This window comes from Pelodiscus sinensis, chromosome 3, assembly GCF_049634645.1.
Source record: "Pelodiscus sinensis isolate JC-2024 chromosome 3, ASM4963464v1, whole genome shotgun sequence".
Taxonomy (NCBI): Eukaryota; Metazoa; Chordata; order Testudines; family Trionychidae; genus Pelodiscus; species Pelodiscus sinensis.
In genome coordinates, this window is record NC_134713.1 from 74490650 (window position 1) to 74612545 (window position 121896).

General features: G+C 42.7%; 1 protein-coding gene and 1 long non-coding RNA gene across 6 annotated transcripts; one reads left to right on the forward strand and one right to left on the reverse strand.

Annotated features, from left to right (window-relative positions):
- The first annotated feature begins 17050 nt into the window (after positions 1-17050).
- Positions 17051-34556, forward strand: LOC102453238 (uncharacterized). Of its 2 annotated transcripts, none has more exons than XR_012902613.1 (3): positions 17051-17189; positions 29571-29639; positions 34367-34556. It is a non-coding gene; the product is annotated as an uncharacterized LOC102453238 (long non-coding RNA). The 2 variants fall into 2 exon arrangements; XR_012902612.1 differs by lacking the exon at positions 17051-17189 and adding an exon at positions 17288-17423.
- Positions 27523-121448, reverse strand: HACE1 (HECT domain and ankyrin repeat containing E3 ubiquitin protein ligase 1). 4 transcript variants are annotated; one of them, XM_075923938.1, is made up of 25 exons: positions 121220-121282; positions 115947-116001; positions 113997-114085; positions 112422-112511; positions 108664-108768; positions 103783-103858; positions 102496-102627; positions 100780-100862; positions 96349-96445; positions 93854-93955; positions 88660-88766; positions 81851-82097; positions 75928-76265; positions 73121-73189; positions 72325-72412; positions 68385-68496; positions 68190-68287; positions 67935-68022; positions 61353-61502; positions 52805-53001; positions 39237-39368; positions 36457-36555; positions 36118-36188; positions 28910-29023; positions 27523-28400 (listed from the first exon to the last, which is right to left on the reverse strand). In XM_075923938.1, the coding sequence occupies exons 6-25, from the start codon at positions 103843-103845 to the stop codon at positions 28298-28300; spliced, it is 2490 nt and encodes an 829-aa protein (XP_075780053.1). In that variant the 5' UTR covers positions 103846-103858; positions 108664-108768; positions 112422-112511; positions 113997-114085; positions 115947-116001; positions 121220-121282; the 3' UTR covers positions 27523-28297. The 4 variants fall into 4 exon arrangements, with proteins under 4 accessions (XP_075780053.1, XP_075780052.1, XP_075780051.1 ...); XM_075923937.1 differs by lacking the exon at positions 113997-114085 and having other exon boundaries at positions 81947-82097; positions 121220-121445; XM_075923936.1 differs by lacking the exon at positions 113997-114085 and having other exon boundaries at positions 121220-121445.
- Between the last annotated feature and the right edge of the window lie 448 nt (positions 121449-121896).

Here is a 121896-nt window from a genome sequence, read left to right on the forward strand (position 1 = left end):
AAAGCTGAATTAACATTTTAATATTAGTGTGAGCAAATTATTTGTTAAGTGTTCTCATCCTGATCCTTATCTTAGTTTAACATTTCCAGAATTGGAACAGCTTTACAAAATGTCAGAAGCTTTTCTACTAAATATTTGACACTAAACTTTGACACCTGGCTAGAGGCATCAGCTTGTCCTTTTGTCTTTGAGAAACAGATTTACCACACACTACCCCTACAAAAAAAACCCTTATCTGATAAACTCATTGCAGTCATAATTTCAGCTTGCATTCATAATTCTTAATACTTATTTTATACATGCAATACATGAGAATATTGATGCTTAGGGTGTTATTACTTTTCAAAAGACCGCTCCCAAATTATATATTGCACAATTATTACAATCGTGTGTAGGATGTGAACACAGGGATTCTTTCAGTCACATGGTAGTAAGAACTGCAATGGGCCAGAGATAATTGTGTTTGCCTCCAAACTCAAAGGCATCCCAGCAGGCATATGAATGTACAATGGAGGGATGGCCCTTTCGTTCTCTCACTGAGCCGTCATACCACCTGATCATTCAATGTCCTCTCATACTGCATAAGAACAGTCCCAAACCAATGAAAACAGGCTGTTCCAGGACAATGGCTTGCCCCCACTCAGTGGAAAGAAATGGCAACTGTCCCTCAGATTGGCCCTCTGCCATGACTGGATCATGATGTTGGGTGGATGGGGAAAAGAGGCAGAAGCCAGATATTTTCAAACAAGTACCAGGGACAAGAGGGAGAAAAGGAAACTAGGACAAAATACTTTCACCAGATGGCAAAGCTCGTCTAACTTGGTAATTTTGCTGATTTGTGGACTTCTTTACTGTCTGAGCCAAAAAGCCAATAAGAACTTTTAAACCAGCACCTGCAACATCTCTGCTAGAGCCTGCATCGAGAACTGGGAGAGTCGGTGCATGTAACGTACTGTACTTTAATAACCTTACTCTCATGCTTTTCTTTCTTGTGTTAATAAACCTTTAGTTGTTAGATGCTAAAGGATTGGCCCAGCGAGATTTGTGGGTAAGATCCAGAGGGTAAATTGACCAGAGATCTGTGGCTGGTTTCTTGGAACCGGACAGAACTTGTTCGGGGTAGTTGGGATTGGGTGCTAGGACCCCCCACCTGTGTATGAGGCCCGGGGCCATCTGGTGCATGGATATTGCTGGAGTGTTGGAGGGGTTTTGCTCGTGAGGCTTCAGGCAGGCTGCTGAAGCTCTCTGTGGGACTGGTTTGTGGCCTGTGTGGAGAGGTCACCAGTCTGGGGGCTGTAAGGAGCCCCGGATTTGGGCAATTCGCCCAGAGCGGACGCCCTCAGCTGTGCCCAGACACGGCCCGGTCCGTCACAGAAGGTGCATACATAGAAGTGAATATATATGCATAGAGGGTTTCAACACAAGTCATGTATTTATCTCATGTGGAAGAGAGGTTTTACGGTTGTGGTTTTGTTTGTTTTAAATGAACATTACTTCTTTGCTGAGTTTCAAGAGTGCCTGGAACGAAAGAAGTAAAAGGCCACCTACAGAAAGTCATGAATGTTTTCCACAATGGTAAAGAAAACTTTGAGCTTATCAATAAGGAGTAGTAGTAAGTAAGGAAGTTATTTTATCTTTGTCTTCAGGTACTAGAATAATGCAACATCTCTGATTTTTAAAAGGATGTGGTAAAACTGGACAGGAAAATGAAAAAGCCACAGAAAGTTATTGGAGAGCTGAAAAATGCCTTACAGGGATACTTTCAAAGCTCTGCTCTACTTTCTTTAGTTTATCAGAAAGAAATGTCAAGAGATGACTTGATCATAGTGTATCCTGTATCTTCACAGGAAGAGAAGATCAGGTGTTAAAGAGTCCTTTATTACAGCAGAGAAAAGCATAACATAGGAACCCATGACTGAAGTTAGACAGAATAACAAAAAAAAAGTGCAAATACATTAGCTTAACTTCAGAACAAAAAAAGTAAGTAGAAACAACTAAGTTTCCTGCTCCCTGGAGTCCATGTAAATGTTAGTAAAACAGAAAGCTAGAATGCCAAGTTGGACCAGTGTTGAGTTAAGGCTGAGGTGGAGAACCTAAGGCCCAGAGGCCAGATGCAGCAGCCAGCTTGCCTGGATCCCAAGGCTCAGGGCTCTCCCTCCTACAGCATTGAGGAATATGCACTGGTGTTTCAGGCTCCTTTCTCACACCAGCCCACCATGGGGTTGAAGCACACAAAATCTACTAAGCTGGATCTCCTAGGCTCTGGTGTGCGAGGGGAATGTGGGGAGTGTTTTTCTCCTCATTCGAGGGCCACATGAGTGAGAGTTTGGAGAGGTTCTTCTCACTTATGTGCAGTCCCTTACTGATTTTTCTGTGGGTCAGAGACCTCCAACCCCAAAAAAGTTCCCCACCCCTGAGGTATTAACTTGGTTTTCTGTTTTTAGGAGACTTCGCCTGTCAGGCCAGACTTCTAGACTCCTTTAATGTGTTCCAAAAAAGAAACAAACTTCTCTTATTTAGAAAAGAACATCAGTGACTTCTTACCTGGTTGACAAAAATATATAACTTACAGAAAGAGGTTAAGGACAGAACCTTTCCAGTTATCAATATCATTTAAACACTTTCATAAGGTATCAATGAAATCAGAATGTCAGCATAACTCTATTTGTTAATTCTAACTTAATTTACTAAGAATAATCCCCTTGAGCCAGTAGCTGACCTCCAAAACATTGATGCTTCCTGTGGGATATCAAGAAATAATAAGAAACATGTTACTGTAAAAAAGCAAGCCTGGTGTTGTGTGAAGTTTGTTGCTGTGTTGTCAGTTAGACAAGCTTGTAGCAAGTACTCAGCAATAATAAATAAATGTCCAGAGACCTTTTTCTAAGAGACAAGCAGATAACTCAGCAACTTCAAACAGATTTTTTTAAGCTAATTCACCAGCGGTATGGGCTGATAAAGCAGTATTAATCTCCTGTTTTAAATCAAGTTTCTGTCATAAGGATCCATTAATCTCTGCAATGTTATCAAGGGTCTCTGTGGCAGGAAATTATATTTCTAAATTGAATTTTGTTCTGTTTCGGTGTAGGATGAAATATTTTTCCAAACTGCTAATAGGATGCATAAAGGCTGCGACTCTGACAATACCTTTGAATAAATATAAGTTATAAATTAAAGCTACTTTCTTCCAAGAGCCAGTGTTATAGCAAAATAGAGAACAATGATTACCCAGAAAGGAGTAAGCAACTACTGCACAAGACTGTAAATGAAAAGAAAGGCTGCAGACAGTTAACTTTAAATTTACCTTTTTCTAGCAATTGGCTATAAAGATTAAAAACAATCCAACTTGTCTCTTGGTACTAATAAAACATGTACTAATTCTTATCGCATGTGCTTACTTTACAAGATGTTCTATCTTGCAGCTACCTCCAATAATGGAAACAGATACTGTTTACAAGAGTCTTGGCATCTAGTGTCCTTTTGTTTCAGTGGAGACAAATTTACTGTAAGTAAATGTCTATGGGTTAAATTTATTATGCTAGAACTACAATGTAGAACTCCAGGCAACAAAGCAACTTCATTTTATGACCTGTAATAGATTTACAGTGAGGATGGGGTATTCAGCAGAATGTATTGGAGACTCTAGAAGCCCTACCATATTTTACAGCCTACTTTTCTCAAGAACAATACAGCAATTCCAATAATGTTTAGATAGATATGTCCTGCAGACATCCGTGGATCTTATCCATTATCAACCATGACCATCTTGCTGAGTGCTATTAAAGAGTACTGGTAAGAGTGAAACCAACTACCAAGTATGTGATCATAGGCAATATCTGTGAAATTGTATTATGGTTACCACCACAATGTAAAAAAACCTACCTATGAGTTAGAACAATTTAATTCAGCAATGGACACTGGAATATTTCCTAAGCTATTTCTGTGCTCCAAGACTCTGAATGTACAGTGGCTTTGGGGACAGATCCAAAGCCAAATTAAGGAATGGAAAGACTCATTTTCTTCACTGGGCTTTGATACAATCTAAGATATTGATCCAGAGTGAAATTATATTTTTACTACAAAATTATAAATGGAAACTTACCCATTCACCCACATCAACACACACTACATGATGGTCACAAAATAGAAATGCATGATCTTTACCATTAAAAGTTTACACATCTGCTTTTTGTCTTTGATCTCTGATGTGATGAGGGAGTGTAATAAAAGGCATGGCAGTCCTGGGGAAGGGTATGATGAGCAATGTAATTGTATGTTGACTCAAGTCAGAGAGCAATTGTTTATTAAATAAAAAAGTCATTGGCTTGCTTCTTGCGGACATTGCAGTCTCATATACAACAGAGCTCTTACATCATTGAAAGTCTATTATTTTTACCTCTAAGTCACTCTTTACTGTAGCATCTGAGCTCCTCACGGTCTTTAATATATTTATATTGCAATGCTCTTGTGAGGCAAGGAACTACTGTCTTCCCCTTATTACAGATCCTGCAGCACACAGAGACTAACTGACTTCTCCAAGGTCACATAGAAAGTTCAACAAAGAGCAGGAACTGAGACCAGACCTCCCAGGTACCAGACTAGGATCCAAAGAACTGGACCATCCTTCTTTTCCCTATAAGTAAACAAGTACCAAAGGAACCCACCCTTCCAAGGCCATCTGTAAGGGATTTGTGGTTCTTCTATGTTCCCTTTGGGCTACCTTTTTATTGTAGTCTCCCCATCATTCCAAGAAGCTACTTTGCTACATGCCTTCAGAAAGAGTCTCCAACTCCACTGCAAAGGTGAATGTCTTGCATATGAAGCTCCATTCAGGAATCTTGGAGTAGCACACTTTAGCAAAACCCCAAGGCAGCATTGTGCTCCAAATATCTCTCATAATTAATAGAGGAGACTTTGTTCTCAGCTCACTAACACTTTTCTTGGAAAACAATGTCTTTTTCTTAACTGGTGTCCAGTGATGTGGAAAGACCATATTTTGTCTATAATATTTTGACCAGGATCACATGCTGCTCTAAACAGCACATCTTGAGAGTCACTCTGAAATGCTATTCAGGATATATTGTGGAGAGCAGTTATTAACTCTTTTCAGGATCATTTTTCTATATGGAATGAAGTACAACAAAAAACTCTCAAAGGTTTGTGATTCTCCTATTTTTTATTGTCTAAATTCAACAGATACAGATCAACCATAATCAGAGCAGACACATACCGGACTCCGTGATAAAATACTATGCTTTCTCTCTTAATTTGGTTATATTAATTTGGTTATATATTTCTTTCCCAAATAGAAAAGGAATGGTGAGACAAAATATACAAAAGAGAATGTCTCTAGCATAAATTCCAAGGCCAGAAGGGACCATTGTGATTATCTCATCAGAGCTCCATAGAATTTCCAAGCTAATTCCTAAAGCATTTTTTTTTTAAAAGGATCCAATCTGGAATCTTAAAAATTATCTGTGATGAAGAATCTATCACTACAATTGGTAAATTTGTTCCAATGGTTAATTATTTTCATGATTACACGCTTACAGCTTATTTTTAAACTGAATTTGTCTAGCTTCAACGTCTGTCCAGAGGATTACATCATAACTTTATCTGCTAGTTTGACAAGACCATTATTAAATACCTGTTCTCCATGTAGTTACTTACAGACTGTAGTCAAGTTATCCCTTAATCTTCTCTTTGTTAAGATAAATCGATTGAGCTACTTGAGTCTATCACTCTGAGGCATGGTTTCTAATCCTTTTCTCATTCTCATGGCTCTTCTTTACATCCTCTCCAATTCTCAACATCCTTGAATTGTGGCCTCCACAACTAGACACAGTATTCCAGCAATGGTAGCAACAGTGACAAAATGCTGAGGTAAAACAAACCTCGAGTCCCACGTGGGATTCCCCTGTTTATGCATCCAAGGATCGCATTAGCCTTTGTGGCCTTAGTGTTACACTGGAAGCTCATGTTCATCTGATTGTCCACCATGACTCCAGATTTCTTGCAGGGTCACTGCTTGCCCAGATAGAGTCCTCCAGCACGTAAGCATGGCCTGCATTTTTTGTTCTAAGATGTAGGTATTTACATTTAGTAATATTAAAAACACACTGTTTGCCCAGCTTGCCAGGAGATCTAGATTGCTCTTCTGTAATGACCTGTCTTCTTTATTGTTTACAACTCCCCAAATTTGTGTGTCATCTGCAAACTTTATCAATTGTGATTTTGTGTTGCTCCCTTCCCCTCCCCATCCAGGTCATCGAAAAATGTTTAATAGTGTTGGGACAATAATCAATCTCTGCATCTACTGAGAACTAATTAAAACTGTACAGAGAAAGAACCATTGCTTATTAAGCTGTTCATAATTGTCTCATTGTTACCTTGTCTTTCCTCTGTCTGTATGTTGTAGCCTGTTATTTCTTGTCTAATACATATATTGTAAATTCATCAGGAGACTATAAGGATTTGGGGGGGGGGGGAGTTAGCACGATACTTCCAGCTTGAGATCTGTTAGCACTACTGTAACACAAATAGCAAATAGATTCCAAAGTGCTCCATATGGTATGTACAACAAAAGAAGAAAAAGACATACTTCTCCTCTTCCAGTGTCCTTTTGTTCTGGTTTCCTACACCCATGATTTGGTGGAAATGCTCCCTGTCATACGAAGCCATCCCACCAGAAAATATTTCCAAATTTGGGACTTTGTTTCCTCACCCAAAGTTACATTGGCCTGGGGTAACAAAATGTTCAAAAGTCAATTCGGCCCTGTGCTTGTGACAGCTTTAAAGCTTGACATCCTGCAAAAACAGAAATCAGAGCTATCTGCCACTGCAGAAGGAGAGGTAGCAGCAAATAATTCATGATAATTACACTTAAAAGCATTCCCATAGCTTGACAATTCTTCACATAAAACCACTCTAAAAACAAAACCAGATGTCTACCCCAGCACTAATTTTACCTCACCAGCTACCGCTTTCAGGCCCTGAATGACATTGTTTTAAAATTTTATTGGAACTGTTTGTTGCATCCTTCCACATGTATTAACAGGTGTCTTCAATATCAGAATCCTATCTCTTGATGGTACTAAAGTAGAAAGTTATAACAAATATATTTATAATTATCAGATAACTACGTAATAATTTTCTATACCTAAAACGGTCTACTTTGAAGTCTGATATTTTCATACCTTCCACTTGTTCTGTATTCCAGTGGAAATGACCCAGGGAGGAGATAATCCCATCATTTATAAAAAGAACTCTGCTTTCACATACCAGACATTAATGACAGTGTGTTCTTTGCATTTATTCAGAAACCCCCAATTTCATCTAAGTCCTATCCTAAATGCTTTGTAAAATTGGAGGTTTTGGATAATCAGGGACTTCCAGGGCTGATGAGATGGGAGAGAAATGGAGACAATTGTACCGGGATCCCAAATTATGGGGAAGGCCCCAAACATCCAGTGTCTACATTAAAAAAATAAATTCAGTGGATTAATGCAAGTAACGAGATAATAAATACAGGACTAAAGTATGAAATGAAATATAAGCAAAGAGAACACTGTCAGTCTGTGATAAAAAAATCAATGAAGTAAAAAAATTAGAAGAAATTGTCAGTAATGTCATTATACTTATATAGCTTGCCAGATCAAGTTGCTAGGGCATTAACTCTTGACTGACCTGTGATTACACATTGGTGATTCTTCACATTTGACCAAACTAATGATCTTTCTGCCCTGTCCACAGATTCTGGCATGCAGCAAAATATGTGAAGTACAACAATCAGGTTGTGGAAGAGGTTCTACAAAGAGAATTCATGCAGTTAGTGAAATGGTGACATTAGTTTGGGGGCAATGTTTTCTTTGTCGGTGCATCTGAGAAACACTAATTCTTCTTCTACATCACCAAAGATTTCAGTGGAATAAATATTCAGAAAGTCATGGGGAAAGAAAAACTTTATCCTTCTCCAGAAAGATCCACAGAAATTCACATTTTTTACAGATACAAGCAAAAGCAGTAAAACACCTTTTGAGACTACAACGAGAAAGAAAATAATGTCCTGAAAATGGCTCTCTATAGAATTATCTTGAGCTCCTGCATCATCACTTCTGGTTTTTTGGATGGATGTGTTGCTCCTGGAGTTTTTCTGATCCTAAGAGACCAGGCACATACCCAGGTCAACTGGATACCAAGGTTTGCTGCAACATATGCATTGTAAATTTCATTCCATTTGTCATGCAATTGTGGCAGTTCAGTGAGAAGACCTTTGATATGGTCTCTTTCAACATCAAGAGTGGCATCTCATTGCTGAAGAATGTTCTGTTCATTGACGGGGATTAGAATTTTCAGCCAGACTGAGGCAAATAGAACACTTTTAAATTCTGATGTGTATTTTACCAGTCCAACAATATTACTTCTGCTTGTAGCAGTTAGGCTCAATTCACTGACTTCTTTCTATGCCACTTGTGAGCCTTTCAGGCTCATGACAAAAGAATGCACACAGTCAATACATGCAGACTGTCACATACTAGACATTCAATGGAGTTAATCAGGAAAATTTGTCTTCAAAATTTCCCATCACTGTGGTTTTGCATTGAAAATCTTGTACGAGTGGAAATATCCGAAGAATATTATAATATCAATAAACAATTCAGCTGGGTTGACATGACCAAGTTCAGTATATGTGATGCACATGTGGGAGGGGGGGCCGGCGTGGGAGGAATGCCTGAGGATTCATCCAAAAGAGCACTGTGTGAGCTCTGTGGTGCTTTCTTGCAATATTGTTACCATCATCATAAACTAGAAGACGTACCCAGTGGTGCCCAGGTTATCCAGGGCAAGACGCTGGTAGTGTGGAGGGCACAGAAGTCAGAGCAGGGCCTTAGGGATGTGAGGAAGCTCAGAGCTGAGGTGTAAAGATGCAGGAATCTGGGTGGGGGTTGAAGAGGGGCTCAGGGCAGAGGAATGAGGATGTGAGGGGGTACAGGAGGCAGCAGCAAAACTAAATTTGTGCCTCACCACACTGGCTAATAAGTCAGAAATGCAGTCTCCTTAGGTATTTCAATCCTTGTATCGTCACCAAACACACTAAACTTAATGCTAAGTGGTTATTGAAAACCAATTTCATCAACCAAAGAGTTATTCTGATCCTAAGGGACCAGGCACATACCCAAGTCAATATATCACTCATTTCTTCCCCAATAATCATGCTATTGCTAATCCTTTAGAATCTAATATCTAAAGGTTTATTGATAAAAGAAAAAAGTTTAAATTGGCAAAAGGCATCAAATACATACAATAATTGCAAAGTTCTGGGCCCAGGCTTATAGCAGTGATGGAGTAAACTGCTGGCTTGTTAAGTGTTTGGTTGCTTCCAAATCATTGAAAGGCCCTCAGTGCTTTGGTTAGTATGCTCTCGTTAGTATAAGTTCATAGTTTAGATATTTAAGCAGCAAGGAGGCAAAATGGGGATATTTCCAGAATCTTTTATAGCTTCTGCCATGCAGCTGGAAACCCATTATGTCAAACAAAGCACTCAGCACTGTTAGTGTAAAATCACAGGTTACAAGATGGGGTTTGGAGTTAGATGGGCAAATTCATGATTGTGCTTGGTGATAGCAGAGGCCATTAGCCATCCTCTAGTTAGAATATTCAAATGACAGATCACCAGCTGTGCATGGGCATCTTCCATGGTTCATAGTAAGTTAATTATCCCTTGATGGATCAGTTAACTTGAACAGCACAGGTTAAACACTTTGCGTGTGTTACCACATGAGCAAACATTTGGAACATAGGTACATCATTAATGTTCATAACTCCAGAGTAAAAAATGATGCATGCTAACAAATGGCATAATCAAATTCAGCAAATCGTAACTTTTCTAATGACATCTTACTAGACACATTTTGCATAAGATTTGTTGTAGTTATATAACAGTGGTAGGACCCATTGTCTACACAAATTTTAAAAAGATGTCACACCCTCTATCTCAAAGAGACCAAATATCAATAGACCAAAAAAAGAGCATGCATGCACGCACACAATTCCAAACCAAAGTGTGTAATGAAAACAAAGTGACTTGACCAGATCAGAGGGAAAGCCAGGAATCAAATTGCAGTATCCTGAGGCCCCACACCGTATCTGTAACCAGCCGTATCTGCTGCCTTTAAAATATAAAAGAAAATTGAAAGAGGGTAAAAGTCCTTACTGCCTCTGTGGAGCAAGGCAGTCAAAACTTGTGCCAAAAGGGAACTGGATCTGGAGGAAAATTAACAACTTTTCTAACTGGGCTGATTTGAAGCATAAGCAAGATCTGCAACTTGACACTTCATTCCATAGAAAACATCTCAGATCTTTTCTTGGAGGCCATAGTGACAATAGGGTATCTATTTTTAATGCTACTGAAATAAGTATACATAGCTAAGAGCTGTAATTCAATTAACAGAATGATCTCTTCAGCAATCTAAATCAAAATATTAATACAACATATTACAATGTATTAGAAAAGCATGACTTTTTATATTAAAGCGTTATCACAGTTATTAATGGACTTTTTCATTATCTCAGTCCACTTTGCATTTGATAATACTATTATTAGAGTCATAGCAGATCATCATCAAATAGAAAAGAAACCTTAATGAATTCAATAGAAGATTGTAAGTATGCTTGTCCAGTCTTTTGGATGTCATTCTTAAACCATCAGGATCTGTTCAAGGAGACACAGATTCCAGTTTTGTTCAAAAAAAGTCATTTCCATCATGAATGATAAATGTAATGCAAGAAATCGCCATATGAATTTCAACTAGACTGAGTTTCAATCTTTGTATAGAAATTGTTTTACAGTAAGGTTGGGAGAGATTCTTTCTTCTTAAAAGAAAGACAGACTACTACTGTTCTAGATAGTTTAACCAAAACACACATACATACAATGAATATTTCTAAAACCTTGTTTTAAGAGGGTAGGCTTGAAAATGTTAGAGTTGGATATGGTCCAAAGGAACGTAGATGTGGTAATGAACCATTAACTTCTCTGCCAATAGAATTTATGTTTACGGGCGTTATCGTAAGTAACCTACTCGTTTTTAATTATAAATGCTCCTAAAAGTCAAAGAATGATGCACTCTAAGAAGGGGAATTCTTTCATCTTGGTAACCTGTGCCCCATCACTAGAAGTGCAATAGGCCACAGTAAACATAATAGGAAAAAAAACACGTTTCAGGTCAGGGTAAGAAAAAAAACATACTAAGCAAAAATTTATCTGAAGAATCTGCAAAAAAAGACGGGAGTCAATTTTAAAGAAACAAAAGACTCCTCCTTCCTGCCAACCCCCATTTCTGGGTCTTCTTTCCAGGTAGTTTAAAGAATCTCTCCTATTCCCTGTGGCTGTGAACATCTTGTACACTCCAAACAGAGGGTGGGGGAAAGGGGAAAATCTACACACACGAACATTTCCTTACCTCAGGGAGACCTGGCCAATCCTCCTATTCACCTGCTAGATGACATATCTGCAGCTTAAGTGTCCCTATCATTTCAGATATTTTCAGAGCCCTAAGATCTGGTTTCTCACAGGCATCTCTCTGCCAAGGCAAACAACTCCCTGCACTCTGCTTCCTGCCTTTAATTTCCTATTTCTTCCCTACTCGTGCCATCCAGCTGGAGTATTGCTGGCAGAGTTTGCAAGGAAAAGATCATTGCAGTGCCTATTAGCAGTTCAGATCATTAACCCAGTCCAGTGTGGAGTTTATACACCCTGTCATCTATTCCCATTCTGCACTGCAATAGCACACAAATATTAAGATTGAGGCCAAATCTTAACAAAACCTGCACCTATTTACTTACCTAAAAGTATGTTGTCTGCTGGAAGAGTTAGGCTTGAAATATTTGTATAATAGACTCACATAATATATAGTATATTTCTAGCATTAAAAGCACAGACAGAATACATTAAGCACTTGTGTATTTGCTGGAATCTTTGCACACCCACTCTTATCTCTGATATTACTCTTTAAATGTGTGGTTTTCATTCTACTTCACTGAATTTGTAGACCAAAGTGTTTTTATATACTGGACAGTATTAGGGTTCAGTTTCTTCTCACCAAAGTGTTTAAATTTGACTTGACAGTAGCAATTGCTTTTTAATCTAAGCAAACTGATCTGTCAAAGGTAATCAGTAAAGTGAAGTTATCCCCTGAGAATCCTAATAATCCAACAGCTGAACTCCTGGCATAGAATGTCACAAGCACTTAATGCAGTAAGTGTGTACAGCTGCACACTGTTCCTGCACACAAATTGCAGGTTCAGTTGTGTACCACTTTGTAGTTTCTGAACTCCTGATGAAAGAAGATCCCTATTTTTGGCTTCTATTTCTAATTATATTAGCATGAGATGATTCCTTACATTCTCAGGCACAAATAAGAACACACATTCAATGCTATGAAAATATTTATGATATAACTAAGCATCTAACCCTGTCCAGAAGGGGGAGCCAGCAGGGGCCAGCTCCAGCCTCCAGTCACCTCCCATTTCCTGCAGCTTGTCGGGGGGATAGTAAGATGCTGAGGGCTGGCCCTGGCTGCCAGCAGCCCCCACCACCCATATCTTACAGGATCTCTGTGTGGCCGGAAGGGGAAGGCAGACTCTGGAGGCTGCTCATGACCTGCAAGCTGTCTACAGACAGTACAGGCTCTGGGGGCCAGTCCCAGCCTCCAGTGTGTCGTCCCCCCCCCCCCCTATTGCCTGCAGACTCTCTGCATGGAGAGGGGCAGATTCTGGGGGCTGCACCAGCCTTCAAAGGCTCCGGTTCTAGCAGTCCGTCCAGGGGAAGAGGTTCTGAGGGCTAGCCACAGACTCCAATTCCTCCCTCCCTCCTGGGGCCTGTTGGGGGAGGGGGGACAAGCCATAGCCTCCAGCACCCTCCCCCACATTCCCTACAACCTGGCTAGATGAGACCTCCAGCATCCTACCCATGGCCTTCAGGCTGTGCGCAGGCAGGATAGGCAGTCCAGGCTTCCTATGGCCCCATATAATCAGTAAAGTGAAGTTATCCCTTGAGAATCCTAATAATCCAACATCTGAACTCTGGGGGCCAGTCCAGGCTTCATATGGCCCCATGTCCTGCAGTCTATCCAGGAGGAGGGCAGAAGAGGGACAACTGAAGCCAAGGGCCTGGAGGAGGAGCAAGTGTTTGGGGGCGGGGGCAGGGGAAGCTATTTCTGGTGTGCTGGCAGGCAAGATGGCAGAGTCCCAATCCCACTGGGCCACTCCCTTGGTGGTATGACTTGTGGTCTCACTGCCCTCAGTGGCCACTCTCATATTGCATCCCTCGAACCAGCTCCTCCCTTTGCATGTTATGGAAAACTGTCCTTTCCCCAAAGCTTCCTGTTCTTCTGGGAGAACCAAACCTGACCTTGCTTGACGTTAGGACAAAAGGAAGCTGCATACCAAATTGGGTGGCCCTACCTCTAACTGTTTAGGAGTTTCTGAACAAATGTACTCGTAGTCATAGACAGACAGACACACTCTAGGTAGGCTTACCTGATCTATATAATCTAATCTATTTTGGATCATAAATAGATGTGTTGAACTGAAGAAAATATTTATATTCCTACAGTCTCAGAACTGTTGAGAGAACAGAATTAATTTGGTTTGAAACTTTGGCTTCTAAAATAAATGCCGTTGAAAGTGGCTAATTTTGTTTTAATTGGACAAGTAACTCTGCAGGTTGGCACACACAGAAGTTGGGAGGAGGAACCTGTAATTCAAAAACAAATTAAAAAAACGGTTCCTCCCAACCTAGAAGAAACTATCAAATTTAAAATGCTTTGCATTCTCTTTAATGTGTTTGTTTCATTTTGTAAACATAATTAAGACAACAGAAGAAGTTTGCTTGAAAAACCACAAAACAGACTTTTCCCTTGTGAAACTGTCTCCCCCATTTCCCCATTCCCCATAGTCTGTGCCATGTCCCAAGGGCCTCAGATTAATTTAAAACACGTAAGAAATGTGCTAGAGGCCACACACCTGTATAGCTTGGCACTGAGGCAACATTCCTTCTCACTCAGTTCTTAGTGGCTTGACTACTAACTTACCCCTCAAATACACAGCTGACTTTTTCAAACATTCTTCTGACACCTGAAGAAAGTTCTTTTTTAGACTATGTCATCTTCTCAGGAACAAGAAAGGGAAAATTCAGTACCGTATATTCCGGCGTACAAGACGACCTCTGATGTTAAAAAACATCCCCCAAAAATCGGGGGTCGTCTTGTACGCCGGGTATACATCCCAGGCGCGCCTGGGATGCCCCGCCACCGGAGCCCCTCCGCGGCTTTGAAAGCCTCGGGGGAAGCCGGCGGGGGGGCAGCCCAGGCGCGCCTGGGATGCCCCGCCGCCGGCTTCCCCCGAGGCTTTCAAAGCTGCTGCGGCTTTGCTCCCGGTGCCTCTGGTCTGCTGGGGACCATCTCCAGCAGACCAGGGACACCGGGAGCAAAGGAGGCGGAGGGGCGCTGGGGTATAAGATGAAACCCTATCTTTTAATTAAAAAAATAGGGGGTCGTCTTATACGCCCAGTCGGCCTATATGCCGGAAAATACGGTACCTAATCACAGGAACAAAAGATTCCAAAACCAACAGCCAGTTGCAAAAGGACACATTAGGGCTGCAGATGCTTGGCCTTGGTAAATGTAAAGAGCCTGCCAACAGAAAAGTTTGCTGGAGTAAAGGTTCCTATTGGAGAACAGTTCTGCAATGTGTATTCATCTAAGAGCAGCCAGTGCCACATCCGTCAGAGGGAATTACCAGAACAGGGAAGTTGTCAAGTACCAGCTTCTCATGGTCAGTTGTTTAGGAACACCCAGACTATGGGTTGGACCTATTCTCCATGAACTTGTCTAATTATTTTACGAACCCAGTTATAGTCCTGACCTTTACAACATTGCCAGGCAATGACTTCCACAGGTTGACTGAGTGTTGTATGAAGAAACACTTTCCTTTATTTTTAAACTAAAGCCTATTAGTTTCATTGAAGCGACCCCTAATTCTTGTGTTTGTGTTAAGGTAAACAGCACTTCCTTATTCACTATCTCCACATCATTCATTATTTTAGAGACCTCTACTTTGTATTTTTTTAAACCGACATTGTTAGGTAAGTTCACCCCTATGTTCTTCCCATATAAACTTCTCTAAAGCTTTCAGCTGCTATAATACAGGTAGTCCCTGAGTTACGAATGCATCGATTTACAACCGTTTGTCCTTATGACCAACCTCCCATTAAGTGCGTGTCCCCCAGTTACGAACACACTATCCAAGCTTATGAACAGCGCGGTCACATGTAAATGAATGGGTCCGACTTACGAATGAGTTATGTTCCGAGCACTTGGTTGTAACTTGATCTGTTTGTAAGTCGGGGACTGTCTGTACATGGTCATAAAATGAATGTAGCATTAAATTACCAAAATAATTGAAGCTGGGGTGATTGTATTGTGTTATTTTGACAAATATACAACATTTTCCGTATTTTAAAATATTGTATGCAGAATTTTAATTTTTTATGCAAAATCACTGTAGGAGTAAAAGTTATTGTACTTAAATTGTCCTTCTATCTCAAGTATAATAAAACTTTGCAAATAAATAGCAGATTATTATAGACATTTAGCATTTCTAGACAAATATATTAGAACCAGCTCAAAACTCTAGTTAAACATGTGGATAGGTTTTAGTTCATATTCAAAAATAAATTAATTTTTCCTGTTATGAATAAGGCATATTTAACAGTTTCACTCAACTTAAAATTCAAAAACCCAAGAGAAATCTTGATTGTTTAGAGCGCTCGGGATCTCACTCTCAGGGTGCATCTAGACAGCGGCGCTATTTTGGGATACTTCCGGTATCCCGAAATAGCTATTCTGTGTCTTTTAAACGAGCCTGTTATTTCAAAATAACTTTCAAAATAACAGGCTCACTATTCCGATGTCCCTATAAACCTCATTCCATGAGGATAAAGGGACATTTTGGAATAGCACTGTATTTCGAAATTTCAAAATACACTCAAAATAAGCTATGTAGTTTGCATAGCTTATTTTGAGCTACTGGTGCAGAGTAGATTCACCCTCAGAGTGCAGAGTCAGCTGTGTGGTTTGAAGAGGCCCGTGGGTGCAAAGGAGGCAGGAAAAGAGCAGTTGCAGCCCAAGGGATTGGCTAAATGGACAGCAATCAAAGGTTATAGTTGCATAGTCACCAGAAGTACAAAAGGTCACCTATTGCTAAGAATAGGAAAATGCGAAACAGCAAAGATGCACAAGATTGAAATTTATGCTACTGCTAGAGGTTAAGGAATCTCTGAACTCTCAAATCCTCCAACTGATCCGTGTCACCCAACAGAACAAATGTATTCCAACTTTAATACTCAGGGTCACTCTTTCAAGTATTGTTTTTGCATAATGCACGTAGTGGGAATGGGATGGGGCAATGAACAGCAATTCACATTCTAATTTCGATTACATGTGAAGGGGAGTACAGGCAGTCCCCGGGTTACGTACAAGATAGGGACTGTAGGTTTGTTCTTAAGTTGAATTTGTATGTAAGTCGGAACTGGTACATATTGTAGGGGAAACTCTAGCCAAACATTTTTTTTAGTTTTGGATAGCATAGGGAAAGGTTAACTCCCCTCTAATGTTTGTTTTGCTGTCTGTTCCCCTGTTTAGAAGATTTCACATCTATTTCTGTCCCTGTGACAAACTCAGGACTAAAGGAGTAACTCATCAAATACCAAACAGCTCTGCACCATGCTTTGAGCTAATAGCTTTATTTCCACACACCACCCAGGGTTCTAGGAGGAGGGTCCTTTTTTTGCTAACACAATGAGGCCAGCACTTTGTTTGTTTTGGTGGAGTCTTTGTTTGCCCAGGGAGCCCAGCATGTATAGGGGGAGGAGGGGCGGAGAGGCTGCTTTTGTCTGCTGTCCGGCAGCCTGTTGCTCAGGGGAGGGGGCAGCCTGTTGCTGGCAGGGGGGGAGGGGGGAGGCGTGCAGGATGCGAGGCTGCGGGGGGGGGGGGCAGCGGGGGTGGGGAGGCACTTTTCCTCTGCCCTGCAGCTCTGCGGGATCCCTGTCCCTGTGGCCAGCTGCTGCAGGCAGAGGCCAGTTGGAGCCGGCCGAAGAGGAGGAGGAGGAGGTGGATTCTAGGACCCAGGTGAGCGAGCCCCGGGGACGCTGCTGCGCTCCAGGAGCCCGGGGCATGTATAGAGGGGAGGAGGGGCAGAGAGGCTGCTTTTGTCTGTTCGGCAGCCTGTTGCTCAGGGGAGGGGGCAGCCTGTTGCTGGCAGGGGGGGGCAGCGGGCGTGGGGAGGCACTTTTCCTCTGCCCGGCAGCTCTGCGGGACCCCAGTCGGAGCCGGCCCGAGGAGGAGGAGGATCCTAGGACCCAGGTGAGTGAGCCCCGGGAATGCTGCTGCGCATGTGCGGGAGTTGCCTCACCCCGTTCGTATCTAGGGATCCGACGTAAGTCGGATCCACGTAAGTCGGGGACTGCCTGTATACCTATTTCATTCCATACTGAAAACACCACAGTTTAGAATAAATGAGCAGTTATTTTTGCCCATAAAGGTAGCAGAAGTAGAATGACAGGGTTATTACAAGCAAGGATTGAGCTTCAAGAGTTATACCAACCTATTAGATTTTGAAAATTGCCCAGTGTAAATACAGCCACACACAATTTTTTTAAACATGAATTGCCAGATTTCTGTTGGCATTAATCTTTTTAATACTATAATCTTGGAATCCTCAGAAGTTAGCCTACTGAAAATTTGGCTCAAAAGTTATTCCCTCCTTCTTCTACTTTTAGCCTATTTACTGTATATTCCATGTGAATTACAACCATCATAATCATTAGGTTACTTCTCACAGTTATGGTTTTAATGGTTTTTGCAACATTAGATGCACAACATTTTCAAGCATCAAAAACCAGGCTTTGCTATCTAACATTTTTTATAAAGATAGTAAAATTTAATGAGTGCTCATGATCTATGATGAGACAGGACATCTGTTCTTTTCTTTCTGAGCTAAAATACCCACCGTGTCTTGTTCTGGCACAGTGGGAGAGAACAAATAGGATCCAATTAATCATTCTAAACTATAAGCTATATTAAGTTATAGTTTCTCAATAGGTTTGTCACACTCCATTAACAGGGTGCAGGTGTTCTAAAATAGCCTTGGTAATATGTTTTCATCACATGAAAAGCTCCCACTAGTAATCCTGTTTATATATATTAAATACAAAAAATTATTAATGCACATTTAAGGCAGAGCTTCAAAACCTGCAGAAGCAAGGACAGGAGTAGTAGGTATCAAGGTAACAAAAGCTCTACTTCCTAACATACGTGTATTTTGATTATGGATGTAAAATCCCCGTTAATTAGTTAACTGGTTAAACATTAAGTTTAATCAGTTAACTAATTAAACAGGTACGGATGGAGGATGCCACTCCAGCCAGCTGGGCTGGAGCAACACTCCCCCCCACACACACTCTCCCGCCCCACCACTACTGGCAGGGGCTACCCCAGCCTGGCTGCTTCTGGCCCTGTGCAGGAGCCCAGCAGGGTTGGAGCAGTCCTCTGGCCATGCCTGGGTGGGGCTCTCCCAGGGTTCTGGTTAACCAGTTACCTGTTAACATCCCTAATTTTGATAGGTAATGAAAAACATTTCTCAGGGGAAAAAAACTTGGTGCCGACATACTAACAGGTAAATAGGCTACAAGTATGTGTGCAACAGTAGGCCCCTGTTGTCACCCCCTCCACACATTGCAATGATACCTGGTAAGGTATCATTTGAAAGCTCAATTTGCTGGAATCATCCTGATAAAATATGTATAGCAACTTACGATTTTACGTACAAAGCTTTCCCTGTATGATGGTGACATTCTCAACCCCACAACTTTGACTAAACAGAGGTTGATAAACCGGTCTGTCCTAAACAAAGGAAAATGTCTTCCGCTTAATTTGCATTTAAGCAGTAAACAGTCATTAAGCAGGAAAGGAAAACAACAAGCAAGCAAGAAAAAAGCAACAGGGAACATCCTTCCACATAGATATTTTGTTTCCCGGTTCCCTAGCTGGAAAAGCTTTTCAAGAGAGAAACAAACTATAAAAAGGGACAAACATTCCAAAACACCCCATTCTCCCTGCCCATTGTTGCTTCAGGAACACTGAATGCAATGGAAACAGCTATTAGATTTTAGGGGAGGAGTCCAAACCTATAATGTTTGATAAGCTGGCTGTGAAAGCATGAGAAATTTTGCTTTAATCTGATAGTCAGTTAAATTATATATTATTGAAAGTCTTCTTTTTTCTTAGTGATAGAAATGTAGCCGTGTTAGTCTGGTGTAGCTGAAACAAAATACAGGACTATGTAGCACTTTAAAGACTAACAAGATGGTTTATTAGATGATGAGCTTTCGTGGGCCAGACCCACTTCCTAAGATCAAATAGTGGAAAAAGATAGTCACAACCATATATACCAAAGGATACAATTAAAAAAATGAACACACATGAAAAGGACAAATCACATTTCACAACAGAAGGGGGATGTGGGGGGGGGGGGGGAGAGGAGAGGAAGGTAAATGTCTGTGAGTTAATGATATTAGAGGTGGGGAAAGGTAGATGTCTGTGAGCTAATGGTATTAGCTGGAAATGCCCTAGGACCCAACAGTCCGACATGATCTTTAACCACCCCTGGTAAAATAGGGTAAGACGGTCCCCAAAGGGCGGACAGATAGGCGCTACTGATACTCTGCTCTCTGGCGTACCTTCAAAATGAGGGCTTAGCTTGGTGACCGGGGGACGGCCCTGAGCTTCTCTCGGAGTCTGACCGAGGCCCCCTACGCCTGCCCCTGAAAAGGTGAGGGCGGCTATTGTTGCGGCCTCTCCTGCGACCCCTGTCGTTGTTCTGCCCCCTTCTAGGGTAGGGTCTAGCCTGGAAAGAGCGCCTCTGAGGCGCCGGGGTATGTATCCCTAGCGACTTCAGGGTTGCCCTTGAGTCTTTCAGGCTATGCAGCTTGGAATCAGTCTGCTCTGAAAATAAGGCCGGCCCCTCAAAGGGCAGGTCCTGGATAGTGGTCTGCACCTCGGGTGGGATGCCAGACACCTGCAGCCAGGCACTACGCCTCATCACCACCCCTGTGGCCATGGTGCGGGCTGCCGAATCGGCTGCGTCCAAGGCCGCCTGGAGAGAGGTACGTGCCACTGCCTGTCCCTCTTCCGTCAAGGCCCCGAACTCCTGGCGGGATTCGGGAGGAAGCTGGCTGGCAAATTTTTGCATAGACGCCCATGTATTAAAAGCATAACACCCCAGCATCAGTTGCTGGTTAGCTATACGTAGCTGGAGGCCCCCTGTGGCATAGGCCTTCCGGCCAAGCAGGTCCAATCTCCTAGGCTCCTTTGCCTTCGGAGTGGGGCCTGGAGGCCCTTGGCGCTCCTTCTGCCCAGCGGCCTGAACCACTATGGATCCCGGAGCCGGGTGGGTAAACGGATACTCATGCCCCTCCTGGGGTACAGAGTATCTTCTCTCGACCCCCTTCTGGGTCGGCACAATAGAGGCCGGCGTCTGCCACAGGGTTTTAGACAGCTTGTCCACCGTTTTATTCAGTGGGAGCGCCACCCGACCAGGGCCCGCTGCCGCTATGATGTCCACCATCGGATCTAAGTCCTCGTGAACCTCCTCGTGCTGGACTGCAAGGTTGACCGCCAGCCTCCGGAGCAGCTCCTGGTGCGCCCTGGAGTCCATAGACAGGGGCTGAGGTGCGGGGTCGGCCAGGGCCTCGTCTGGCGAGGACGACGAGAAGTCCCTTGAGGGGATTTCCGCCTCGGTCAACTGTGCCCCCGGTTCCTCCTGACCAATAACCGGGGGTCTCGGCCCCGACGCCATAGGCGAGCCACTTCCAGGCGGGGGGCTGTCAAGGGGGTGGCAGATGGGGTGCTACTTCTTCGAGATGACTCCGCTGCCGGCCCCATAGGGGGAGGCCCCTGGGCCTGATGGTATGCCCAGGGCATCCAGAAAGCCCACCGGGGTTGCCCCTGTGGCTGCTGCTGGACCATCGGATCCCGGTGAGATGATCTGACCGACAAGCGGGACCTATGGCGGGGCCGCGACCTATATGAGGGCCCGGTCGAAGCCACTGACTCAGCCTCCAACTCCAAAGAGTACTCTGATGCTGACCAGGGAGGGGCCGATGAAGCCTGCACCCTACGTTGGTCTGCCATGGCCAATGGCTTGCCCCTGTGCACCACACGCGGTGCCGGTGGTGGCATGAGTGGAGGCCTTTGCTGCGGCGGTACCGCGCCCGGGTGCATCTGATAGACCGGTGCGTACCCCTTCGGTGCCGTCACGTGCATTGGTGCCGCGCTCTGCTGCTGTGCTCCCAAGGAGTAAGCAGAGATCGGTGCCGGGAGTGGCAACAGTGTCGGTGCCGTGCGGGGCGCCTGTTGCGGCACCACAGGTGGCGCGTAATACGGTGCGGGGCCCTGCTGTTACCCACCACCTCTGTGATTCTTGGGGAACCAGAACATGGTCGCCTGTCAGCCTTGTGCTCTTGGGGAGTCAGGGAGTGACATTCATGGAAAACCATCCCCCCCCCCCCCCCCCCCCCAGGCCTCTGCTAGAATCAAAGACAAAGCAAAGAAAAGGCCGGGGAAGACACACCTAAACTGCTTCAGACAAGGGTGATACAATTAAGGAAACACCCCAGCCTCATTTACATTAAAGATGGAACAGAGGGACATCTCATTAGCATACAGAATGGAGAGCAGCTCTTCCAAGGCAGGAACCGCAGTGAACTATGGGACACCGAAAGCAGAGAAGCACTGCCTGATGGGAAATCCCTGCTCCAGATGCTAATGAACCTAGTCCTGCTCACACCCAAATTAGTCATTATCAGACCAATTCTAGTAACGATCCTATTGACATCTAAAATACTGAAACTGCCAAGTTGCATTGTGAGCTCGTTCAAGGAACATCACCCATAACCAGGGGTGATCAGTCTCTATTGTCTCTCCTCTTTCTCTTTGAACTATCTCTATAAAACTCCTATCCTTGCCCCAAGAAAACTGTTCTGATACCTGGACTTAAACTGCATCAGTTCCATTGAGACTTCTTCATCTCCTGTCTGATCGTACTGGGGGCTCTGTCCTGCTTTTCTCCTGCCCTCTGGACCCCCGGCTACCATCATCATCTGGGAACCCCGATCAGTGCAAGCTCCGTGGAGTGGTGAGGTCTCTCTCTCTCTCTCTCTTTCTCTCTCTCTCTCTCTCAACTATCTCTCTAAGCATAGCCGCCTGACCCTGCCCTGTGTAAACTGTTATATGGTTACCTAACATTTGTAAGCAGCTTCAATTTAGATTTAATATTGTAATTGTTAGATTTAATATTGTAACTGTTTGATATCTATTCACTACTCAGAAATAAATCACTTTCATTGTTAAGCTGGTTGCTTCTCTCTCTTTCTTTCTCTTTTGCTCACTCTTCCTTAAGGGGTGTGGTTTTGGCTTCCCCATTCGCTCTGCAACAACGCTTCTTGTACCCAAGCAAAAGATCCCTGTAGTGCCCAAAATCCTGTGGGGTTTGCTCATCGTGTGGTTTACCAGTGAATGACTGTGGTGTGAAAGTGGGGATAGGGGGTGCTGAACCTGGGGGCTTATGAGGATGGCAGCTTAAAGTGCTGTTTAATCCAGCCCACGGAGTCCAAAGGCACATGAGGGTGCAGTGTGGCATTGCTGTGAAACCCAGCCAGCTGAGTCCAGGGACATATGAGGGGGTCAGCTTGTGAGTGCTGAGTACCCAGTCCTCTCAGACGTGCTCTGACTAGTGTGTGTGAGTGTCTGTGTGTGTTGCTAAGGTGGGAAGAACCCCATCCTGAGGAACCTAGTTCCTGCAGGAGAGCTCCAGTGGGAGGGGGAATTGGCAGCAGGGAGAATTCAGCTCCATATGAGAGCCCAAGTAAGCACCAACAGCACACTGACAGAACTGTTAACCTTCCCCCAGTCCCATAAGGGTAACCCTGATAAATGAGCATACCCCAGAGTATTGGGCAAATCTGGTAACACTGCACCACCCAGGGAGCCGTCTGCGGCACCGGACCCTGCACCGGTGCCGTCGGCGTAGCGAGCCCACATGCTCCCGGAGTCGCTGCCGGTGCCGTCGGGAGCAGGACCAGGGTCGGTGCCGGTGTTCGTCCCGGCTCCGGTGCCGGTGTTCTCCCCGGCACCGGGGGAAACTGCTGCTGCTGGGCCGAGGCCTGCCCGTCGCCCAGAGGGTCCCACGGCCCAGCCCTGTCCTGCTGGGGGGCACTTGAGGCCTGTGCCGGCGCGGTCTGCTCCTGCGGTACCGGGCCCTCCCCTTCATCCACCGCCATGTGGATGAGGTCCCGGGCCGCCTCAAAAGTCTCTGGGGTGGAAGGCTGACGGACCTCTCCTAGCCCCACTGTCTGCCCAGGGCTCTTGCCTTTGTCCGGGCTGTGCCTCTTCCTAGAGGACTTAGAAGAAAGGTGCCCCTCCTTAGGGCGCACCTTCTGGGCACTCCTCTCTGCCGAGCGACCCCTCAAGCTCTTGGAGGCCCTCGGCACCGGTGACGGCGATCTGCGTCTTGGTGCCCTGCTGTCTGACGGTGCCGCCATCGGTGCGCTGCGGGCGGAGTGAGGCCGCTCCTCGCCCTGAGGCTGCAGTGCCGACTCCATTAGCAGGAGTTTCAGTCGGAAGTCCCTCTCCTTCTTAGTCCTGGGCTTAAAGCTCTTGCAGATAGAGCAGCTTTCAGCTCGATGAGCCTCGCCCAGACACTTAAGGCAGTCAGAATGAGGATCTCCGCAGGGCATAGGCTTGGAGCAGGAGGCACAGGGTTTGAAGCCCTGGGGTCCTGGCATGCCCTCCCCTTGCGGGAGGGTTCCACTGCTCCCTTATCTAAATAACTATTTACAATACTTAACTACTTAACTAGATAAGAAACTTCAACTGCGAACTATAATACAACGGATAAGAGATAAGCTGCTAAGAGATAGGCAATAGCCTGAAGCACGCTCCAGCTACTGTCACGGGCCGGCGGTAAGAAGGAACTGAGGGGTGGGAAGGCCAGCAGGGGTATATATGCACCGGTATACCGGCGCCACTCCAGGGGGCTCCCTGCTGGCCCTATGGATACTGCTAAGGGAAAAAAGCTCCGGAATCCGTGCACGCGGCGCTCGTACACCTAATCAGAATGGACATGAGCAAGCACTCGAAGAAGCAGCTCATCATCTAATAAACCATCTTGTTAGTCTTTAAAGTGCTACATAGTCCTGTATTTTGTTTCTTTTTTCTTGTAATCATGTGTCTTTCACCTCATTACTTGTACTCACTTTTAAATTTTAGTTCATAAACTTGTTTTACTAATTCAGTGTGCTTAAATGGAAGTGTCTGAATAACTATTTGACAATCTACTAGACTATTGCTCCCTAAATATTTAATTGTCCAGGAGAGGGATTGGCAATATAGGACATAAATTTGGGCAGGGGAACCTGAGACTGGGAGTGCATTGGGGTCACCCTGCACTACAACTTAGGCCTCACCTGATTCATGGCCACATGAAAAACACATCAGGGACTGTAAAATCTGGTCCCTGCCCCCACTAATTTGGTAATCTGTGTGCTTTTACTGTACACTGTATAGATTTTCACAGGGGAAAAAAAAAAATCAGTGTTTGTGAAATTGGGGGTCCTGACCCAAAATAGAGTTGCAGGTAGCTCACAGTACTGCCACTCTTATTTCCACTCTGCTTTCAGAGCTGAGCAGCTGAACAGTAGGGATTGCCAGCCAGGAGCCCAGCTGTGAAAGCAGCAGCTTGCCAGCAGCAGCACAGAAAAAGAGTGGCAATAGCATAACATACCATATCATTCTGACCTTTTGCATCTGCTGCAAGAGGCCACTCTGTCTTCCAAACTGGGCTCCCAGCTAGCAACTACTTCCTAGCTCTGAATGCAATGTCACTGCAAGCAGCAGTGCAGAAGTAAGGGTAGCAGCACCACGACCCAATATTCCCCTTTAATTTTTTTCAATCCAAGAGGAATGAATTCTCATGTGTACCAACATGGAGGTGATGTGTGACAACAAAATTCATGTGATGGAAGTGGAACCAAAGGATTCTGAGCATGCAAAGGTACTCAGGACTGGAGTGATAGGGCTCTGGCAGAGTGTGCAGCCTCTAGAGTAGGGTTAGGGTTAAGGGGCAAGGGCTCTGGCTGGGAGTGAAGGTGGAAGACTCCAGGTTTGTGGAAGGGCTCTGGGGTTGGTGTGTAGGAGGGGGTACAGGCTGTGGGCTGGGAGTGTGGGCTTTGGGGTGGGGCCCTGGATGAGGGCTTTGGGGTGCAGGAGGGTGCTCGGGGGGGGGGAGGACTCAAGTTGGGGTAGGGCCGCAGGTATACCTAGGTGGCTAAGTGGTGTGCTGGCAAGGAAGGGCCCTTGCCCTTGGCAGCTCAGTGCTGAGGCATCCTGCTGCTGCCATTCCCAGCATCTTGAGGAGAGTTTTCTCTCCTGAGCCCCTGGATGGGGCTTAATGGGAAATTCCATGGCTGCACAGCTTAGTGGAAACTGAACCGCACCAGACTCCTTTTTGGGTCAGGATCACTACAATTACAAAACTGAAGTTTCAGATTTAAATAGCTGAAATATAGCATTTCAAAAATGCTATAACCCTGAAATTGACCAAAATGGACAGTGAATTTAGTAAGTACCTAAGTATAACCAAGGCTGATGAGAGCCAGAGTGTAACCCAAATGTATATGGAAGGCTGTAGTTATACACAGATATTCAGGGTGTGGCTCGCATGGTGGAAGTCTGTTTGGGATCAGTTGAGATAAAATGCCTTGCTGAAGTAGCTCCTAAGGCACGCAGGTTGCAGGGCACTTGTCATTATACCAGATATAATTAACCTGCTGTGACAGCCTGGATTAAGTGGAAGTATTGACTGCTGCCAGGAGACATGAAGTGTGAATAGTGAAATATTCTCTCACCATTTATCTGTTTCAGAAATGGTGTGATTGGGGACAGACTGTAGAGCACAACAGAAACTATAGTTTCCATATGCAGTTTATCATACATGAATGCCACCCTCCTAATATTTTCAGAGTATGTTTCTGAGAACAGCATTTATTCAACTAGCATTTACACTGTATATTTACCATGTATTTGTATGTAAACATCTGTGGCCTTTTATAATGGAAGGAGTCAGGGATGCCATCTGTGGAATTAGAATATAATAATCCAGCTCCAGTCTTTTTAAAGTGAGATATTTAAAAGAGTATCTTTCAACATAGGAGAAATATGGTAAAATATTCAAGTCCTTCTCTTTCTGTAGAATAAAACTGCAAAGTTTGCTTAGACACCTATAATTATATACAAATCTATGTACAAATCAGTTATTTTAAAATAGACTATGTTTACTATTTGTTATAATGCCAGTTGGCAGAATGCCTTTAAAACATTTGCCCTATGTTTTTTTTTTTTTTTTTTGGTACAGGATGGTTAGTCCAATGAACCATAGTAGTTGATTTGATAAGAAATTGACCTTTTCAAATAGTCAATTACTTGTGTGAGTTTTGTCCCCCTTTTTCCCCACTTCAATTACTGTCCTTTTAACTTACTACTTGCTGTCCAAGATCATTAAGAATATGTAGGGATTTAAAAGACTCATTTGAAGATTTTTTAGATCTCCCTCCTTATACATGGTAATAATGCTGCATCAATGGACTATTGCAAATCCATTAATAGAGAAGTAAAAAGAAAATATATAAATATAAATACAAGTTTGAAAATTGTGCATTCAGTCTTAAGACATCTGATGTTTAGTGTTTTAGATATTTCTTTTTAGGAGGCAGGATTTTATGCTCTTTACAAAAAACAGCTGTATACTACAATGAAACAGAAGATGTGAATGTTTGAGAGAAATTGCTTAATCATTACAAAACAAAAGCACTTGCAAGTTAAAACCCCGACATAAGCAAAAAAAATCCCAGTAACTAAAAAAGCAAAAAGTATAATTTCCAATAGAGTAATGCTTACTTTACAGACGGAAAAGTAGGCAGTAACACTATCAAAAAGCCTTGTGGTGTAAGACTTCATGTACAATCAGCAAAAAAACTTTTGCTATGATGAATGAACTGAGCCTATGTGTAGGTGGTTTGCCCTCTATACATGCATCTTTAGAAAAAATGTCAAGAATTTCTCCAAAAATTGCAAGGGTTTTTTTTCCCAATGAAATGTAAAATCTTATTCAGGAGTGGTGTGTTTTTGGTTTTTGGCTAATTCACTATGAGATGTGGCATAGGATTCCTAATTATTGCAGTCTCCTTAACTAGCCTCTCAACACACTCAAGCTTTTTCTCTTACGCAATTTGAAAGTCTACTTAAAGTAACAGCCTTTGTCAACAAAACAAATGGTACATACTCGTGCAAATGATAACAACAATATGATTGTTTCAGATCATTAATATATTTAGTCCAGAGAAAATAAACACTGGCCAGTCCCAGGTTCTGTTAAAGTATTAAAATTTAATTATGCCTTTTCCACATAGGACTATAACAAGGCATGAGAAAAGATATTTTTAAAATAAACAAATATACATTTAAAACAATATATAAGTTCTAAACTGCAAATTGACAATGAAGTCACAAATACTTAAATATTTAGTACAATATAGAGTAAATTTTTATATAATATAAATATCTTAATTCCATCAGATGTCACAGCGACACTGGTCTAAACTTTACATTATATACATTAAAATACTAAAAAGTTAAAAACCTTTTAATAGTTCCAATTCAACAAGTGGGAAAATACATTAGATTAAACTTTCTATACAGTGTTCTCTGCAAAAAATAAATGGCACTTTTACATGCAACAAGACACACAAGTGTGTTTTAATAGCATATCATGTCAGTGGGAGGGAAACTAAAAGTAATACTCATTCACCCACACAGTTGAGGATCAGAAATAAAATTGGAGAAAAATATTTTGACACACAGTCTTCATGTTACATTAATCCTAATGAAAGTAGACTGCTTTCAATTCTAATTTTATATTAGTAAACAAAGAGAATATACTATGAAATTTAAGTCATGTAACAGTATCACAGACATCCTTTCTCTCTCTTTTTTTTTTTTTTTTTTTTAAGTCAGCCCTGTCTGTAGGTCTCCGAATCTAGCCTGCTTTTGTGTTGACAGTTTTCAAAATTACTTCTGCCACTCTGAATTGCACATCACTAGTCAGATGAGTTTTCCAGACTTCATTATGCCATTGTGTAACCATAGCTTCCACAGTGTAATGCCACAAGAAGCCTGTTCTTAAGAATTTCTTTGCTTGGATATTCAGGTAACTTGAGCATGTTGATACTAAAAGAAAAACATCAACGTTAAATATGGAAGTAGAATTAAAAAAATTTGATTGTGTTGTACTAAGTAATTAACATGGAACTGTCCTGTCAAATATATATTTAAAATCCGAGAACCCTGAAGTTGTCATTTATAAAAACAAAAAACCACACTGCTGCATTGCAGTATCCTCAGTATTCAAATGCTCTGCAGGAAAATAAGGTTCTTGTCATTTAAAGTAAAAAGCAATACAGTAATTTAACTTGAAGTGTTCCTTAGTGAAATAGTACGGCCTTCCACTTACTACATGGGAGTAGTTAAGTTTTTTCCCTCAACAATGAGGAAGGAAAAATAACTCTCTCTAGCATAACAATCAACTTTATGTTGGATATGCTCCGAACTAACCAAAGGTTTTCCTTTTCATTAGATTGTATAAGAGGGTTATACCTGAAGTGTTTAAAAAAAACAAAACACAATGAAAGGATTTTGCTCAGTTTCTTAATGCATTTAAATGGAGCTATTTAACATACCATGTACTTGATGTTGGTAGCAAATTTGGAGTGTATGGCACAGCTGCTATTGTGAAATTCTGCAATCCACTGCCACCCATTATATGGGCAAAGCCACCATGAGGGACCCTGGAACTGAAAGTATCCACCAATTATTAAAACAAAAGGGTAATCAGGACTGATTCGATGGAATAATAAAGGATACATTTCCTAGTCAAGAATGTTCTCATGAGAAGGGTGCCTGAAGAGGTATGGGGAAGGAGGGTCACAGTGGGAAAGGTACATGAATCAAATGTTAAGGAGTCCTGTGGCACCTTATAGACTAACAGATGTATTGGAGCATAAGCTTTCGTGTGCAAAGACCCACTTCGTCAGATGCATGTAGTGGAAATTTCCAGGAGCAGGTATAAATATGCAGGCCAGAATAAGGCTTGAGATAATCAGGTTAATTCCGTCAGGGAGAGTGAGGCCCACTTCTAGCAGCTGATGTGGAGGTGCTAGAAGTGGTCCTAACCCTCCCTGACTGAATTAACCTGGTTATCTCTAGCTTTATTCTGGCCTGCATATTTATACCTGCCTCTGGAAATTTCCACTGCATGCATCTGACGAAGTGGGTCTTTGCACACGACTACCCCTCTGAATCTATGACTCAAATGTTATAACTCTGCAAAATAATCCCCAGGACCCATCTATCAGAGGTGATACAAATGCTGTGAAACGGGGCCAAGCGACTTCTGAAGGGGCATGACAGGTATGTATATAGCAGTGGACATTGCAAGATAACACTAACTGTTTGGACCCTCAACCGCCCCTTAGAAAGTGCTTAGAACAGGTGGCTTGAGAGGTAGTAGACTGGAGTGCAGGCTGCTTCCCCTTTTAAGCCTTGTCCTCTCACTCTATGGCTCATAACAGTGCTGGGAAAGTGGGTATTGTGTGGGTGAGAGGTAAATCTTTTCTGCCCTATAGTGTAGATACCTAGGGATTGTAATGTGGTCCACTGGAAGTCTTCTGTAACAATCTGGCCAACCCAAAAATATGTTTAGTTGGTTTGATTTAGATTTTTTTTATTTTGTTGCTGTGGACAACTTTGGTAGGATCTAGAATCACCTCATTAATTGGTAGGCAGACCATGAGCAAGGGAGAGCACATGCACAGGCTCAACTGACACTGCTACCAAAAATCTCTGATTAGAGGCACACATACATCTACAGTGGAGAGCCCATAGGATCACTACTCAAAGAAGAATTAGCTATTGCAACATTGTGGAACACTCAAGAAAAAATTAACCAAAGAAACACTGTGAACTTGACTATAAATCCAATCGCACCTCGAATAACCTGACTCACATAGTGTGACTCTTTTAAATAGTAACTATACCATTGCAAAAGCTTCAGAGGGGTAGCTGAGTTAGTTTGTAGAGGATAAACTTAAACAGCAAATAGCCTGGTAGCACTTTAAAGATTAACAAAACATGTAGATGGTATCATGAGCTTTCGTAGGCACAGCCCACTTCTTCAGATGACCACATGATTCCATCTACATGTTTTGTTAGTCTTTAAAGTGCTACCAGACTATTTGTTGTTTAAGTTTATACCATTACAGGCCATCTTTAAAAGTTTGATACAAAAAGCCTGTTCAATGGTTTGTAGGCAGAAGTGTTTTATGTATAGTATGGTGTTCTCTCAGGAGATCTGATCCTCTCCGTGTTATTGAAAAAAAACACACACAACAACTAGATAGAGACATAATTCTAAAGGATCCCTCACACAAATTCTCAGTAATGAAAAGTCACAACTGTATAGTAGACAGCCCTGAGCAATACAGTAAGCTTCCGATAATCCGGCACATTTAGGACCCAAGGGGTACCGGATTACAAATATGCCAGAATATTGGAAGGGGGGGGCTATGAGGGCTCTGGGGTGGGGTGGGGGAGATGCCACCCCAGACCCCTCATAGCCCCCCCCTTCCGATAGTCCAGCTCTGCCCCAGGCATCCCTGATTCAGTCGCTGCTGGTCAGTTTCAGCAGAGGCTGAATCGGGGACGCCTGCAGCAGAGCAGCTGGAGTGCTGCCTGGTTGGTCCGGTAGCGCCGACCCTTGGCGCAGTGAGACCAACCCGGCAGCATCCCAGCTGCTCTTGGGGACGCCTGGGGCAGAGCAGCTGGGGAGCTGCCGGGTTGGTCCCCGCAGTGCTGAGGTGCGGCGCAAATTCCTCAGCACTGCGGGGACTAACCCGGCAGCAACCCAGCTGCTCTGTCCCAGGTGTACCCAAGTCAGCTGCTGCTGAAACTGATCAGGGGCTGATTCCAGGAAGCCGGGGCAGAGGTGCTCTGCCTTGGGCTTCCTGGAGTCAGCCGCTTGTCAGTTTCAACAGCGGCTGAATCGGGGACAGCTGGGTTGCTGCCGGGTTTGTCCCGCAGCCCCGAGGGGCAGCGCTAAGGGACCTACCCGGCAGAACTCCAGCTGCTCTGCTTCCAGCTTCCCCGATTCAGCCGCTGGTCAGTTTTAGCAGCGGCCGAATCGGGCAGCTGGGGGCAGAGCAGCTCCAATGGTCCGGCTGCCCGGAGCACTTCCGGGTTCCTGATGGTGCCGGACCATCAGATGCCGAACCATCGGAGTTTTACTGTAGTTCTCAGTCCATGAACTGCTCCCATTAATTTTAATGGAATCCAAACTTAATGTTGGTATTCCTGTTACAATTAAACTTTAACTATTTACCTCCTAATGGTTAAGAAGAAATAATCAGCTACCAAACATATCCACAAACAATGAATGACCCTGGATCATACAGAGAAATTGTTGAGCTAAAATTCCTTTAAAACTTCTTCTCACCAAAAAATCACAAGGCTGAACACACAAATGGAAAGAAAAGGGAAGATGCATATCATCCTCAGCACTAAAAGATTAACTGACTCCTGATGCAAAACTGTTCTCTCCCATGACTTCCTCCTCAGATTACCTCTCACCTACAGCACTGCATTTCTGTTAGCATCACTCTAGACACAATAGAAAACTTAATATAAAAGCCACCAGTAAGTAACTCTGCTGTGATTCCATTGCTCCTTTTCATATTTAATTCAATTAATACTTCAGATTTGGGATTCACTTTAAAGCGGTCTCAGAAATTTCTAATTTGCATAACAAAAGCTTTAAAAAAAAACCAAAGGGCTTTCCTACAGAGTTTAGACCAAAACTACCCAAAATCAAAGGGTTACATATACAAAGGCTCACCTAATCACCTTTGGTTTAGTAAATGTCACCTGGAAATCTTTGCATAAACCATGATACTTAAGTGTACAGAATACATGAAGAATGGAGTATTATACTGGCAAAGTCTTTTATCTAAATTTATACTTTTTTTTACATCAAAAGCTGGTGTTCCATTACTTGTACGTGAAGGCAAAACTGCATGAGAAAAAAGATATTTAAAATATGCTTAAAGACTTTAATGAAAAAAAAATTAGGATAGTTACTAGAGCCACTGAATATATTTTATGGGCTCTGATTGAAAAAAAGAATATCTGATTTTTCACTTACATAGCACTAAACTTGTAATCAGACTGGAACGAAAGGCATGAAAAGATAATGCAAATTCATAAAGCAAAGTGCCAACCAGCTAATGCAGACTCTTAAAACAAGTTTCACATTCAGGAAATGCAAGATACTCAGATGAAAAAATGTAAGCTGTTTGCAAAGAGTTTGTTGATAGGTATACTTTACAAATACAAAATCAGAGCTCAGTACACTTGTTTTTATCATGCATATTATGGCTAGAATTTTGGCCAATGGACAACTCAAACTAACTTCCATTTATTCATCCCCAGAGACCCATACTTTCAGATATATCATCAGATTTGTGTGTGTGTCAGCAATGTGCAAATGTAAAAGTTTTTTAAAGCGTCCTCTAATGGAATACTGTCATCAGTTACTGCCTAGCCAAAACCTCTCACCATAAGCAGATACATCATAGCAGAAAAGTAATAGTAAACTAATTCATTTCTATCAAATTCCAGTCCTAAGCTTTAAAAGATACTGACAGCATGGTAAATGTTAAAAAAAAAAACAAGCTACAATGTCACAACAGCATATGACCTGTAAACAAAACAAACGGTGTTCCTACAAGCCTGGTATTAGTCCATGTCAGGGAATATGGGATGCAGAAACTCCATACAGGCAGTCCTCGGGTTACGTACAAGATAGGGACTGTAGGTTTGTTCTTAAGTTGAATTTGTAAGTAAGTCGGAATTGGTACATATTGTAGGGGAAACTCTAGCCAAACATTTCTCCAGAGCTCAGTTTTATTCTCTCACCTCACTTCCCTCAGTCCTTTATTCTCAAGCTGAGGTGTCTGCTGAGAAAAGCCGCTCCGCATCTCCCTGGTCTGCTGCGGGGGAGGGGGGGGGGGGGGGGGCGCTAGCTTCGCGTCTCCCTGGTCTGCTGGGGGGAAGCAGCTAGTGCGGGGTTGCCTCACCCCGTTTGTAAGTAGGGATCCGATGTAAGTCGGATCCATGTAACCTGGGGACTGCCTGTAGTTCATTAACAAGGCTTTAGAACACAATGGATTCCACTTACAGCACGTGCCCCAAATGAGTGCTTTTCAAAATACCATTATGGATTTAGGAATAGCAAAACTGGACTAATGTACAAAAAAATCCCACGCCCCCACCCGAACAGATCTCTTTAATTAAAAAGGCCAGAAAATAGTGCAAGTGTGAATTGCAAGAATCAGTTCTGCGGGAAATGGAAGAACAGGTGAAGACTCTTATCCCCCTAAGCCAAGGGTTTTCAAAGATGGGTTGTGGGCCTGCCCAAATAAGCTGCCAGTGGGCTTCAAGACGCTTAGCATCCATTGACACGCAGCGTCACATCTCCCATTGGCTATGGATCACCATTTCCCGCCAAGGGGAGCTGCAGGAAACTGCGTGGGTCAGCTCCAAGAACTAGCTACTTTGAGCAGCGTGCAGGGGATCGGCAGGCAAGGAACTTACCCAGCGTAAGCACCTCCCAGGAGAAGCCTGCACCTGGCATCCCACATCTCCACCTCCCTGCCTCAGGTTACAAGCAAACCCTCTGCACCCCTGTGACCTTATCAGATTAAAATTTTAGGTTTCTGATTAAAACAGGGCACAAAATAAATTAACCAGCTCATAGGATGACAACCTAGAGTTGACCTTTAAAGACTTATTGGGAAGATACTAGATGGTAAGTGGACTGTTACATTAGGTAAGAATAGAACTCTGAAATGCAAACTTGCATTGTTATAGCAGTAGAATGTTGGGTGTTTGCTCAGGTCTTGTAATGTATACAAATAATCCTTGTCTGTTCTGATTCCTTCAGATCTTGAATCAAAGGTAATGTTAATATTTGTGATAAAACTTGTTCGAAGGAGTGTTATTGTTTATGTGTGTCTCTCAAATTTACCACAAACTATATATGAACTGTTTAATGGATAAATTTCTTTGTGTTAATTGCTTGTTAGGAAGAGAGAAGATTATGCCTACTATGGTCTCCCAGGCCAAGTACCCTTTGGACAGGATGCTTTTTATCTCATATCTGCTTGGATGCTCATGGGGAAAGCTGCAAGCCATAAGAAAGGAGCCTAAGAAAGCTGGTGCCTCTTTAATGGACACTGACTTAGGGTCTTGGGTCTGCCTGAGGTTTCATATGGGGTAGGGGTGGGAAACCTAAGGCCTGGTGGCTGGATGTGGACTCCAGCTTGCCTGGATCTGGCCCTGAAGCTCAGGGCTCCCCTTCCAGTATTGGGGAGCCAGCACTGGTGCTACAACCCTCCTCCTATCACACACAAAATCTGCTAACCTGGGTCTCTTTTGGCTCTTACGCAAGTGAAACACGGGAAATGTCTCCTTCTCAGTCACTGAGGATGTTTTTGTGCTTTTTCTTTTTCTGTGCGTCAGTGGTCCCTGACCCAAAAAGGTTCCCCGATATAGGGGAAACCAAAACCATAAGAATTGTGACCCGAGTAATAGGCTGAAATCACCCTGGACATGGATTTTGGACTACAACCATGGACTAAACCTAAAAACTTTTGTGACTACAAGATCACCATCTGTTATGTAACCGAGCCTCGAGAACTAAAATCATGTCTGTATGCATATTGATCTTTTAACCAATACTTATTTTGATTTCTTTAGTAAACCATAGTTTAATTATTAAGAATTGTCTATAAGTGTGTATTTGGGATAAGGTCTGAAATATTAATTGACCTAGGTAGAATTTTATTTGGCTGGGGTGTCTGGATAGTTGCCTAAAGCTGACTTCTTTAAAGGGAACTGGGTGGTTTGGACTTCTGATTGACCTGTAAGGTAATACACAATCTGTTTTGTGCTGGGTTGGTGAATATAAATATTGCAACCACCACCAGCTTTGTGGATTGGCTGTCCCATTTCCTGCCATGAACCCTAACTGAGTGATCTTGGCTGACTACCCTAGACCTTACAGATCACAAACCCCTCCTTTACCCCTGCCACAGATTACAGCTCAAATCCTCTGACCTGTCCTCCCACCCCTGAAATCAAAATCCACTCCAGAACATTCTCCAAAGCCTGCATCCCCTCCTTCGCTCAAATTCCCTCCCATACCCCAACACCCCCTCCTATACTGTAGTCCCCTATCCTGAACTCCTTTATGCACCACCTCCATCCCAGGCCTTGCACCCCATCCATAGATAAGTGTGGCCTTTGACCATTTATCAAAATCTTGGGAGTGGCCATCCCCATCAAAAATTATTGCTCACCTCTGGGCTATGAGAGGTTCCAGTCTTCCACCATTGATGGTAATAAGAAACTGAGGGAGTAGAGGGTTGGCAAGGCTCTGTCAAATTCCATTGAGTCATAGCTCCAGGAAGTGCTCAGAGCCACATGACCGATACTATGGGAAAAATCTTCCAGCTATCATACACGTGCGCATGCACACACCTGATTGGAATAGACATGAACAAGCACCTGAAGAAGAACAGTGTGCTTCTAGCCACATCAACTGTAAGTGTGCTAAGTAACTGGAGCTAAAGATGGCAAGTTAACAATACAAGAGATAATGCCTAGGAATAAGAAACAACTGTAAGTAAAATAAATGTTGACAAATACTAATTTGTGCTTTTGTTGGTAACAAACAGTAAAACTGGTTCTTGGTTATGAAATGTGTCTTTCCATTTGTGGCCCAATTGACTCAAAGGTATAGTAATACTTTCAGACCAACAGAAATATTTCTCACCTGCCAGTCACAAACTGTAACAACAACACTCGCTCTTCCTGAGTTAGTTCTTCTACAACATCCCAGAACCACTAAACAAAAAAGAAGTTTAGTTTTCATTTCCCATTAAACACTTAAATTGAAAAAGGATGTGAACAAATAAGGACATGTTTACAAACTTTATGGTTTAAATTATGGAAATTAGCTGAGAGTCAGATTCATACCTCATTTTATTATGCTACATTCCCATCTTAAGAGATATACAAACACTTCTGGTTAATGTAAATTTTCATCCAAAAGTGGCAAAAACTTTGAAGGATTAAAATGCAATATTCTGCATTCATTCAGATAGGACTTTACCTGAATAACAGGGTCTTCTCTTTCATAGCCACTTGTGTATTCTGTATTTTTTATCCAATCACTCACATCAATTTCTGGCATACCAGACAGCAACAGCTCCTTCAGGGGGAAAAACAAATCTTGATTAGTCTTCTCAACAATTAATTTTGAAAAATAGCGTTGACTTAATTAAAGAATCCTGAATGAAATCCAAGCCCCTTTTCTGTTGTGTTTCAGTTTGCTTTCTATACTGTATTCTTAATATAAAAAAAAAAAAAAAAAAAAAATCTTATAATACAAGATCCTTGAGATTCCTACACTAAGGGTGTGTCTAAACTACATGGCTCCATAGATGGAGCCATGTAGATTAGGCTGATCGGCAAAGGGAAATGAAGCCGCGATTTAAATAATTGCGGCTTCGTTTAAATTTACGTGGCTGCTGCGCTGAGCCGACAAACAGCTAATCAGCTGTTTATCGGCTCAGCGCGCTAATCTGGACGCTCCCGCGCCGACCTGAAAGCCCTTTATTGACCTCCTCGTTATGCCTCGTAGTATGAGGTTTACCGGGGAGGTCAATAAAGGGCTTTCATGTCGGCAGGGGAGCGTCCAGACTAGCGCGCTGAGCTGACAAACAGCTGATAAGCTGTTTGTCGGCTCAGCGCGGCAGCCATATAAATTTAAATGAAGCCGCAATTATTTAAATCGCGGCTTCATTTCCCTTTGCCGAACAAACAAATCTACATGGCTCCGTCGATGGAGCCATGTAGTTTAGACGTACCCTTAGACAGGCAAACCTTTGTGCATTATTTAATTCAAACTGCAAGTCGTAATAAAATTTCTAATTTTAATAAGCAAGTATAGTGAAAATAAGAAAGCTACTACATTAAATGGTACCACAATTCCAATAGAGCCAAGCTATCCTCAGCATTAGTTCCTGCTACCACATCCACCAGGCCAGGCGGATCTTTGCAGATCACCAGGCCTCCAATGCACAGAAATGGACTGGCAAAAAAAAAAAAAAAAACACACCACAACCCACACAAACACACCTCTCCCCTTGACTGGGAAAGTCTAGTGCCACAGCTGGCCTTTTCTCCTGGCAAGAGGGAAGCACACTTTCATCCCTTTTGGCTGAGATAATCCAAAATCATATCTGATCTAATCTACTATGAGACAGAAGAAAAACTGGCATCTTCCTAAACAGGTTGTTCTCAGTACAGGGATGCCAAAAATCCATTGAGTTAGAGGATCAACTTATGCTGAGACAATGAGAAAGGGTACCCTATCAACTCATTAGTTCCAAACTATGACAATTCAATATTTTAGATATGAAGGTACAAGTCAAAATATAGTGTCAAAGTAGATAAAAGCATTGTTGTATAGCTACCAGATTATCTTTTAATAAAATAGATTCTAAGTAAGGATGTTAAATATCGGACATGATTAACTGATAAGGGGCCCCTGCTGCTCTGCAGTTTAAATGTAGTAGGAGTCGGCATGCAAGCATCTTGACCCCTACTACACTTGAATTGCAGAGCTGCATCGGGAGGTGGTCTGGGACGCTGCACATGCCGGGACTGTTTCCATTTCAGCTCGTGCCAGGTCATGTGCTGCACCTCTACCTCTCCTGCCCATCCTCTCCCCTGCCTCACTCCCCTTTTAAGCCAGAACCCCCCACACCCGCTCAGCCTGATGGAAGCAGCAAGGATGGGAGAATGCTAGTAGTCAACTCGACTACCCAATAAACCTAGGGTTATTGGGCAGTCAACTATTGGGCTACTCTTTTACATCCCTAATTCTAAGGGGAATAATTAAATGCATGAGAGCTGCCAAGGAAGTCTACACTGAACTACACCACCAGAACTCAGCCTTAATATAAAATGCAATATCTATCAGGAAAATGTTCACCCTAAAGCAGGAGTGGGCAATAATTTTTTTTGGGGGGGGGGGGCACCACTCTAAGATTTAGGTAAGTGGTCAAGGGCCACACTTTTCTGTGGAGTGGGTGCAGGGTCTAGTATGGAGGCTGGGTACAGAAGGGTGCACAGGGTAAGGGACTGGGATGTAGGAGATGGTGTGGGGTCAGAGGGTATTGTGACCTGGGGCAAGGGGATGCAGAGGGCTTGGATGGGCGAGAGAGTTGGAGTATGGGAGGAGTAGAGGCAGGGGAGCCAGAGGCAGGCTCTGGCCAGGAGACACTTACCTAAGCTTCTTCTGGCCTGCAGCACCCCAAGGCAAGCTGGACTCCCTGCCTGCTGCAACCCCAGACCGCTTGAAAATACAGTCTGTTCCCTCCATGTCGCTATCAGCTCCAGGTTGGGAAGAGGCGTGCCCTACCCCCATCTCCTAGGCCAATCTCTGAGCTCTGATTGGCTGGCTGTTTCCAGCCAATAGGAACTGAGAAACTGGCTGAGATCAGTTCTTATTGGCCAGTTTCTGGCCAATAGGAGCTGAGCATTGGGCTGGGGGAGGGGGAGATTATCACACAAAGTTCCCCCCTTCCTGCAGAGCAGAGTAGCATAGGGACTGCACTTTAAACTGCAACAGCTGCATGCCTGAGGATCCTTGCAGGGTGCCCCATGGGCTGGATCTGGCACCCAGGCCATATTTTTCCCAGCCCTGCCCTGAAGTAATTAGAGTGAATGAGAACAGAAGATTCAGAGCAGACCTATAGACGTGAAAACCAAAAGCATGGATATCAATCCTCTTAAAAAAAAACCCACAACAACAGCTTTACTTCTACCTCTGCTGCAATGAAGTGCTGACTGCTGTCAGTTACAAATGTCGGCACTGCTGCTTACCAGTTCATATTCATCAAAAAGCTGTATAAGAGAAGGTGGTATGAACATATGAAATCCTTGCAAAAAAGCATTGATCTGAGGCTGAATGGCTCTTGTCATTCGAAGTTCAGTAACAAGTTGGACATACTCAGCCTGCAATGAAAGATATTCAGAACATTAAAAATGAGATCTTTTATGACAAAAATACTTAAACATACATATGCACAAATGTAGTCCTGCCTACATTAAAATCATAATTCAAAGTAAGTACTAGCTAACACTTTCAATGCATTCCTCACTCACCCAGCTTGCTAGAAACTGCAGCACATATGGCCACATTTTCAAAGGACCTCTAAAAAGACATCTACAAATTTGAACAAGCGCTCATTTCTTTTTTGCCCATACAAATATATAAACACCACCATATTTTATGGGGCATGTTTTTGGAGACTAGAGCTTGGATACAGGCCAAAACTATTAATGAAATTGTACATTGCTTAACAAATACCACCTCGATATTCTTTGTATCAGTTTGGATGGAATTTCCTTTTCTTGTTTTTTTAACTAACAAGAGAAAAACAGAATGAGCCACAATATGAAAATCTTTACTTGGACACCACTGAAATGCTGTATTCCACATGTTATGAGCAATCTGCAAATGGGATCCTCTCACTCTCCACCTTCCAAGATGCATACTAAATTGAAACAAAGCCTTGGCTCACTCCCTTTCTCTCATTCAAAACTGCTAGGCTACGTCTAGACTGGCACGATTTTCCGCAAATGCTTTTAATGGAAAAGTTTTCCGTTAAAAGTATTTGCGGAAAAGAGCACCTAAATTGGCACAGACGCTTTTCCGCAAAAGCACTTTTTGCGAAAAAGCGTCCGTGCCGATGTAGACGTGCTTTTCCGCAAAAAAGCCCCGCTCGCCATTTTCGCGATCGGGGCTTTTTTGCAGAAAACAAATCTGAGCTGTCTACACTGGCCCTTTTGCGCAAAAGTTTTGCGCAAAAGGACTTTTGCCCGAATGGGAGCAGCACAGTATTTCCACAAGAACACTGACAACCTTACATGAGATCATCAGTGCTTTTGAGGCAATTCAAGCGGCCAGTGTGGACAGCTGGCAAGTTTTTCCGGAAAAGCGGCTGATGCTCTGGAAAAACTGGCCAGTCTAGACACAGCCCTACTAATATGGAAAGGGTCTTTCAAATAGGAGTAGAAAGACAGCCTCTTCCAGCTTTAAATTGCCTGGACCATGAACACAGCATCACGTGCTTGTGCAAAGCTTGCCAGTCCATTCCAGCTTATCTTGATGCATATCAGGTAAGTCTTTTAACACCTTCTCTTTACTGACTGAAGTCATTTTTCTACTTCAGAATTGAAACTTAAGCCACGATTTCTCAAAACAAAGTTAATCATCTTTGACTCCCAGTGATGTATGATTTCTAATTACTTTAAAAAATGCATTTCTAAGACCACATACCATGCAGATTAACTGAATTACTGTCTTTGAGGATTTAGGTAATCTATGTACATTTATAAATAAAAAGAGGTCATAAAAATTTCATCAGGGAATACTTCTGTGTGGATGTGGAATCCATCATGTGCTAACAGATTATAACACACATCCTTACCAGACCAGGGTAAATGGAGAGTCATTATTCATTACATGTGCCATCATCACAGAATCTAAATATTGGGTTCTTGAAGAATCAACTAACCTCTCTGCTTCCAGATCCCCATTTATACTAAGGAGATACAGTAGAAACTCAAAGTTATGAGCAACAGAGTTATAAACTGGTCAATTACACACCTCATCTGGAACGGGAAATAAGCAATCAAGAAGCAGAAGACATGCAAAAAAATCAAATATATTTAATACAATAATGTACTGTAAGCTATTACAAATAAAGAGGAAAGTTTTAAAAAGTTTGACAAGGTAAGGAAACTATTTTTGTGCTTGTTTCACTTCAATTAAGATGGTTAACAGCACGGATGTTAAATTTTGATTAATCAGCTAATTGAGTAGTTGATGGGGAGGGCGCACTTGCTATCCTCACTGTGCCTCTACGTTTTAAATGTAATAAAAGCCAGCAGGGCTCTTGCTGCATTTAAAAGGCATAGGTGCAGCAGTCAGGACCGGTGCATGCGGGGACTGTTTCCCTGCTGTGCCTCTGCCTCCCCCTGCCCTGCCTCCCCGCAGAGTCAATGCTGGGGGAAACTGCCTCAGAGATAGCAAGGGGGAAGCAAGGGAAATGACTAGTCAAGTAGTGACTCAACTACACGATAAGCCTAGGCTTATTGGGTGGTCGACTAGTCACCTACATCCCTAGTTAAAAGCAGAATTTTTCTAAACTGAATTAACACAATGGTCATTTGTGGTTCTTTCAAAAGTTCACAACAACATTTGTTCGGAGTTATAAACACCCATTCCCGAGTTGCTCAAAACTCTGGAGGTTCTACTATAAGTAGATATCAAAAGTGACATTTTTAAAATCTCTATTTTGAAAGTCTGCCTAATTTAAGAGAAATCCCTTATACTTTTTTCTGCAAGAACAGGTAGTCGCTTCAAAATTGAAAGAAATTCTCTTTTTAAACTAAAAGCGGTAGTAACATAAGAATGAGATGAGTAATTAGTTAAATATATCTTTAACCACGACTCCTCTCATCCTAGGGCACCACTGTCTGGTGGACTAAACCAAGTTGAGGAAACCCCTCTCTCTTGATGGGAATCGAGACACCTTTGGTAAGAAAAAAGTCTTATCTTCAACATGCCCGGGTCTGGAATGGTTTAAGAATACTTGTCTAGATGCCCAAAAGCCACAACCCCAAAGAAGAAAGCCATAATAGTTTTTTTAAAAAACAAACAAACCTGATTTAAGTAGTAAGTGAAGACAGCTATTTAAAAAAAAACATTTTATTTGTGTTTCAAGAGGATGTTAAACAACAGCTAATAAAATTAGACATTTTAAAATCAGCAATTCCATACAACCTACATCCAAAGGTTTTAAAAGCTGGTGGAAGAGTTCTCTGGATTTGGTAATGATGATTTTCAGTAAGTTAACATATCAAGGAAGTTCTAGTAGGCTGAAAGAAAGCTCATTATGTGCCAATATTTAAAAAGAAGCAAGATGATCTAGTAATAATAGGCCTATGTTCCGATGGAAGGGGTTAGCAAAAATGCCATAATATTGTCTAACTTCATTCTGTACAGATTACCACATCTGGTGGATCATCCATAAATGTTGTCATTCTGCAAGTAAAACAAAGGCTCCATTGTGGAGATATCGAACATGCACACTAATGGATAAATGGTAACTCATCAAGACTTGAGAGGCATATAGTATAAATTTCAAGGGAACTTACAAGAGGCAGCATTAATATAGTGACATCGGCAAAACAAAACTTGCAAAAGGCGGCTCCAGAAAGGATTCGAACAGAGGTCCCCATGTGTAAGCACCCTCCCCCCATAGAAGGGCAGAGAAACTTGGGGGGGGGGCACTCACTCCTCCCTGCCTCCATTTCTGCTCCAGTCCCACTTCTATCACCTAACACTACACTTTGGCCCTGTTGTGAGCTTCTATGTGGCTTCACTCCTGGCCCCGTGCCAATCCCCAGCATTAACCACTAGACATGACTGCATTCCCTGGCCACAGGTATGATTGCTGATCCCCACTGCAGCCTATTTGCAGCTCTGCTCCCACCCCCAGCCTTAGCACTAATCTGGGGCCCAGACCAGCTCCCAGCCTCAACCCCCTTACCTCTGCCTGTGTTTCTCTCTCCCCCGCAAGACACATCCCTGCTCTCTTCTCCGGGGAAATGGGGGAGCATAACCATTGAAAGTCTGGGTAATCACTAAACTAGGAGGAGGTTAACCTTCTTTCAAAAACAGCAGAGGAAGAAAGGATGTAAGGCATTTATTTTGCCATTAGAAACAGCTTTCTGAAGTCACTGAAAGATTTACCTGTGGGAGACTAATATCAGAGCCGGAAGAAAGATAGTGAGGGTTGGAACAGTATAATAAAGACCAATGGAGTTGGAAAATGAACAGCGATGGTCTTCTACTTCAGCAAGTGTGCTGAGCATGAGCTCTATTACCAACACAGTATTTAAGCAAACAGACAAATATGAAACCTCTTGGATGCATCTGAAATCAAAGCATTGGCACCTGAATGACTATCATTATATGACAAAGGGACACTAATATCACCGCAGCAATGGAAGAGGCAAACAGCTGGACTCACCACACAATGATCAGAGACATTTTTAAATTACATGCTGCTACCCCTTGGCTGAAGGCATTAAGTCTAAAATTGAATGTAGTAAAGCTGAGACATCCATTTCTTCATGAAAAACTAAAGGAAGACTTAGAGGTAAAGTTTGATAGCATTACAGCATCACGTAATAGTGTATTCTGAAAGTGGAATATATTCAAATTGGCCATTCCTCAAGTCTCAGAAGAAACTCCAGTCCTAAATCAAAGACTACTGCAGGATCGGTTCAAAAAAGATTATCAAGCAAAAGAATGATGTGTTTGTGTCTTAGCAAAATGACAAAAAATCAACATCAAAGAAAGATAAATTCAAGTACCTGCAAGCCAAGGGTTAAAGACTGCATCGTTCTTACAGGAGAACTGGTGGGAAAAGAAAGCAGAAGAAACACCGTATTATGTCAATACTAAAACAACATTATTTTATGATTCCCTGAAAGCTATTTATGGCCCATCAAAATCTGAACCAGCTCCACTGAAGAATTCAGGTGGATCTACCTTAATGACAAATGAAGGATCTCTGAAAGGATGAGTACAGCACTCCAATAAGCCATTCAACCTCCTTTTACTGTCAACTAACAGGTGTTAAAGGAACTGAGCAAACGAAGTCAGGTAAATCACTTAGCAAAGACGACATACCAGATGACATCTTTAAAACTCGCAGGCCTAAATACTGTCAACTATCTACATCAGCGAGAGGCAATCTACGCTAGCAAGTGAGCTGCATGAGTGGCCTTCAATCTCGGGGACGCAAGATTGTTGTAACCAAGATGGTCTCCTGTGATAGGATAGGTTTGCTAACTGTGCTGGCGTACCTAGAATATGAAGGGTGTGCCAACTGAACCACAGTAGTGATTTGATTGGCTTCAGAGGGAACGCATGGCTCTCACAAGGTTATGTACAATCACTTCATATGCCTTTGCTTTATGAAGTGCATATCACTCTACCTTTATTGCTAGAGTGAAAATTACATAAACACCAGCAGAATCTGGCAACTCTGTGCATGGGCAATGGTAAACAAAACATCTCATGGGCCACACAACACAATGAACTGTGCGCAGTCTTTAGGGGGTCTAAACAGAGCATTCAAAACTATGAGCAGAAATTGCCTCTGGAAAATTCTAGAAAAAGTATGCCTGCCGCACCAAATCTGCCAACATAATATATCAATTTCACGAAGACATGATTGACCTAGTTCTCTCAGCTAGTGACCTTTTAAACAAATTTCCATATATAATGGGGAAAAGCAAGACTGTGCTGGCACTGCCCTATTTTGGTTTCTTCTTTCCACCTGTTTTGAATTATGCAATGACCTCACAAAGGGCATCTAAGTAAGGTAGGGAACTGCTAGAAAACTTCAATTTCTAAAGTCTTATTGCAAAGATTAAAATTCTCTAGGAACTCTCCTGTGAAGCCTTTTTTTGGATGGTTGTGCACTACTTAGCCATAGTGAAAGTCATCTACAGCTTATGCTTTCAGGTAGGTTCTCCAATGCAACTAAATAGTTTTAACTCATTAGCAGTTTGGAAAGACAAGTCCTCTTCTAACCAACCAAATGTCATCACTAATTGTTTAAACTAAGACTGTCAATATCTTTACATACCTGAGTAATACTATCTTAACTAGCTGGTTAAGAACATAAGTACAGCCAGACTGAGTCAGAGCAAAGATCCATCTAGTCTGGAATCCTGTCTGACAGTGGCCAATGCCAGGTGCCCCAGAAGGAATTAACAGAACAGGTTATCATCAAGCAATCCATCCCATCACCCATTTCCAGCCCTAACAGAGGATAGGGACACCATCCCTGCCCATCCCAGGCAACAGTCACTGCTGGAGTTATCCTCCACAAAAGCTCATGATACTATATATATTTGTTAGTCTCTAAAGTGCCACAAGACTTCTTGTTTTTGAAGTTAAAGACTAACATGGCTACCCCTCTGAGACTATCCTCCATGAATAGATCTACAGTTTTTGGTTTAGGGTTTGCTTTTTTCTTAACCCCTGTTAGTCTTGGCCTTCCCTGGATTAAGAAAGATCAGGAAGAAAACTAAAGGGAACCCAGGCTTTCAGAAGACTTTGCAATATTGTCAATCAGCACACCATCCAACACTTAGCAAAACTGATACTATTACTGCTCCATTAGGTATTATCTCCTTAAACTGTTTCACACCAGTCTTACCACAGACACATTAAGCGACTTGAAAAATTTTACATATGCTGTCTTCACTCTATTCTGAAAGTTCAGTGACAAGACAAAAAGTCTCAAACTTGAAAGAACAAAAACGATCATTGAGGCCATGATCAAAATTAGCTTAGATGGACAGGTCATGTTAGAGTGGACAAACAACTCCAGAAAAAGATTTTTTATGAGGAACTAACACTCTTGAAAGCACGTCAACATGTGATCAACCAAAAAAACTTCAAAAAAGAGACATCTTTAAGTAGAACCTCACCTCATGCAGCATAAATAATAAATTCGAAGACATAACCAAGGAAAGAATAGATTGAATTGAGAGCAACCATAAATAAAATGTAACTCTTTGAGAAAGCCAGATGTGAAACGATTGAAAAGAGGGCCAACCATGATGTTGAGACTTCATGTCTGATATTTGTTCATGACTTTGCTCCTCATTGGTCATAGGTCATATTATGAAGCTAAATGAGAACATGTGATCCTGTGAGTCATCATTGTTGGATAGACAAATTTTATCCACGTGGTATATCCTATGGTTACCATCATCCATACACATTTTTTCCGTTTTTATCTGCTGAACTAATTTTTGTTTTAAACTGTCATTCCCAACTGGGATTCTCGCTTCTGCTGAACTGGATTAGTAATTTCCACACCCCCCCCCCCCACACACACACACACTGTGAGCCCTATGACTTTCTGAATTGGATGGGATGATCATATTATCTTTCAACAGGAATCCCACTATTGGTTACACAGTAAAACTTCTTCAAACACTGAATTCCCTTCTTACAGATATAGAAAGTACAAGTTTTAGCAAAGGGCAATTTACTAAATTGAATACGTAAAATAAAATAAGATTGTAGATTACAGAAAAAAATTCTAAACCCACTGGAGAAGAAAGACTGCAGTATAAAATAGTCATATTTTGGATTCTTTTTTTTAAAAAGGACATTTTTCATATCTGCCAGAGCCATAAAATTATACACTACAAATCCAAGTCATTAAGAAAATATTTAATTAATAGGTATGTCCAAGAATTGCCACAGGCTACAGCGGTGGTTCCCAAACTTTTTGGCATCGCACCCTCATGCCGCCCCCCCTTCCCCCCGGTCCCTGCATTGCAGCAATTTTTTTTTTTTTTTTGCTCTCAACAAAAGAAACTGACTGGTCTGAAAAACAAAAGTAACAGCAAAGCTTAGAGGTGGGGGGAGGGGGCGCCTGGGTCACCTCACCTCCCCCCTGGAATTTCTTCACACCCCTCCAGGGGGGCACGCCACCAGTTTGGGAACGCACAGGCTACAGAGTACTTAACTTTTAAATTATTCTAGACTGTAGACCAAAAAATCATTGCCCTCTAACTCAAAAAAAGTGGTTGCCCACCAGCGTTGGTACCTGGTGGGCTGCTGCTGCTAGGTTTACTTGCACCTCTGCAGGTATCAGGCAATCATAGCTCTCATCTGCCACAAATCGCTGTTCAAGGGCAATGGGAATGATGGGGAGTAGCAGGAAGCAGCAGACAGGGACATCACTCCTGCTGTTCCCAGTGGCCACATATGGCGATCCCGAGACCAACCCTGGCGGACCGAATCCAGTCCGTGGGCCATTATTTGCCAACCCCCACTCTAGGTTATAAACCAAATATACATAAAACTATTAGACTAAAATGTGTGTCATTTTTATAGGTTAAGTCAAACCAACTACTTTAAATCAAAAAAGGCTCCCCACCCCGATGTAAAGGCCAAGTTAGAAGCAAAGCAAAACAAAACAAAACAAACCCCATCATTGATGTAGCCCCCCATCTGAGAAGCAGAGGGGAAAAAAGACATTCTCCTCACTCACACAACATGGGACTACCCCCTAGGGCTGGATTAACTCTTCTGGGGCCTAGGGTGAGACAATTTTGCAGGGTCTCCCTAGGCTCTGGGGTGGGGCCAAAAATGAGAGGATCAGTGTGGAGAGCAGTCTACCGGGGAGCCAGGTAGCAGTATAGGGTCTGGAGAGGAGGTAGGTGCAGGAGCAGGCTGGAGATGGGGGAGGGGAAGCTGGGAGGGAGGCTGAATGCAGGAGGGAGCAGGGGACTGGGGCACTTACCTAGCAGGAGGTGGTGCCTGCAAGCACAGGGCAGTGTGGAGCCATAGACAGCTCTGCGCTGTCCAGTGCTTGCAGGGACCACTCCCTGCCATTCCCCTTGACCACTATTCCCAATCAATGGGAGTGATAGGATGGAGCCTGAAGGCAAGCTCAGGGACAGAGCTATCCTGCACTAGTTTCTCTGTGCTGCCATTCCTTCAGCCAGGCAGGAGAGGGAATGACAACCCACAGAGCCACCAGCTCTCCACACTTCAGCCACACAGGGGGCAAAGGGAGAGATGACCAATGCTTGGAAAACTCACTATAGTCCTCAGCTTGTCCTGATCTGGCCCAAATCCAGCACACAAATCATAGGTTCCTTGTCCCTGATTTAAATAGTATTAGATTAGGGATAGCATTATGTTAGCAAATTTCTAACTTCATTCAAATTGAAAAAAAGAGCATAGTAGACTGATCCACCTTATAATGGCAACACTAAAATGAAAGGATATATTACCCTAATTTAAAACAGGCTAGAAACATGCAACAGTGTAGTTGTTCCACTGACCCCATCTTTTACGTATAATATTGATAAAAGGGCAAAATCTCTACTAACTTGCAGTCTGTAGTCATTTACTCCCGTGCAAAGGGATGAAAAACCAATTCTGCACTGTACAAGACAATAGACAATCTGACTCATAATATGCATGTTAGCTGGCTCAATGTTATTTCTGCCCTAATCGAAAGGAAGATTATGCAAGGAAAGTTTTAAAATAAATGATGACACCATGTGGTCATCTGCTAATATAACAGCCTATCTTGTAACACAAAGCTGGATGAATGATACACTAGGGGGTGTGCTCCCCTGCTCACTTTGCTTGCCAACCCCCTTCTCTAGGGTTAGGCAGCCCCAGCTCTCCCTCTGGCCTTCAGGGAGGGCCAGGCCAAGGTGCGGCAGCCCTGGACTGCCTCCTCCCCCTCCCCCCCCCCCCCCCCCGCTCTCTCCCTCAGGCTGCCAGAGGGTTGGGCCGGGACTAGGCCACAGCTGGCCCAGCTCTCCCCCCCTCCCCCCAGCCACAAAGGGGGGAGGGCACTTGTCTCCTCCCTCCTCCCCCCCCCAAATGAAAGGGGCCTCATGGATCTACCACCACCCCCTGCCAGAGGAGAGGGCACATGGCTCTGGGCCCCACGCCCCCACCAGAGTACCTGGGAGGAGACAGAGACAAGGCGGCCGAGGCCAGAAGGAATAGCTGCAAAGTGACATGATTACCTCACTGTTATCCCACAGGAAAAGTTGAGAGATAGAGACAGGGAGAGGGAGAAATGCACAACTTTCTGAAGTCACAACCAGTGCAATGGTGATAGGATTGAAAGTTTTATCCTTTTTATATTTGTATTTTTAGGTTTAATAATGTAGCAATGTAAGGTAATATATTATTACATTTAAATGAAGCCCTTTAGAAAGATATATATTTTAAAGTTTAGTAAGTAAAGAGATAGAATCTCATATTGTGTCTATGTTAATGAGATTAGACATATTGAAGGCCCGGGCCTTCGATGTAATTGTTTTGATTTTGCCTTTGCTTAATATAAAAGAGTACTGTTTACTTTTGAAGGATTTTGTGAAAGACTGTTTGTGTGAATGAGATAATGTGTGAAGGTCATCATTAGAGCCAGATGGTCAAGAGAGAAGGGGGGCAATGCGGGTGAAGACAAACTGTAAGAGACAGTCTGCGAAAAAACATATTGGCGTCAGAAGAACTATCAGTGCATATCCACGGTCAAGAATTGATCCGATTGGCAGACTGACCGTTCTAAACATGAAGGCATCCCTAAAAACAACTGATTAACAATCCAGAACAGGATGAGCCTCTTGGAGATGTTTTGGGAATGATTAACATCAACAAGGTAACAGTAACTTGTCTCAGACTGCCACAGTGAAATCCACAGACTTCAACAGAGAATAGGATTATAAAAGCAGGGTGCCTTGCTATGAAACTTTGGGTTCATCTTGCCACCTACTCCAGAGGAGCATCGGATTGATCAACTGACAGAGCCCGGCTCCCCCTCTGTGATCAATCTGGGTGGCCACTAGATTGATACAGACTCTGGACTGGTAACTATAACATTATCTGGCGGGACAGCATGTGAGTGAAAATCATATGCAACTGTTGTATTTTCAATAAATGCAGCGTACTTCCTTTTCCCCTATAAAAGATCTCATGTACTTCATTTAAGCATAACAAAAGCAGTACAGAATTTACTGGAACAATTCCTGCTTCACTCTTCTAGTAACTGTTAAACACCAGCTGTATTGACATTTTTGTAAAATGCTGAAAAGTATTGTCTCTACTATGCTAGTCCCCAGATTGTCAAAGTCACAAATAAAACGGATATTCAAACTATTTTTATTTGTGTGTGTGTGTGTGTGTGTGTGTATATATACACACACACACACACACACACACTAAATTTATAGCTAGAAATGCTTCTCATGGGACCACTACATTGAATAAACTGAGTACATTTTTCCTTTAAAAATCTATTCATACACAGTCTGCCTACTAGTAAGCAGCAAGTGTGAACAGAACTACCACCACACAACCATTTAATACATATGAAAAGATTAATGAACACAAAGTTTCTGAAGCATCAGTGACATGAAGGCATATTACTAAATACTGATGAAAGATTTATGAAAAAAGATTAGCTATTGAATGATGGACAAAAGGTATGTTAGGGTACAGGCAGTCCCCAAGTTACGCGGATCCGACTTACGTCAGATCCGCAGTTACGAACGGAGCTTTTCTCGCCCTGGAGGACAGGAGCGGCAGGACGCCCAGATGAGCCGCGGTCCCGCCGCCCACGTTCTCCAGGGCTAGAAAAGCTGCTCCTCATCTCCCTGGTCTGCTGGTCAGACCAGGGAGACAGGGAGCAAAGCCTCGGAGGCCGCCCGCAGCTCCGCGTCTCCCTGGTCTGCTGGGGGGGGGGGGGGGAGAGGGGAAGGCACAGCTAGTGCCCCCTCCCCCCAGCAGACCAGGCTTTTCTGCCCACGATGCCTGGGGTAGAGCAGCTGGGGCGTTGCTGGGTTGGTCCCGCAGCACCGCTCCTCGGCGCTACTGGACCAACCCGGCAGCACCCCAGCTGCTCTGCCCCAGGCGTCCTGATTCAGCCGCTGCTGAAACTGACCAGCAGCGGCTGACTACAGGAAGCCCGAGGCAGAGTTAGAATCATAGAATCATAGAATAATAGGACTGGAAGGGACCTCGAGAGGTCATCGAGTCCAGCCCCCCGCCCTCAAGGCAGGATCAAGCTCCGTCTACACCATCCCTGACAGATGTCTATCTAACCTGTTCTTAAATATCTCCAGAGAGGGAGATTCCACCACCTCCCTTGGCAATTTATTCCAATATTTGACCACCCTGACAGTTAGGAATTTTTTCCTAATGTCCAATCTAAACCTCCCCTGCTGCACTTTGCTCTGCCCCCGGCTTCCTGGAATCAGCCGCTGATCAGTTTCAGCAGCAGCTGACTTGGGGGTTCTTAAGTTGAATCTGTATGTAAGTCAGAACTGGCATCCAGATTCAGCCGATGTTGAAACTGATCAGTTTCAGCAGCGGCTGAATCTGGACGCCAGTTCCGACTTACATACAGATTCAACTTAAGAACAAACCTACAGTCCCTATCTTGTACGTAACCCGGGGACTGCCTGTATATTTTACTCTTGTTATGGTAATTACAGACCACAGACTAATGATCCTCACTTTCTTCATGGAGACAGTACATGAAACAAATCACAACTAAAATTCAGAAATTTACATGTAAAAGCTGTGTTATCCAGCCCTGTAACAACTAGAAAGCTCTATAAATTTTCATTTTTAATCTTCATAGAAAGTCCAGTTGACCTAAGCCAACAAGCTCCCTGCCTGGCTCTACGTGGCTTCCTGAAAGCAGCAAGATATCCTTGCTGTTTCTAGGTGGAGGAATGGCCAAGACAGTTAGAGTGTAAAAGCTAGGTGGTGTGGGATGCAGGCTCTGGAAGGGAGTTTGGGTGTGTGTATGGGGTGGGAAGTGCACAGAGGGTTGGGGAATGCAAACAGTTTTGGGGTACTGGATCTGGAAGGCACTCAACTTGGGTGGCTCCCTGAAAGTGGCCACCTGTTCCTGCAAGGAATGTTAAAATGTGTTTACTTTGGTAAATGTGGGCCCACTGAAATTTTCAGTAGTACACGTTTACAAGCAGTGGGGATAGGGAGACAGGAGGTGGCTCCTAACTGTGTCCCTCTGCCACATGCTGCTGGCCTCTGATACAGAAGCAGTAGTGCAGGGGGCGGGGGACTGCGTGCAACTGTGAAGGTTAACCAACGAGCCTGGCCTCATCAGTTAATCCTTTATACTAGTCACATCCCTAGTTTCTGCTGATCCTAAGTAGAGGTGCAGCAGAGGCTTCCACTCACAGGTGCTGCCCCCATGGTTTCTACTGGATATGGTTACTTTTCCTTTCTATTTAGGGAATGAATTCACACCACATTTTGTTCAACACCACAGAGCACAATTCCTACTAACTTTTCAAATGGAATTTTGGGCGCTTTGCACTCCTCTGGTCCAACACATTTTAAAATACTTCACCAATTAGCCACCTGACCATCTTTAACAGTGAATTTTGCAACACTTAAGCAAGTGCTAGAATTGTATTTTTTGAAACATTCCACAAGTGCCCTTTGTTGATATTTCCCCTCTTACCTTCTTCCCACCTCATGAGCCTGACCATGAGCAATATAGGTATAATGTCACTTCTAAGACATCTTTCATTTGAATTCTACATTGAAGTTTTTATAAACAAAAACATTCAAGAAAAACAAATTTCCAAGAGCTGTTTAAAGAACTTTCTGCAGAACAGTGGTCCAATTTACTGACATATACAAATGGGGACTATTTTGCCAGCTAAATGTAATTATACCCATCATATTAAAAGTAAGTACATAATTTATGCTTCTACTCGCTCTTAATTCAGTTCAATTATTCTCATCTAACTTCTGGATAAACCTGACCACTCACTTTGTTGTCTTGTGTAACAAGAATACTCGCACCCCCTGGTTTCAAAGGCACTTCTTCCATTGCTCCAAACACATCAGTCTCGACAGAGAAAGTCAGTTCTAGACCAAGATCACTGATATCATTATCTAAAATCCACTGCAAGTTCTTTGCATATTCTGGATCAATAGATGCCACGTCCTGATAATTTACAGGAATACCTGAGAAAACAAAATCAAAATCCACATATTCAGTTAGAACTATTTGCTAGCTTGCTTAATCTGTGGTAGAAGATTGCCCTCTAGAGAGAGATTAGAATAATGCATGAATTAAAAACAGATTTATAGTCTTGATACATAGCAGAATTTAAAACTTGCCATATCTTTTGTATTTTAGACACAGACCTAGAGAGTAACACATGTCCTTTGATATAGACTCTCCTGGTGAGCCAAAGTCTTGCATGAGAAGGCAGATCAACAGTTCCAAGCTCAAGTCTGGCCACTCCTTGTCTATCACACAGCCAAAGCAAGACCAAAGAAATTTCTTCCACATTTAGCTCCAGTTTTCTTCTCCTCCTGCATTGGAAAGAGGTTACTTACCACTAACTGCACAAGAGTGACCTCTGTGCAATTCATTGCAATGTGACTCACTTGTGTCAAGCTACTTTACAAAACTATGTCCATTGGCATGTGCACAAGGGTTAGGGATGTTAAATTTTGATTATTCAACTAATTGAGTAATTGGTAGAATTTACATCGACTACTCGATGTGTTGATAAGGGGAGTGCTCGCTATCCCACTGCGCCCACAGCTGCTCTTATACATTTCAAAGGAAGAGGTGCACTGATGGGGATGCCTCTGCCTCCCCTATCCCCCTCGGACTTGGCGCTGAGGGAGGAGTGGGGAACTGGCTTTTAAGCCAGTTCCCCCCCAGCACCGGCTTCTGATCTCTCCCCCTCCTCCTGCTTGCTGCCTCACTGATAGAGGTAGTGGGGGGGTGAGGAGGAGGGGAGGGAAATGACTAGTCAAGTGACTACTCAACTATCCAATAAGCTTCTGCTTTTCAGGTAGTTGACTCATCGCTTACATCACTACACAAAGTGTGTATGAGTGACATCACCCCTACTCTACATAAGGAACTGCCCCACTTCCTTCTTCTAAACTGCTGAATTCTGATGTTACACAGAACTCCAAGGAAAAAAGGAAAGAGGAACATTATCATGAATATAGAGCTATATTTACCACTAGTTACCAGCCTAAAAGCTTCTGATAGTGGGAGTTTAGAAAGCCTGGCTGAACCTCGTATATAATGGGTGGGGGGGTTCTTAAATAAATATGGAGCGCTGTCATACGGCAGTGAGGTGCAGGTCATGTAATAGCTTTTCAAATCAGGACTGTTTTCCTAGCTAAGATATTACTATGTTCCATACATCATATAATTCTGTGAGCACGTCTGGTAGTAGATTCTCCCTGGCATATTTTCCCCATACTACAAAAATTATTTGATTATTTAAAGGGCTTTCCCCCCCCCCCCCCCTTCAGGTAAAGCAGAACATGCTCTTTATATCTGGTGCATGGAGACCTGCTTCCCCTGAGTGATGAGGTGGTAGATTTCCACATATCTATTTATTTTCTAAGACTACCTTAGGTATGCAGTTGGGATGTGGTCCTTTAGAAGTGCATGTTGGATGGAGTGGATATCCAAGCACTAAGCTCACTTGCTCATCTTCATACCAATAAACCTCTGCTATCAGGAAGACCATTCTGATTGAACATTTAATAATGCTCTTTAGGAACCTTGAAAGTGAAAGATGGGTTTGTCCTTAAGAAAACTTTTTGATAAGCAGGTATTGTTTCTATATGGACCTTCAGGAAGCGGCTAAAACTGCTAAGTATGAAACTAAGTATAGAAGATACTCAATGATTGCAGGAACTTTGGCTTGAGATACAGTGAGTCTTCCTCCAGCAGCCGAGACAAACAGTTGCCATTTTTATTTATAACATTTCAAAGTGAAGCCTTTGAGAGCAGGGACTATGCAAATTAGTCTTAGGTTATCTATCATCTAAGCTACTAAGAGGCGTGTGTCTGTGCCAAGATGAAAAATCTTTCCTTGCTGTAGACACAAGAATTCTGGGGACAAAGGTAGTTGATGAAGCATCTCCCTGGTTAGCAGCAGGATATCTGAATGCAAGTGCTAACAAGACCATGGTGCAGCTATTATGTTTGCTTTGTCCAACCTGATCTTCCTTCTGTGACCCTGAGAACCAGGAAAATGGAAAACATTGTTGAGGTCTGTGAGGTTCAGGAGGAACCTCAGACATCCACACTCCTTGGCAATCAGCAAACAGTGGGATTAAAATCCTTTTCTTCAGCATTCCTATAGAATCACCTTTATGGTTCCCTTCTTGAGGAGGGAATCTGTCTCTTCCAATAGGATTCTCATGACATGGGAGAGATGGTGAAGAGGGCAATGAAGTCACCCTCATGCAAGACTTTGTGCACTGCCTAATGGGAATGCCTTGTCATGGCTATCCCGTAGCTTGATGCCAGTAACAACATATTCTGTAAGTGCACTGCCCAGAGATCCTTAAAGAAGAACAAATATGTTCTCTTTCCCCAGGGAAGAGTCAAAGATATCAGCAGTTCTTAATGGCCCCATTTCTAAAGGAGGAAGAGCAAAATTACAGCATCTTTGTGGAGACTTGAACAGTGCCTGTTGCAAAGAATCAAAATCATAGAATTGAAAGGGACCTCAAGAGATCATTAAGTCCAGTCCTCTGTGCTCACAGCAGGATCAAGCCCCATCTAGATCAGAGGTTTGCAACCTATGGCTCTAGAGCCAAATATGGCTCTTTTGTCATTCCCAAAATACATACTACTGTTTAAAATGTAAAGTAAAAAGTTAATTCAAAATTTTAAAAATGCATAGTTACACATGGGAAGATGGTCTTTTTTAAATCTATTTCACCTTTAACTGTTCAATTTAACAATCATCAATCCTCTCCATACATTGGAGGTCCTGCATATTCTCTTTATTTAATTGGCTAAGAAATCTTTCCATCATCATAAGTGATAATGAACTCTGTGGCACCCTAATAGCAAAAATGCAAAGAGAAAGAAAGATGATGAGTACTGAAATTTTCAAAAGGAGCAGACAGACTTGAATGTATTTGTAGATAGGTCTGGATCTCCACACTGTCTCATTTACAGTGTGAGACTGTCCTTTTAAAAAAATAATAATAATCAAATTTAGAGCAGCATTTCATGACAAAACATGCAGCACTTGCTACAATATACCCCGAGAGTAATGTGCAAAAAAAGCCTGCAAGGAGCTTCAGCAAAAAATGAACATTCGGCAAAATAGCCTGCTGGCATGGTCAAAAAAGGGTGGGAACTTAAACTCCTCAAGTTTTGCAGGCTCATACAATATTATTCCAGTGAGGAAGCCTTTTATTGATAAATTTCACAACACAGACAAAAATCTTACAGAAAATTCAAGATAATGGCCTATCAGCAAAAATAGTTCATGACAGAGCTGTGAAAATGGCCCATCAAATCGACAAGGAACAAATGCAAAATTTGAGTACAGCTACTTATTTTTGTTTGCTTTGGACGAGACAACCGACATATGTAATGTTAATCTGTTATGTATACTGGGATGTTACATTTGTGGAAATGCTGTGCAAAGAAATGACAGATTATCAAAAAAGGGGTGAAGGCATTCTTAAAATTGTGATGAACTTTGTAAACAAGCAAGAAATACAGTTGGATAATCTTGTGTCTATTTGTACAGACAGTGCACCTAGCATGGTCAGCAAATACAGGAGTTTCCTTACTCTTCTGTCAGAATAGCTGAACTGCCCAATTTTGAACTTTATTGCATTGTACATCAAGAAGCACTTTGTGCACAATCTTGTGGAACTGAACTCAAAAATATAACAGGACTGGCTGTTCACTGTCAATTGGATTCTTGCTCAAGCCCTTAATGACCATCAATTTTAGTCACTCCTTGAGGAAGGAGATTCCAAATACCCCCATCTAATAATGCACAGCAATGGTCACTGGTTATCTCATGGCAAAGTTGTGTCTCGCTTTGCCACCTGCATTAATGAGATTAATTTCTGGATATGAAGGGTGTCAAATACCCCAACCTTTCTGACTGACTGGCTGCTGAAGTTTTACTATCTCGTCAGCATTACCGGTCATTTGAATAAGTTGAACCTTAAAGCTACAAGAGCAAGGAAATACAGTCCTGACTCTGCAGCAGGTGTGTATGAATTTCAGTCAAAACTGACCGTCTTCGTCAAAGATACCGAGATGGGCAGACTGCTACATTTTGAAAAATTATGAATGTTTTGTGATTCGTGTCAGAGACAGAATGCAAGTAACAGCCTTGATTTGCAGCAGCTTGCTGTGTTTATTTCTGAGCTCCTGATGGCATTAAAGTCTTGTTTTGTTGACTTTTGCAAACACAGAGCTCTGCTGTTAAGTTTATCCACATAAAGCATCTGTTGAAGAACTAGATTTGACAGTCATTCCAGTCAGCGATCTGGAAACAGAAATAGAAGATTTCAAGGAGTCCGATATCTGGGTGGAATAAATTTGTCAAGCTGAATTCTGATTTAGAATGCCTTGCTCGACAATGTGCAGAATTGGCAAAACTGCACAAATGGGCTGACGAAGAAATTGGAGCACGATGACAACGTGATTCTGCAATCTTGGAAAGAACTTCCTATCACATACAACACCATGCAGAATATCAGCTTGGCCTTACTTTCAATGTTTGGCTCCACCTGTGTGTGGGAGAGCAGGCTCTCTCATTTGAATCACATCAAAGGTAATTTGCACTCAAGACTGTCAGAAGAGAGCCTGAATGCATGCATGAAGCTGAATTTGACCAGTGATGATGTGAAAAGATGCAACAGAAGTCCCATTAAATAAAGTCGTTGAGTACAATGTTTCATTTATGCTATTAATCATTATGTCAATTATAAAGAAAGTTGTATATTTTCAGTCATGCAAATGGGCATTCTTATACTGGCTCACGTGTTGTGAATTTTGATGTAGTTTGGCTCTTCAGTTTGAAAAGGTTGCCAATGACCCCTGATCGAGATCATCCCTGACAGATCTAATCTGCTCTTAAATATCTCCAGTGATAGAGAGAGATTTTACAAAACTCTCTAGGCAACTTATTCCAGTGCTTAACCATCCTGACAGTTAGGAAGTTTTCCCTGATGTCCAACCTAAACCTTCCATGCTGCAATTTAAGCCCATTGCTTCTTGTTCTATCAGAGAATAATTTTTCCCCTCCTCCTTGTAACACCCTTTTAGGTTCAGGCAGTCCCCGAGTTACGCGGATCCGACTTACGTCAGATCCACAGTTACGAACGGGGCTTTTCTCACCCCGGAGGACAGGAGCGGCGGGACGCCCAGATGAGCCGCGGTCCCGCCGCCCGCGTTCTCCGGGGCGAGAAAAGCTGCTCCCCGTCTCCCTGGTCCGCTGGTCAGACCAGGGAGACGCAGAGCAAAGCCGCGGAGGATGCCCGCAGCGGGACAGCCCAGGCGCGCCGCGGCTGTCCCACTGCGGGCGTCCTCCGAGGCTTTGCTCCGCGTCTCCCTGGTCTGCTGTGGGGGAGAGGGGTGGGTGCAGCTAGTGCCCCCTCCCACACCAGCAGACCAGGCTTTTCTGCCCACAGCGCCTGGGGTAGAGCAGCTGGGGCGCTGCTGGGTTGCTCCAGTAGCGCCGAGGAGCAGCACTACTGGAGCAACCCAGCAGCACCCCAGCTGCTCTGCCCCAGGCATCCCCAAGTCAGCCGCTGCTGAAACTGACCAGTGGCTGACTACAGGAAGCCCGAGGCAGAGCTGCTCTGCCCCCGGCTTCCTGGAATCAGCCGCTGATCAGTTTCAGCAGCAGCTGACTTGGGGACGCCCGGGGTTCTTAAGTTGAATCTGTATGTAAGTCAGAACTGGCATCCAGATTCAGCCGCTGCTGAAACTGATCAGTTCCAACAGCGGCTGAATCTGGACGCCAGTTCCGACTTACATACAGATTCAACTTAAGAACAAACCTACAGTCCCTATCTTGTACGTAACCCGGGGACTGCCTGTACTTGAAAGCTGTTATCATGTGGAGCAACTTTAAGACACTAGGTTTCTCCTACTGAAGAAAGACATGAGTTATTGCTGGATGTGGTGTGCTGAGGCATCTAAGGCAGCCATTAATCTCTTATGAAAAAATTCCCATCAGATTTATGGTGTATATGAAACTAAAAGGGTATACCAGAAATTGGAAAGAAATCCTTTGGAAACTTGAGCAAGAATAATTTCCTCTCTATTGGTGCTTTTAAACTATCTTCTTAAAATCTATGGAAAGGATACAACTAATCATCTAAATAATGATTCAAAGATAGTTCCAGTGGAAAGGACAAAAGGTAAAAAGGCTTCTGTAGCTGCACTAATAAACCACTACTGAGAAGTTGTGTGTCAGGGAAAGGAAAAGTTAATTTTGGTAATACAGGTTGAACCTCTCTAGCTGGACACCTTCAGGACCTGACTGGCACTGAACCAGAGAATTTGCTGAATCACAGGAGTTCGATATTGTCTAGCAACATTACCAACACCTCCACTGCTCACTGGGCTCTTTGAAGATATTAGGGGTAAATTAGAGCTAAACAACACAGAACTCTAAGAGCCAGCTATAAACTTTATGGGACTATGAGACACTTAGTCATACACATGGTAAGTGGACATCTGGTTAACTAGAATAATAAAATACTGGGACTGGAAGGGACCTCGAGAGGTCATCGAGTCCAGTCCCCTGCCCCCATGGCAGGACCAAATACTATCTAGACCATCCCTGATAGACATTTATCTAACCTACTCTTAAATATCTCCACAGATGGAGATTCCACAACCTCCCTGGGCAATTTACTCCAGTGTTTGACTACCCTGACAGTTAGGAACTTTTTCCTAATGTCCAACCTAAACCTCCCTTGCTGCAGTTTAAGCCCATTGCTTCTTGTTCTATCCTCAAAGGCCAAGATGAACAAGTTTTTTCCCTCCTCCTTATGACACCCTTTTAGATACCTGAAAACGGCTATCATGTCTCCCCCCTCCCCCAATCTTCTCTTTTCTAAACGAAACAAACCCAATTCCTTCAGCCTTCCTTCATAGGTCATGTTCTCTAGACCTTTAATCATTCTCATTGCTCTTCTCTGGACCCTCTCCAATTTCTCCACATCTTTCTTGAAATGCGGTGCCCAGAACTGGACACAATACTCCAACTGAAGCCTAACCAACGCAGAGTAGAGCGGAAGAATGACTTCTCGTGTCTTGCTCACAACACACCTGTTAATACATCCTAGAATCATGTTTGCTTTTTTTGCAACAGCACCACACTGTTGACTCATTTACATCTGACATCATGCCAGATCACAGATGTTGCCAGACCAGAGTGTGCTGTACTAGAAAGATTCAACCTGTAGTTAAAAAACCCCACAGCTTTAGTCTTATGCAATGTGATGAGAACCTGAGGGGGGGGGGGGGGAGCGGAAGAGAGAGAGAACGACACCATTTATGAGTAGTAGTAGATTTTTCCTAGATGTAGCAAGTTTCCTTGATAAATTTGCAAAGCTGACTTAAGTAGATGGGAAGGAACTATTTTTGTTTACTGGAAAACTGTAGTCAAACTTCTCTAAAAATTATCAAACTAAACACCCTTTATTGAGGACCAAGGGACAGACTTAAGTCTAAACTCTAAGGCTACGGCTACACTTTGAACTTTTTCCGGACGAGGAAATTCAAATGGAGTCCTCATATGCATATCTCACTCATTTACATATTCTCTTCCAATCCTTTTTGCGGAAGAGGTTTTTGCGCAAACAAGTGCTGTGTAGACGGCACCTTTTGAGCAAAAACCCTGAGGAATATGGGTTCTTGCGCAAAAGGGAGTTTTGCGCAAAAAGGTACCATCTACACAGTGCTTTTTTGTCAAGAGGGTGCCATTACACGATAAAACCAATGAACTCGCTGGCTGTAATGCCATTGAAACAAAAAATAAAATTAACTAGACTACTTCTTGTCTCCGAAATAAGAATGATTCTTTAAAAAGATAATCACCCCTAAAATATGTATTTACACTTTAAAGATGTTATAGCAGTGTCACCATAATCTTTTAAGAAAAACCACAAGTGTTTTTAATATATTGGTTAATAAGAATGAACAACTAGCCACTTTCTCCACTTGGTGTATTGCAAAAGTTGCTAAGTTGCTCTCTACTAAAATACCTCCCTCAATTTAGCTAGCGTACTTCCATTTTCAACAACTTTATTTTCAAATCTAAGCCTTTCTTCAGAGAAGGCCAGTCATGCCACATTGTGCTATAATCCTGATGTACATAAAAATAAACGAAATAAAAAAAACTTACTTTAACATCCACCATTTTTCACTTTTGAACATGTCACCAAAGATGAAAGGCTAAAGCCCAAACAACCGTACCACCAAGCCACATCATTTATCTCATTTACTGAAATGAATTAGATCCCTAAAACAGGATGTTTAAATAGAACCATACCAAGAATATGCTTGTAGAATGACCTTGTGAAGTAGATGTTGACCAGCTGCCTGTGATTCAGAGCTAAACCCAGGATCTGTCCAGCAAATCGAAAGTAGTTCAAGTGATCGGGATTTACAGAAGAGTTGCTGTTTGGCTGGAAAGTTGTTCCTATAAAACAAAAGGTTCTATTATACTTATAGTTTTGACCGGTATCTTGCAACTCCTGCTTATATATATTTTTACTGTAATTTGAATCGGAAATATACTCAGCAGTTGAAATTTGTTTGTAGGATAAAAACAAAAATAAACGCCCACTCTATAACCTAATAGATTTTCTTGGTGTAGACAATAAGGCAGAGTATATATATAAAAAAAGAAAAAACAGGATACAACTTGTAATTACTTTTTGGCAACTTGTCAGTGTTTTAGTTTTAATATTTCACACAGCTTCATAACATTTCAAACAAAAAAGTTACACATTTTCCGAGACCACTCAATCTATTAAATTGGAGAAAAGTTTGAATTCCCTTCTTCAGAAATATTTACACTATTGATTGTTTGGAGTTAAAGTATAATTAAAGGCCATCCAGACAAATAATAAAACATGCTTAGCAAAAACATGGACAACTTACAATAGTAAAAATGAGACACTGTGAAAAAGTAGAAGGAAATATTTCTTCGTATAACTGAGATTTAAGCATGTAGTTTCAAGTTCTCAATATTTGTCTATGCAACAAAAAAATTGAAGCAAATTCTCCAGATTTTTACAATTAGCATACATTGTTCAACAGACTATAATTAGAGCCAAACAACTACTTTAAGTGTAATTATACCAGGGTGGCCAATACTTTTTAACGGGGGAGGGGGGGTAACTTCACACATTTTTTAAGTGGCCCCAGGCTGCCTCAGAAGGGGGGTGGGTCTCAGGTGGAAGGGGCGGAACCAAGACACTTGCGTGCTCCCCCACCCACACACCCTGATTGCCCCCAGTGCCTAGAGAGAGCTGCCAGCTGTTCTGAACAGCTGGCAGTTTCCCCTTAAGCATCATGCGCCCCTCACAGCGTGGGAGGAGACTTTGTACACTCCCCCAGCCCAATGCCAATCAGGGCCTTGGGGAGAGTGCGAAGTCCCTCAACCCCTACCCCAGCCCCTGTTCTGAACAACTGGAAGCTAACTTTAGGCACTATACGCTCTTGGAGAGAGGAGGAAACTTTGCACGCTCCCCTGTCCCTAAGGTTTTGATTGGCCTGGGAGTGCGGGAGCAGCAGGGCATCCATAGGCTGGATCAACCTACTTGGCAGGCCGGATCTGGTCTGCAGAGACTCTCTTGCCCACCCCTGAGCTATTTTCACCTGTAGTATACTTCAAAGCTATTTTTAGTCCTACACCCATGTAGTTAATCTATTTGTTTTGATTATATGAAACACTGAAGGGTATACATGATCGATAAATAAAAAAAAATTGTTATTGTTTTTTAAACACAATCTAATTCAGATTATAATTTCCATACTATTGTTCTGCTGAATGAAGTGATTTTGAAAAGAAAAATGGGTTGAATGGAATTTTAAAAAGACAATCGCAGGGACTTTTAAATATGCCTTCATTATAAAGTAATCATAGAATCATAGAATAATAGGACTGGAAGGGACCTCGAGAGGTCATCGAGTCCAGCCCCCCGCCCTCAAGGCAGGATCAAGCTCCGTCTACACCATCCCTGACAGATGTCTATCTAACCTGTTCTTAAATATCTCCAGAGAGGGAGATTCCACCACCTCCCTTGGCAATTTATTCCAATATTTTACCACCCTGACAGTTAGGAATTTTTTCCTAATGTCCAATCTAAACCTCCCCTGCTGCACTTTAAGCCCATTACTCCTTGTCCTGTCCTCAGAAACCAAGAGGAACAAATTTTCGCCTTCCTCCTTGTGACACCCTTTTAGATATTTGAAAACCGCTATCATGTCCCCCCTTAATCTTCTTTTTTCCAAACTAAACAAGCCCAGTTCATGAAGCCTGGCTTCATAGGTCATGTTCTCTAAACCTTTAATGAATAGGTCCCACCCCCTACAGTACTTATGTACGGGCATAACTTTACTTACATATGCAATTTCATGGCTATTCACATGGCTAAAACAGTAAACATACTTTAAGTGTTTGCAGGAGTAGAGTTTAACCATTTTTTTCCTCTATTTGAAGCATGGTGACAGGAAAGTTCAATCCCTTCCACACACCTTCCTAAAAAATGTTTTGCAGCTTTCAGGATTCAACATTAGCTGGCTGGGTTCTCTTTGCAGTTTCCTAGGAAGCTGATAGGAGTAAGTGAGGCAGGCCCCCTAGAAATGTTAAATTAAGATTAACTAATTGCATGGTTGGTTAGTTAACCTTTCTAGGAGGAGAAGACCCTATTTGGACAGACTGGCTAACCTAGGACTTTAAACCAGATTTGACAGGGACAGGTAAGCAAAGCCCACAGGTAAGTGGAGAACATGGAGACCTAGGAGATGGTTTGGAAATGAGAGGGAGCATGGGTTATAATGGCAGAGAGAAAGGAGGGTCAGGGTAAAACTGGGAGGCAAGGTCAAATCAGTATCTTAGATGCCTATATACAAATGCAAGAATTATGGGTAATAAGCAGGAAGAACTAGAAGTGTTAATAAATAAGTACAATTATGACATTGTTGGCATCACAGAAATTTGGTGGGATAATACACGATTGGAATGTTTGTATGGAAGGGTACAGCTTGCTCAGGAAGGATAGACAGGGAAAAAAGGGAAGAGGTGCTGCCTTATATATTAAAAATGAACACATTTGGAGTGAGGTGGAGATGGACATAGGAGACGGAAATGTTGAGAGTCTCTGGGTTAGGCTAAAAGGGGTTTAAAACAAGGGTGATGTCATGCTAGGAGTCTACTTCAGGCCACCTACCCAGCTGGAAGAAGTGGATGAGACTTTTTTTTTTTTTAAACAACTAACAATATCATCCAAACCCCAAGATTTGGTGGTGATGGGGGATTTCAACTATCCAGATATATGCTGGGAAAATAACACAGCGGGGCACAGACTATCCAATAAATTCTTGGACTGCATCAGAGACAACTTTTTATTTCGGGAGTTTGAAAAAGCTACCGGAGGAGAGGGGGGGGGACGGTTCTAGATTTGATCCTAACAAATAGGGAGGAATTGGTTGAGAATTTGAAAGTGGAAGGCATCTTGGGTGAAAGTGAACATGAAATCATAGAACACACAATTCTAAGGGAGGGTAGAAGGGAGAACAGCAAAATAAAGACAATGCATTTCGGGAAGGCGGATTTTGGTAAGCTCAGAAAGCTGATAGGTAAGGTCCAATGGGGATCAAGACTGAGGGGAAAAACAATTGAGGAGAGTTGGCACTTTTTCAAAGGGACATTGTTAAGGACCCAAAAGCAAGCTATTCTGCTGCATCGGAAAGATAGAAAATATGGCAAAAGACCGCCTTGGCTTAACTACAAGATCTTGAATGATCTAAAAATAAAAAAAGGAGTCCTATAAAAAATTGAAAGTAGGACAAATCAAAAAGGATGAATATAGGAAAACAACACAGGAATGCAGGGGTAAGTTTAGAAAGGCAAAGGTAAAAAATGAGCTCAAACTAGCTACAGGAATAGAAGGAAACAAGACAACTTTTTATAAATACATTAGAAGCAAGAGGAAGACCAAGGACAGGGTAGGCCCACTAGTCAGTGAGGAGGAAGAAACAGTAACAGGAAACTTGGAAATGGCAAAGATGCTTAATGACTTCTTTGTTCAGTCTTCACCGAGAAGTCTGAAGGAATGCCTAACATAATGAATGCTAGTGGGAAGAGGGTAGTTTTAGAAGGTAAAATAAAAAAAGAACAAGTTAAAAATCACCTAGAACAGTTAGATGCCTGCAAGTCACCAGGGCCTGGTGAAATGCATCCTAGAATACTCTATCAGCTCCGTGAGGAGGTATCTTTGGAAAAATCATGGGAGACAGGAGAGATTCCAGAGGACTGGAAAAGGGCTAATATAGTGCCCATCTATAAAAAGGGAAATAAGAACAACCCAGGAAACTACAGACCAGTTGGTTTAACTTCTGTGCCAGGGAAGATAATGGAGCAAGTAATTAAGGAAATCATCTGTAAACACTTGGAAGGTGGCAAGGTGATAGGGAACAGCCAGCATGGATTCGTAAAGAATACATCATGTCAAACCAATCTGATAGCTTTCTTTGATAGGATAACGAGTCTTGTGGATAAGGGAGAAGCGGTGGATGTGGTATATCTAGACTTTAGTAAGGCGTTTGATATGGTCTCGCATGATATTCTTAACAATAAACTAGACAAATACAACTTAGATGGGGCTACGATAAGGTGGGTGCATAACTGGCTGGAAAACTGTACTCAGAGAGTAGTTATTAATAGTTCACAATCCTGCTGGAAAGGTATAACAAGAGGGGTGCTGCAGGGGTCTGTTTTGGGACCGGCTCTCTTCAATATCTTCATCAACGATTTAGATATTGGCATAGAAAGTACGCTTATTAAGTTTGCAGATGATACCAAGCTGGGAGGGGTTGCCACTGTTCTGGAAGATAGAGTCGTAATTCAAAATGACCTGGACAAAAATGGAGAAATGGTCTGAGGTAAACAGGATGAAGTTTAATAAAGACAAATGCAAAGTGCTCCACTTAGGAAGGAACAATCAGTTTCACACATACAGAATGGGAAGCAACTGTCTAGGAAGGAATATAGTGAACATGATCTATGAAGGAAGGCTGAAGGAATTGGGTTTGTTTAGTTTAGAAAAGAAAAGACTGAGGGGGGACATGATAGCCATTTTCAGATATCTAAAAGGGTGTCATAAGGAGCAGGGAGAAAACTTCTTCATCTTGGCCTTTGAGGATAGAACAAGAAGCAATGGGCTTAAACTGCAGCAAGGGAGGTTTAGGTTGGACATTAGGAAAACTTTCCTAACTGTCAGGGTAGTCAAACACTGGAATAAATTGTCCAGGGAGGTTGTGGAATCTCCATCTGTGGAGATATTTAAGAGTAGGTTAGATAAATGTCTATCAGGGATGGTCTAGACAGTATTTGGTCCTGCCATGGGGGCAGGGGACTGGACTCTCGGGGTCCCTTCCAGTCCTAAGTATTCTATGATTGATGGGATATCCATCAACTATTTGATTTAGTCTATAAGGGCACCTCTGCCTTTGATCTGTAGCAAGAGCCCCACAGGGAACATGGGCCAGAGGGGGACTCTCCCACTGGCCCCAAACTCCCTGCGGCACCTCAGCCTTTAAAATGTACAAGAGCCTCAATGGGGTTCTTGTACACTTCAAAAGGGAATGCAGGACCAGCGGGGGACTGGCCCCACATTCCCTGTGGTGTTTGAGACTTTGAAATTTACAGGAGCCCCACTGGGACTCTGTACGTTTTAAAAGCAGAATTGCAGGAGCGGCGCAAGCAGAGACTACTTCAGTCCCCGCTCATACCGTTTCCGCTATGCCTTCATCTCTTCCTCCCCTCCGCCCCCGGAGAGACAGTGCTGGGGGAATAGGCTTTTAAGCCACCTCCCCCCAGCACCGGCTCCTGCTCCCCATCCCTTGCTGCCTCTGGGTATGTCTAGACTACATGGCTCCATCGACAGAACCATGTAAACTAGTTTACCCAGCATAGGCAAAGAAGCAGGGATTTCAATAATCCCCGCTTCATTAAACATGGCCTCCACACTGTGCTGACGATCAGCTGATCTGGCACAGTGCGGTAGTCTAGACACGGATCGGTCGGCTGGGGAAGCCTTTGACGACCGATTGATTCCTTATGCCTCATGAAACAAGGCTTGCAGAATTGGTCGGCAAAGGCTTCCCCATGTAGATTCTTTGCCTATGCCGGGTAAACTAGTTTACATGGCTCTGTCGACAGAGCCATATAGTCTAGACATACCCTCTGATGGGACCGCAAGAGGAGAGGAAGTGATTAGTCACATCACTAGTCAACTATCCAATAAACTTACGTATCTCGTATAGTGGAGTAGTCACTTACATCTCTATTCCCCACTGCTGAAGACAGTTTTGCAGCTAGATCTTTTGCAGAGGAGACAAGAATCCAGGCACAAGAGAGCAGTTCCGGGGAGACGAACTGCTATTTTTACTGTAGAAATCAGCTGTGCGACTGAGGTCAAGAAGTGATAAAAATCTCCCCAGGTCCTACCTGTACCAGCCCAGACATACAAGTAACTGTAAGGGGAAATACAGCACTCTCCTGCTTCTGCTGTGTGAGGTATGTCTTGCGATCAGGAGAAATAAAGGAAGATTAAACTGGGAACTCAAGAAGAGCCAAGATAAAATGTCTCTACCCATGCCAAAGAGCGAGCAATATTGGCGAGTCAGTCAGAAACACTTCAACCTACAAAAATTGCTTAGTTCTCAATTATAGTTAATGGATAGTGCACATTATTTCTTTATTAGGAAAAAATTTTCCATCCATTAAATCTTAACTGATAATGAACGAACATTATCAATCTCTTATCTGACCTTTTCTTTGGATTATTAAATTTTGCTTCAGCAAACATTCAGGTTAGAAGAACAAGATATACCAACATACCATCAGCTGACTGGGTGAACAATGCATAATCTGGATTAACTATCTCATTGGATAAGATATCAAACCATTCACGAACCACTCCTTGACCCTACATGTCAAAAGAATAAAGAGAGCATAAAAGAAATTTAATTTTACAAATGGTTTAACAAAATGAGTAACCAAAATGGAGTATTATTAACATTTCATGTAGATTCCAATTTTAGTTAGAATTAGTACAAATATTTTTATGTATATAAAAAAAATGCATATACCCACCATGCCTTCTTCACCATGGAAACGCACAGCAATCCCCTGCTTTAGTTTTGCACAATTTGCTTTAGACACAACTTCACAACTACTCCTAAAAATAGAATCTAAATACAAAACACTAATTAATTTTGTATCTTAAAAGAAAGAACCACAAAATATTATGCATTTTATATATGCACTCTTCTCCTTGCAAGATAATACCTCTATGTACCAACAGGATGTCATTTTCATTGACGGGTCTGTGCACCATATCAGAATCTGGTTGTCCAGAATGCAAATGTTCATAGAACCACTCACAGCGATCTTTGAAGGGCTACAAAACAAGTGAAACATGCCCAACATATTAGTCGATCATTTTCAAAACTGGTGGTCAAAGCATTGATAAAATCACTTTTAATATTAACTGCCACTGAAGGACTTCATTACAGAACAACAGACATTTCAACAAGATTTCACAAAGAGAATAAAAGTAAAATCAAGCACTAATCCTACTAAAAGAATACACATTTTTATAGCTTATTTCTGCATTTGGGAAAGACAACAATTAACAATTCATACGCTTATGTCCCTGGCACTCTGAACATTAAATTTGTAATTGAATACATTTGCAACCAATTAGTTCACTTTCAAATTCAATAATGAATTCTCATGAACTAGGTTTTTTTTGAAACTGTCCTTCACATTGTCTAGTTAGCATATACATATGCTTCCATCTTTATTCCTCATTTATCCTCCACGCTAATGAGGCTATAATCAATACTACCTGGCAATAATAAGTCTTCACTGAATAGGATGATGGAAGAGATCATCTGTAAATAAGTAAACTAAGTATACTTATCTAAACCATCTACATGATTTGTTAGTCTTTAAAGTGCTACTAAACTATTTGTTGTTTTTAAAGTTTTTCCTGTTACAGACTAACTCGACTACCTCTGAACCTTTTAAACTAAGTATGTTTTTTAAGTGATTTACTATGAGATAAATTCAGTATGTCTGGTTTGGTTTTGACCCAAGTTAGGCCCTCATCATACAAGCACAACCATGTTTTTGAAACCAGTTCATCAAACATGAGACCCACTTCTGTGTTTGTCTCAGTACATCCTTTCCATTTCACAGCTACAGTTAAAATACAAGTGTGCATGTGAACTTACTATGCTATCTGCATCAGTGTATTCTGGCAAATATGAACAGCTATCCCACACATCTCAGCAGGCACCAGAAAGCATAGAGAAAATGCCAGAAGCAGCATTGGAAGTTATATGCACAGGGAAGTAGGACTGGCCTCACCAATTACACCAGCAGGCTTAGACATCCTTTCCACACACAGCAGAAAAAGAATAAATGCAGAATGGATTACAGGAAGACAATCATATGGCAAACTAGGTTTCTGGAAGAATACCACACTGTTGGTTATCGAACGTGGCAGCTGAGTATGAACAAAGTTGTGGAGACAAATCATGTTTATGGCTAAGTGGTTACAAACTTATTCAAATGCAATAGCAAAGACAAGGCCTTAATCTGAAACTGCTCTAGTTTTCTGTTTCCTATAGCCAACCATTTAATAAGGGAAAAGTATCATGGACCCACCTCCACTCACAACACACAAACCCTGCATTGCTAGATTCTCAATGTTTTATTGTAGGGTCCATTAATCACTGATTTAGAAATTCAATATTTAAAACCTTATTCATCTGGTGTTTTATCTACCATTGCAGGTTTATCTTGGAACTAAAAAGCAGAAGCTATTGTAAGATAGAAACAAAAAACTAGTATAGCCCCCTTGATAAAAAAGTCATTGAGGTCAACAAAATGACAATAAAAGATATGATTTACAGTAATTTAAAGTACTTTTGAGACCTCCAATTAAACAACAAAGACAACCTAAGGAAACAGAAACAGACAGGATTCCCTAGAAACCCATATAAAAGGACATCTTTTTCAGCAGATCTCACCAGGAATGTAGTTCCATCTTGTTTGACTTATGACATTAAAACAACTCTGAGCAATTGTTAGGGGATTCCGCTGAGACCGAGGTCTGAAAAAAGGATGTGCTCTCTCCTCTCTAATTATTTCTTAGCAGAAGTACAACATGTGTTTACTTGTTTTAGTGGCTAGGATATGGGGGTTGGCTGAACAGAATATGGAATACAATTGAAAATCATCCAGGAACTCTCAATAGCATACCCCTCAAAACCTCTTCTGAAAAGTTAGTCATATTGTGATAGAAGTGGGTTGATAAAAATCTTTAATTTCTTAAAATAAACCTCTTGCTTTGTGAACTATGGAGGAGAGGGAAATCCTCTCCACACTAGGGATGTAAAGGCCTAGTCGACTATTCGATAAGCAAATGCTCTATCAGATAGAGACAGGAAGTGTGGGCACTTCAAAGAGGTAACACTGCTTATAGCCTGGGACCACACCTGGGGCTCCACATGGCACTGCTGCTTTAAAACGCCATGTGCACCCCAGACCCAGCTTGAGGTGTCCCCAGGCTGCACGTGGCATTTCAAAGCAGCAGCCCTATGTGGAGCCTGGGATCAGTTGAAGACTCCCCAGCTATCCTGGGCTCCATGAGGCACTGCCGCTTTGAAACACCATTGGGAGCCCAGCAACAGCAGCACACCCACTTTCTTGTCTTCCCTTCCTTCCCCATGCTCTGGGGAGGCTGTGTGTGTGGGTGCGGGTCCAGTGCTACCCAGAGATCCTCAACCCTGTCCTCTAGAGACACCAGCCAGCACCCTGCTCCTATACCCTATTTTCCACCCAGATTCTGCACCCCCATCCCTTTCCCACTCACTGGCAACCCTGTCCCAAACACTGGATCCCTCATTTTTGGCCGCACCTCAGAGGATAGAGGAGCCTACAAATTCCACTAACCCTGGAACTCAGAAGAGTTAATCTAACCTGAGGACTTGAACCTCAGTCCTACCTACCCCATCCCCTCTCCATGGGGCTGAAGTGCCAGGGGAGTGAAGTGCCTCAGTTGGGGCTACATCAGTGAGGCTTGGGGAGTTTTGAAGGGGTTGTGTTTTTGCATCTCACTTGGGTGGTCCCCGACTGATTTTTCTGAGGGTCAGTGGCCCGACACAAAACAGGTTCCCCGTCCCTCCCATAAATTAAGACAACACTGAAATGTTTTGTTACATAATAATTGTATTTTAAAAATGAAGCCTGGCCAACAAGCCTCCAACTGGAGTCAAGCCTCCATCTGGCTGCAGCACTCATAACACTCCTGCGCCCCCTCCACAGGCTCCAACCCTGAGCCTATCATACACCCCGAACCTCCTGCCCTGAGCCACTCACATCCCCAAACTCCTGTACCCCCCACATCCCCAGTCTTCTGCCACAACACTCTTCCACCATCCACACACTGCAAATCTGTGTCCTGAGACTATCATATTCCCAACACCCCCTGCCCTGAGCCCCTCATACACCTCAACCCAAACTTCTGCACCCTCACATCCATAAGCCTGGGACTTGCTCAGCACCCAAACCCTCCACCTGACCCCAACACTCTTCAGCCTGGAGCCTCCTCCCTGAACCAGCATCCCCTTCTCCACCTCCGCCTGCACCCAAATTCCCTCCCAGAGCTTGCACCTCTCACCCCTTCCCACACGCAAACCTCTCATTCCCACCCCAGAACCCGCACTTCCTGTCTCAACCCAGTAAGAGTGAGTAAGGGCAGGGGACAGCAAATGATGGAGAGGAGGGGAATGGAGTGGGTGAGGCTTCAATGAAGGGGTGGGGTCTTGGGGAAGGGATGGGGTAGATCTTGGCTTGCCCTGACATTTAAAAAGTGATCATGGGTGTAAAAGGTTGAAGACTATCTGCTAAAGAGAGCAAGGGAGTGTCCTGGCAACATATCTTACTGAAGTGTACAGCCTTAGTAGAGTTATAAGTTGAAGAGATAGATTAATTATTATACAGGTATGGGCCCCACAGCTGGTCAAAGTTGTCTCAAATGTAATTCAGTTATTTTTAAGTTAAAAAAAGTTCACCCTACCAAATATTACAACCTATTTGCTTAAGCTCAAATACCCAAGGCAGTTAACCTTCACTCTTTAGAGCCATACAGTATCTCATAAGTGTTCAAATGAAAGTGTTATAGTAAAGATGAAAATAAACTATGCTTAACATTTACCTGTGCTTTTATGATGTGCATGAATCTGGACATCAGTTCAGGGCACTCAAGAAGAAAATGAAAGTGGTCAAAAATTATTTTGGGGTTTCTGAAAGAAATATGTTTTAGATTGGAAGTTTACTATTTGCAAATGCACAGATTTAATCAAAGTCTTACAACAGAACTGACCATACCTAAAAAAGAATTTATAAGAGCTAACAAAAAATATGTATTGCAGCATATTTTCAAGAAACACTGCCACTGCATAAAGTGAATTTTTTGGATTCACTTTGTGAGAGGCTTGCATTACCTCATCCCTTGCCAATGTAGGTAAAAGAGACTGTCTAGAGAGGACATGGTGGTTGACTGCACAATCCTCAGAGGAACCTTGGGTGCAGCCAAGCATAAAGAGAAGACAAACTAGGTTGCAAGTTTCATTCAGCATTCCTTTTGGAGGGGTAAGTTTTGACCTGTCAGGTGTACTGTGTTTAGAATAGGGTAGGAAATAGCACCTACTCACAAACCAATAGTTCTAGTTACTTCCTAACAAGTTTTGGGATACGAAATAGAGAATGATTGTTTACATACTCATTTATTTAAGTCTCATTTCTGAAATTGTATGTGTACATATTACACCAATGCACAGGAGTACTTCCACAGAGTCCAGCAGGCCTACTCATGTGCATAAAGTTAGAGGTATCTGGAATACATGCTGAATCAGGACCGTACACACAGCAACATACACCTCTGAACCACAATTAAATATGAAAGTGTAACATTTTAATCAAATAAAAATATTAAAATTCTGAAGGCTTACCGGTTAACAAAGCACTTAAGAACATTGTCATGTTTGCAGACAAATTCTATAAAACGAGGTGATGTCATCCTGTAAAAACACACAAAATGTACTCCATTGTAAATTATGCATTCAAAAATCTAAAACTGTACAACAAACCTTAAAATTACAAGTAAAAAAAGGTCTATGTAATCCCTCTATCATATTGCAGCACAGGATTTTTCAGGTATACAATTAACTAGATACAAGATTAAAAAACACTACTGAAAATGCAATGTAAAGCAATCAAGGCAGCAAGTGGTATCAAAACCTGGCCATGCAGCCTGTCTGGTAACTGCTTTCCTGGATGTATGGTTTATGGTGCAGCCCAACTGCATGATCACATTTCTTCCTGCAGGACTTTTGCTTCTTTCACTAAGCAGATGGGAATGTATGCACTACATAATACTAGGAATATATTAGTGTAGTCGATTAACCAATTAACTGGTAAGCAAAAGCTTATAGCATTAACCTATGACTACATACATTTCCTCCCCTCCCCACTAGTAAATTTTTAGCAGGCTGGCCAGCAGCCTGACTCAGTGCTGGCTTGCAAGAGGTACAGGACCTAGCCCTCCGTGGCTCTGCATTTAAAGTGTAGCAGGAGCCAGGTGGACAGGCAGCCTGTCTCAGTTCCGGCTCATACTGGATCCGGGAACTCAGACTGCCCCTAAACAGGGGCTGCTGCCACCTCGCGTTGCTGCCCCCTTATCAGAGACAGAAGCATTGGGTGACAGGTAGCCAGTCCACAAAGGGTAACTGGCTTTTAAACAGGCTCCCCTCGTGGACCAGCTCCCATCTGGCACCCCTCGCTGCCACCTCAGAAACAGAGACAGAAGCAGGAAGTTGGGGCCCAAGTGCATTGGCTGTCGCCCCTGAGGACTGTAAAATAGTCGACTAACTGGTAAGAATTCATTAGATTGCTTGACTATTATATTAATCGATATTTAACATCCCTATATAATACAATTTATCATGTACCTTTCTATACATGTTGAACCACCACGGGACACACTGGTCCAGCAACATCCGTGGACCTGCCAGACTATGGATGTTGCTGGATTATAGATCCCCAATGGCAGAGGTTGCCAAGACTAGTGGGGTAAATAGGGCCACTGGAGCTCCAAGAGCAGCAAAGCTAGCAGGACCATGGGAGCTTGCAAGGTGATGGAGCCCAACAGGGCTACCGCCACCATGTGGCTGAGAAGAAGAGCCCATTGGGAAGGCTGGCAACCTCCACAGGCTTCCCCTGGTCTGAGACAGGTCAGGTCATGAGGGTACAATAGTACTGTAATATTAAGTACCACCTAATATCTTGATTTTAATATTTAAATATACAGATGATGTTAACATTGTGCTATGTTTTCTGGGAAGCTTTTAACTCTTTTACCTAGATCTCAAAAGGTATTAACATCTGAAGGTAAATAAAACATTTAATACAAAAACGAGTATCAAGAGTTTGTCAATACATACATCACTGCAGCTGCACCACTGCTCTGCATCACCAAGAGGCGATAGCTATGCTGATGGGAGAAGCCCTCCCGATAATATAGCATTCTCTACCTTGCATGTTAGTTCAGCATAACCGCATCATTCAAATACATGAATTTTTCAATTAAGGAGCAATGTAATTATGATGAAAGTCTGTAGTATAGACTGACCAAAGACATTAATATGATCATAATTTATTTTCCAAAACATACTCAATCTTTAGAAAGAGTGGGAGACTATAAAAGTTTGATTCTTTATTCAACAAACAAAGGATTTGTTGCCCAACATGTCAGAAAATCTGATCAGCCATCAATTAATTTTGCTCTGCTGGGGATATTCTCTGGATTCAAATCTAATCTTTTATAGTTAGACTAGAAGTTTTTTTTATTACTCCTACTGGTGAAGTATATTTAGGAAAGCAACATAATTTTATTTGAAATTTGAGTTTGTGAAATAAGCATTGCCTGGAATATACAATCAAATTATCTAGCCTTAGAAAAACAGAGAGCAGCAGTAGAAGCTCTTACTAAGGAGCAACCTCTGCCTGTGGAGCACCCAAGGTCTGCTGCAGATAGCTGTGCTCTCCCCTCCATGTTACCAGTGAACCAGATATCCAGTTAATGTTTCACATCCCTAACTCTTACACTATCCCTCCAAAACAGTGTTCTGCTTCTAGGGCAAGAAGCATATTCTCAAGCCAAGTTCAATCCTTTATGTCCAATTAACAAGAAGAGTTCAATTATGATGGAGACACTTTTCTACTAACTAGGTGTTGAACTGAGACAACCAATCAATTCATATGGGCCATTAGAACAGATGTTTTATGGTAATAAATTTTTGGGGTCTGCTAACCTGGGACTGAATTCATAATGGGTGAGAGGAATTCTGCTCTGGTGCTTATTTTTGAATAAAATGACAATTTTTGCATGGGGGGAGGTTAACATGAAAATGATGTGAAACCCAATTTTCACATGTGGAATATGAAGGGGAAGTAATCAATTGCAGGAGATCATGTCTATCCACAAATATCATATGTAATAAGAACAAAAGAAGGCAAAAACTACTCAAGATACTCAAGGTGAGCAGAGTTGGATTGAGGGTTTTTATGAGGCAGCAGCATTAAGGAAGATATGCTGCGTTTTTTAGAAGTGTGGGGAAAATATTTTATTATTTGAACAAATAAAAGAAGCATTCAGCAATCTCTGATTGCTGATAACTAACACCATTCATATTTACACAAGAAAGCACAGAGTAATTTTAAAAAGTAAATTTTAGATAGCGAGCAGAATCCTCCTTACCCCTGAGGCATCTGACAGGAGCAGCACATATAAAACGCTTGAATGACAGCACTCAGCCTGTTTGCTGTCACTGAGATAACATCCTGGCAATCCGCACAAGCTTCCTGCTTCTTGGCAACATCATATGCTTTAGAATCTCCTGTGTCAGTAGGCAGCTTTTCTCTCCTCTCAGTTCCTGCAGCATTAAAGGCAGGCTTAAGAGTAGCATCCTGCTGGTTTGGCCCTTTCTGCTTTAGTAAAATGGAAGTAATGTTGGCAGAGTCCTTTTTGTTTTTCATCAATTCTGTAGCTATTAGAACTAGCCATTCATCTAATGAGTGCCAGAGTAATTCCAGGGGCTGCAATGCACAAGGAAATGACAAAAATGTATTTGGACATATTTTTAATATTAAAAATAAAATCATGGCATAGATAACGACAAATATAGCATGAGTTCCATGCAAATGAAGAAGCTACTAAATTAAATTCTAATAAAGCTCATCTCATAAATGGAGTCAAGTATTTTGTCCATGCAAAATCTTTTTATGTATCCATTCGAAAATCTAAAAAGATCATAAACAATTGACAAAAAAGAAGAGAAAAATCAAGTACCTATAATGAAGCAATATACAGTGAAAGCTTTGTTATTGGGCACTCAACCAGAAAACTGTGTTAACCGGCATTGCCCCCAGCCACAATACTGTCACATCTTCAGGCGCACAAGCCTGGTTTACCATGATTGGCTTAACAATTTTTTATTTAAGACATACTAATCATCTTTAACTCAAAATAGAAATGTGAGACCAACTGCCTCACACTACAAAACTACCAATATTAAAAATTTGAGTTTTACTCTGGCTGTCCATTGGTTCTTCCTAAGTTGATGATACCCTCAGAAAACTGGAATTTTTAGATAATCAAATGCCCTAATCCACGAGCATGACAGATATCCCAGGTTTTACTGTACAGCCAACTTGTGTTTTATGTCAGCTTAAACTTATAGCTCTCTCACACATGTTGATCTAGCAGTTGCTATGTACAACACTACTGACCAGAGATATCATTATCCTAACTACTAGGCTCAGGCAATGAGACAGAGATGAAATTTAAGTACTAACAGTCCAGAGTGTACTATTCAAAATACTCAAAGTTTAAACAAGTGTGTTCTTTTTTTAATACCTAGATCAAGCAAGCTGCTCCAATCAGGTGGATCCCTGTACAATTACAGAGCCCCACTTAAGTCAATAGGGGTCTATGGAAACACTCTGGGTGCAACCCAGTTTGCCAGAGCAGGAACAAAAATAAATATTTTTATAGGTAGTTCTGCTAGTATCATGAATGTCTCAGAGTTCAAATTGTCAATATTAATGTTATTGACTAGAAAAAGTTTGTAAAAATTATGCAAGTTTCTCCACTGCCCTTTAAAAAAAATCTCAGTCACTATTCTGCAAAAACATCCTGAGAGCAGGGATTTTCTTCCAGGACAAGATATTTAGAATCTATTTAATTTCAAACTACAGTTCATTAGAGGTAATAACTGAAGAGTACGGATTAAAAAAATGCAGCTATTATACACACACACACACACTCACTCACTCACACCCACCATCTGTTCCTTCCTCATCTTAAGATTATTATTACTACAGAGGTAGAGTCGAACCCCATTCATCTGGTCTAACTGGAAGTAGGCCAGATCAGATAATCAAAATTCTGGAGAAAACAGATACTGTAATGGGAAAATGCAATGCTGCACCTCCACCTAGTGGCCACTGGAGAGATTGTCCACTTCTGACCCTAGAGTCCTAGGTGTCTGGTAGATGCAGAGAGCTTGTTAAGGGAGGGTCAAATAAACATGAGAAGTGGGATCTGAATTTTTCTCCTTATATCTTCAGTGCTCTGTTCCTGCCACTTACTGATGTCTGTTTTCTTTACACTCATGCTGACCAAAAGGTAACTAGAAGACACTCCTTGGGAGTCATTTCAAACTGAGTTAATCAACAAAAGTGTCATCATTACTTCATTTATGTCTCATGAGATCAGAAGGTTGTCTTCCACTGAGGCTGTATGACTGACTTTGCCATAAACAATGTAAGACTTAAATATTCACATTAAAAAAAGATTTCCTTAAAAAAAAAATCAGATTAAAAGTATTTGTATGTGTAACATACTCAGGAAGACAGAACTAGTTAGGCGGCATTTCCTGGATTAGCCATGCATACATGCTTATCCTGTCAGACACCCTACCTGACTACTAAGAACACCTGTTTTTAATTCTCAGCTCCATTATGCCTCTTACATTTATTTACATTAGGCGTTCTACACTAGGTGCCCTTCAAGTATTTCCTGGAGGCTTAACCCCAAATTCATTCAGGTTGTATTCAGAGTTGTCTAGAGAGTTTAACTTCCAGATTTCCTGTTTCAACACTGACTTACCCACCATCCCTTTCCCCATCCCCAAACTCTTTCAAAGCAGACCCCTACATTTTATGACAGCATTAAAATGACCATGCCTAAGCAGGTTGACTTGGTTGAAGTTGTCACCAAGAAACCAATTAATTTGCTTTTAAAAAATATAGCTCTTAATTTTATAATGGTAAGAATGAAATCAATCCTACTCTATGTCCAACATGAATCAGGAAAGACGTTAGGATACAGGAGGGGGATCTAGGCTTGGGCAGGAGATTGGGTGCAGGGTGGGGGCTTATGGGCTCCCACTACAGACACAGGCTCTGGAGTGGGGATAAAGTGTTTGGGGCAAAAAGGGGCTCCAGCCTGGAGCCAAGGGGTTTGTAGTACAGAAGGAGGTGCAAACTCGGGGAGGGAGTTTGGGTACAGGAGGGGACTCGGGGCTGGGGGTTAGGGCATAGGAAGGACTTTGAGGTGCTTGATCCAGGCAGCACTCACCTTGGGCTGCTCCCTGCAAGCAGCAACAACATATCCCTGCTGTTCCTATGCAGAAGCATGGCCAGGCAGTTTTGTGCACTGCCTTTCCCTACCAGTGCATCCCTACAGCTCCCATTGGCCATGGTTCCCAGCCAAGGGGAGCTGAAGATCCAGCAGAGCAAACTGAGCCCCCATGGCCATTCCTTCTACTTCCAGGGAACACACAAAACCAGATAGGAAGCCTGCCAGCCCCTACTGAACTATTAACTGACTTTCAATGAAGATCAGAAATGGCAGTTTATAGAGCTTTCCAGCTGATACAGGGTCAAATAACACAGCTGTCACTGTACTGATTTATATTTAGACTTGTGGCAGTAACTTTTGCTACCCACTGTAGCTACTTCAAAAGCTTGTATTTGACATGTATCAATCAATTTGGGCTCCACTGAAGTTAACAGTTTTGTCAGACTTCTGTAGGTCCAGAATGTCACTCAAAGTTTATAGATATTTTAAAATGTATTTAATCTGTATATAGTTGTGACGTAGTAGGGGTACCTGCTGGGCTGTGGTGACCTCTGCTGTCTGGAGCAAGACCCAGCAGGGAAAACCTTATTATGCAAAGGTGACTCCATATTGGTTAAACCAGCCAACCCCCGATGGGGAGAAACAAAGGGAGGTGGAATGCTGCCTGGATGGGGGCAGGGCTTGGAGAAGGGGAGTTAGTTCCTGGCTGGAAAGCAGGGGAGAAGGAACTGGGGAGGGGGCTGGGATTCCCCTATCTCAAGGGGGGCACGGAGGCCTCTTAGCCCCCAGTTCCTGTAACTAGATTACATCTGTGCTGTATCGTGGAGAAGCAATAAACCACCTGTATTCTACTGGCTGGTGAAGTCTGTTCGTGCCATTCCGGGGCTGCAGGAGACTGGGGAACCCCAAGGCACCGTCACAATAGTGTAATACAATTCATAGGACTGATTAATTTAAATTGATTTAAGACCCAAAATACCCAGACAAAAAAATTAGAAGCCAAGGAAGGATCCTTTCTTCAAATGTTAAAGTTTCTGAACACAGACAAATTTCACTAAAAAGCAAACAACACAAACTGAGACCCATCATGCAATTCTCACCATGTTAGTATAGTACAGATTGGACCTCTCTGGTCTGGCACCCAACACGTGACCAGTCCCAGATAAGGGATTTTGCCAGACCAAGAGCGGTCACATGTAGCTCAAACCATTGGCCTCCCAGCTGCTCTGCTGGTCTTCCCCTATTCTCCACTAAGCCAGGCAGCCCTGCATCAGCCCCATGCCCGGCAAGCCCAGTTGTGGTGAGACTGACCACCAGCCCTCCACCAGGACTCTGTGGTCCTAGAATATCTGTAATCCTTCCAGACCATGGATGTTGCTGGACCAGAGCATTCTGGTTTACTGAGGTTCAACCTGTATATAATTAAAATATACTAAGTTCATGTATTTGGAAACATACATTTGCTTTACAACATAAAAAAAGCTATTCACAGCATATTTTGAGAAAGCAATATGATCATAGTAATAACAAACCTTCCTCAGAACGCACCACCATTAAATCTTTGCTGACATAAAGGGGGGGGGGAGCACAGTCTGAGTAAAGTTTAGAGATGTTCAGCTACACATCAAGTTATTTAACTGTAATATTTCAGTTTTAGGAAAAAGCTTGAGTTAAATGAGCAATATTTCTTTGACAATTGATTTCACATTTCCCAGCAGAGTCCACTGAGAAAAAGGACTAATTCTTCATGGTAAAATAGTCTGAAACAGCGATTTTATAATTATACATTTTGTCCCCTCCTTCCAGTAGGTGACACTGTTCAACAAAATGAAAAATTACAACATTCAAATTCAAATACTCTATTGTGTATTGAGAGATGAATATATCGGTGGAATCAGACATAGCTCAATGCTAACACAGGTTTCATATATGAAGAAAATGTACCAATTCATGTGTAATTACAGTGTTTTGAAAAGAAGGAATTTAGTGGAATTTAAACAGAGTGCTTTACAAAATAGCAAGTTACTACTTTAGGAAATTATGTATACACACATGACAAAAAAAACTCCCATACATTCAGAGATGAAATGTCTCATTAACTAGGGATGTTAAAATATGCTTATTTTGGTAAATGTGTACATGTGGGGAAACAGGCAGGAACCAGTGCTCATAAGGAGCCGGATTTTAAGCCAGGTCCTCCGTGCTGCTTCCTCTGATACAGAGGCAACAGCGCAGGGAGAGTTAAGGGGGAGTATAGGCAGCTCAGTGGGAGCCAGTACGTGCTGCATCAGAAGCAGTAGCGCAAGGGGGAAGGTTGCTCTGCAACAGCTGGGCTCACAGGAAGCAACAGCTGGGCTCACAGGGAGCACCATCTCCTTCCTGCTCCCCCAGCTCCACAATACTGCCCCTGTCTCTGGGGGAGGGAGACCACGCATATAACCTCATGGTTACACACAAGGGTTAACGAATGAGCTCAGGCCCATCGGTTAACCATGTACACAGGTATACATTCACATCCTATCATTGGTCAGAGCTTTGTGCAGATGTTTCTAGATAGTAGAAACCTAATCAGCTTTAATAGTATTCAATAATAAAGTTATTGATTTAAAGTTCTTAAACAAGATTACCTCAGAAAGACTTGGTGATGAAAGCAAAAAAAATAGAGAGATTGTAAACTAAACTAATTTAACCCATTTTGAAAAGTCAGATAAAAGGAAAAGTGGCAAAAACTAATTATTATATTTTGGATTTACATTAATTCAATTTCATATTTCTTAATGTTATAATATTGAGATTACAAGCTACACTAGAAAATCTAAAAACTTACGGAAAACTAAGCTGAACCAAAATAAACACAGATTGATAATTAAAACATACATTTATATAGGACATGAGATTAAAAGTAGGAGAAATTAAATCAAAGAAAACGAAAAGGTAAGATTTAGGTCAGTTAAAAAAATATGTAAAAAATTGATTAACCAAAAAGCAAAGAGGTAGGCCTAACTTAAACACAGATATGGGTATCATCCAAACTTACTTCCTGTTCATGTGATGTCTGATTAATGAATGCATGCTTTGTGAAATTCATCTCTTTAACGTCTATCTTCCTAACAACGTCATATACTTTTCTGACCTTGAACACCTGACTTCTTGGGGTTTTATTTCCATTGTAGCCCATGTCATTTCCATTACTGGGAGAGGATGGGCCAATGCGAAAGACATGACAAAATATCCTCACGATCCTTAAGAGACTCTTCATTTGAGCTTCATAGTTACTTGACAAGCTGGGGGGAAAAAATTGATGTTTAAGTATTTTTCTGAAATATATTCAGTATATAAAGGAGTACACAGTCGAATGTTTGGGGATTTAAAGTTCTTCAACGCAGATGGCTAACAAATGATGGATCTTTTCCCAGACCAAATGGTCAAAGAACGTATGCCGTAATTTTTAGTGATTTGTAACCTTATTTATATTTCAACTATTTTGCAATAATAGCTAAAGAAAAATAGCAAATACAAACTTTTAGACTATGTTTTTAGCTTTTGTATATACCTACACCACTTCAGAATCACGGGTAAGAGATGCCATCTCTATTACAGTAAGGTCTTAGCACAACACTAATCATAAACCAAGATGACACAGAAGAAAATGTTCTCTCAATATGAAGTTATCTTTCAGACCACCGTTAGAACTGTGCCAAAGAGGCACTGTGCTACAGTCCATTATTACCCAAGTATTATGCTGAATGTTTTAAATTAGACCCATCTGCCTTTATCAGCAAATGAACCAGGATGACAGAAATCACACTGCTTCCATTAAAACAAGCTAAGTGATGCACAACATGCTAGCTAGTACCTTGCCCAATTTAATATTGTAACAATGTAAACACCACATAATCATGCTTTCTGTTCATAAGCTTCCAGAATTTTTCAACCCTGCTAAAAAGGATGCTTGTCCTCTGATCTGAGAACACCCTAACATAGTATTAAACTTATCGGAATTCAACTCAGTATCTAACCAATATTAAAATACAGTATCAGAATGCCAACTCTGACTTATAAATACAATAAATCAGTGGTTCTCAACCAGGATTTTGGGATTCTCTAGGGGCTGCAAGCAGGTTCCAGAGACTGCTAACCAGGGCTAGGGCAGAAAGCCACATAGAGCTGAAACCCAGGGTCCCAAGCCCACCACTCAAGATGAAGCCAAAGCCTGAGCAACTTAACTTCGTAGGCTTCCCAAGCAATTTCCCTGCTTGCTGCCACCTAACACTGGCCCTAGCTTTTATGTACAGAAAAACAGTTGTGGCAGAACAGGTGGGCCATGGAATTTTTTTTAGCATATTCAGAGGAACATCTCAGAAAGAGAAAGGTTGAGAATCCATGCAATAAATTATATTCTCTGATTTATGAGATGTGTAGTGACACGGCTAGAAGCAGCTCAACTAAGCCAGACGAAAGTACATGTAAAACAGGTTTAAGTCACAACTTGAAGGGAGGTGGGGGGGGGGCGGGGTCGCAGTAACAAAGGTTGCTTAAACCCAGGGATTCTCAAAATCAGGCCAACAGGATAGGGAGCACTGTACTAGACAAAGAAACAGCATCTGTTCTGATTCGGTTAGAGGTCTGAATCAGTTCATTCTTTAAGAAAGAAGATGAAGCAGGGGAAACTTTCATTTTTTAAAGAATTACTATTAAATAAAAGGTATGACTAAATTATTTAAGGAGATTAACATTAACAGCTTTTTAGGAAAAGTGAAAGAGTTCACACCTTTCCTGCTGTTATTTGATCAGGTAGTTTTTAAAAAGCCAGGATTAAATTAAAAAAATAGCATTTACATTATAAAGGAAAAGGCTGCATTTACCCCAGTTAAAATTAAAAAATAAATAAATAAATTTACAGATTCAAAATTGTGGTCACCTAAGATCTTGGTCATAATTGTGCAAGTATCACTTGGGAGATTCTTATCTAGCCATCATTCCGAACATCATACATTTTCATTTAAATTATCTGAGACAAACTTCACCCATCCATGTAGATGAACCCAATGGTCTAGTGCCGTGGTCCCCAACACGGTGCCCGCAGGAGCCATGGCGCCCGTGGGGGCATTTGTCTGCGCCCGCCAAGTGCACGTGGCGCATGCGCGGTGGCGGAGCCGGCCCCGGGCGCGTGGCGCACGGTGAGCGCCGGACCCAGGGGCGCCGCGGATTGACCCCCCGCGGCGCATGGGGGAGGGGGGGAGAGAGAGCGCCAGCGCCGGCCCCGGGCGCCCGGCGCTTGGGGAAGGGGGAGAAGGGGGGGAGGGGGAGAGCGCCAGCGCCGGCCCCGGGGCGCGCGATGCTTGGGAGAGAGCGCCGGCCCCGGGAGCGCGGCGCTTGGGGGAGAGAGCGCCAGCGCCGGCCCCGGAAATGTGGCTATGGGGGGGCCCCTGCTCGGGGGGGCCCCCGCTCGGGGGGGCCCCCGCCCCCCGGGCGCCCGGCATCCCCAAATGGTTGGGGACCATTGGTCTAGTGACAATGCCTTCTATATTAGAATTTGGTACCCGTATCTTACTTCCCTCACTGAGAATGTTTCAGAAACATACAACCAGACCAAAAGAAGAAATAAGCTAACATTTTCCTTGAGCTAATAGTTTTATCCAGTTCTCCTCTGCAAAAAGAATCTCTCTCCACATCTGCTATATATGTTGCAGAAAAGCTTTTCTAGACATGCTGCATATTAAAAAAAAAAAAAAAAACCTACTTGTATTGCTCCACCTGAAAAACTGGCTTCACTAAGTTTCAAAGTCAAACATATAAGCATCAGCACGTTCTGTCTACATACTCATCACCCCCAACACTAATAGCAGACTACCTCGATTTATTTGAAACTTCTGTGAGGTGGAGAAGTATTATCCCTGATTTACATAAGAATTCAGAGATTCAAGTTTGATTTGGCCAAATCACTTAAAATCTGTGATGGAGGACTGAACCCTATCTCTCTCAAGTATCATTTCTTCACTTGTATGATGCTGATAACAAAATAACCACTACAAAATCATGCTGAAGCATAGAGATGGTCTGTAATGTGGGAAAGGGAAATAACCAGAAATATTTGAAAATCTGAGAGCATTTTACCAAATTTTAATTACGAATTTTTCCAAACTACCTCACATTGTACATATAAAACCCTCACTTTATTTCTATTAAATGACTCCTGTAGGTGGTTTTCATGATTCTGCAGGATTCTGTGCTATTTGTGATACCATTATATTATATGGGGATACATTTGTTGGGACTCCATGAATTCATAGACTTAAAAATAAGGTACTGCATTTATGCATTTAATCTGGTGCTCAATTCAAAAGTCTACAAGTGTTTTAAAACAAGAACAGAACAAAATAGAAAAAAAATTGAGTTCAACTTTGTCTGGATACATAAAATTAAAATGGCATTACATCAATGCTCTTAAACAAAATTAAACTTGAAATGAACTAAGATTTGTTTAAACATATCTTTAACGTTTATCTAGTGAAGTAGAGACATATCAAAAAGAAGAAAGCAACAATGAGTTTGTGGAAGAATCTGAAGTTCCAGAACTACTGAGACGCTCCAACCTACTACCTACAAATTGGATTCATACTCAACAATGTTCGGAAAAAATTGTTTTTATCCTGGTTTGGAAGGGAACCAATTTGATCCCCTGCTGACTAAAAGGGCAAGATGCCAACTTCCCTCAAAAAGTTCATGAACATTGTCCTATAAATCCTTTCCTTTTTGTGATGAAGACAAGCTATCCAGTTAACACCCTAACTGTAAATTGTCCCTTCTGCGAAAGCTATCAAGAAATTTTGAATAAATAAGAGAAGGGAGGCAAAGGAAAAAAAATTGAAGGGGAGGAAGAAGAAAAAAAAAAGGACAGTGAGTAGATAAGCTTCAGAGGGATAGCAGAGTAAGTCTGTAACAGGAAAGACTTTAAAAACAACTGTTAGTCTAGTACCGTGGTCACCAACAGGTCGATCGCAATTTACTGGTCGATCGCGAGGCCTCGACCAGTAGCTCGCGAGGCGTCCTGTCTGCCCCGTCCCCATTTCCCTCCCACCCTGAGAAGCCCCACTACTTACCTCAAGTGAAAAAACGGAGGTAGTGTCTGCTTCCCGGGGATGGACAGAAGTCCTGCAGCTTAGCGCCACTTCCGGCAATTCCAGAAGTGTGCTAGCTGCTCTGCCGGGTGTACTGCGGGAGGGAGCAGCAGCTCCCTACACTGCACAAGAGGGGTGAGTCAGCCCCGCGGGAGGCGCACAGGGGGTTAGCCCCGGGGCAGCCACGCGCGCGGGGCTTCCCTGTGTGGGGGGGGTGTTGGTGCCGGGTTTCCCTGCACCAGGGAGTTGGCCTCCTGGGCAGGCGCGCGCTGATTTCCCTGGGGAGGGGAAAATCCTGGGAGGAGGGAGATGCAGGGGATTCTCTGCCTCCACTGGCACCCCACTCCCCACCCACAGAACGCTGACCCCACTCTCTTGTCCCCAGCCACAGAACTCTGTCCCCAGCTACAGAACGCTGTCCCCACTCCCCTAACTGTCCCCACTCCCCTGTCCCCTGCTGCAGAACCCTGTCCTCTGCCCCCCCAGCACCCTGTTCCCTCTCCTCTGCCCCCAGCCGCAGAACTCTGTCCCCACAAAATGTATAATTATAAATGCTTCATTTTAGATTTAAATAGCATGAATAAAAAAACATTTATTTCATAACTATAAACATGTGATTTTAATTGTATGTATCGCATAATTTAAAAATAAACTGTTTATCAGAGTATGTAAGTAAGGACTGGGGATAGCAAGTGATGGACAGGAGGAGAATAGAGAGGGCGGGGCTTCAAGGAAGGGGCGAGGCTTCAAGGAAGGGGCGAGGTGGTAGATCTTCCCCTGTTCTAAGATTTAAAAAGTAATCTTGGGTGTAAAAAGGTTGGAGACCATTGGTCTAGTAGCATCTCAAAAACTAAATAGGTACAAGAGGCTGATAAGAACCATTAGTTAGCACTTGGAAAGGAAGATGACCAACACCAGATTTTACACAGACACCAAGAACCATTAGCACCTTCATTGTTTGGTTGGTTGATAATGTGCAACCAAGTTTACAGTGAGGCAATTCCACTCTGGGGTTATCTTATTTCAGTTAGCCCTTTCAGAGTGCCTCACTCACTTTTGTATCTATGCCATTCCATTACTACTTATGGCTCTGAAATCTGGTAAACTTTCCTGTAAAAAGTAAGAAGTGTTTCATGCCAACAAGACTATTCAATGAAAAAGAAAACCAGTGCAAGACAGAATTAATAAGTAGCATAAAAAGTCTGAGGTAAAAGTTATATTCCACAACTCACCACAGTCTGCATACAGCAATGAAAGACGTAGAACACAAGAAAGATTGGACAGAGGTGGAAAAAGGGGTCAGAGAAGAGACTACCAATTGCAGGTGCTGCTTAAAGAACCAACCAACTTCTTCTGCATATCAGCAGACACATTTAGAGGCAAAAGCCTACCAGGACATTTTAGTAGGCATACAAAGACAAAATCTTCTTTGAATGGAGTTCTGTAATGTACAGGGAACCAGTGTAACAATCTGACATTAGAGAACTGAGCATACTTGTATTCAAGATGATGGACAACTACTTTCACACATGAATCTCAAGGGGAGGAACATAAGACACTTATAGGTGTGTTAAAGTAGTAAGAAGGAATGAGGGGATGGGTGAAGATTATAATAGGCCTGAAGTTGAGGCAGTGGCATAAATAGCCATATAGGATCAAACATGAGGCCCAAGTAGGTCAGGAGCCAGTCTGAAATACCAGCTTGATTCAAATGCTTCAGAGGAATGCTTAACACCGTGCTGTGAAACAGCAGAAGCCTGATTTGCAGAGGGGACAGATGTGAGAAGAGAATTCAACTTAAGAAAAATGCTAGTGTTAGATAGTAGAAGCAAAATGAGGCAACTGAGATGAGTAGGGAGATAGAGTATCCTCACATACCACTTGCTCCTATGTGCTTTTGTAAGGCAAAAGTGACAATTAACTGAAGGAACATGAAACAACAAGTTTTAGCAAAGCTGCGTAAAAATGGCAAGGATTAGATTTTAAAAGGTACAAATGAGATGGCTAGGAAATAAGTAGCAGAAGAGGGCCAGGAGTTAGTATATGGCTTTCACAACTTGGCTGACAGTGTAATCATTTACAGAGTCTGCTCTACAGTTAAATGTTGATGATCTTGACACACCAAATAAAATTAATTAGCCCATAATGAACCCATCCTAAAAACATACTTACATAAAAGCGCAAAAAATGACTATAAGCCAAGTGAAAAGAAGTGGCAGAAAACTCCACTAGAGCCTAGATCCAGCACCACAGAACCCCACAAATCATAAGGCCCACATGATCACCACTGGAAAAAAACTGCGCTGTTTCTTTTAAAGAACCTTTTTAAAAGATTTTTAAAATGCAAAATGAAAGACCCACTAGCTTAATCTTTTTTCAAATGTTTCTACCAAGTATGATTAATTTACATTTGTCTTCATGCCAGTTGGACTACAAATTAAGTGAACGATAAATATTCTGTTCTTGATAATAAATACAACTAAGAGCCACTGGACTAAAGCGCCCCAGTAGCCAGTGGGCCACAGGATCAACAGCAGAACCTGATGGCCATGCGGGAAGAGCCTGCAGGCCAGCAGCAAAGGGACCAGAATTGACCTTCCCAATACAGTAAACTCTCTTGTTTGGGAGAGTCAGGACCTAACAGTGCCGGACCAGGGAGCTGCAACCTGTATCTTTAAACATATTTTTCACTACTGACCCACTTATATATTATTTTGATACTTACCTAAGTAGTTTGTGACCATTTGTTGTAGCAACTTCAGCAAGGCTTGTTAGGATCTTAAGATACTGACTTTCACTTTGCTGGGACAAATGTTCTAGAACTTGCCGCAACTAGATATGGTAAAATAAAAGTAGTTAACATGTGATTTTACTAAGTGTTCTATTACAGATTAATTGAACACAACATATGGCTAGGTGAGGTAGGAACCAAGGTTCCCTCTAAGCTGCATGGCAGCACAAGCCCTGCAGCTGCTCAATGAGACCCACTGAGAGGCTCAGGGCTGCCATGCATGGAGCTGCCTAGTTGGGGGAGGTGCATGTCTCCCTCAGCTATAGCAGCAACTCCCTGCTGAGGACAGAGCACAGAGTCTCTCCCAGCTGGTGGGGGGAGGGCACGATAGGACGGATGCCGGAGCAGCCTCTGTCAACAAGGAGCTTAGGGCCCTAGCAGACAGAGGCTGCTCCATGGAATGCCTAAGCAACCTTTGTCCACAGGGAGTTCAGGCCCCCGGTAGACAGGGGCTACTGCCACCCTGCACTACTGCCTCTGTATCAGGATGGCAGTCGTGAGCCAGTCTGCATGGGGAGCCAACGGAGGCAGCAAGAGGAGATGTCAGGGGCTCCCTGAGAGTGGGGCAGGGAACTGAGAATGCACTGGCTGTCGCCCTGCCCCAAGGGGGGAGCATTTTAGTAACTAAATACTAAAAAAAAATTGTAGCTACACAATTATTAAAAAACAAACAATATCTAACATCCCTACTCCTGAGCAGACTTATCTTGACAACATCCAGAATCTCTTCTCTACCTTCAGTTCCACCTTTTACCTTTCATCTGCACTCTTCACTGTCCAGGAGCTCAAAAGTTTTCCCAAGCACAAAAATCCTTTAACTTCTATCCATGCTCTTCACTACATCCTTGTATTCCTGCTGTCATCCTTTGTTACTTTTTTAATTCCTCTCCCTTCGAACATATTCTTGCATCACTCCTTCTTCCTGAAAAAGCTTTTCCCTCAAACTAACCTCTAGCTTCGATTCCTGAAATACTAGTTGGTAATGCCTAATCACATTAATTTCTCCTCCAACTAATTCCTTGCGTCTCTTCAATCCAATCCAACTTCCCACCATTACCACCCTAAGTCAACATCAATACTGAAGGAACAAAGCATTTTATTTTCAATTTGAATGACCAGTCTCTGTTCACACAATCGCTTGCTGCTCCTCAGCTTTGTCATCTTGGTTTCCACAATATTGCTTTCTGGGTTCACCTTTCTATGTGCTGAAATCTCTTATAGCATCTCATCTTTCTCTTCTCTGTTGCTTTTTCTTTAGAAATGTCATCCACTCCCATTATTTTACTTACTACTTCTATGAAGATCAGCAAGTCCCTAAAGCCTTGCTCGATCTACTTCTGTATCTTCCCATGCAACTTAAACATCTCAAACTTGATGACTCAAATTCAGTGAAGTTGCACCCACACATTGTCACATTACAATGTGTGCTCAAACCTGAAATTTTTGTTTGGTTATTTACTGAGGAGCTGAATCTGACAACTGTTCTAGAAATTCTGGTGCAGGGCCCATTAAACATGGGGGTGGTAAAATGTTTTTATGTATATAAACATCATGTTCTAATAAAGTAGTACTGGTTTAGTATGAAAATGTACAATGAAGTAGCCCAGTGACTGCTAATATGTACTGATTTCTATGATGGAACATTGGCTTTAAAGTCAGCTTAGACTACAACAATATGAGTTTGGACTCTTAGATCCCCTGTCATCATAACTCTGGCCGACTGGAAGTTTGACAAAATGTAGGTAGCCATCCTTTCCTCAACTTCATGATGAGATGGCAAGAACAGACATAAAAAAAGCAAGCAGTTAAAGAATAAACACAAATCAGACATCAGAAATGGTAACACACATAAACCTGTAGGGAAACATTTTAACCTGCCTGGTCATTTAATCATGGATTTAAAAGAATTTCTCTATCCAACTAGAGGGAGACACCGCAAAACCTGAATTCACCTACAAGTTTGACACTGTTACCCTGGGCTTGAATTAACTTGACATTAACTAGTTGGCATGTTACAAAGCCAATATCCCTGCCTTTAACATCCATATTTTCACATCAAGACTATATATGGAACACATCCATCCCACTTAATATTCCTTAACACAGGCCCTATAATTTCTTTTGCTGTTACATATGCCTTGGTTTCTGTTATTTCCATTCCAAACTCATCTGAAGTGGGCTTGATCCACAAAAACTCATGATCCTATATATTTTTGTTAGTCTCTAAGGTGCCACAGGATTTGTCATTTTTAAAGTAACACAGAGTGTTAGAGAAAGTAAGCAGATTGTATTTATTTCTACTGAAGATAATGTTCAAAGTATCAAACTTGTATTTCTAATATCTGTATTAAAGCTCCAGAACAGATACCTCAAGTCTTGTGATTGGGATTATCTTCCTGAATTATCTCCTGATTGTTATAAGTGTGCAAATAAACTGAAAATGTGGGCTTAAATTGGAGTTTGTATACATTTTTTTTCTTTCTTTATACAGGAAGTCCCCGGGTTACATCAATCCGACTTACGTCAGATCCCTAGTTACGAACGGGGGGAGGGGGAGTGGCAGCTAGTGCGGGGTGCCCGGAGGCCGCAGCCTGGCGCAGGGCCGGGTGTTTAACAGCAGAGGCAGATTCCCCTTTAAATCTCCCCGCCTGCCCCCCTCTCCTCCCAGGTCTTCCTCTTACCACAATGCACGGGGCGCGCCGGACTCCCTCAGTGCCACCTGAATGGAAATGCCGCCGCGGCGCAGCTGGTGCAGGGTGCCTCCCCCACTGTCGCCGCCTCCGGCGGCACGGGGGGCGCTTCCCCCCAGCAGACCAGGGAGACGTGGAGCGGCTTTTCTCGCCGCGGAGGATGCAGGCGGCGGGTCCAACCCGGCAGCGCCCCAGCTGCTCTGTCCCAGGCATCCAGATTCAGCTGCTGTTGAAACTGACCAGCAGCGGCTGAATCTGAGACACCTGGGACAGAGCAGCTGGGGCGCTGCCAGGTTGGTCCCACCGCCCGCGTCCTCCGTGGCGAGAAAACCCACTCCGCATCTCCCTGGTCTGCTGGGGGGAAGCGCCCCCCGCGCCGCCAGAGGCGGCAACAGTGGGGGAGGCGCCCCGCACCAGCTGCGCCCCGGCGGCGGCACTGAGGGAGTCCGGCGCGCCCGGTGCATTGGGGGGCAGGCGGGGAGATTTAAAGGGGAATCCGCCTCAGCCGTTAAACACCCGGCCCTGCGCCGGGCTGCGGCCTCCGGGTGCTGCAGCGGTCGGTCAGGGTGCACGGGGAGCGCTTGGCCCCAGCCCGAGACTGGCCGTGGAGGGGAGTGGGGGAAGGGGATGTGAAGTGCCGCCGGGGCCATTTTAAAAAACTCCCTGCGCCAAGGCCGACTTACATACAAATTCAACTTAAGAACAAACTTACAGCCCCAATTTTGTACGTAACCCGGGGAATTCCTATATAGCAATTAGCTTTCAGGAGCACTGGATCCAATTTCCAAGTTATTATCTGTCAAAAAAATTAGTTCTCCCAGATACCTAAGTAATCACGTTTACAAGTTTAAAGCCACAGCAGCAACACATACGTAAGCATGGCATACTCCATATACCATGCCACCCTTATTTCTACATTGCTTCTTACAGTGGTATTTCCTTCCAGAAGCCATTATCAAACCACTTAGCCAGTGTTTAATTTGTGCTGGGCCTGAGCTCTGGCACCTCTTTCAATACAAATTAAGGACCAGGGTCAGGGAGAGCAGTAGGGCATGGAAATTGTGCGGGGGGTGGGAAGCCTAGAAAGCCTGTGGAGACCAGAAGTGATGAGAGGGGAATACAAGTTCACCCAGGACATTATTTTCCCTAGGGATGATCCTGTTTATACTAGTAAAGGGAGCAAGGTAGAGAATGACTAAAAGCAAAATGAGCTGGAAATTATTTCAAGACCCATAATCTTCTGTGATCAGGAAAGGACCCGGGTGCAGCTCGCTACATCATCATATTAAATGAAAATCTGGAAGAGGGGAACATAAACCCACCTCATAGTTATTCTCAGGGCTTGACGAACTGCGGCGAAAGCCTCTCGCCATCCCCATACTGCGCATGTGCAAGAGCCGCATTGCGCATACGCCGCTGCCGGTAAACAGGGCGCCGGGCTGAACTCTACTCACCCCGAGCAAGTAGATTCAATAGATTGTCAAGCTCTGGTTATTCTCAACCAGATAATTCAGGGAAATCATACTTACTCCCAGCCAATGGGATTGTGCTGGGGATGGGAGCAGCCCTGAGGCACTACAACCCTCTCCCTTGCCTGCTCACAGCCTATGTAAAACGAAGAGCCCCACAGTGGCTTTTCTTTATGGTGTGCAGGGGCAAGCAGAGGAGGCAGCCTGGGAGCTCCCTGCTGCTTCCATGGGCCTGATCCAGCCAGCAGAGGTGTTTTGCCCCAGCTTGCTACATCTCCAGTGCAGGCCACCTGCTTCCGGGGGAACCAAGTAGGGGCTGGGCTTGAGCTTCAAAAGAGCTATATCTGTTTCTCTCAGAAGCCATAGGATGCTGACCCCTGGACTATACGATTAGCCAGATAATCTCATTTTAAACATCCTTATGCTGTACCAAAGTTGGTTTGTTTGGGGTTTTTTTGCAAAGAACCCGCAAAAGGCCTCGTCTTCCAGCTCTTACTCTGATCAGTCTTCCAAAGTTATGACAGCATATTAACAGAGTTCTAGATAAAATCTAAACACTTTTACTTGTAGGCTACACCAAATTTCAAGCCAGCATGCCATGGTAGCAATCAGTACATATTAATCTCTCAGCTAACTCATTGTACATTTTCATGTTAAATCAGTATATTTTATAAGCACATGAAGTTCTGCACTAGAGAGACAGACAAATGAGTTCTCCATGTTTAATGGGCTTCTCATCAGAACTGCTGGATGTCTCCAATTATTGAAGTACACCATTGTAAGCAAAAAATTCATGTTTAAGTACACATTGTAAACATGATCATGTGTCAGTGTAATTTCACTGAATTTGAGTCAAGTTTGAAGTGTTTAATCTGTTGGGGAAGGTACAGAAGTAGAAAGAACGCATTAACAAGCTTGCAGACACACACACACACACACACACACACACACACACACACGTTTTATTACCATGTTTTCTCGAAGAACTTCATTCTGTGTCATTTGAATAATTGTCTGGAAGAGTCTAGGATGATGCTGTATTAAAACTTCACAAGTCTCTCCATATCCACCCTGTATAATAGCATTTTTAAAGCAAGCATTATAAAAACAATTTTTAAAACCATGTAGTTTATGCATGCCTACAGCCAGACAGTCCATTCTTAGGGAACAATACTAAAGAACAAATGCAGAAGACACAAAGACCAAATCTCAAAGTGAAGACTTGCATGTTAAATCAAAAGTTGTTTCAGTGCTGAGTGGATTTTTTGTTAATAAGGATTGATGAACACATTCATAGGTTAAGCATTAGTCTCAGTTTCTCACTTTCTCTTCTCAAAGCAATTTCACCCTTCAGAAACTGCAGTAACTTTATATTCCAGCAGCCATTTTAACTGATAATTCTTAAGAACACAGGAAAAAAAGTTGTACACAAATCATAGTGGAATTAGCTCCTGCATTTACATTTGTTGCTATTCTAACCTGTTGCACTCAAAACTAATTTCCCAAAACACAGTTAATGTGCACAATTTTTCGAGCAAACTGATGCTGGCTGTGCAATAATTCCATAAACAATGTATAACTTAAGTTAAAATGTACAGGGCAAGAAAAATCAAAGTATTATGACTAGATCTTTGCCTGAGACACCAGATTTAGTAATGAACTTCCCAAAATCTGGAGTTCTGAATTGTATCACATCTCTACATTTTTTCTGCTAGTCAACAGAACTTATGCTTCACTTATATTTAAAATAATTACATATTAATATAGTTCTTTATAACCCTCATTTTCCTTAGCAGCCTAACCTGCTGCAGGAGGAGGAAGTGCTCTCCAGCGGTTGCGCACAGGAGGAGAGGTGAGGCTGAGCTCCTTCCCCCGCAGCACATGTGCCAGAGGTTAGGCACACCCGCTAGGAGGCAGGGCCCGGAACTGCCTCACAGACCGGATCAAAGCCCTAGGCGGGCCAGATCTTGCCTGCTGAGAGGTATTACATTCAGTACTGTCCAAGAGGCAGCAACATCCGTAATACTCCTTCCCATCTCTTCAATATCAATGTCTTATTTATCCACTTCCTAAGTTACACTGTGCAGGTTCCACCTACTGCTCTGGAAACTAACCTTTTAATACATTTAAAAGGCTGGTGCACAGTGCGGGGGAGGAGGGGCAGCAGAACCTTTTAATACATTTAAAAGGCAGAACTGCAGCAGGGCTGGGCTGGCTGTGGCTCCCCTGCCCAAAAAAAAAAAAAAAAAAAAAAAAAAAATCCACTGACTAGTCAATTAGTTGATTAAACTAAATTTAACATCCCTAGTATGTTACTAAGTTTTGGGTAGACTAGACAAATACTAGCAAGGATGTCAACTGACGGAAAGCAGTGTACTAGAGCTAAGGGAACTGACCCCAAAATGACAGTAATAAAAACAATTAGACCTATTAAATCCAAGGATTATACTAAAAGTGATATGAATTGAGGAAGACATTTTAGATTAATATATTAAACAAATCTTTCAGAATCATCCTTCTTTAAAATATTCCAGAAGCATGAATAGTAAAACTGCTGTCAAATGTTTACAGGTATTCTTTAATTGTAGGTGATCAGGAGTGAATTTGTGTGTGCAGTCTTCAGAAGGTAGAAGGCAATAAAAGACCTACCTTAACTTTAAAAGAGGATTTGGAAATAGTGTATTTAATATCCGAAATATTAATCCTTTGTCTTGCCCAAAGAGACACATCACTGGACACTCATTATAGTATGTACATTCTATCAAACCTTGTAAACTGACAAAACTGGAGTTTTGTATGCCATTGAAAATGTGTAGGAACAGAAAGTCATAACATCCTCATCCTTTGTAGAATAGAGGCCTGGATGTGAAGATTGTAATACCTTCAAAAAACTGAAGGCTCAGCAACAAGATCTCCTTGATCACCTTGAAAAGTTAGTATTTGAAGAAATGAAGTTATTCTTACATAGAGGCCTTTGGCTCTTAGCTTTTTTACCATTTTACACATGACCATCTAAAATAGAATGTGTTTCCTTCAAGACAATGTGATTAATGGCTTGAACGTGACCTTTAAGAAGTGGCCAACAATGTCTGTCAGTTTACTTATTTTAACACCCTAATATTGTGAACAGCTAGACGCATCAATCTTCTATATACCTAGCCTAATAAGGTAATCTTGGTGGATCTAGACCAAAGCAAGAATATACATTCTTTCTGATTATTCAGGAAATAAATATTTTCTAAGGGAATTAATAGAAAAAAAAACAGAATATGTTGTGCTATTCTAAACTAATCCAACAAGTCAAACCAGAAGAGTAAGGTGGAGCTGCTTCCCCAAAGTGCCTCAAAAGAGGTCTTTGACCTCTAGTAATGAAGTCATTGCTTTCCAGAGAGCAGAAAGGAGAAAAAAAATCGTTCCACATCAATTGTATGCACAGCACTTGTTAATGTAAAGCAAATTTATACCTGTACACAGAGATCCAGTGGTGAAACTCCATTTTTGTCTGGTAAGTATTTGGCTCCTCTCATCAAAAGTATTTGTGCAGTGTCTCTTTGACCATGGCTATGGGAAACAAAGGAGAAGGTTTACCAAAAAATATTTAGCCCATGAGTACATGCGCTTCCATTAAATAGCTCATTAACTACGCAAAAGGTGTTCCTCCCAAACTTTTATTCCCAAACCAATACAAATTAGGAACCAAATGTGTAAAGTTACATTACAGAAATCCATAATTACAAGCCACACCATGGAATAGAACTTTATTCTGGTCCCTTTGACACACTGCTAAGTGCCTGTTCTCCAAACTACTGCAAAGGTCTATTACAAACAGTGATCTGAATGGAAGCTTTCTGCAATTCACATGCAGAAACACCCTGACCAGAATTAATCTCGAAGTCTATATGATGGCTCCTGAATTTAATACAGTGCACAAGAAAAATATATAGACATTTAAGGCTACTTTTAGATTGGAAAATTGTACTTAGAGAGAGAAGAGGAGATATTTTGATTGTTTCCAGATGTCTAGTAAGCTTTCATCCAACTAATTTTAAATAAAAGAATCACTTGTATAATTGATCTCTAACCCACCATGTTCTTACAACAGACTGTAAGGATAAGAAAACAGACTTTATCTACTGTATTTGACATGAATTTAAACAACAATGTTAAATATACTATTTTTGCATTAACAGAATTTGAAAGATAAAATAGACCTATTCTATTATCTAGTACATCAGCCTCACAATGCAATAATGTGGAGGGATAGCTTTTTTACAATAAGTTTTTAGTGCTTTGTCTAGTCTACATAAAAGTACTCAGAGTTATGGGTTTACTACTTCCCTTGGAAAACTATTTCACAATCTAATACATTTCACTGGCAATGCTTTGGATCAAGGAAACAATATAACTACTTTATGTAATGTATAATCAGTTATTTTATTGTTGCAGCCAGTGGTGACCCATTAAAGACCAAAAAAGCGGTAATTATGCCACAGATCCCATATGGCTGCACTTAAGAAAAAAAATTTTTTGAAGTAAATTTTTGAAGTAAATTTTAAAGAAAAAATGAAACAGTGCTTCTGTGGTCACCGGAATACTATAAGAGTTATAAATTGTTGTCAGACGTTACAAGTGCTTGCCTTTTAGGCATGTATCATCAATTACAGTAGTTTTTAAATTCAGAACGGGTGAAATTCAGCCCACCATGAAGACCTGGAACAAAGGCTTCAACACCAATCAAGTACTGTCTTCCCTCTGCAAATGAAGCAGTTGCACAGAAGAGGATTACTTCCACTACTACTCCAGCCACTACTACTCCAACTTTAGGCCAATGGTTGGCGACATGCAACTCACAGGCTGCATGAGGCCCATCAGAGTTCTACACGTGACCCTGATACATTTTGTTTACCATTGCCCATGCGCAGGGATGTCAGATTCCCTAATTTCCATCCATGTAGTTTTTTCTCCCCTACCTAAATTAACATCAACATAAAGAAAGGGCACAGGAAGTGAGGTGCATGCTGATTGCAAACAACACTGACAGTGAAAGCCATGAGCTCCCTTTGCATACAATCAAAGCACTACTTTGGTTTAAAAATCAGCACACCCCGCAAATTCCATGTATGCAAGCACAGTTAACAAAACTACCTTCTCCTGGGAGACAGTCTTGGTTACGGCAATCTTGCAACCCACTGAAATGAAGGAGGGCAACTCATCTGGCCTACTCACTAGCCTAGGTTTCCCATCACTGCTCCAGACTGCATTCCAAACCACTAACCCTAGATTTGGTCAGCCCTTAAACGTCTCCTACAAAGCCCAAGTACCTTAGCTTTAAGTGTACAGGCAGTCCTCGACTTACGCAAATCCGACTTATGTCGGATCCGCACTTACGAACGGGGCTTTTCTCGCCCCGGAGCTCACGGGCGGCGGGTCGCCACCCATGTCCTCTGGGGAGAGAAAAGCTTCTCCCCGTCTCCCTGGTCTGCTGGGGGGGGGGGGGGTCCAGCAAAGCCGCTGGACACCCCCAGCAGACCAGGGACACCCGAGCAAAGCCGCCGCCTGGGCAGCTTTACGAGCAAAGCCGCCCAGGCGGCAGCTTTGCTCGGGTGTCCCTGGTCTGCTGGGGTGGGTCCAGCGGCTTTGCTGGACCCCCCCAGCAGACCAGGGACACAGGAGCAAAGCCGCACAGGCAGCATCCCGCCGCCTGTGCGGCTTTGCTCAGGGGCAAAGGAGCAAAGCCACACGGGCGGCGGAGTCCCTCCGCCTGTGCAGCTTTGCTTGGGTCTCCCTGGGGTGTTGGGGGGGACTTCCCCCAGCACCCCAGGGAGACAGGAGCAAAGCCGCACGGGCAGCAGGGTCCCTCCACCTGTGCGGCTTTGCTCGCGTCTCCCTGGGGTGCTGGGGGGGGGGGCACAGCTAGTGCACCCCCCCAGCAGACCAGGCTTTTGTTGTGGGACGCCTCGGGTAGAGCAGCTGGGGTGCTGCCGGGTTGGTCCTATGGGAACCTACCGGGCAGCGCCCCAGGTGTTCTGTCTCAGGCTCCAGATTCAGCAGCTGTTGAAACTGATCAGGCTGATTCCAGGAAGCTGGGGGCAGAGCAACTCTGCCTCCGGCTTCCTGTAGTCAGCCCCTGGTCAGTTTCAGTGGCAGCAGCTGAATCTGGAGCCAGTTCCGGCTTACATACAAATTCAACTTAAGAACCAACCTATAGTCCCTATCTTGTACGTAACCCAGGGACTGCCTGTATTTAATTATTTTCAGAATGAAATTCATATGGCTTAACCTCTGTGTAACCTTCACTGCTAAATGTTTTCTCTGTTGAGATATACACAATATTAGTAAAACTAGCAATATGAAATTAGCATTTGAGAGGTCTCTCCTTGACTATGTGAATCAGACAATTTCTCAACTAAGGATTTTTCTTTTCTAGATGTCACCATTGCACCCACAAAACACTCCATTCTAGGGATGCTAGCATGTAGTCATTTACACATGTAAATTCAGTGGTGGAATGTTTGCAGAAAAAAAAACATTAGCCAACATCCCTACTTGATTCTTTTCTAAAGGGTTTTAAAGGCCTCTAATCTGGAGCTTCTTCTAATACTAATAACGGTCCCTAAACTGAGTGCCAGAAGGCATTCAAATAGACACTATTTAGTCTTTCCTTACCCTCTCTACAATAGTCAAGAGCTAGCATATATCTGAACTCTGGCAGACCACGTCTCCCACAATATAGCTCATAGCAGGCCATCAGGTCAACTCATTTCTGACTTTGCTTACAGTTACAATTTAATCACAGGTGAATTATTTAAAATGTAATCCAAGTACCAGGATTATAGAATGTAGATGTTCTAACAACTGAAATGGTCCAATTAAAAAAAGAAGCTATTGGAAATAAAATTTAAAAGTTTAGAAAACAAAATTTCACTCCAGTACCAAGTCATTAGGACATATTATAAATGCATTTCCATTACTTCTTACACTGAAGTCTTAAACTTGATATGCATATCACCTTCCTGGAAGGCCAGTACCTTTGGTTGTCTGAATTTTTATTTCCATAGTGTTGATTAAGAATTGTCTGAATTATATACCAATATATTGTGTACCTAGGACATAAGACGCAGCATGCAATACTGGTTGGCTACACCTAGACTGGCATGATTTTCTGGAAACGCTTTTAACGGAAAAGTTTTCCGTTAAAAGCATTTTCGGAACAGTGTCTAGATTGGCACAGACACTTTTCCGCAAAAGCACTTTGCGCGGAAAAGCGTCTGTGGCTAATCTAGACATGCTTTTGCGCAAAAAAGCCCCAATCGCCATTTTCACGATCAGGGCTTTTTTGCGGAAAACAAACCTCAGTTGTCTACACTGGCCCTTTTGCACAAAAGTTTTGCGTAAAAGGGACTTTTGCCCGAACGGGAGCAGCATAGTATTTCCGCAAAAAGCACTGATTTCTTACAGTAGGAAGTCAGTGATTTTGCGGAAATTCAAGCAGCCAGTGTAGACAGCTAGCAAGTTTTTCCGGAAAAGCGGCTGATTTTCCGGAAAAACTAGCCAGTCTAGACACAGCCGTTAAGTACTGGTTATTTTAATAGGTTCCTGATTTTAAATCTAAAATTGACTCATGAGTTTGAGATATACCCTGTACATGTACAGAAAGGTCCTTGGCCCACAATATTAACAGACGTGTATGTTATATACATGTGCATTTCTAAAACTGAAGATAAAATATTCAAATATTTTACCACATTCCAGCAACAAGCAGAGTTTAGTACTTTTTTTAGTTTTCATATTTCCTCATTTGAGTTTTGCTATATATTGAACAAAAGTAGTTTTTATGTATTTAAAAATTTAACTTTTACATTTTGTACAGTACTTCAAAGTCAAACATACCATACCTGCAAGCAAAATAGAGTGGAGTTGCTCCTGACACGTTTGGCCTGTTAATATCTGCACCACTGTCTAATAAACACTGTACTGTCTTTTGGGAACAGGAAAAAAAAAAAGTACCGTCAGAACTAGAAAAAAATTAACAAAAATATCACTTGGCTTGAAACGGGTTAGTTATGTATCTATCTTCAGTTAGATGAGCAGATTTAATTTCCAGTAATAAATCTCAAAAACAAGGTATCTGAACATTAGAAAAAGGACTATGACAGATATACTTTGAAGAGTATTCACACACACTAATCACGATGGCTACATCTACACTACGACTTCTCAGCAAAAAATATGCAAATGAGGGACTCATTTGCATGAGTCGCAATCTCATTTGCATATTTTTGCCAATCCATTTTTGCAAAAACAAGCAGTGTGGACATTTTCTTTTTGCGCAATAACCCCTTTTTCCATAGTGATGATAGCTGTTATTCCAAAATAATTATGCAAGCGTCTACACTATTTCAAGATTTTGAAACGACAGCTTATTCCGACTTTGGTAAACCTCATAATAGTCCCTATTTTGAAATAGCTATGTAGACACTCCACTTCTGTTATTTCGAAATAGCCCCTCACCAGGGCCATTATAAGTTATTCCTCCTGGGACTCTAATTCGAGATAGCACGTCTACATTAGGGAAGCCTGCCTTGGACTAATTTTGTGGCTTCCCTGCAGTGTTGACATGCTATTTCGGAATAAGCTATTTCGAAATAACTATGTAGTGTAGATGTACCCTATGTGTAGGACTTGGGTTTTTTAAATAAATATCCTTTATAGAACTTCGGACATTCTGTAAGACCACGGAAATCAGATCCCCAAACAATATTGAACTTAAAAAATACTATAGTTTTGAAAAATATATTTTAAGATGAAATGCTAAGTAAAAACAAACTGCAAAGTATGGAAATGCTGAGCTAGAGTACGTAAACAACCATAACTCTACTCCGTCCACATAAGGCAGATTTGTCTATAATTATGAGTCTGATGGCTAGCTGATGTCTTGAAACTTGTAATCAGACAGAATGCCTTGAGAAGATCTTCCTGATGATTTACAGACTAACTTTTTGGCATCGGCAGACTGGAGAACTGGATTGAGAAATAATCCAGAGACCATGTCTTACTCAAATTGTTCTATCATTGGGTAACAGAGTTACTATTCCATATAATCTTTCAATATTTTTAAAAGTCCAAATCCGCACACTTATTTTACACATATATGCTTAATCCTAATGCAAAAAAAAAAAAAATCAATCCCTAAGATAGAGTACAAACACTTAACTATATGTGATTAAAAGTAACCAAGTTGCCACGTATACTTACGTATACAGTGTCTCTCACAAACATGGCTCAAAATATTAAACAAAAATACAAAATGACTCATGAAAAAGTATTCAAAACATTAATCAATACAGCAGTATCTGCAATCAATTATGCAATACTACATTAATCAACTGCAAGAACAGCTGGGAGGTATGCAGCATTTAAATTCTTAAAGGAAAATAAACCACTTCATATGAGTGCAAGCAATTAAGAATTACTAAGGCAGGCATGTTAATAATTCTATCATTTACGCTTTATAAACATGCATGACTAGCCATAGTTTCTTTTAAAAAAATTGACAAGTATTACCAAGGTTTTACAATTAGAGTCGGTTCAAATTAATTTTCTGCACTTACCGTCTTGTGACCATTCTGGCAAGCCACGTGAAGTGCTGTCTGTCCCATTGCATCTTCAACATCTACATTATTGACATGCTGTACAAGATCATGAAGTAGCTCTGTTCGGCCATTGACAGCAAGCCAGTGAATCTATGTACAAAAATAATCCAATACTAATATTTTTAATAGTCAATACATGCATGCAGTTTATAACCAAAAGTTTTCAAAACGTAATGCTCTGTGGCCAAGATTTTCATAAATGGGATCCCAAAATTAGATTTCTAAAGGCATATCTAAGCAGTTAAATCTATGCCTGATTTCACAGCAGCTTCCTTTGAACATCAGTAGATTGAAAGAATGCACTTAAAGGATCCTCCACTGTACTTGCTGATGATTGTCATCAGTAAACTCCCTGAATATCTTACTGATAAGAGCTACAACAAGAGGAACCATTTAAATGTAAGACTGTTGGCACTCATAAGTGTTGTGTAAATCCTCCACCCAATCCAGTATAACGTGGATGTTATTCATGTAACTTTCAGTTCTTCTAAGTCACTTAAGTTTCAGTCATTGTGAGCTGCTTAACTTTACTGTAAGCCATGTATATTTCATGTAATGTTTCAAGTTCTGCAGCTTATTGCACGCATCGTAACTTCCAGCTATTGCTGTACAATTGTTAAGTTTGCGACATTCTATCCTGTGACAAGAGAGCTGGTGGGTGGGTGGGTGTGTGTGAAGAAGAGAGAGACTGGTGCCAACTAAGACAATCAAGAATGTGTGAAGGAGCCCTCTGCCTTGGTATCAGAAATCCACATTTATTGTTCAGGCCAGCAAAATTAGCAGTTACAAATATCATATGGTGCCACAACTTTACACTCATTAGTTTCAACTCAAAGCAGTATACTACCATATCAGCTTTTATGGAGAGAAATTGAAAAGTTAAAATCTAATAGAAAAAGAAAATTTGTTATGTTGCCTGGTCACTGAAGGAGGAGGTAGAAAAAACAAAAGCAAAAATAGCTATGACTCCTATGAGCATATAAAGCTGCATTTATTAACTTTCCGACTCAAAGCTTTTACTGTTTTAGAAATATTTTGATCACTTTTGTCACTGGTAAATTACAAGTTTTACAAGGTTTTACAATTCCATATCAACAGGAACCCTTCTGGTTTTAATTATTCCAAAGCTGGTCAAACACTTGGTTGGCATAAGCCACAGGCATTTTCAGCAAATTTAGAATATCAAAGGTTTATTAATTTCAAAAGAAGCACTTCAGTAACTTAACTAAAACAGATAGCACTTACTGCAGTCAGACCTTCATTATTACAAATGTTGACATCTGCACTATATTCTAAGAGCTTGCTCATACATTTCTTCTGCCTGTAAAGAAAAGAATATATTCCATTCTTATCAAGAAAACAGAAAGGAGATCTGCAGAAAGCACATATCATCCCCATGTCCCTGTCAGCATAATTTATCCTATGCATCAGCTGCAATATATGTTTTCTTCATAGAAGTGCACCATTAAACTGATATTTAAAGAAAAGCAAATAATCACTAATGCCATAGAAGACTCTGTCTCCCGTCTATAAACTAAAGCTCTTGACTGTGTGTGAGAGAATGATGGGTTATACAGCCAGGTTTGTTACAGATATCAGGTAGGTTGGAGATACCAGAATACTTAACTGTCCTCTTCTAACATTATTTCAAATTATATGATTACGTATTGCATCTTAGGGCTGATGAACCATATCATTCACTGGTGTCAACTGAAGAAGATCCACTGCAGTCAATGGAACAATATTAAATTATACCAACTCCCATTTGTAGTCACAATTGGGTTCATGTAATAATAAAAAAAGGTTTTAAATTTTAAATAATCTTTAATGCTATAAGTATTTTGTCCTTTAGAAATTAATCATACATTATTTTCCATTGAGTTTTGTTCCCATCATACCCCTGCTACTTGACCTTTTCCAGCACATGATTTCCTGCTACCTGGTCACTGTCACCCTGTATTTATTGCCTCTTTTCTTTGTGCTCTCCCACAGATGGCTGTCAAGTAACAGCATCTTGTTTCCTCTGCAGCAGTGGCCCCTACTAAGGTAGTTAGGCAATCTGTACCTCTGTTTCCAACCATTTTTAACAAACTTCCATTCCACAAAAAAGAAAGAAGAAAACTCAGTAATAACTAGCTATCTGTCAACAGATCTCAGTTTGAGAACTAATGAGGTAAATATTTTTAATGAAGACTGACTTAGTGATGTCAAGCCTTAGAAAAACATAAATATGCCACACCACCGTAAGATAATTTGCTGAATTAACTATTATAATGGAGTGGTTCCCACATTACGTAATAGGTAATTTCTCCTTCAGCAACTCTCTCTCTCTCACACCACTCTTAGAGGAGTCACATCCACTCTGATTTAATTAGCACTGATGTCACAGTCGCGTCTCAGCATCCCTTCCTTTTTTCCTTTCGTTTTCTCTTCAAGCATCTGGAGAAGTGAGCTGAATCTCACAAAAGCTTATGCCCTAATAAATCCGTCAATCTTTAAGTGCCTCTGACCTCCTTGCTATTTTTATGAGCATTCTCTTTCCTAGTCCCTTGAAGAGAGTGTTTGGCAGTCACACAATGGCTATTTCTAGACTACACCAAAGTTCCGAAACAGGATATACAAATTCTGTGGGAATTTGCATATCTTCTTCTGATCTCACTTTAGAAAGCAGAGCTTTTGAAAGTGAAAGTAGTCAGGATGTGTTTTTTGGGTAAACCCCCTCTTTCAAAAAGCCGCTCTTCCTCCAAAAATTAGGTTTACACAGCTTTTCGGAAAAGGAAGGAGTTGCAAAAACAACACCCACACCCACACAGCATCCCGACCACTTTCATTTTCGAAAGCGAGATCAGAAGAAGATTTGCATATCCTCTTTTGGAACTTCGGCATAGTCTAAACGAGCCCAATAAGAAAAGCAGAGATTGAAGAGCCATTAGGCATGCATGTACACTGAAAAAAGGGTAAGATTGGAGGCAGTGAGTCAGAGCTTATCAACAGCGTTGCCCAAGATACCCAAAAACATCCCACACTCAACCAGACATCATAAGATGGCTAGAGAAAATCCACCACCAGATAAAAGGGAACACAGCCCTCTTGTTCTATGACTATCATACATGCGATATTAGGAGATGTCTATACTACAACGATAAGTCGACCTATGTTAGGTCACCTTATAGCTATCATATTAGATACTGTGGTGGTGAATGTCCATGCTACCCTCCTGTCGGCAATGCTCAAGCTCACAAAAAGTACTTCCACCAAATGAACGGGGGGCAGTGTGTGGGCCCAAAAGACAAAGTTTCTTGCCTCCATGGTCTCAACCAAGCTGCCCAACCAAGGTTTTTCACCTCTGGCAGGGAGATCCATGCCCAGAGTCCAGTCAGCTGCTGTGCTCCAATGTTCCCAGGTGGCAGACTGATTCGGAGTGGAGAGGCTCAAGAGCCAAGAACCTGCTTTACTGTCAATTTCACAGCAAGCAAATAACGGACATAAGGACTGCCCTGTCAGCACAGACACTGCATCATCCTAACTACACTGACATAACCCTCTTCTTGAGATGGTTTTCTTATGTCAGCACAGTAGGGAAGTTAAACTGGTAGGATGAACATTTCAGTATATACACCTCCACTGTTTACTCAACAAAAGCTAACTAAAACTGTATAGACAAGATCTGAGTTGTTTGTGTCTTGCAGAAGAACACAGTTGATTTCTTGACAGCTAACAGTGAAACCCTGTAAACTTCATCTTGCAGATCCTGAATAATCCAATCCACATTTCACTCTTTTAAAGTAATTACACTGTTTTGTCATGTGTTGCATTACATACGATGCAAATATTGCAATAAATTTTATTATTAGTACCCACTAAAAATCCCTTCAACTATCAAACTGGTAATTAGCAGAAAATGCTTAAATGGTCAGAAATTCATATTTATTTCTTCACTGTATTTAGATCTTCTAATATATTATAGAAATGTGCATCTGTCCATGAACTCCTCCTAAACAACTAGGACCACCAAATTTGGTATGCAGCTTCTTATCATAACTTAAAGCAAGGTCAGGATTGGTGGTTTAGGGACGTGAAAGGTTAATGGGTGATACTTACCAGCTCTGGTTAAGCCAGGGCTGGGCAAAATATGTCTTGAGGCCAAATCTGGCCTGCCAAGCCACTGGATCCGGCCCACAATCGCCCTGCCGGGACCCTCGGCACACAGCCGTTGCAGTTTAAAACTTAGTCCATGCAGCTCTCTGCTCTGCAGGGAGGGGGAAGCTTCATGTGATCTCCTGGCCCCCAGGCCAATCCTCAGCTCCTATAGGCTGGAAACAACCAGCCAATAGGAGCTAAGAGATTGGCCTGGGGGGTTGGGGCAGCACAAGCCTCTTTCCATTCCCTGAGCTGAGATCCATGTGGAGAGAACAAGCCTGCAGTTTAAAGTGATCTGGGACTGCAGCAGGCAGGGTGCCCAGCTTGCCTTGGCGGTGCTGCAGAGATGCGGACTTAGGTAAGCATCTCCCAGTCAGAGCCTGCCCCTCCCACAGCCCAACTCCCTCCTCCAGGTCACCATCCAAACTCTCTGCACTCCCTTCCTCAGATCACAACTCCCTCCCAGACCTTGTACCCCTCTAGGGTTACCAGGTGACTTCAAAAAAAATATTGGACACACTTGAGCTCAGATGCAGAGAGGAGGGAAGCGGGGCTGGCTGGGAGGATATGGGCGGGAGAGGGGGGAGACCGGCTGGCGGGAAGCAGGGCTGGCCGGGAGGGAGCCAGGTGGAGTTGAGCTGGCCAGGGAAGATCGGGAGGAGGGTGCAAACCGGCCGGCAGGAAGCAGGGCTAGTCAGGGGGAGCGGAGCTGGCCAGGAGGAAGTCTGGGGGAGGGAGGGGAGGAATCGGCCGACAGAGAGCAGGACTGACCCAGGCGCACGCAGATCCCGAAGCGCTGACCGTCCCGTGTACGGTCCCAGCGAAGCATGAGTGAGTCTGGCCCCAGGGATTCCCTCCCGCCCCAGCCCCTCCTCCCCACGTAGCTGCGTACTGCCTGGTTGGAAGACATATTCACGCAGCATGAGCGTGTCTACCAGCCAGGCAGTTCACAACTAGGTACTGATACTCCTAATAATAATACTACATCTTATCTAATTAGAAAATACCAGACATTTTATATGTCTGGTATTTTCTTAATTTTTTCCCGGATAGAACCCTCACATACCCGACTGCCTGGTTCAAAACCGGACACCTGGCAACCATAACCTCATCCTTCACTCCTCCCTCAGGCCAGAATTCTCTCCTGCATCCATACTCCCTCCCTGATCCTACATCCTGAGACCCAGGTCACAACCCCTCCTTCACCCCAACTCCCTCTCAGACCTCACACCATCTCCTTCACCCCAGTCCCTTATCCCATGTGCCCTTCTGCACCCAACCTCCACCCTAGACCCCGCATCCCCTCCACAGAAAATGGTGGTCCTTAACCACTTACCAAAATCTTGGAGTGGCCCCCCACAAAAAGTCATTACCCACCCCTGGATTAACTGGCAGGGGCTGAGCAGCTCTTTACGCACAGCAGGCAGGAGGCTGTTCTAGATAGGGACTGCTCTAGGAAGGAAGCTGTTCTAGATAGGCGCTGGGAGCACTCCAGGCCAGTGACAGGTAGGAAGTTTGTCTGTGTGGTTTCTCTGTCTGTCTCCCAGTCAGGGGACATGTACCCATCCTCAGCTGCAGTAGCTATGGACAGGCACTTCTCACCTGGCCCCAAGTTGGTGTGATATGAAAGCTGGGATTGTCCTCTTTCCCTGAGTCAGCTTACACACTGAACTCCTCATCCCTAGCCTAACCTCAGAATAATGATTTAAATGAAGAAAAACAAAAATTAATTTAGTTAAGGACCAAGCAATGCCAGGTAAATCTTCTAGTTGATCAATATTCTACAATTTTTCAAAAAATTCATTATTCTATAAATTCATGGTATAGAACTACACATTCTGTAGTTTTACTTACACCTTTGAAAATGCAAATATATACAATTTAACCAGTATGCAAATCAAAATTATAGAACATTCTTAAAACAGGTCTATAATCTGTGTTAAACAAAGTTCGCATGCTTTCAAAATGCAACAGCTTTTTTCTTACCCATTTCTAGCTGCCAAATGAAGGGGTGTACATCCCGAAATATCCTGGTAGTTAGGATTTGCTCCCTTTTTTAACAACAGAACTAGACACTCAACAGATCCACAGCTACAAAACAAGCAAGCAAGATCAGTAAACTTTAAAAGTTAACCAATGGTGCAAATAAACAAAAATTCTTACCAGTATGGGAGAAGGGTGGGGGAGACTCACATGATCTTCCACGTGACTATCCCACTCCCAGCTCTTCCCCTCTAGATCCCTCATTACCTGGGAAGAGGGGCAAGGCATAGAGGGGCTGGAGATGGTCAGCAGGGTGTCCTTCCAGTATGCAGTACCAGCTAAAAATAACTTATCGACCCACTTGCATTACTGTCAGAGCAAAGACCTTAAAGAATCAAACTTTACACTGACTTAGGGCAGGTCTATGCTTATCAGATCAGCACTGTGGTGATAGATCACCTGGGGACAATTTAGCAGGTCTAGCTCAATCAACCGCTGATCATGCTCTCACCAACTCTGGTACTCCAAAGCAATGAGAAGCATAAAGGGAGTCGAGGGAGGAGTTTCTCCCCTCAACTCCCTGCAGTAGAAACCCCGTGGCATCCCAATCTAATATAATCAGCTCCAGCTACAAAACTGGAATTGTGTGCCTAAGGTCAACATTGTTCCATCATGCAGACCTGCCCTTGAGCTATCATTAACTTCCTAGGTTGACATCAGCACAAAAGTTGGCTTTAATGTCACTTGGGTTTATACAACCTGAAAGCTCAGGTTATTTTAAAAAGACATTCCACTAGAGTGAAACAGATTATTCAATATTTGTTTAACATTACAGGGAAAGAGTTACTAATCTTAGTTTAATGGTTTTACAAGACCAACTCGTTGTAGCAGGTACAAAGAACACTCAACGATAGATAATCATCCATCCTTGGCATTGTGTTTTATTTTTTTCCCCCCTAACCATTTCATCCATTTGCAGCAATGGGCTGGCCAAACCTCTAGCATACATTAGTTACAATATTACTTGTTTTAAAGATAAAAATAAAATAGTTAAAAGGTGTCATTTTCAGAAGAGAGGTAGATACTAGGGATGCAAGCAATTAATTGACTATCCGATAAGCATTCGCTTATCGGATAGTCGACCAGTAACTCGACTAGTCGCTTCCCCCACCATTGCCATCTCTATCAGAGAGAGGGAGCAAAGAGGGGGGAGCAGGAGCTGGTGAGAACTGGCTCAACACCATCTCCATGGGAGCAGGGGAAGCAGAGGCTTAGTGGGGACCAGGCACGAGCCAGGATTCAGCTGATTCTCAGTGCGCCCCCAGTCCCCCTGCTGTGCTTGTTCTTTTTAACTGTATTAAAAGCCTTACATTTAAAGGCTAACACACAGCGGAAGGGACAGGACAAGAGCTGGGAATCAGCTGTCCCGGCTTGCGCCTGGTCCCTCCCCTTGCTGCACTTCAGTCTTTTAAATGTATCAAGCCTCTCAGCTTTTAATACACTTAAAAGGCAAAGCTGCAGCGGGGGTAGCTCCCTTGGCCAAGAACAAACCCCACTGCGGCTCCACAGTTTCCCCCACTTATTGACTAATCAATGGAAATTCCATCAACTAGCTGATTCAACGCAGTTTAACATCCCTAGTAGATACTCAAATATAAGCATAGCAAAAAAGAAATTAACTAAGTCTGTCATTAGTTTGTTTACAAAGGTGCTTTTTCTTTATTTTACGTTTGCAACCTTATTGGTCATATCAGGTATATGAACCATTATCATAACCTGCATTGAGAAAGTTTTAAATGGGCATGGGAAAGGGTAGTTAATTGATTTCCATTATAGCTTTGTCATAAGGAACATTACTTCAAAAATTGGTTACATATTTAATGTTTATTGTCACTGCCAGGTTCTGAGATTAGTTTTTCTATTGTGAAACCACGTAATACTTCCACAGAAGATGGAGCAGAGAGTTTACAGATAAAAATTAAGGTAGTCAGGAAGAGATGGAGGAGTTAAGTAAAGATATTACAGATGCACTTTAGGGATTCATCTTAATGAGTGACGCTTTTCAGTTTTGGTGAACCAATAGGGGCTGGAGCAGTTCCCTGCCAACCACAGGCAGGGGGCTGCTCCAGCCCTCCATAGACAGGGACTGTTCCAACTGGCCTGTCAGAGCAGCCCATCTATGGCAGGCCCAGCCTGGGCAGCAAGCCACAGGCAGAGGCTACTCCAGCTGGCTGGCCAGCAGGAGCAGCCCTTGTCCATGGCAGCGGGGGCTGCTCCAGCATGGCCATGGAGGGCAGGGACACTGCTGCAGCCCAGCTGGGCTGGAGCAGCTTCTCCACCCACTTCCCCTCTAATCAGTTAACCAATTAAACATAATATTTAACCGGTTAAACAATTAAACTGAATTTTACATCCCTAATTTACACTAGATAAAATAATGAACTTAAATTCTGTACACTGAAAGCAAAAAGCAGAATATAATCTTTTAAATGGATTCCTAACATAAGTTGTCTAAGAAACAATTAGGGATTTTTTTTAAAAAGTCTCTAAGAACAGTTAAAGCTTTTACTCTTGCATAAGATTTATGTAAGATGCATGTTTATTAAGTTAAATTTTCAAGGAAGATTTCAGAAATACACACTATTTTACTCAGAAGTACTCAAGACAGAGTGAAATGGAGGAAACCTATCAATGACCCATGCTCCACTTGGAGTACAAGGGTTTAAGATGACTCAAATACCTCCTATTACACAAAGTAAACAGCGACAGCAGTCTTTCAAGGTTTTTAACTGAATTAATATGTTCTCAATAGGCTGAAATTACCCATATTATTCCAATTAAAATATGTGTTTATTCAATAGCTAATTCAATAGTGTGATTAACGTTTCATTTTCTGCAAGTTTATTCCAAGAGCCATGAACATTAAGTGTGGTAGTAAACTTATTTCTTAGGAATGTAAATTACAGGCAGTCCCCGACTTACGCGGATCCGACTTATGTCGGATCCGCACTTACGAACGGGGCTTTTCTCGCCCCGGAGCTCACGGGCGGCGGGTCGCCACCCGGTGTCCTCCGGGAGAAGCTTTTCTCGCCCCGGTCTCCCTGGTCTGCTGGGGGAGTCCAGCAAAGCCGCTGGACCCCCCCAGCAGACCAGGGACACCCGAGCAAAGCCGCCCAGGTGGCGGGACTCCCGCCGCCTGGGCGGCTTTGCTTCTGTTCCCCTGGTCTGCTGGGGGGGTCCAGCAAAGCCGCTGGACCACCCCAGCAGACCAGGGACACCCGAGCAAAGCCCCCAGGTGTCCCTGGTCTGCTGGGGGGGTGGTCCAGCGGCTTTGCTGGACCCCCCCAGCAGACCACGGAGACCGGGAGAAGCTTTTCTCGCCCCGGAGGACACGGGTGGCGATCCGCCGCCCGTGAGCTCCAGGGCGAGAAAAGCCCCGTTCGTAAGCGCGGATCCGACGTAAGTCGGATCTGCGTAAGTCGGGGACTGCCTGTAGTTAATATTTCCTATATACAAGCTTGTTAGGATACAGAAAGCATCTGAAATCCTGAGTGTAAGTTGCACAGTTTTATGTTAAAAGTTATTCTTGAAAGCAAGTGTGCACACTGGTTATTAATCCAGGAAAGGTTAGGGAACAAATGTAACAACAAATATGCACTAAAGGATTCTCCAGTTTAATGCTCTAGATTTCTGTGGCAATGTAATCCTTTAAATGTCATCTTCCAGACTACTCAAAGACTACTCAAAATGTGAAATCTTACTTTGCTGCAATATGAAGCAAGCTCCTCTTCACACGTCCAAATGCATAATTCACATCAAATTTTGAATTGGACAGTAGCTCTGAAACAGACCTTAAATAAATAAAACAGTGAGTTGGCAGAAAAAGTCTAGAGACAGTTTTACCCACTTTCAGATATGCATCGCAATATACCTTTTATGTAAATAATTGAATACTTGATCTGTTTACAACTATTTCAATTTACCATTTTTCCCTTACAGTATATTAACAGCTCTGTTAAAATATCCGAATAATAACCTGCAATGCCCTTGTTCTTCCACTACCTAATTCAAACCGGCATTAACAAAATGTGTCAAATTATGTGGTTATTTTTGAATGTACATTAAATGTTGACTACGACAAGATGTTCAAACCTGTTTCTTTACTGTGACAAGTACTATACTGTCCTTGATTTGAGTAACTATAAATAAAGTTTATTTATACCAATACTTCTCCCCTAATCAACTACACGTGCCCTGTCACAAGTTTGACATGTAAAATGTACAACCTTATAAACCTGGATGGATCACAGCATTAACAAAATACACATTTAAAATTAGGCTCAGTTGAAACAACGTAGTGACTTCCAGTTTCGTTTGTGATGCATAGGAGGCTACATAATTGAAACTAGCATATGAGTCAACATAAACCAGGGATGGGCAATAATTTTTGACAGGGGAGAGGGGGCCCACTCCAAGATTTTAGCAATTTTCAGAAGGCTGCACTTTTCCATTATATTAATGGAAGAAGTGCAGGATCTGGGATGGAGGCTGGGTACAAAAGGGAGTTTGGGGTAAGGGATTGAGGTGCAGGAGGGAGAGTGGGAGGGAGTTTGGGTGAAGGAGGCAGTTGTGACTTAGGGCAGGGGTGGATGGAACACAGGCTTTTGGAATGAGACCTGGGAAAGGGAACTGGGGTGCAAGAGTTTCGGCTGTAACCTAGAGTAGGAGGGAATTGTGATCTGGGGCAGGGAATTGGGGTGCCAGATCTGGGAGAAGGTATGGGTGCGGGGGGGGGGGGGGTAAAGGATTTGGGTATGCTGAATGGTGGAACAGAGGGCTGGGGGTGCCAGAATCAGGCTCTGGCTAAGAGACTTACCAGCCAGCTCCCCAACCAGCCTGCCTGCCTGAACTAAATGCTTGCAGAGCTTAAAGTTTCTCAGCCAGCCTGCGCAGGCTGCACAGCCATGTGCTTGTGTGAATAACTGAGCCTGAGGGGAGGGGAGCATGGTGCTTCGTGTGCTGCCTGTTATTTGAACAGGCAGCTCCCATTGGCCAGTTTCTGGCCAGAAGCCAATCAATAGGATTGTGCTGGGGGCAAGGGTTATGCCTGAAGCCTTCCTCCCCTCCCTGCTCACAGTTTTTAAAGAGAAATGATCCCACAGCTGCTTTTCTGAGCAGCATGCAGGGAAAGAAGGGGAGCCTGCCTGGGGCTCCCTGCTGCATCCGCGGGTCGGATACGGTGGCTCGGAGGGCCAGATCCAGTCTGCAGGTCAGGTCTGGGCAAAATATGGCAAGCCTATTGTGGAGAAGGACCAACATCTATGCTTCTTACTTGCCTACAAAAATTAAACAGAAACCGGGAAGTAGCAGCAAACTAGCTTTACGCATTCCTCAGAGTCCAACAGATGCCGCCCTTCCAAAATAGCTGTCAAGATAAGACAGTATGAGTTTCAATACCAACAGTACATAAACTCCTAGTGCAATATTTATTCACAAAGAAATTGCCATTGCTCTGTTCGCCCAGTACTCATTATATATGGTCTTTCTCCTCTCTCCTGACCCACTTCAAAGCCCTAGTCTCACACATAGGCATTTCCAGTATTGAGTCAACCAGAATTCTCAGTCTCAGAGGGGTAGCCATGTTAATCTGTATCTCAAAAACAATGAGGAGTCCTATGATAATGTAGACATGAACAGATTTCTTAGGACATAAGATTTCGTAGGTAAAACTCCCTTCATTACATTAATTGGAGTAGAGTTTACAGAGGCATGGGTATATACAAGAACAAAAGAAAAAGAGTAGTTGTGTAAATGAGGCTAATCAAGTCAGGATGGTACACAAGTAGCCTCTTTTGTTGTCCTTGTATATACACCCATGTCTCTCTAAACTCCAAGGTGCCACAGGATTCCTTAGATACATAAATTCTCAGATACATAAAGCATATACACAGTCATAAGGAATATAAGAATGATCATAGTTTGGGGTCAGACCAAAGGTTCATCTAGCCCAGTATTCTGTCTTCTGACAGTGGTCAATGCCAGGTGCCTTAGAGAGAATGAACAGAGCAGGTAATCATCAAGTGATCCAAGCCCTGTCGCCTCTGTCAATTTGCAGGCTTGAGCATTCAGTGGACTGAGATCCATCTATGCAAGATCTCTCTCATAGGCAGGTCGACACTAAAAAACTTGCATCAGCACAGCTACACCAATGCAAGTGTATTTCTGTACTGCTTCTGGAGTAAGGATGTTAAGAGGCAGGTAACTGACTAATCATGTAATTGATACAATTTGTATCAACTACACAATTAGTCAATAAGGGTTGGCACTCTGTCCCATCACTTACTACATTTAAAATGCAGAGCCAGTGCGGGGGTAGCTCCCAGACCCGGCGCAAGCTGGGACTGAGCCAGGCTTGCTCAGTCCCAGCTCACACCAGGTCCAAGAGCCCCTCTCCACAGGGCTGCTGTTAGAGTAGCTTGTGTACATAGCCAGCCTGGGCTGTCACAGACAGGAGCTGCTGCCACGAAGCAGCACCTGTCCACAGGGGTCCCAGATCCACCCTGGGACCCCCATGGCCAGTGGCTGCTCCACGAAGTAAGTAGCAGCCTCTGCTATCGGCAAGCTTGGGGCCGCCATGGGAAGAGGCTGCTTTACAGCACCCTCCCCTGCTCTGCCCCCCCGCCATGCTGATGCCTCTGATAGAAGCAACAGCATGGTAGGGGAGATGGCTCCACGGAGACAGTGTTGGGACAGAACTGGCTTTTAAGCTGCCCCCTCATCCAGCACCAGCTCCTGCTTCCCTCCCTGCTGCTTCGGATATAGAGGCAGCAAGGGAGAGAATGCGATTAGTCAAGTAGTTGACTCGACTAGTCGCTTACATCCCTATTCGGGAGAAAATTTTCTGAGCCAAAACACCTCCGCAAGAGGCAGTATCTGTGTCAGCCAAGGACAATATAATCACATTGACCAGGAACCTGAAAAATCCATACCACTGAACAGCGTAGTTATACCAAAGAAAGTATGTGGAATAGACCTAGATACTGAGACTCAATATGGCAGCTCAGCAACAGAAATCCTGTAATGATCAACACTACTGTAACAAAGACAGCTCTACTAAAATATGCTGCTTTCCGTGCACTTAAAAGTATTGTAGACTTACTATGGAGGTTAATTACTGTTACTACCATTTACACAGATGTTACACAGACTAATTAGTTGCAACCTTAAAAATAAGGTAATTTAAAAAGTAGTAATTTACATACAAAGCTATAGGAGAAAATACTCACCTGTGCTGGTCAGCCATAACCATTGGCATTAGTGTGTAAACAGCAGTTTCATTATCTGTGTAGAAATCAGATAACTCTGTTACTATAAAATTGTATGTACAAGTTTATCCAATAGTTTGTTTTTAGAAATTACTGTAGGTGACTGAACTATTTGCTCTGTGTGATGATTGCACTGAAATAAATTTCTCAACAATTCTAAAGGAAAAGCTACATCTCAAAAGATTATTTTAGGCTCTAGTAATGACTTTACTGCAGGTGAAAGCAAACTGATTTTTCTATAAAAAACATATATTGCTATTTTTAATTTTTTGTCTATCCTTTTATCCTTTAGATTGCTATTAAATTTTCATACTGAATTGCCTCAGTATCAAGTTAATTTAAAAGTGAAGGAAGTCTCAGATTTTCCATATATGCATATTATTTCCATAGTTGCACTGCTGATGTTATTAAACATCTTATTATATATTTTAGAAATGTGCCAGCCTGTCCATCCATCCATAGACAAAGTCATAGAAAAGGTGGTTTAGGGTTTGTTTGGTGACATTTTGGGGAAAACTAGTCCTTAAGAAGTAGTAGTAAACAAAGTCCTATTTATCAAAGAATAGGTACAGCACAAAGAAAGAAAGAAATCTGCTATTTATCTAGCTAAATTGCAGCAAGGGATGTTTATTTTAATTACCCGGCAGCACTTAAATGAAGATTTGAGGAAAAAACACAGAAAAGGGTTTAAAAAAAAAAAATCACCAAAATTGTAACTTGCTTAATTTGAAACAAGAGTGGTAGTGATGACAGGACCCTTTTGTTAGAACAGTAGTTATTTTCAGGAATAGGTAGTAGTTTAATTCTGAAAATCCAGTAATGGGAGGCTCTAAAATGATGTAATGTATCCTTTCCCATTTAGCTACATCATCACAGGTCAGCTGAAGAATCCCAAAGGGATGAATAAGGATGATGCAATTGGGAGACAGGCCTGCATCATTTCTGGTATTGCATCACTTCCAGAGGGGATTGATTCAGCAAAATCCTAGATACACACTGGAAGCCCAATTTATTCTGATGGGCTACAAACAGAAAGTACCTAGGAGTTACCCACAGGTCAGCTGGAGACATTTTAGAGATACACTGTAGCCCATAGGAATACAAGGGACCTAAGAAGGAGGATTAGAAGAGGAGCTATTAGTCACATGTAAATACCTGTGACAAGGCAAGACTTGGCACAGCAGCTGCAAAAGAAGCTGAACTCTGATTGACTGAGCCTGGCTGACCAAATCATATGTAAGGGTAACAGTCAGCAGGATAAACCTTGTAGGGGATTGGGGACCTTAAAGAGAGAAGCAGCTGCAGGACACTTAGAATACGTCTAAACTACATGGCTCCGTCGACGAAGCCATGTAGATTTGTTGTTTTGGCAAAGGCAAATGAAGCCGCGATTTAAATGATCGCGGCTTCATTTAAATTTACATGGCTGCTGCGCTGAGCCGACAAACAGCTGATTAGCTGTTTGTCCGCTCAGCGCGCTAGTCTGGACGCTTCCCTGCCAACATCAAAGCCCTTTGTCGGCAGCCCCAGTAAACCTCATCCCACGAGGAATAACGGGGCTGCCGACAAAGGGCTTTGATGTCGGCAGGGGAGCGTCCAGACTAGCGCGCTGAGCGGACTGTTTGTCGGCTCAGCGCGGCAGCCGTGTAAGTTTAAATGAAGCCGCGATCATTTAAATCGCAGCTTCATTTGCCTTTGTCTATGTGTCTAATCTACATGCCTCTGATGACAGAGGCATGTAGTCTAGACACAGCCTTAGAAAGAAAGCTTATGGAACAGGCAACAGGATAAGCAGAACCCTGTTAACAGCAAACAGACAGCACTTCTCTCTCAGCAGCAGCACCACCATAAAGTTCTATAGTCACCACAGCAACCACTTTCGTGAATAGTACAGCTAATGTCATTTTTAACCCAGCAACAGCTACCAAACAAGCTTCTCTCTCACCTGAGGAGCTGCTTTACCTCATATCACTGCAGACAACAGCATCAGCAGACAACTAAATACATGAGCCAAAAAAGTCCTTGTTAGGTCTGCAAGTGACTAGTCAACTAATCACTCTCCCCTCCACCTTGCTGCCTCTATCAGAGAGAGGAAGCAAGGGGGAAGCAGAAGCCAGTGCTGGGGGGAGGGGGAGCCAGCTTAAAAGCAGTCTCTTGCTGGCCCCAAGCACGTGCAGGGAGTACAGGGCCAGCAAGGGACTCAAGCTGGCATCAGGCTCCTGTACATTTCAAAAGCAGGGAGCACTGGGCCAGCAGAGGACTGCTCCAGTCCCCTGCAGGCTGCATTCTCCCAGCAGGTGCTTTGCTTTTGAAATGTACAAGAGCCCCTTCCAGGACTCTTGCTACATTTCAGAGGTGGAGGTGCTCTTATCAGACTAATCAAATAGTTGATGCAATCTAAATTTAACATCCTTAGTCCTTTATACTTTGTCTTCCTTTTTACTCTTTATCCTCAAATGTGAGTTTTACCTTTAATAAAGCTAAAGTCATGTGGTTGAATGAAATTTTTCCCTACAAATTGAACAACTTACTGGATATGTTGTATTAGTGTGTAGTAATAATTTATATTTTATACATATTAAAGTATTGTTATATTATCATTCCATTGGTTATGTTTGCTGTGCCACTACTCCAATTATCATCACACTGCATCACCTTAATTTGCTATTCCACTCCATTCATTTAACTAAACAACAACAACAAAAGATCCAGCAGCACTTTATAGACTAACAAAACATGTAGATGGTAAACATCATCAACATGTTTACTGGTATCATCTACATGTTTTGTTAGTCTATGAAGTGCTGTCGGACCATTTGTGTTTTTTTTCCTATAACAGACAAACTCGGCTACCCCCTGAAGCTCCTAAACATGCAAGGCATTAATTTAACTGTTAACCTTCCATTGTTTTATATGTATTTCTATCTCTATTTTCTTCTTGTAACCACTCACTTCTAAATAAATATTACTATTTTCAAAGAGGTACTGCTTGCTTGCTTATTCTTGATCCCAAAACTCTATCCTACTCCTTTTACTGGAAAGCTAGCTAGCTGCAACTTTCCTTGGCAATTCCTTTAGGGTGGGCCACAACCTTGGTTACCCATTTAGATAAATCAATAATTAAGTCTTAAATTAAAAGCAGTGCTTTTAGGCAACATCACTGGCATAGAATAACTGAATCTCCTGGTTACAAAATAATGAAACTTACAATGCAACTCTTCCTTGTCCATCAAGCTAATCTTTTTATTCAGCCTTGTGCAGTGATATATACACTTGAAGACAAAGAATATGTGAACAACGAGTGAATGAGCTGGATTCTCTTCCATTCTGCATAACAGAACTTGTTTACTTTTGAAGATTGTGGGTATGTACTAGTATCATATGACTTTCCCTGAAGAACCATTATTACTAATTATGATGCTGGAAATGAAAGAACATAATTTGACTCAAAAGCAGGAGTTTGCAGCACTGTCAAAAACAAAGCACTGATTGACCTGTAAAGTGTGAATATTTTGTAACAAAATTAAGCAATGAAAAAGCCCCACAATGTCTGCTTTTTAATTAAGGAGTAACATATCAGAGTAAAAAGGCAAGTAAAGGCTTGCATTAAAACAGTGTTTACTTTAAAGAGACATTTGTCTCCTGTTTACTGATGAGTAGAGCACCATGCTGACACAAAATTTTGTATCTATATCTGAAAAAGTGAGAGGCAGATCCGTGGATTTGGATACCCACTGATATAAAATGGATATCTACAAATTTGCAGGGTTCTAGATACAAAATTTGTATCTGTGTCTGTATCCACAAAGATGAGTTGAGGATATCTTCAGATTCGCTGAACTCTACTGATGAGCTGAAGTCTTTTTCTGCCAAGTGAGGGAGCCCATTAGCTTCTGCAGAATTAAAGTTTTCATTTAAAAATGAAGTTATAGGAGATTACTACCTTCCAAATGCGAACAGATACTATCTTCCTAAGTCTGCACGCCTCTGCACAGATTTCCCAAACAGGTGAAGAATGAAAATAAGGCCTTACTTAAACACAGATATTGCATCAGTTTAATTTAACCTGGGATCAAACCAGCTAAGAAAACACTACATAGAACAAAGTGTACCACTGTATTGTCCAGTCAAAGTTGCACCCGTTTAGCAAACTGATGTAACTAAAGGTGTGATTTTTGTGTCAACTTCCTATTTAGAACAAGCCCATAAGGATTGCTCAGCTTTTAATACTGCCTTTCAGAAGCTGGAGGCCAACTCTTTCCCCTCAGTTCTGTTTATCTGTATTACCATAGTAACTAAAAACATGAGAGAGGATTGACACAGTAGCCAGGAGTCTTGGTGCAGGGCAAAGAAGAAAAAACAGAGGGGGGGGGGGGGGAAATCTTCGCCCTTTTCACTGGATTAGCCACTGCAGCTCTTGCAATGTAGACACTTGCTTGAGCAAGGAAAAGGGATTTTTTTTCCAACAGATGTAATAAATCCAACCCTTCCAGAGGTGCTAGCTAGGTCAAAAGAAGAATTTTTCTGTCCACTAAGTGGCGTCTGCCTCAGGGTTTATGTCAGTTTTAGCTAAACCTTTTTACAAGCCCCTGAGCAATGTGGCTAAATTAACCTGCACTTTAGGTGCAGCTCACATTTGAGAATCCCAGTGGCCTCCCATGCCCCAAAGCAGCCTTGTATGGACACGAGGTCTCCCTGGACAGCTGCCCTGGCCCGACCTCGTCATCCCAAGCTACTTGTCCCTAGTAGCAGCAAATCCTAGATCTAAGATGGAAGTGGCACCTCTCCTCCCAAGTTTTGCAACAAGTTGGCAAAGGCTCCCCAACCACCAGGCCCGCCCTTGCTGCTGGCAGTGCGCCAGGAGCCAACCCCTGGGGCGAGCGGAGCTCCGGCCTGGGGCGCTGCAGGGCAACGCCCGCGGGTGCCTGCCCGCCCACGCAGCAATGCAGGGCACTGCCGTTGGAGGGGCGGGGCGGTTTAGTTGTAAATGGCGGTACCCACAAGCGGGGCGAGGGGGGAACAGCGCGCCGAAGGGGGGGGGGGGGGCGTGGAGAGCCACGGAATCCAACTGTGAACCCTGCATCTGATGGAAACCACTTCGTGCTGCCCCCCCCCCCCCCCCCCCCCCCCCGGGCCACTTGCGGCTGGGAGCCCCGGCAGGAGACACGCAACTCGGCTGCCGGGCAGGGCCGCCCCGCGAGGACGCCGGACACCCCCAACCGCTCCCCTCCTACCTTCGGGCAGCTCCACGGTGCGGGCGCGGCGCAGGGACCTGGTGAGGCGGTTGAGCTGCTCCATGGCTCTCTCCATCCTGGGGGGGGGCCGCTCCGCTCCGCTCCGCCCACTGCCGCGGACCCTCAGCCCATCGCGGCGGCGGTTGCGGCCACCTCTGCGCAGGCTCACACGCCTACCGGCCCCCAGAGCCCCGGCGCATGCGCGAGCCTCCTTGAAACGGCTGCCCTTCCACGCAGCGGCGCTCCGCCCGCCGCCTTGCTACTAGCGCTCCGGGGCGGGACTAGGAGCTCTGGGCGGGGCAAGACCAGCGAGCGAGCGGGGGTGGGAGCCGGACTAGTGCGCGTGGAGGGGCACGAGAGAGCTCGGTGCTGAGGCCTCTGAGGAGGGGGCAGCTATTGCCCCTTGTCTGTGGAGGCCGGAGGAAGGGAGCAAGCGTCCCGTGCAGGGGCTTAGCACCTGCACCCGTTACATTCCCCTTTGCTACAACACTGCATGCAGCAAAGACCTCCTCTGCCCTCCTTCTGCTTGCTGATCATTTGTCACCTTTGGCGACCCTTCCACAAGCAAAGAAGAATTGCACAAACCATGCACAGTGATTTGGGGTGTTGTATTCCTCCCCTGAGCAAATGGTGCTGGCTTTGCGGAAACCATCAATTGCTGCTGCTGTAGGGTGACA

Coding starts and splice junctions, on each gene's coding strand:
- HACE1 (XM_075923936.1), bottom strand. CDS start 121,295: ATGGAGAGAGCCATGGAGCAGCTCAACCGCCTCACCAGGTCCCTGCGC. Junction 96,446..100,779: donor CCACTCTATTTTGCTTGCAG/GTATGGTATGTT, acceptor TGTTTCCCATAG/CCATGGTCAAAGAGACACTG. Junction 28,401..28,909: donor CTACCAACATCAAGTACATG/GTATGTTAAATA, acceptor TTTTTCTTTTAG/TATCAACATGCTCAAGTTAC.